Here is a 133544-nt window from a genome sequence, read left to right as displayed (position 1 = left end):
TTACATTTTCTCACTTCTCTGCAAGGAACGGCCCCTCTCCTTTTTTACTTTGTGTTACCACTTATCCATCTTTTCTGTGTGGATAAAAATAATACAATACAGCATATTTCTTTGGCAAATGACACTGTCAAAATCTCATACAAAGTATAACAAATTACAATACTCATGCAGTACAAGATGAGGGCAAAAGGTGAGCCCCTCTATGGCTGACATAGTGTGTTTAGGGAGAACTAGTGTCACACTGAACCTAATTTACAGGGATCCATCTAAGAGGAAGAGTGAGGTGGATGAATGTATGACGTAAGGTTATCCACTGAGGAAAATGAAACATTGAACACTGCAATGTCAGAGAACAATGTACTATACCTGCACAACTCCACCAGGTAACATGTCTGCAGAATATTTGCAAAATCTCTTAATAATGCTAATCTTGTTTACAGTGTAGTAGCTTTTCAAACACAAATGTCATATTTTGGGGATTTAGGTTGTTTTTTTTATGTCAGAAAATAAAAAAAACCTAAAGTCTTGCAGCATTGCCATGTATAGTTTTGAGATTGCTGTACATGTATCAGGAATTGCATTGGGAATCCTGTTGATCCCCATTGTCTGTGGTGGAAAGTGAGTATATGCTAATAATCATGTTTACTAGCCTTTTGGTTTAATAGCATCAGTTCGTAGTCAAATATGAGTTGAGAGTTGATAACAAACAACCCACTGTGGGTGGCTGTGAAACAAAATGAGAGAGACAATCCACAGTCTGTCATTTATTGTCTTTCGCTTTTCTCTCCTTAGATTGGCTTACAATACTAAAATTCAGTTTCTGCTATCTGTACCAAGAAGATTTGTTATATTTAAAGTTGTACTGTATTGTGAGGTGCCTTGTGTTCTTGTGTTTCTTTCCTTTCTCTTGAAAAGTATAGAGGGAAGGACATGGTTATATACATCCTCTTTCTTGCCTATATCAAGTCAGACCTACTGATATAATTTTTTGCAATCTTGCATCAGAGTCAGTCTGTTAGGAATGTTCAACTTTATTTGCAACCCCACTGAAATGTGCTATGCTGTGTTTTTAGTCACATGAATCCAATTTGGCTTCAGTTTGCATTATCACATTAAATTATATCACATTAAACACACAATGAGTATATGAAAACCACTCTGGACACAAGAACTCATGGGTCCCCCTTGAATATTTACAGTAATTCAGGTAAACAGAAATAACAATCGGAATATTCCAACCCAGTAGACCTCCTAGTGTCTAAGATGGTGTCTGCCCCTCAACATTTACATAGGGAATCGATAGGGATCTATAGTCTGTTGTGCATACACTTCTCGTCATACTCTATCTGCAAGTTTCTCCAGTCTTTTGCTGACCTGTTTCAACACTGACTCTGTTGGTCTCCCAGTATTTTTTAAATAAAAATGTAGCAAACAAAATCACTTTAACAGATCTCCTGCAAGCCCATGTAGATATGCAGTGAGCCAACATGAGGTTCAGAAACAGGTTGATTGCCAAGTAAGTTTTCTTTACATACAAGGAAATTGCCTTTGTATTTTGGTGCATAACAATAAGCATAGTAAGAGAAAGGAAAAATAAAAAAACAAGTACTGCAAAAGTCAAGAACCATGAATAGAAAACAGAAAAGGTTACAATAAAAATATGTATAATATATCTGTTTTTAAAATGAAAGGAGCTGTACAGTGTTTGAATCGAAGAGGATTGAATATGCAAAATATTGACCAAGGAATGTTCAAAAGTTCACAGTATAAAGTGTAAGGAATATGTGCAATGTCCAACCCAAGGTTGAGAAACTTTGGGTTAGAATAAAAGGTCGTCCTCTGTCTTGAATTTGTTGATGCATCAATAGTCAAAATTACCAAAAATAGTTACATTTCATTTATCAGATTTATACACAATTTCTGAGAACATTTTAAAATTGAGTCTTTGTGACAGTGTAAGACTTTCTCCTGCAGGGGTCATTGTTTCATCACTAAATATATGTGGCTGCGCAGACCCTGTTTTTTTTTTCATTTCCCACCTTTCCTCCAATTTTACAAAGCTTGATTAAAGAATAATACTACCAGTATTCATTCCTTATCTCAACAGGATAGTTGTATTTGTCTGTTTATGTGTTTTCGGGGAGTCACATTAGGCTTTGGACAAACTTTGACAAAAGGCCGGGCTTTTTTATGGATCTTTTTATTAATTGGTAGACAGGTTAAATTCCACAGGCACCACTTTCCTTATTCATTCCCAAATTGCTGACTACCTGCCCCCTAAAGTGTTTGCAGCACAGATGATTAATCAAGCACCAAGTACATGTGTTTTACATTTCTACTGTAAGTGGTTTACATGCATAATGGAACTGTTGAAACATGGCTGTTGATTCACATTATGCTCTCATATCCCTCTTTGACAGTGTATGTAAGCATGATTATTTGTTTACACAGTACAGGACATTCATTCTAGCACAACCAATGCCTTGGAATCAATGTAGCCACACTTATAAACATGTGGTGACCATTTTGCTAAAATAATTGAGCCATTAAGCTATTTGGGCTGCAGAGTTGTTAGTGCTCTGGTGATAAATGACAAAGCTTTGATGCATTCTTTCCTCTGTGTTCATCTACAATATACTAGATCTCTGCTGACCCAAAAGCTAAAGGTAAACATACTTTGTTCTCATTTTGTGTGGTCCCCTGAGAACCAAAATATCCTTACAATTTGGTGTCTGGATTTAGACAATGTAAAAAGGCAGGGTCAAAAAAGCAAGCATTATGTATGCCAGCAAGTATTAGAGCAGAGTCTAATGGTGTCTGTGAACTCAGAAGAGCTGCAGTTACATCATTAGAGAAGTTGGATCTGTCACTTTGATAAAGGTCTCACTCACTTTGATATTAAACCATTTTTTGTGTTGTAGTGGATTTGTTGTCACATTAATGAACCTCTGACACCTGACATATCCAAGATTTTGTAATATTAAAGCGATACTCCACCCAAAATCTATCTTTTGAATATAAAACCCTCTGTGGGCTTGAAAGGAAGCTGTAAAAATCTCAGGAAAAAGCCAGTAGACTTAAAGTTGCGAAGCCTGCCTAAATCCTCTCAGATGAAATTAATTAAAAGATTGATTTGGTCCCCAAATATTGCAAGCTTTGTTTAAAACTAATTGTGCTCCTGAGCACACTAAAGAAAATGAAACCACTTACCATTAATGACAGGACCTGACCTTTATCTTTCTCCGTTCTTATCAAGATGGCCTTTTTCAGCTTGAAATGACCTTTCATTATCTTTCCATTGTTCTTAGGGTAATGCCATACAGCATACTGTCCGTTACGTATAACATACATACAATCATTACGCTCCCCTGATGGTAATTTGATTTTTAATGTTGTTCATAAATGCAGAATTGCATTACACAAGAAGAACATGACATGTCCATACCTACATACTGCAGATAATCAAAGACCCTCCAACCAGCATCCAAGTTTTGATTACATATTCCATCAAGCTTGCTGAAAACAGAACAAAGAAGTCATATAGAGATGTCTGTGCATATTCAATCCCAATCAAAGCAGCTGGATTCCAGTTCCTGATAGATGGTAGTTTATTTTTGAAAAACAAATCTCACACGATTGTTAAAAAAGGGACTGTCAGATTCCTTCCTATCTGCTGGCTTGTTTTGGCATTCACTACTGTTTTAGAGTAGCTGATTATTAGACTTTTGGAGTGTGTGAGACATAATATACCCACATGTGAGAGCTGGAGTGCCCTCTTTCACTCTAGTAGCAGACACACCACACATCTGGATCTCATCCCTCTGTAAAGGAAAGCCAATCATCACATACCTGAGCAAACACTCTTGACTTTCTTGAAGTTCAGCAATGGAGAGGTTCAAGCTTTAATTATTGCACCCATGTGTCAGAAGCTTAAAGATTTTCATAGGTATGGTCCAAACTCTGACATTATATAGAGATTCTGGACTATGGAAGCCAAGCAGGCACATTTTGAAAGAAATTTGGCTTCCTAAAGAATACTGACACTGTGCAGTAAAGTGCATCTTGAGTATGAAAGGGAAAATTTTAGAGGAATATGATGATCACATCCTTTTTACCGTAGCCTGGTGCACATCATGATTCATATCATAGAATATTGCTTTTTTAACCTGAACACAATCTGTCCCTACTTTCTCTGCTTCAGTCTTCACCCTCTAAAGTTCATCGAAGCCACACATTTACCTTGAATCCCTGCTGGTAGTGTAAAGGCACAGGATGGAGAACTCTTTATCCATGGCTTGGTTCATTCCCGTATATTCTAGCATCATGGACCATGACTGGGGCCCTTAACCTGTGTGTGTTTGAATGCTTTTAACAGAATTCTCCCAGCTTTTCTCCTCATTTCATTTTCCACCCTTTTTCACCCATGTTGCACCAAATTCATTTTAGAAAAGGAAACACGGAAAGTAACAGTGCAGAAAATTAGAGTAGATATCCTTTTTGCATTTTAAGCTTGGCTGTGATGCGTATAAGCTTCTTGTAATGCCTCATTGCCAGCCAACACAAGCTAATTCCTTTTTCATTCCTCTTGAAGCGCCAATTCAATAAAAAATATAAAACCCTGACATCTTTTCAGTTGTAAATAACAAAATATAGAAAGTGCATATTGTTGAGGTCAAAAACAACCGGGCCACCTTCAGTTACAGGCACTCCAATTAATACTTGGTTTTATCCTTATTTCTATTCAGAATCTAATGTGGCTGAATCCTAAACCTACCAAATGTATCCTGGCATTAGGGCCGTAGCTGCCATTGAGGTCATGTCCTTGGTCATTTTAATTTATGTGAATTTGTGGGGTTTACTTTGTCCAATTAAAAAAGTATGGGTATTTTCTAAGTTGATTCTGGTGTTTTTGACTCAGTATGTTTAAATATGACAGGTTTCTGAGCAACGTCAAATGAGTTCACACGTGGGGTGTAGAAAACAAACCAGACTGACTGAGCACCTAGGAGGAGATCAACATGAAAAGTTATTTTTGTGCCATAAACTTCATGAACTGCAGGTGTGTGAAAATGTCAAATATACCAAGAAAGAAAACTCCCTGTTAGCTCAGAGTGCATAATTAGCTATTAGCATCTAGTGATCTGGTTAGTGTCCTGGATTTTAACAAGATGGTGGATGGTTTTGCATCTGACAAACAGTATATTTAGTAGTATATTTTGATGATTAACAGGGTGTCATCACTCTTGTTAGCAAAATGACCAAATTGCATCCTCCTTGTTAACCTGCCATCCCCCCTCTCCATCTCCTAGTAGCAGAGAGAGTGCAGGGGTAGAGAGGTTGTTTAGTTGAATATGTTAGTCTAGTCTGCCTGACTCATTGATCCTTTATCTGACTGAGGTTTGTACAATTTCGAATTTATGAACCCGACCATGGCTCTGAAATATCAGTAGCCTTCTGTGCTCTTAACTTGTACAGCAGGCAAACAGCAGGAATTTCATATATGCTAATGTTACTTTTTTAAATGATAACTTTAATTGTGTAAGGGGATCTTTTGTGTTTTTAACCCGTGCTGCCCATTGATGGTCTTGGACCCACTCACAGGTAATTTCTCACTACCTGGAAGAATTAACTTTGTGTAGTCTCAGTTAATGTTCACTTCATTTCTCACTAGAATTTCATGCAGTCATGTTAGCTAGCTACAGCCGACAGATGTCTATCAACATGAGGCGTTGTTACGGCTGGCTCATACACCAAAACCAAGACACAACACCAGGGTAAAAGTTTACTGCATGAACTTACTGTATTTATATAGTGCCAATTCATAACCGAAGTTATCTCATTGCTCTTTTCCTACAGAGCAGGTCTAGACCGTACTCTATAATATTATTTAGAGAGACCCAAAAATTCCCTCCAAGAGCAAGCACTTTGGCGACAGTGGCAAGGAAAAACTTCCTTTTAAGAGGCAGAAACCTTGAGCAGAACCAGACTCAGATTGGGTGGCCTGCTACCGGTTGGATTGAGAGAGAGCTAGAATGTAATGTAATGGTAGTGGTAATATTAATATTAATGGCCTATTGCAGCATAACTAAGGGATGGTTCAGGACTCACCTGAGCCAGCCCTAACTAAAAGCTTTATCAAAGAGGAAAGTCTTAAGCCTACTCTTAAATGTGGAGATGGTGTCTGTCTCCCAAACCCAAAATGGGACCTGATTCCACAGAAGAGGAGTTTAACTGAAGGCTCTGGCTCCTGTTCTACTTTTGGAGACTCTAGGAACCACTGGTGACCCTGCATCCTGGGGGCTCAGTGTTCTAGTGGGGTAATAAGGTACTATGAGATCTTTAAGATATGATGGTGTCTGACCATTAAGAGCTTTGTGGGTGAGGAGAAGGATTTTAAAGTCTATACTGGATTTTACAGGGAGCCAGTGCAGAGAAGCTAATATTGGAGAAATATGATCTCTTTTCCTAGTTCCTGCACAGTACATGTGCTGCAGCATTCTGGATCAACTGGAGAGTCTTAAGGGACTTATTCGGGCAGCCTGATAATAAGGAATAATCCAGCCTAGAAGTAATAAATGCATGGACCAGTTTTTTGGCATCATTTTGAGACAGGATGTGCCTGATTTTTGCAGTGTTTCGTAGGTGAAAAAAGGCAGTCCTTGATGTTTGTTTTATGTGGGAGTTAAAGGACATATCTTGATGAAACATAGAAGAAGTCATATCTGACTAGCACCTAACAATACATAAGTACCTGAAAGCCAAACAAATATGTCAACCTCACATTAGCAGAATACCACCATTCAATGTAATTCAACCTAAATTTAATAGATATGGTATTATATTGTCGTTAACAATCTTTCCCATCTCTACTGTGAATGTAGCATTAGAAGGTCCTATTTCTAACATCCTGGCTACAGCCCTGCCTGACATACAGGGGTCAGCAGGCAGGAAAACACTGTTAACACAAACACAGATAGATAATCACTCATATTCATCAATCCACCTCACATGCATGGATTTAAGGAGGAGGAAAGCCATGCAGACACTGTGTTGTACCCCTGAGCCACCTTGATGATGGCTGCACTCTACAAATAAAATTTCCATGTATGTGTGTTTGTCAGCGACAATATAACAGACACATTCACCTGCTCTACAACAAAGTATTGAATGCATGAATAGGGTTTGTGGTGCTGGGACGTGCTCCTTCTCACAGGTCTGTGGTGACAGGCAGCTTTTCTGTCAGCCACAGACAATGCAGCAGCAGCTTTTGGATTAGTCTTCTGATTGCAGTGGCAGCAGGTGTGCTGGGTGAACGGTGTTGACGGCTGTAGTGACAACCTGCCTGGAACAATCACACTATCTGATGGAACTTTCGGCAGCTGTTACAACAGTATATTTTGTGGGGGAAAAAATCAAATCAAATCTTTGACCCTTGGATGGAGTCTGGATGTGTAGTATGAATGTGAGTGTGTGTTTGTGTTAGCCTTGAGATTGGCTGGTGACCTTTCTGTGCTTTCAAACCAGTGTATGTTGTGTACACTGACTTTTGACTGCCAAAACAACATAAAATGCCATGATCATTTTTATGTATAATCTTGACATTGGTAATATAATGTGTTTTTAGCAATTTTGTAACTTATCTGTGTGAGAAAAAGTTTCACACCACTAAATGTCTAAGGGTCTCCTCTCCTCATTAGCATCTCTTATCGGCCCACCCAGCCAACAGTAATCAGTGAAGATCAGTGGAGGCAGGAAGAGTGAGGGATGAGGGGAAGAGGTGGCGGGTAAACTTCCTGTGGAATGTGCCTCTTTTCTCCAGCAAAGGGTGGAGTGCTATTTACAGACAGAAGAGGGGAGCATTTTACCCTATTTGTTTTTTTTAATTATTTGTGGTCACAGTACACTAAGCAAGAATACTTCCCTGTGTTAGTAAACAGAGACAGTCATTTCAGAAGATAAGTTTTTTTCAGGAATGAGGAAATTATCTTGTGATGTCAAAGCCTTCCTTGAGTGAATCAGAGTACATTTAACTCATTTGTAACGCTGCGAAAGTCATCAGTTGAAAATATTCTTTGGTCAGAGGTGGCCACCAACTGGAGCAACAGATCTATGTCAGTCGTGGCTCGAATTGTGAAGCCCTTAAATGCAAATCTCAAAAAAAATTTAAAAATCCAAATTTCATTAGATTCATGAGACCATGGGTAGGCGTGTGCAATTAATTTTGTTTCCTAGACGTCTTTCTCTCTGCTCTCTTATTTCCTCTTGGGTAAAGATTTTCTCTTCTTTTTAGCATGATATCCATGCCTCCATGTTTTTAGTAACTGTCCAGTTATTACATAACTGGCACGTGACATAACCAACTGCCGATAACAACAAGTTTCAAATTCAAAGTTGTGATTAAGGATATGTTCAGGAAAATTATTTTAAGCCTTTAAAAGAAGAATGATTGGTTAGTCTGTTTGGTGAACTGAAATATTGACGTTTTAGCAGACACATAATCCAAAAGTTCATCACAGAAAAAAAACAAATCTGATAGAGAAACCAATCTCCATCATGTCTATATCTCTGACTTGTTTTTTTTTTTTTAACTCTTTCAATGCTTACAGTACATCTTCATCAAGGATATTCCCCAGTGTTGAATTGTCAAATTTTTGTTTTGGTTTGTTTTGGATGTCTGATCAGAGGGGATTACTGAGCAAAACACAGTGAGAAACTGCTGGCCATCTCTGTGATAACAGATTCTCTCAGAGTTTGATGACCCTGAGATCACCGTCCCGAAGGGGAAACTGTCAAAGAAAAGGCCATTTCAATCTCTATCTGTAGCAGCTTTCTCATATATTAATATATGCATCCATAAAGAATTCACTGCAGCAAATCAACTGAATATGGCTTATTACCAGTCATTAATAACAGATGTATGCATGAGGTGCAATATAAAGATGGTTCAGCACCCGTCATGTCGTCAGTGGTTTAGGAAATAAAATTAGCACTTTGACAATTCCTTTATCCATGGTTTTAATTTTCCTGATTGAATTTCCTGTCTCTTATCATCAGATTATGTGGTTGCACACCATCAGTTCAAATGAACTCCAGCAATTCCTTACAGATGATGCCAATGCTGTAATTATTTTTTTATGATGACAAAAAAAAAAAAAGAACAGTAAAGTCAGCCGTGCTGATTATAACAGATGCCTTGGAGAGCTCAAAGCTCAGATGTGGTACATTTCTGTGGAAAGTTCACACTGTATTTAGACACCACTTTCTGTAGATGAAAATAAAGCTGCTTGTTCCCCAGAGTGACTGGAACAGATATCCTTACCACTTTCATCCTACCTCCTGGCCAACAGACTGCATTCATCAAATGTACAACAAACCCCTAGTGTATTGTAGTACCACACTAATGACTAGTCAGCGGAGTCCTTGGGCCTGACCTCAAGATCCCTGGAGGCCACTGAGCAGCAGTAACAACAGCAAAATGGATATGATGGCACTGCCTCAACACATGGTTTCATTATTTCCATGTGTGACATGGCTGGTTTGGAAAGTCCGCTGTCGTGTAGTCATCTCTCTGCATAATGATGGTTCAGGTAGTGGATTACAAGAAGATATTCTGCATACTGTTTAAGTTTATATCAACATGAATACCATACCATACATGCTTCAATGAGATTTATCATTTGATAACAATGACAATACGGTAGTTTCAATTCAAATCTAAACCAATCAAAATCTATCTTTATTTCTTTTCAGATTTGTAGTTTTCACTGTAGCTCTGCTCCTAAACATATGTATATAGTGTTAATGGGTTGAAAAAGTATATTTTTAGTTAAAAGAATGGCCATATCTTCACCTGCAAAGTATAAGTAAATTGATTTACAGTACTATGTTTAAGTTGAGAAGGAACATTATTTCTTTTTTACAGGATTAAAAACCTTAAAAACCTGAGGTTGTTATTCATTACTGTAAGATTTACTATGGAGCTATTTATCCAGAAAACCTCTGAGTTGAGTTACTCAGACATGAAATTAATCATAGTTTTGAATCTCCTTTTACTGTAGGATGCAGTTGGACAGGCCATTACAGGTGATTTAGTCATATGTTTAAAAAAAATCTCTGTAGGTTTTCATTGTAAATAAATAACTGGTTTTGTTGTGGTTTCTTTCCACAACTGGCTCAAAGAGGAAAAGTACTCTGGCACAAAGGGAATGATACATGTAAAGTTTACATGAAAGGGACACAAATTTGACAGCAATAATGATGTTAATCAACGTGGCAACTTTCATCAACAGCAAATCCAATAAAACACTCTTTAATCACCCACAGAGAGGCAAGGAGCTATAAAAGGAAAAAAAACCCCATCTCTGAGTCACAATTAGAGTGATCATTGGCTTGACCTTTTCAGGTGAAAAGCACTGTGAGATGAGAAAGGACTGGCAAGTCTGTTGTTTCTGAGTAACAGGCTCCAGTGAGTACATTTGTTTTTATTTTGGACCAGTGGTGACATGGACTTTCAGCTTGGTATAACTACTGTACTTTGTATTTATGTAGTTGTAGTGCCAGAATTACTCTGAGAACTCACTGTCCTTTTTCTAGATAACATTATTACTGAGTGCTTACAGCCATCAGTTGTAAAAGAAATGTAGCATTAATATAATTGTCACATTGAGAAGTGCAGTACAAAACATCATATTAATGACTGTGTTTAATACATACCATGTTTTCTTTCATTTCTATAATTTGCTTGTTAGAAACCTACCTAGTTGTAGAAATGGAAAGCAATAATCTACTCCAGTGACCTGTATGATGCAACCCAGTATCACGGCAGTTCGTTAAATAGTAATGAAATTTAATCTATGGACATGAATTTTCCATTTTTTTCATGACACTCAGCACGACTTTCAAACTAATAAGGACAAACATAGCATGAAGAGCGACAAAGGAAGGGACTATTTATTCTGAGCCAAACTATGATCTTTACCTAAACCTAACCAACCGTCACCTGAAATGTTTCTCAGCAAGCTTTATTTTGAAAGTCTAACCAGATGTTTGGCCGTGGTGCTGCTTGCCGCTGGCTCACATAGAAAATGAATGACTTCCGGTCACTTTGACGCTCACTTTGACGCCGGCAGCGGTCTGAACGCACAGTAACCGCGTCCCCACAAACCCAGCCCCTGCGTCAAGCTAACACATCCTGGACCAATGTCTCCTCTGAAGACACCAAAACTTCATCAAACTTCTGGTAAGACAGCAAACAAGCTGACCCTGAAATTACAAAAAACAAAACATTACTGGTATTAGTAACTAATGTAAGTAATCACATTACTGTACTGCCCAACACTGACTATATGTACAGCTTGCTAACATGACCATTTTCATAAAAACCCATTGTAAAAATGTTACTTATTAGTTGTGGCAACCATTTTTTTCCTATTACCTATAAAGGCATTTTTCTCTATATTGGAGTTGACTGTGGCTTCAGTCTTCAAATTATCAAAATAAACATATGACATTTTGATGCTTTTATGCTAATCTGAATGACACATGTACTTTTCACCTGCACTAGTAGAGGCCTTAAATATAGAGTACTAAAAGTTCTGATGGTAATGAGATTGATGCAAGTCCATCACTGAACCTTCATTGCGTACGTGCAGATCTGAGTTCCCCCAAGTGGAGGCTCAGTCAAAGCCTACTTAATGCTTGGCTGAGGGAAAAGGTTGACAAACATAAGACAGATGATCAGTCACTGTAAAATGAGATGGATGGTGTGAATTGAAGCAGGCATTAAAGGGGGTTGTCATACGCATCAGCAATGTTTCCTGCGCCTGACATCTCATCTCTGGTCTCCAAAATAACACGCAGGTTTCTGGCAGGCAAAGCCCTCCAGATTGAAATAACAAACTGAGTGGCAGTAGGAGGATAATGCTTTCTCCTTCTTAGAGCATGATTTCAGAAACTCTTTGTAAGCCACGGCACGTTTTCACGGCAGATTACTGTAAAGTGGAAAAATAACGTGCATGATTTAGGTTTCAATTTTCCAATTTCAAAAGACTGCTTCACTGCTACTACTTTTAAACTGACAACTGTTATACCAAAATTATAACTTTTACTCACTAACTTCTAGAGATCTGGTAATGTGATAAATAATAAAACAATTAGTGAAAAAGGGAAAGTAAAATGTTTTCATAACCAACAGGAATGATGTTGATAACTATGAAAATAAGACCGAGCTATTCATATTGATATAAGACATAGCTGATAATATAAAACTGGCACAGTTGTTAGTGCTACTAACTCACAGCGAGACGGCCCTGGTGTGAATATCAACCCTGTTCTTTTTATATTTGTAAGATTTATTTTCTTTAAGTTGCCATTTATTTATTTCTACAGCCTAAAATATGGAAATCAGGTGGATTACAGATGTTGCTATTGCACTGCTAGAAAGATGTTTGAATATTTGTTATAGGATTGGTGACCTGTCCAATGTGTTTTCCCATCTTGATATGCCACTTCATTAAAGAATGCTTCTTTTATTTGCATAGTTTTGGTTATCATTCTTCTCAGTAATAATAACATTGTACTTACCAAGTTTGCTGAACTCTGGGAACACGACGACATCGCTAAAAGGTCAGACAGGGCAAAGAATATGAGGAGGCAGACAATCAGACAAGTTTTAAACAAAGCTCCAGGTTAGCCAAAATGATTTAGAAGAGAAAGGTAAAATCACTGTAATACCAAAACTCTCACACAGTTTATAGACTGGCTTCCTGTTACAACTTGGACCTACCATCATTGACATGGTTGTGCACACACACAGTTTTCCTGTGAAATGGTGGATTATTGTCGACATTTAGAGTTGTAACTTCAAATAAAGTGGTTGATTATCTGACTTTACTGTTGGTTAGTTTACAACCTGGCTGCTCAGCTGGAACAATGTTTCTTGTCGGTCTAACGGTCATAGTGATGTTGCTGTGTTCCCAGATCTCAGCAATTACTTTGGTTACTACAAAGTTACCATAACTGGTAACATTGCAACCAAACTATGGCCAAAACTACAAAACTGAACCATGTTGTCATAAACTGAAATTATGCTTTAAATCCCATCAATGAGAGACAAACTAGTAAGTGTCCATTCACAAAGCTGCCATTTTAAACTGACCTCGAGCTAGATCATAATGTCTTATCATCGTGTCTAAACACAATAACTTGGTGTATGTTATTGTGGGTATTGTGGGAAACAGATTACCTCAGTGCTTGGCGGTGTGAACCTGAGTCTCTGAAAGTCAGTGTTTGTCTCCACGTTTTTAAGCCATTTTCATCAGCAGGACAGATAAGCTTGATCCAGAGGAAATATGGAAGAATACTCACTGGCTTTTATAAAAAAAAAAAAGGGGGTTGGAAATTACTGGAGGGATTTTGTTTCTGTCTCTGTTGACTGAATTCAATAAATCATTGTCTCCAACTATTAACTACTGTTTGATGGAGGGGATGTGTTTGTTTCCTTTAGAAGTCAACAGACTTCATCAAACTAAACCACATGGCAATTTCCTTGTGTTTTTCCTTGGCTACGGTGGGTTATAAATCACAGTACCAGATGGGTGGATAAAGTGGTGACAATTTGAAATAACCCCTCTTCCAATAGATCATTGGTTGTAGTCGGCATGAGTTGGGGAAGGATTAATGAAGTATGAGATTGGACTGAATGTCCTGAGAGAGTACAGTCACCACAGAAGTAGAAGCACCAGAAAGTTCACTTCACCTCAAAAGACACAACTCATTTCATGCCACTGTATCTGCTGGCCTCTGACCTGAGGGATCAACACAACACATCATCACATCATTAATGTTACTTACCGGGCTCAAACTGAAAATTGGCTGCTTTCAGTTGCTGACAGCATGAACTACGTGGTCAGCATTACCTTTTCCAAAGCAACTCTCCACTGACAACAGCACCAATACAGGGCAATTCAGTGTCCTCGGAACACCATTTCACAATCTAATCAGGAATGTCTAATGTGTCCTATTATCATCCTAATTATCGTGAGGGAAGAGACTGGGACTGCGCTGCACTGTGGCAGTGTGCCAGTATGACACTGCTGATAACAACTCTGTGGTGAACTCACATCCATTAATGTAGTAATGTAGTAAAGGAGCTCTCATACTAGATAATACACTCTGTCTGATACATTAACACAGGTAATACACACATTTAATGGCTTCTTTACTGTATCTCTTGTGAAAAATGAGATTATTTGTTTTGGAACTGAAAATAAATGTGTGGTGAGGACCACTGCAATTTGCAACTAGACAGACAGACAGACAGATGGATGGATAGCGATTTGGTGCTAGCTGAGAGCCAGAGAGATGTCAGAGAGAAGCATATGCCTCAGCTGGAGTCTTAAACACAAACAGAGCAGTCTGCAAATGTCTGTAATGATTTAATAGTCAAACCTGATATTATGAAAGTAAAGCAAAGATAATCTGTGACAGCACAGCTGCTTGCACAGCTACAGTTGTGCAAGGCTGTCATTAATTATCATATTATTGCACAGGCTACAGAAAATGCCTTTTTTCCCCCTGTAAATTTCTTTCTAATTAGGTAAGGGTATTATGAAGTAACGCATTCCTAGTAAGAACTCAGTATGAACCAAGAGACACAATAATAATGGCAAAATTGTATGTAATAAGGAAGATCCTGTTTCTGAGTCAATCAGGAAGGATACATTAAGAGAGGGGCCAGTATGTAGATTCTCAGATAGGAAATAATCATCAGACATTGGTCAATTAACTTTGTATCCAGCAGTCTTCGTAACAACATTATCGATTATTTAGTTCCAGATTATTTTGAAAGCAATTATTACCAGTAAATACCAATTACTAGATAACAATATGTTGTTGCATTTACACTACTGCACAGTTAAGCAAACAAGAAGTCTGTTTTAACTTAAAACAAGTTTGACAAAACAATCCCAACTCACGGTTTTTCTGAGCCTTCAACTGTATTACATGGTCTTCATCTGTAGAATGTTTTGGACTTCTTGGAAAAAGCTAAGTGGACCTTTACTTTTTTCCAAAACTATTTAATAGACCTTTTTCTCAGCAGACGTTTTGACATGTCATAACAGGAAAAGCACAGTTGTTACTTCTAACATTAACAATGGCACCGTTCTGTTTAAGTGTGCTTTGTCTACTGTGACATGTCAAAATGTCTTCCATGAAAATGGCCTATTCAAATCATTTAGTTATTCTGTCATCGTAAAAAAAAACATACTCCCTAAGTTATTTAAAAATTGTGACTAATTACTCATTACTCAAAGAAAAAGTAATTACATAACTTTGCACACACCCACACATTATATATTATATATTATGTATTTAACGCATTTAGAAATAAAAACATTTGACATTATGGTTTAACAAACAGCCAGCCTACATTTTGGAGGTATTTCCTGACCATCAACAGCTAGCTTAATTAGCTAAACTAAACTGATATCAACCATTGAATAACTCCCAGTAAGACAGCAAACAAGCCAACCACCAAACTGTCGAAGTAATGGTGTGTTTCTGGGATTAGCAACTGTTATGTAATTAATGGATTTCAAATCGTAATTCCTTGCAATACTCGTTACTGAAAAAGTAATCATATTGCCATAATGCATGACTAAGTAATGCATTACTGTCCAACACATACGAGTCGATGAAATCTAATTTAATGTAATTTCATGTACTATATCTTCTTTGCATTAACGAGCAATACAAGAAGAGTTTAGACCTTTTGATTTATTTAGCAACTGTCTCTCAGCCCTCAATGCTGGTGTAGTAAGTAAGAAAACTTGAACTGGATTCAACTGTGGCTAAACTGTGGCAGGGAGTGACCCAGGGGATGGCCATGTGGAGACCAGCGTGAGGGCCTGAGAACAAGACTGGAATGTCAATGTACCAATTCACAAGCAACTGTAAACTGCACTACTGGGCCTAAAATAAACCCCAGAGGCACTATAAATAAATATATAGGTTTATGCAACTATCTCTTGTTTTCCTATGTAGAATATATACCTTGTGTCTCAAGGGAACTTGTCTTTGAAGAATATAATTGTACTGAGGATTCCCATTGGTCTGAGCAAAGTTCCCACAAACTCCCATTGGCCATGGCTCTCTGTGGATGTGGGTGTGTGAGATTAATCACGCTGGCATAAAGAAACCCAGACATTTCCAAGTTCACAATGGTCTCATGTACCACCACCCTTCACCCCCACAATCCCCACCCCAAGTCCTCATTTCCCGTTGTCTCCTCCAGTAAAAACAGCCTGTGTTATCTCCTGGATTGCTGATAATGCTAGCCGCGCAAATGCAACACTGTTTGTTCAGCCATTATGGACTAAATGCACCAGAAAAGCCTCTGTACTTTGCAGCCACTATCGGAGTAAAACTTATTACACAAGTCTAAAAACAGATCTGTTCCCCTAGAAATCCATCTAAGCCAACTGTGATGAGGCTACTCCTTGCACTGCAACCAGAGCTTCTTAATCACAAATATCAGAGTTTCATCATAGTTTTGAAGTTGCGTAATTCATGTACTGATAAACACGCAGCTTCGTGATATGCCATGATGTCCAAACAGCTCACAGTTTCACTAATGCTGACTCATTTCTGTCCTTCAAACTGGAAAACAAACAGGCTACAGGTGGATGGGAGGTTTAGGCCAGAATGTGAAAGGTGAAATGCAGGTTTATCTGATCTGGAATGAAAGCCTAAAGCAATCTGATCATCTGATGTAATGTGTCTGGATTTACAAATGGCGCCTGACTAAAGCGGCATACCATCCCACAGACCCAGGTCACTCCCTAAAGCCCAGGAGAGACGACACAGAGGGCAAACACAATACTGTGTTTGCGGGGAGACTTGTTCTCAGACCACACACTAACAACTACAGCTGTTTTTTTTTTTTATAGCGGATAGTCTGTCGCCTGATCAAAGACTTGCTATTTCTGCCCACTTAGACATGGAGGGTAGAATGTCTTATTTTACTGCAGCTAAAGTTAACATTAATATGTTATTAGATAAACTGACATCATCTAATAAATCTGTGCAATACAAGGTACTTTTGTCAATCCTCATGATGTATGTTATGATGTCCTGTCAAAGCGTTCAGAGTGGCCTGGGGATGGGATTTCCAGCCTGAACAGATTGCCAACCTCATCACTCATCTACTCTCTTACCAGGATGGCCAAGAAAAGTGATACACAAGCAATGCAGAACAAGTCACTCTCTTCCCTTTAATGCGGCTTTCATGCACAGCGAAATGCTTTCTTTTTTTCCTGGAGTTGAGATGCTGTTGGTTGGAAGGCTTTAGGGTCAAAGCGTGGTCAGTTGCAATCTCACCATCTGGGCTCTACCTGCTTTAGGAACCACAGATGGAGGTCGAGTTTACACAGCACACACGGCAACACCATTCATTCAACACGCTGACACCGCAGCACTGGAAATTTCCTTTGTACCATGATCCCTTCAAGGGTTAAAAAAAGCTCAGTGGGGAAACTTGATTCACTGTGGTTCTGGAAATTGTCAATGACAAGCCTGAGAGTGTGCACCTGTTATGAATTAACACATAGTTTGATACACTATGTTCATACAGTAGTGTAGTGTCAACTATTATGTAGCAGCAGCATTTCTGAACATTATGTGATATTAGTAAATGACTGAAAAGCACATTATATTTAATTGTGTTAAAATCATAGAGTATATTCCTTATTTAGTATAATTTTTGTACTTCAAATCTACATGTAGAGCAGCTTTGTTTTCTGATGTGATAAGATGGAGATGGAGACAGTCTGCAATCTACACATCAAATGTGTCCCACACCTGTTAAAGAATGTGAAAAATGCAGGTGTCATCAGGCTGTGAGCAGCCTCTTCTGCTCACGGTGAAGTCAGAAGCAGTCTGAGTGATGATCACTTTTGACATTTTAGACATTATATACCTGGTGCTGCAGCGCTAAGAAACCATGCTATCTTACGCAGTCAGACAACACAACATGGGCCAATTAAACTACTTGTTACCAATAATACAAAAACACCAAACAGGATGGCCCCTGTTGAACTCAGTAAAACTCAGCCTGCCTCTCAAGCATCGAATTGTCTTTGGCCTAAGCCTAGACCTGCCCTCCTGGCATCAGGGATCCATCATGGTGGGGGAGGAATAGGGGAATGCTGGAGACAACCAAACAGGCAGCAACCCAGGAAACTCTAACTCAAGAAGGAAGCATGATTTCACTCTCAGATAAAAGAGGAATTCAATTAGAAGACACTCTGAGAGACATCAGAAAATAGTGAGAAAACAAGCAGCAGAGTGAGACAGGAAAGGCAAGAAGTAAAAAAAAAATGCATGTGTTTAACAGCTATGTAAAATATACCTCAAAAATACAGTGTAAAACTTACATGACAACAGTTTTGACTTTCCAGCTATAGATCACCAGTTAACTTGTAGACTTAACAATGGAAGAGACCAAAATAGACTGAGGTAACTAATCCAATCCAATCCAATTCAGAGACTTTTCCTCAGGAAAGAAAAACTCTGTTGGTTTCCCATGGCTCACTGTAGATGCCTGCATTAACTCTCTCTATGCAAGAAGAGTGCAAGAGTGGGTGTTCAAAAATGCATGGGAAATCACTGAAGCATATTTAATGAACTTTTTATTTCTCCAGCTGAACTCATCTCTTCCAGTGCACTCTCACAAAAACATTAGCTCACAGGCTTTATCATCCACTCTACTAAGGCAAAGTGGGTCATGACAATAGACAGGATAATCAGATAACTTTATTTGATTTAAACTACAGTACTCTTGGCAGCATGTGCACCTCTGTCTCTTGGTGGGAAGGTCCTCTGGCAAAATCACACAATTTCAAGATTAGTGACTGAGCTTAACCTCCCTGTGTGTGTCCACATTTCTGGTTCCTCACTTGGAATAGTGGCTATCATTTCAACACAGCATGGAAAAATGGTCTAGGAACAAATATTTCACTTTAGCTGCTTGCATCCTTCATTTAGCAGCCCCTACAGACATGTCTCACTTGGCACACTGCAGGGAAACCATTATTACGAAATGGTTTGTGCAGTTGGCTTTTTGCACATCAAACACGTACAAAGACGTGCAAGAATTTGTACAAACACACATGTGTGCAGAGTGCATAAAATAATGGACAAAACTTCTGTGCATGGATGCGCATGGGATCAAGGTCTGCGGCTCAGCTTAATCTTTGACCAACAAATCTACAGTAAAATCATTATTATTATTATTATTATTATCTTAATATTTATTTATCATTATTCCCAACTAAAGTGAATGGGGAGGAAACAATGAATTTAATCTCAGGTTCCAGGTAGCTTCACTTCAACTTTAGGTAGTTGTTCAAACACGTTTCACATTTCTTTAGTAACATTAATTAGGTTAATTGAACCTGGGTCTGTTCTTCGAAGGCCATCCTACGAGCAAAACAATTTTCTCATGGCATGCAACAAAAACAACAACAGCAGTAAATCGAGGAAAACAGGACAAGCCTCAAATCACAGGAATGGGAAACTGCCAGAGGCATAAACATGATGGAAAAGACAGAATTTATTTCTCTCTTCAATCCAATATGTGTAGCACAAGAGCAACAGATCATTTAAATATGATACTGTTGACAGAGCTGATAAGCATAAGATACATATAAGGAGTCACAACGAGAGAAGGCAATTGCTTCCATATCTCAGCAAACAACTTCCCCTTGGCTATTAAGTGCCCATTTGGCTTGGCTCTGATATTTAGTGCCATTAAAATAAGTTTATAAGGGGACAATTCTTCTGGTAACCCCAGGTCTAATCTGCCAACATTAGGCTTCAGCAGCAATGGGAAGTGGAGATTTCTGCAGCTGATGAGTGAAGGACAGGGAAACACATTCAAAAACTCTGCTCTAGTGCATAAGAGACACATTTGTTACTGCATACTGTATGACAATACAACATGGGCCAGAAGGGCAAAATTCCAACAGCAATGTGCATCAACAATCATCAACATCCTATTTAAGTTATGGCTCATGCAGAGCTGCTTTTGGGGCAATAAGTCTGAAGATACCAAGATAGCCAATGAGTTACATCTTCATAAGCATATTACAAGTCAGGATGCCAAGTCTTTAAAGCTGTTATTATTCCTTTTTATATTAACAATGGATAAAATTACTATATGAAAGGCTGTTTTGGTTCAGTCTCAGTTATCTCATCTCACCATTTCCAGACACAGTCAGACACAGTATGCGACTAGTTGGTGAACGTAGTGGAGCACTTTGCTGCTAAGGAGCCAGATATTTACCTCAGGAGTTAGTGGAGAGCAAAACAGAGCTATAAGGAGAGTGAATATAGGACTTACATTCATCAGTTGGCCAGAAACATAAAAATATGAATGCTAATGTTGCTCCGTGTCTGCTTGATCTGTAGCTAAGCAACCATTGCTAACAAGTTCAACTTAAAAGGTGATAATATATCAGTGTTGTTTTTACAGTTTGTTTCTGCTGCTAGAGCAGATTCAAGGCATTCCTGCAGAACACTAAAATAAAACATTTTTTCATGCTAGACCTGCATGGTGTCTTATTTATTTTTATGGTCAAAACTTCACAGAGCAGTCAAGTCCAAATTAAGACTCATATTAAGTCTTAAAATATTTGTGTGAAGTCTCATTCAAGTCCAAGTCTCAAGTACAGAACTCTGGCCACATTTATCAAATGGCTCTGGGTTGTCATTTCCAAAGAACAAAGACTGCTGCTTGGTGTAGATTTTGAGAGATAAGATTTCTATCTCTGCTTCACCCAGTATCATATATTAATATCTGATCTGTTTCTCAACAGCCAGAGAAATATGCAGTGGGTTACTGCCCACCAGATCACATTGTCAATAGCCTGTTGCTGATGAGCTGGTAATTACAGGAGCAAGCTGGTAATTACAGGAGCAATCAAAGTCTCAATGACATGTAATTCCATTAAAAATCTGTCCTACTGTCCTAAACTGTAATTAACACTGTGTTATCGTGGTTTCGTTTCCCACTTCTCTACACTTTGGCTGACCTTGTTGACACTTCCTGCATCAAACCAGCTTGATTAACTGGAAATAAGGTGACAACATGAGCTGCACAAACACTTTACCTTGTAAATCTGTGCAGATTTTGAAAGAGAAAGAAGGTGGATAAAATAGATAAAATATAAAATCTGCCTGACACTGTACAATATCCTCTGGTTTTAGAGAGGTGTTTAATGGCGCGAGTGCTACAGTGTAGTGCAGAAAGCAAAAGTTGAGCATTTTATGCCAGTTTCTCTAAAAAAAAGGCCGCATTTACTTCATTCTGGCTCAGTGGCAAGGCAGTACCTCTAATGACTTCAGGATAACAAGGCATGTTTCTCCAGCAGTGTTATTTTTTTCCTCACATAATGACGATTGGTTTCCCCTAAGCAACGAGATGTCCTGTTTGCATTTTTGGGCTGGTACTCGACTGGCCTTGCCGCCAAGGAAGAACCAAGCGCAGCGACCGGCTGTTCTATTTTAAAAGTCAGAGGAACAGGTCTAAGCTCGTCAACTGCCTACATATACCATTAGCAATGCGAGCAATGTTCCAAAGCAAAAGGAAGCTGGCTGAAGAGATGCTATCGCAGGGTGTGCTCTCATGTTTTCATGCCATTCGCATCCCTCTGCTGTCTCAATCTCAAGCCTAAAACCTCTCCTACCTATCTTTTCCTTCAAGCTTATCCCTTCTACACCCAGGCATTCTGACTTTCATTGATCCTGTTGTCTGCTCATTCGCTCTGCCTCCCCATTGCAATTCAAGCAGAAACTGGCCAGTCGAGATTCTTGTGAACATACATGTAAACAGGCCACGTTGCGTTAGAAAGCAGCCTTAAGGTGTGTCTTTCTAATCTTAGTATGGCTGGCACTGAGGAGGTGAGCATGTCAAGGGACTTGCGTGCAGCACAGGAATTTAGGAACAAAGGAAGGCAGATGCCGCCTTCCCCCCACTGGCCTGTTGTCCCTTTATCTCTAAAGCCCCTTGGGATCACCAACTGAGCAATTGGGGATACAGATACATGAAGCTTTCCCAAAGTAATAAAACAGACCATGATTTTGTTAAAAAAAGAATAATTCAGAAAATTGAAGTCATACTATTACAACATGTCGTTCTTCTCAATGAGGGATCATTCAATAGTAAATTACACAACCCAGTTCCTCTTCCTCTACATTTCCTTTTCTCAGCTTTATCTTCAATCAGCATGTTAAGCCTTATTACAATATGCTTTACATGGCGCCAGGGGCTGAGCCCTCTAACAAAGTCTTAAAGGTGTAGTCACACTAGGCACCAATGGATATTTGCTTCACTTACTCACTTTCATTGAAAATGACATTAACGGTCAGTAAAAATCTACTTTCAGTTGCAAAATTATTTTATTCCATTGAACACAGATGAAGAGTTCATTTTGAATTCGCACAGCCAGCCAGATGGGCGTGTTGGCCACTGAAAGACAAAGCTGCATGGCTCATTTTACATGACAACACAACGCTGAAATGATCAATGAGCAGTAAAAGATAATGAAGCAAAAGCAAAGGCTTGAAGTCGGACTGCAAAACAAAGCCGAACATTATAAGCGTGATTCTTCTTGCACGATCAGCAGACACTTAGGTGCTGCACATCAACAGTTAACATACAATGGGTTTGCCTGCTGCATCTGAAAATTATGCTGATGAAAGCAGTGAGGCTGAACCAAAACAGTAAACTTGCGAGCCAGAAAACCAAAACAATGCGCTGAAAGATGCTAAAACACTCCATGGAGCAGGGAGGAATTGCAGAGTCAGGCGATAATTCTCTGTGTCCATCAGCGAGCCTTTTCACAAGTAACCAAAGTTAAAATATTGATTATAGCTGCTTTAATACTTCACAGTGTTTCATTTATCTGTCTTTGTCTCAACAGCTCAAGATTTCCAGGTGTTTCTCCACCTCAACAATCTCTTCTGCAACTGACAACAGATAAATACCAGGTACAGATGTAAAGTGTCATGCTGGGAGCCAAAATCTGAAAAAATAAAAGTTTTTTTTTTCACAGATAATACTGGAAAATAGAACAGTGGCTTAAATAAGTAGTAACTCGATAGCAGAAAGCCTCACAGCAACAGTGCTGGCTAGTCTGCTTGAACGTATTTTTAAAGGTGAAATTTTGTTACCAACCTTTCAGTCAACATCACCAGACCCAAAACATCATTCATGCAGACATAAAGGAGACACATGCAAAGGGTAAGTCTCATCTAGGAGAAATAGTTAACACTGTATACAAATTGTATAAGAAGCAAACCAGAAATTGCATTTTTTGTTGTAGAATAATGCACTGCATGGAGAAAACAGGACACAGAGTGATGAAAAGATGAACTCTCTCTTTTGAAGTAAAAAAAAACAAAAACAAGATTACAACAAAGTGGTACAAATTCAACATTGTGTTGGCTCTAAAATACTACCAAATAGTGTACAAAATACCTTTGGACCTGAGCTAGAACCATGTTAATAGGTTCTCAGTATTGCTGATAATAATGATAATAACAGGCTTTTGCAGTAAGCTCGTGTTGTTTGATGAGGCAGTGATAGGCGGAGGGGTAAGAACAAGTTGAAAAGAAAATGCCTTAAAAGGATATGTTAGAAGCCTGCATTTAAAAAAATGAACACAAACAAAACTGGCACTGTAGGTGAAAATCAAAACAAAATGGCTGTGATCATTATGATGGAACGGATAAACAAATTCCTGAAACTATATGCTATATATTCTGTTATAGGTTTAATAATGCATGGCCTCCTGACAGCAGTTCCTATTATTCTATGGTCAGTGTTTTTAATTACTTGCTAAATAAATGCTGACATCCACTCGATGGACACACAGAGTTCAGTTGGTCTTTTATCATGACCAACTCAGAAATGTAAATGTGGGTGAAGTTCCTGTCAAACAGTCCTGACAATTAGCTAATATGTGTTGTGAGATAAGAGCCCCTTTATATATCCTAAAAACGGATTTGGTATAAGATTTTATGCTCTTAAAATATGTTTATGCAATGTGCTAATGTGACATTACTATGCAATGATTTATGTATGCGTGTTTGAGAGAGATTTTCTGAAGCGATGCCATGAAAGTGATACAGTACAAACTATATTTACTCTATATTAATTTAAAAGATTACTTACTATTTACATATATACAAAACTCATTGAGAACAAAGACAAAGACATGCAAACAATGAGGATTAGTGATTTGTTATTAGAAACATTGGCATGCAACTCGGGCATCATTTAACAGCCAGCTTTTGAGATTTTTTGGTATGCTAGCATCAGTAAGCTTAGTTGCACATCCTCCACATGTGTAAGCTGCTGCAGATTAGCTCTACAGGGTTATGACATTAAAGAAGGTTGACAGAGACAGCCAAACAAATGACAGTTGAAGATTTTCTGAATGCAAATGTCAGTTGTTAACTTCCGCTTCACTCAAATCCCTGCCCTTATAGTCACACTGAAACAATAAGTAAACATGTCCATCTCTCTAGAATTATTACCACTCAAAACCATAACTATCAGGGACAATATTAGGGAAATTATTGGGGTGGTGAGGAGGGAGGAATCTTATATTTCATTTTATAAAAGCAAGTCCCCAGCGTTATTGATATTTTCTTTTGCCCAAAATTGTAATACCCTCCCCCTGTATCTCCAGGAAATATATGGACAAACATAAAAAAAAATGGTGAAAATACAGACACTCTCGTTTTCGATTAAATTGCTGATAAATAAACCAAATGAGTGAACTGTGCTTTAATCCTCTTCCAACCACCCCTCCCTTCTGAGAGCTACCGTGGCTTGTAATTGATAGAAAGTTATATTTTCACAACAGAGACCACATGAGGCAGGTCGCCAAGTAGTTACAGTAAATATTTACTGTATATAATCAAACCATGGTAAGATCCTTCAATACTATACATGTCATGACATCGGCTGCTAAATCCAGATTTCTATCAATCAAGGTACATCAAAGCCTTCTATACCTTTACCTACTAATAGCAATTGGTTGTTTGTTATTGCTTGACAGGTATTATTTATGTCTTGCTTTTCTCTAACGTTGGTAAGCCTGAAAGCAGCTGACAGAAAATCTTTGTCATTTTCTGCTCAGTTTTTCCACTTCCAAAAAAGTCTTTGGCACAAATCATATGACTTTATCAAACTGGTAGCTATATTATGGCACAATGCTGCAAGAATTCCAAGACCACTTCCGTTGGCTTCTTTTTTCAAATTGTTATCTTGATATTAAATACATTTTCTTCTTATATCAACATAGCTGACCATATTGGTAGTGTACTCTAGATGAGATTGAATTTGGCACATTCTCACTGGCAAAATGGCAAGTTGGCAGCAGTATGCGCACATTCATTATTCCCCAGTACACTGTCACCTACAACTTGTCAAAAATGTGACGTGATGGGTTGCAGGCCACATATTGTTGGATTACTTCCATTGATTTATTCATTAAATGAACAGATCTGGGGCTGTATTCACAAAACATCCTAAGGCTAAAAGTGACTCCTAACTGGCTGAGTTAGGAGAAACCCCTAAAAGAAGGGGTGTGTAAATCCTAACTCCTAAGGACTCCTAACATTTTGGTCTGGAGTAATTCACAAAGAATTTTGTCTGAGAGATGTTAGAGGCAGTCCGGAAGACTAAGACATGCTCACAATCAGCCAAATTTTACAGGTAATGTGTCTCATTGCATCTCTGACCCCTTTTTTGGCAGCAGAATCAGCAAGAAGATGTAAAGTGAGGAACAGCCACCTCTACAATACTCTTAACACAAGTAAATTGTGCATAAACAAACTTGGCTATTTGTGTCGACAGCAGCGGATTATCTAAAATTTAGATCCAATGCAAAAGTTAGTTAAGGTCAGTGTTAGCAACTGCCTGTCTTCGACTGTGTCAGTGATCAAACCAAACGGCCAATCAAAGGTCATGGTCAGTATTCAAAGTGACCAATCAAAGGATCAGAGACATCAGCCACTGTCTCCCCACCTCCAAAGTGCTAAATTGTAAAGTATAGCATTATTGCCTGTTTCTAAAAACAAACAAAAATGCTTTAATGTGTGGACATTCTGCCTTTGTGAAGCTTGTAATGGTCAATTAAAAGACATGTTGATTCAACTATGGAAAGTTTTAAAACATCTTTGACTTGCACGGCTTTGTCCTCAGTTCCCATTCTCCACCCACACACCTGAGATTATCTACTATCTTTCCATGGAAAGTTTTCTTCCTACATTCCCAGTCACCCCGCATACATGGCTTTTCCCTGTGAGAGTTCTGTATACATACTCAATACATATAGTTTTTGTGTAAATGTATGCAAGTGCTTATGCGTGTGTTGTTGTAGGATGAATATTATCGGAGGAATGAAGTACATAGGGGATTGAGTGAGCACAAGTATTAAGGTTAAAAGATGAGGGTTCAGGCTAAGGTTAGAGATTAAGGGATAAATAGAAGTCTGTGTAATGTCCCCACAATTTTTGACAGAACAAGGATGTGTGTGTACTAGTGGGAGTGAGTGTAGCTTGATTTGTGGGTGTGTGCTTGTTTCATCTGTTTTATCAGGTGAATCTCCACATATTAATTGTAAAGGAGAAAGTCCTGGTTACAGGTCAAATGAACTGTGGCCTCACCAGATACACTGCAGCTGCATGAAAAACAGCATTTTACAAGAAATATTCAGAGAGCTTTCCTCCTGACCCTTAAAATACAATAAATGACTCGGTCAATAATGAGGCCACTTAATATGGGTGGTGTGGTGCAAAGCAAGATACAATGAACTGCCTTGAAACACTGTGGCTAGAGCACTGTGCTTGCAAAATGTACATGACAAGTCGGTGGAAACATTTGGTTACTGCAGTATGCGCTGAGGATGCAGGCCAGACAAAAGGGGTTCTGTGAGCTCAAATAAGGACTGTTTATGTCCTTATTCCAAAAAAAAAAACATCTTACGGCTGATTGACGGGCTCCTCATGTCTTAATTATTATACAGTGGACTTCATGCAGCCAGAGAAAATGGGTGGTACACCTTGTTTATTAAGCACGGCCCAAACTTCTCACTCACTTTGGGCTGGGCTTTGACATTAGTCTGGAAAATTAGTGTATATCTCTCCCTCTTTCAGTGTGACTGTACACACTGTATTGGAGAATGTCAGCACATCACTCCAGGTAATGTCTCCACAGTGTCTAATTTTTCACTAATGTTTAGAATATTAAGAGCAGGACAGTGAGAGTTTGCTGTGCAAAATGGCTGCTCTGGATAGATACAAAAGCATTTGCTTGAAATAATTTAAACACCCCTTAATATACAAATGTGCTATGAATAGAAAAAGAGCAACTTAACTGATTTACATTTCACAGGGTGCCACAACATGAAATCTCTTGCATCTTAAGTTTGCAATCATTTGAAGGATAAGGATGACCGGCCAACAAGGCGATTCCAAGAACTACCCATATCTTACCATCTTGAACATGATGTTCATAATGTCGGATCTGCTCAAACCTGTCTCAGTTTTACAAACAATTACTCTGCATTGAGTTTATCATTCAACAACTAACAATATACCAAACTACAAAACGAAAGGTGGCATTCTGAAGTCTCACATTTTAATGTGTGTGAAACTGTGGTGCTTAATTTTGTGTCACCATCATTGTTCTTGTCTCTGTCTATTAATCCCTTTTTTCTGTCAGATAATATCAAAGTTATCAATATGGGAGAAATCAGGGGATTAGCAGCCACAGTAGTGATTCAGTAAATGAAAATATCTGTACACAATGTAGTGTTTTACACTTTGTAGTGCAATAAAACAGTGTTGACTGTCAGGGGGTACAGTGGCTAAGTGGTTGGCACTGTTGCCTCATAGCAAGATGGTTCAGATCCAACAGCTGGCTGAAACCTTTCTGCAGAAAATCCTCTCCTCCCACAGTTCAAACACATGCATGTCAGGTGAACTGGAAGCTTCAAATTTGCCATCAGTCTGAATGGTTGTCTGTCTTTATTTGTCAGCCCTGTGATAGACTGGGTGTACCCCGCCTGTGGAGTTTATGATTATTACCTGTATTGTATCTTGCATTCAGCACACCGCGAGGATGCACTGCCGACTGCAAAGTGTGGTAAGTGATAGCAATGTGGCAATTACAGAGAATAAAAGATTCACAATGAGTTTTAAAACATTTTAAAAGGCTTTGCAATTTTTTAAGAGGTAGGAAATAACATTTAACATGTCTATTGAGCATTAAAAGTGCACATAATGCATTTTGGTGAGAAACACTCCCATATTTGCTCTGTCCTATTCTTGTGGCCCTATTTTACTTTTCTATGCTCAATTAACTGTCTGTTATTTTGTGTCACATTCCTCTTTTGAACTGACAAGACTGTCATCACTCTGGCCATCAAGATTTTCCATGTGGCTAATCTTTATCCGGCATGTTTACTTGACAGAGGATTTCACCTACTAGTGGATTTTACCTGGACTGCCATCAATAATTCAGTGAGATCACAGGTGGTAATGAGTAATTATGGTGATTAATTTCAACTAAACCCCAGCTGACTGCAGAGGGCCAACATGCTGCTGACACTAGCTGTAGTCATTGATCCCCGCAGGACCAGATGAGAGCTGAACCAGAGCCCTTCTCTTTCAGTCTGTGTGTCACTGTCTCTGGCGCCAGCACCCTGCACTCCTGCTTTCCTCACTCGGACACTGATGCAGAGAATGATCAGGAGCAAACCTCTTCCTTTATTAAGATATAAAGCCAGTGTCAACCTTTGGCTCTAATTTATTATTTGCCTTTAAGCAATAATGGCAGGCCTTGTGGCTGTATGGATTTTTAACAGCATGCTGTAATGGCCATCGCCAACAGTCTCGCAGATTTACAACCTTGCAACGACCTGCTCCTACTGACCAAGGGTTTAGGAGTTTGATGTGAATATCACAAGCAGCAGGACAACACAGGTCACATTTATTTTTGTTTCCGTGTTTACCAAATGGAAACGCCAGCATGCTTATTATTCATAATGTGTCGTGACAGTGCTTTGCTTTCAAAACTAGCCAAACAAGATACTCACATTAACTGGCTTGCTGCCTGTAGCACGTGTCCTTTTCTGTACATAAGGTAACTTTTGGTCTTTAGAAGCTGTGTCCTGTATGGGCACTCCCAAAGAAAACACAAGCAAAGCTTCCTACAAGTTGAAGAAATGACATTTAGTTAACAGGTTGCCTAAAGGAGAGACGTTATGGTGGAGGATTTCCCTTAGTAGACATAACTTGTGCAACATCTCTGAAGGCATAAAGACACCAACCTCCTCCACATACCGATGTATGACAAACATATGTTGTAATACGTACATGCATGAACAAATTTCACTGGTTTTCCACACAAGCAAACAATACATTGCTGACGGAGCAGCCACAGCAACTAAATTAAGAAAACAAACCACACATCAGAATTATCTCTTCTCTGGGATCCTCTATGACAGGAACAGGATCAGCTTCATGTAGTCTGGAGTGTACCACCAGAATTATCGAACCAGATCAAATTAAATCAAGTTTTATTGTCACATACACAATCATACACAGTACAACATTCTGCTGGCCGCACCACCATCTGCAGGGCCAGGTAGTCCCTCTTGTTGCCATTCCCAAACCAGGCTGTGATGCTGCCTGACAGGGCACTCTCTATGGTGCAGGTATAGAAAGTCTTTAGCACCTTGAGGGGCAGCCTAGAGTCCCTTAGACGTCTGAGGTGGTAGGGACGCTGATGGGCTTTATTCACCAAGGTGTCGGCGTGAGAGGACCATGATAGGCCCTCTGTGATGCAGACACTAAGGTATCTGAAGCTGTCCACTCTCTCACTTCCTCTAGGTATGCCTTCTCTTCATTACGGGAGATCAGGCAGCGGGTCCAGGGTCAGAGGTAGTGAGGAGGTGAGGAAATCCTTGACGAGACTCTCAAAGCACTTCAAACACCATGGAGGTCAGAGCTACAGTCATTTAGGTAGCTGGGATGAGGTTTCTTCGGGACAGGGACCACTGTCGACAGTTTGAAGCATGTGGGAATAACAGACTGGACCAGGGAGGGGTTGAAGATCTCTGTGAACCCCGGTGCCAGCTGGTCAGCGCAGGCTCTGAGAACATGTCCAGATATTCCGTCTGGTCCTGCTGCCTTCCTGGTGTTCAGTCTCCTGAAGCTCCTCCTTACGTCGTTCGCTCGGACAGTGACTGCATGTGTCTCTCTCTCTCTCTCTCTTTTCTGGGATCTATAAATAAAGCAAAGAAAATTATTATTAAAGGAATAGTTCAACATTTGGCTACAGCCAGTTAGCTTAGCTTAGCACTGTAACTGGAAATAGGGGGAAACGGCTAGCTGTCTAACGGTAGCAAAATCTGCCTACCAGCACCTCTTTGTTTAATCTGCACAAAAACCAAAGTGTAACAATGACAATTAACTTTTTACAGAGGGTTATGTGCCGGACTTGGCTGGGAGCAGTAACTTCCTGATTGTCTGGCAACTGTTCAGAAGTCTTTATGCTAAGCTAAGCAGCTGCTCACTGTAGCTTCATATTTACTGGACAGACATGAGAATGGTAATGATCTTCTCATGTTCCTCACCTCCAAAAAGCAAATAAGTATTTCCCAAAATGTCAAACTATACCTTTAAGATATACTGAGCAGTGTATTACTGAAGGTATATAATACATTTTAATGAAGCACACCAATGAGTCGGATGTAAATCTTTCCATAAATAAATACGTCTAATCACAAAGGCAAATAAAAAGAGAAGCAGGAGACATTTGTGCCTTGAGATTTGGATTGTGCAAGGAGCTGTCACTATTGGAGGAATAAGGAATCACAAAAATTGTACTTCCATTTATTACGAACATGCGCTTGAGATTGGAAGCATCTGTATGCATTCAGGGTGGTTTTCAGAATGAAATACTTTACATGGCCCCAAAAATAGCCTGACATTGTTCTCGGACATCTCTCCTGAGAGTGTATGGAGGGACATCGGTGTATTAATCCCTCAGTATTCCCTGTATACAGCCCCCGGATGAGACTCCACAAAATCTCAGCATGTGGTTCCACTCAGAGCATAATGAGTGTGATTTACCCACGACATAATAGTTGTGGAAGGCTGAACAGTTCGGTCTCTAAATCCCCCCCTCTCTCACCTCAACACATGGTCTCATACTATATCTGCTGGCCAAGGAACTGCTTTTGGGCTTTAACCCCCACAGGATGCATATATGAGGAAGAAATGTTCTCTGGTCAAATGTAATTTGACTCATTTCTTTCAGATTCTTGATGTATGTTGCAGTACATGTTATATATTATACATTTTTTACAAGATAAAGCGGAGCCATCATTAGTGTTCTGGGGTCTGAAGTTTTGTCTTGCACTTGCAGCCACTCCTTCCTCCTCCTTCCAGTCATGATTAGCTTCTCCAGCTAATGTAGAGTTTCCTGTGCAAAAGAAAAAAAGCTACCGAGGCATTCGAAAATATCTGATGAACCGAAAAGTCATTACAATCCAAACTGTAGTGTAGGTGTGGTGTGAAAAGAATCCCACCTAAACTTGTTATGTGATTTAATCTGGATTTCGATCACAGTCCTTAAACATGTAGGCTCATGAACATGTGCAGTCACATTAAAAGTGGAGCCTTTTTTAAATGGAATGGACTTTTGTAATGTGTGTTTACACTCTTGCTGGCTCCTGTTCTACTTTTGTTTGACAGGATGAAGACATTGAACTTCTCTCTTGTCTCCTCCTGGAAAAGCAATGGTCGGCACTTTAGCAGATCCAAACAACATCTTGAGGAGCCACTCAATAAAAAAATCCACATCTCGTTTTTAACAGATGGCCTACGATCAGTCCTGCTGAATATGAGACTGAAGTCTGATGTCAGCAAGATTTACACTCTCGGGCTTTCTCCAATGACAATGAGTGGGAGAATGACTGCATGGACTTTTACAAGCATGAGAGTGTTGGCACTGACCAGATGTATTGTGTTGTGAATTGAAATATAAGCTTGTAAAGTCCAAATGGCTGCCTATGGATCAGGCCTTCGCTATATGCTGTTAGTCTTAACAGAGAAATACCAAACTGATTAGAACATATCGTCTTTAAGGAAACATTCCCACCTACAGTATATGCGGGGAGTGAGTGTGTATTAAAGAGGCTTTCTAAAACCTTATTCTGCTCAAATCAACTGTAAATCAACTGCGATTATTTACAGCCTGCCATGTGAACCGAGCAAATCCCGGGACTGTTCTGCACACTGTAAATTGGGATTTTTTTCGAGGAAGTATGCAGTTGCTGTCAAATATATCTTGGGAGTTACAACTCATATAACACAAAGCAGGGAACATTTTTAGTGACACACTGCTGAGGTCAAGTACACTGGAGGACCATGTTGATCTGAAGGATTTGCACATGATTAAACAGATCAGACATCACAGTGGCCTTAATGGGTAAATTACATCACATGTAAGAAAAATTACAAACTATTACAATCATCAACATTTACATTAGTCTTGTCCATCGTGCAAAGTGAATGTAGAAGGTTATTCTTGCAAATTCCTTATCATGTAATATAATATCACTGCATACACAGTACACAAATGTTACCATTGCAGGGCTCTCTTTGTAATGGTGAGAAAGCTGTCACGGCTGATTCCACTATCAACAACTCAGCTTGTGCCAGCTGCCCTGCTTGACTAGACTAGGACCAGGTCCAGATCAATGGCATCTTCTCACGCAAAGACAAATGAGCAGCTGTCAAGCTGTCAGCTCCACAGCGGTGACCTTCATCTATAGAAATGCTGTTAGATGGGGCCTCTTGGTCATCAAGTTTAAAAAGGCACCAGTGTTATGCTTTTGCCCGCTTTTCCCTTTTGTGAATGCAATCACAACACCACAACTTCCTGTCAGATGAGTGACAAAGTGACCCAGACTAAAATATAAATCCATTTAAACCATAAATGGGGCAAAAGGGAAGGGAGACATTGTGTATATGATGACAAAGAAAAGCATGCTACAATACAGCATGATTTGATTAAACATCCATTAGATTCTCTCTCAAGACCGTTTGTTTTAGGAGTGACTTTTATTGGCAACAAATAAGTACAGATGCAGACAGCTTTCTACCTACTGTAGACATACATACTCATGTTCAATGAAATGAAGAAAGAATGTGTAGTCTGTGAAATGTTCAGTGTGTGTGTCACATTTATTAACCCAAATATCATGCTATATTCAAAGTACAAATCACTCAGAAAACCCCCTTAAAGGATAGAAGGAGGTTTGACATGTTGGGAAAAGCCCTTGTTTGCTTATTTAAACTTGCTATAAAGCTCCATAAAGCCACATTGAGCTGTAGATGCAGGTGATAATTCTCTGTTCATCACTATTAGCAACCTTTTTCACATTGTCACATTGTTTTCATTGTGTCAATTGACACATTTTTGATTATAGCCACTTTAAAAAAGAAATTGTAAAATATGAATCAATCAAAAATCATTGCAATATTCAGGATGAAAATCATCATGAAAGCATAACTGCCAACAATTGTGAATTGTTATCCGAGTATTCCCTTGTTTATCTTCTCATTAAGTAGAAGTGAAATGCAAGGTGGGAATAAATGCAGAGCAATCACAGCTGCAGTTGTGGAGCTGATCAGACCAAAGAAGGAACTGCTCGGTGACAAGAGAGCTCAGCACCGCAGCAGAGCGCTGGATATCTGAAGTGAATCGCATGGAAGGCATTTGCTTGATTGTTCTTCTTCAGTGCACTGGCTTGAGAAACAGCAAGATAGCGATCTATCATTTTCTTTTACTACTTTGAGTCAAAGGGAGGGCACTTATTTCCTGTTCTCTAAAGTTGGGGGTGCCTCGTGCCTTGTGGTCTGCAAAGTTGACCACAAACTGTATTACAAATAAACCTTTAGAGACCTTTAGAGTTGTAGTATTAAAGTGGAGATAATGTACTATAATTACAATTAAATAGCTAAACTTGCCAAAATTGTCCAATATTTTTATGTTTACTGCAAAGCTGGTGTTATGAATGACAAAAATTTTTGTTGAGTCTTGGAAGTGTGTGTTTGACATAATCCAGCATCATTTGACAATGAGAACAGAAGCCAGCAGTGGAAAAGCCTGTCACATTGTTGACACAGTCAGGTGACAGATACAGTTAATGGGTTAACAAGCTTAGTGCTGCTACATTCAACACATCAGCGACATTAAAGAATAAAGAGCTGATAGTCATCACATACTTTTAAACTTACAAGTAAACAGAAATAATTTTACAGTTTTACACACAGCACTCTAATGCAGGATTGGTTCTTTGCCTAAAGTTATGCGTCTGTGTGATTGTTCGCATGTGTGTGGCTCTATTAGGGTACTGATCCCTGTATGGCTTCGGCACACAAGCACACTTTTCAACTCCTCCCCTCTGCCTTCAGCCAGGGTGTGATTAGAGCCAATACAATCTTGGGCAACCTGCACTGAGAGAGAGAGAGAGAGAGAGAGAGAGAGAGAGAGAGAGAGAGAGAAAAAGAAAGAGTGGGCAGCCACTCTGGTGCACTCTGGTGGTTCTTGCAACAGCGTCACTGTTGCTTGATCTCCAACAGTCCAGCTGTGGCATTGTGGCTCATGCAAGATTCAGCAAAAACACAGCAAACTACTCAAATCCCAGTGGACGGATTTAAATGGACAAGGCGTCATTTTTTTCTCAAAAAGGTTTTTTCACTGCATGTTAATGTTTCCTGGATTCATGAAAGTGTTGCAACTCCGTGAACTAACATTGCTTCGGCTTTGTGGGCAATTTAGATACATCTTTTTGGAGAACATGTTGTTGTTGCCTACACTTCTACAAACAATCACGTCTTTGGAAACATGGAAAACCACTACTGCCTTTTGAGCACTGCCAAACAAGACTCCCAAGGCGTGAAATGTAAGCAGTAACTGCAAAGTAAAGCTTTTTATTTTGAGCAGATTTATGATGCTTGTAAGAAGTGCAGATTATTTAGTTTTAACTTTGACGTGAAAAATACATCTTTAACGTCTTGTGACTGAGTTGAGCCAGTGAATAATGGATGGCAACCTGAGCACTTCATTATCCAATGTGACCAAAGAAACAGTACCCTACCACGATGCGGCGGGACCCTGGAGCCTCATCATACTGGTCATCATCATACTGATCATAGTGGTGGGAAACCTGCTGGTCATCATCGCCGTAGCTCGTACTTCACAGCTACAGACAACGACAAACATTTTCATTATGTCCCTGGCATGTGCGGATCTCATCATGGGGTTCTTCGTGGTGCCTCTGGGGGCCACCATTGTGGTGACTGGTAACTGGCAGCTCAGTAACACATTCTGTGACTTCTGGACTTCTGTGGACGTCCTGTGTGTGACAGCAAGCATCGAGACACTCTGTGTCATAGCAGTGGATCGGTATATAGCCATTACGAGGCCCCTCCGACACAAGGTTCTACTCAATAAGTGGCGTGCCAGGGTAATAGTTTGTTTAGTGTGGGTTGTGTCCGCCTTAATTTCCTTTGTACCAATTATGATAGGGCTTTGGCGTGATGATAATGATGAGGTGAAGGTATGCTACGATACCCCTGAATGCTGTGACTTTGTGACCAACTGGGCCTTTGCTATTATATCCTCTACCGTGTCTTTTTACATTCCACTGCTCATAATGATATTTGTGTACGCAAAAGTCTTTCTAATAGCCACACGGCAGGTCCAGCTCATAGATAAGAATCGCATACGTTTTCAGAATGAGTGTCCAACAGCGCAGATGCAAGTTGGTCCCCACATCAACAATATCCTGCCACCGGCGTGTGCAGCCTCCAGCAACTGCAACAGCACAGTGCGGAGAAAGAGCGCCAAGCGGAGGCCGTCACGGCTAATGCTCGTCAAAGAGCAGAAGGCCCTCAAGACTTTGGGTATCATCATGGGGACCTTCACTGTGTGCTGGCTGCCATTCTTTGTTGCCAACATCATCAACGCATTTAACAGAAAAGTTCCCCCAGAGAAGATCTTTCGACTGTTGAACTGGCTGGGTTACATTAACTCCGGCCTCAATCCTATCATCTACTGCAGGAGTCCAGAGTTTCGCACTGCGTTCAAGAACCTGCTGGGCTGTCCGTGGCTGTCCACCCTGTGGCTTAATACTTTCTATAAAGAGCTGCGGACTCGCTGCTCCTGCTTTCTATGGCAGGCTGAGTCAGGCACAGCTGGCTCTTTCCAAAAGTCTCCAACCAGTAGGACTGAGGGCAGCGAGAGTCTGGCCAGTACTCAGGGAAGCAACAAAAGTGAGGAGGCTTCCCCTGGTCCTCTGCAGTCCAACGGCAGCACACAGTTCAGTGACTTATCAGAACCAGAAACCGAATTGTAAGTTCCTTTGTCTTTTCTTATTTTACCCTCACAGTCATTTATTTTTAACTATGAGGACTGTTTTAAAAATGTCCACTTCCTACAAACACATTAAACTAGGGTTTCGCTGTTTGTACTTGAGGAGGCAGAAGTATTAAAGACAATGGAATGTATAATTTTGACAGCTAATGGACACGTGGACATCATGCGCAACAATAGTTAATGGAAACACACCTACTAGCCACAATGGCAGCATCATGATCAATACAACATTAACATGCATTACAGCAAAGTCATACTCAGTGTTTTAACTTTTCTGATTTTTTTTTAAATTAATAAGATAATTCAATAAAATACATTGTTTAATACTATACATAATACTACATCTTATTTGAGAGTAACTCGTAGACTTTTGATCAAATCTCTATGAAACTGAGAGGAGAGTGGGGTACATCAGGGAGTCTGTGACTGTGGCCACTGGTTTGAAATCTTGATTTTTTATTCATCTTTGTCCTTTTATTATTTTCTTTTCATTAATTCAACATAACTAAGTGTTACATCAGTGGTATATCATGTGACATGTGAGCAGATCATTCGCACTGTGAAACAGAAGTGTGAGACTTACAGTGTAGAATCAGTGTCACAGAGAATCAAACAATTTACATTACTGCTTTTGGACATGCTGTATTGCACAGTGATGGTAATGAAAACATGCCTATCCATGTGTGCTTCTGTGCTTGTTTCAGTTTGACAAATAATAGCTGCCAACAAAATAATCAAAAAGAAAAAGATCATAGAAAATGATTATTATTTGTCATGTATTACTTACAAACTGAAAATGTCTACATCACAAAAAAGTTTCAAATATATTTTAAACAAGTTTAACATTCACGGGATTCCTCTTATAAATATATTTTGCCTTTTAACTCTATAAATCTACACATCCTTTTGGCATTGTGCATACTGTATATAACTTTCCATGATATCCAGTATGTCCAGTTTAAAGACATAAACTAGGAATCCTAGACACCTTTAAATATATCAAAAACAGTCTTAGGACTGTGGATAAATTTTTGAAATTTTGAGTTTGGTATTAAACTACCCAATGTGCATTTCATAAATGTAGAAATCCATATTTGGACATGTTCTAATACATCAGTGTGCTGTTGTGCAGGAGTAAAATAGATTGGGTGGAACAGTGCAGAAAAATAAATCATTCCTGAAACATTGGCTGCTGTTGGGGTGTTACAATATCACAAAACTAAAAGTGAAACTTAATATTTGGATTTTCATGCATGATTCAATAAACATTTGAGGACTGTACCTGTATCGGTTACTGCACTATGTTACCTGGGATCAATCTTTGAATCCAGATGATGTCAGTGTAGTAAAAATAACCAACATATGTCCGCTGGTGTGTTTTGGGTGGGTAGTATGTTTTTGGCACACTAGTTAATAATAGTTAACAATATCATTAATTAATTTTGTATTTTATAGAAACCTCAATGCTGTAAATGTAGATTTTTTGTCAATTTCATTATCTGGTATCTGAAAAATAGTGTCCCATTATGATATAGATGACTGTAAAGTGGCTCTGTAAAACCACTGGGCGATGTGTAGAAGGCTGATTTGGCATGGCACGTTTGAGGACATTTCCAAATATTAGTGTGTCTCTCTGCCTGTCAGTGGGCCTCAGTGTGCCCTGCCCAACACCCCCTGCAGCAGATAAATCTTTATCTCTTAGGCACAAGACTTCCCCCATAACTGGAGAGGCTGTTTACAAGACTGACAGCCAATGAGAACGCCCTCATTAACACAGGTTAACTGGGGTTGGACAGCTCAATATCTGATTCATTATAATTCTAACACACCACTAAATGTAGACAGCAGGCCTCCAACAGAATACAGGAAGATACAAAGTAATAATTGGTAGATTTAAAAAAAAATTAAAGAAAGTTTTCTATCAATTAAGAAAAATTCTATAAATTTAAATGTTTTTAAATTATTGTCCTCAGAAATAGGACTTCTGATAGAATATTCCACAAGATTTCCACTTAAATTCCCAGAAAGCTTTCTGTTTGTTGCAACATCAATTCCACATATTATTGCAGCACTACAGTTTTAAAAGCCAAACTAGAAAAAGAATATACTTTACTTGATAAGTATGATTGTTCAAAATGTAATAACTTACTAATTTACTAATAAGTAATATTTAATCACCATGTTGGGTTGGTGTCTTCAACATGTGATTAAATATGAGTTATTAGGATAAGTTATTACATTTTGAACAATCATGCTTATTAATTGAAGGCTTTAAGTGCTGCTGTCACAAATTGAAATTGTAGCTTGTGTATATGAATTTCTGAACATACCTGTATGAACAGTAAGCTTGAAAGTGAAACTCCAAAATTCAGATTAAAATCCATACATTTAATTTCAGTAATGTACATACAAATATAAGACTACAGCCCTCATTTTGCCATGTGGATTCCCATGAGTAACTAATTTTTATGACAAAGGGATGTTTCATTTTAAATATTTACTCTGCACACTTTAATTTTTCTCTTCTCTTTACATGACATCCTCTCAGTGGAATTTCACAGACATAATCAATGAGGCTGTAAAACGGGAGACATTTAGGAGCATATAAAAGTCTTCCTTAAAAGGAGCCCGGCGTGTTCTGTAGTAAATCACCCCAAGGGGAAGGCTCAGCGGACTCACCCTGCGCTTTGAGCATGATTACAAACGTAAGTGAGACCAGCCGTTCAGGAATGACTCTGGTGGTGCCACGGCTCGAAGACAGGTTTGATGAAGGAATATGACAAACGGTTCGAGGCAGAGTCTGGAGTGCTGAAGTGGTTAGTTTTTGCAAATAATACCATGCTAGGCATCTGCTAGGGCCATGCGCTCCTCAGTCATCTCTGTCAACTTTCTATTTAACTAGCAACACAAAAGAACAATTGAGCAGTGAATTTCCTTTAAACCCTGGGACAACATGCAACAGCAGGTATAGTTAAGTCAGGAGCTGATGTATCCCAGGGCTGATAAAAAGGGAGGTCCAACCACTGGACATGAATGGTTACTAGGGAAGAGCGGCTGCACTGCACAGAAAGGCTATTATCAATAGTTACTTTGTTTTCATGGAAAATACATGCAGGCATATCGCAGCTGCCCTTATCAACATCCACAGTAGCCTTCAGCTTCTGTCACGTATGCACCATGTTATACGACAAGGGCAATTTTTCATGGATTCCCTGCATAACGGCATTCCTAATTCATCATTCATGATCATACATTTTGATGTTTTTGGTCATCATAGTGGAAGTGTGGCAAATTTGTTAGTTGTGCTCTAAAATGAGACAGACCGCTACTGCATTAGTCCTGATGTGTGTATTGGAGGTATTTAAGACAAAATCTTCACGTATTTGAAAGGCATCGCTGTGTGTTATGAGCAGGGGGAGTTTGTTAGCACAGTTTATCCATGATTGAGATCACTAAAATTAAGCTAACAGAGAGCGGAACATTTTACTTCAAAGAGAAGCAGCCAACTTTGATTGTTGACTAAATTGCATTGTGAATGTGGAGCAGAAATGAAGAGTCTCTGTTAGATGTCTGATATACTGGTTTAGAAACACAACCAGAGCTCTCCTCTTGAGCAGAGGACTAATATTCTTGTAGCATTACAGTACAGGAGCTATACAGGCATATGAAAGCATGGAAAACTCTCATTATTAAAGAGGTCATATTCTACAGGATATATGTTGTGTGCTGGTGCATCATAATTAAAGTATCAAGAGACACGCGTGAGGAAATGACTTGTCAACATGTTGCTGGGTAACTGAGTAAACAGCTCTAAAAACTGAAAAAAAGATATCTTGGATGGTCATCCAATGCACCCTAAAATATTTTCCATCTTAGAAAAGCTATATGAGGCTAAACATTACTAAGATATCATGTGAAAAGCAGACACTAATGGCACAGGGACAAGAAATCACTGAGGCTGATCCAGATTTAGCTCTAAAGCAACATCTGATGGGTCACAACAAGCAGTGCAGGCGCTTGCCTGACCTACTGTTGAGAACAGATTTTATGGACTAATATTCTTATTGGTATTTCACAAAAAAATCTGATCATGACATAAAAACAAATAAATATGGTATATATTTGGAAATGTGTTTCTTTTCTCAGCTTGTGAACTTTCAAATTTGGTGAGCTAAAAAAGCACAAATAACCAGACATTACACAAAGCACAGAGAGATGGTGTCATTTCCAGTATAAATACTGACTCAATAAAGTCACTACCAGCGGCTCATTACCCCAAATTATTGTGTAAATATTTCAGATATATTAGTTGACGACTCATGAGGACAAATCTAAAAGGACATTGTGTTTATAATGCTGGCCTCTCAGGTTTATAACTAACTGTGTTACTGGAACAAACTGTATCATTATACCAGCTAAATATGCAGATATAATTATAATTATTTCCCACACGCATGCTGTATCCTCCCACAGTGCCCAATGCTGTATTAATGGACACTTTGTTTTTGCAGTACGAGTGTGAAAATAATAGCATGCGGTAAATATGGAAGACAATTTAAGAAATGTGTAAACAGTGATTTCTAATGTACTGTGCAGGATAAGTCATGTGTTTAACAGGATTTTAAACTGGACATTTGTTGCAGAGTCTGTGATTGACAAGCTTTTTACTACACTGAGCTGCTAATGTGTGGCAGGTTACAGCGCCATGTGATTTCAAAGTGGCCTGAATGCTGGCGTAATAAGTTAAGGCACTGTAGTGAGCATATCAATAGCCGCACATTAGGGCAACCTGATGTTTTGATGGCGTTTTAGGAGTGGCATGCACTAATGCTTTTTTCCTGTGCTGTGAACCCTGTAATTCTGAGCTTTTCTCTGTAGTGCACTAACGGTACTTCCAGCCGAACTTCACGCACCAACTTCCATAATGTGCATTTAGTTAGCTCAGAGTGAGATCAGGCCCAAGAGAGCATGAAACAAGGAGCAGGATAAAGCAAAACATGCTGGTAGTGACCTGAGGGAAACCTCCAACACTCCCTTTCAAGCCTGGCTGATATCAGAACCTAACACACTGCATAGTGGTCTTTAAATGGAGGCATCCAGGAGCAAACACTTGGGAACGGTATAACTCTTAAGTTGTTAAGGTTAGGACGGATACAAAATTTAAATGTGATCCAGGCTATTTATTTAGAGTTCAATAGCACCACAAACTACAGCCTCTAAACTGACCATGGAGTTAATTCAACACCTCTATCACTTTCAACCAAAACTGAACATTACAACCTTCATGAAGGATTTATTGCAGTAACTGTTTTTTAGACTGCATTAGTTTTAGCTAGGTGTAGCTAATAAACTGATTACTAAGTGTATAATCAGATTGTGTTATAAACATTTTTTTTCAGATTGTTATTCATTTTAAAAAATCATGTTAACTAAATGATTTTTAATTGCATCCCCCTTTGAGAGGCAGATTTAAACACATAGAATACACATGTCACAGATGATGGATGGATTTTCCTTAACTTTGATGAGCTTAACTCCCCTTAACTTGAATGGAGACTACAAAATATGTGCAGGCTATGTCTGTGGTTTGTGATTTAAAATAATAACGCATGTGTCAATGTGAGATTCAACAGAATGTATAACATAATATTATTCCCGCAGTCTTTTTCCATTAATCATCCAAATGCATCAGCTTAAAATCACTCTTACCTATAAGACATGAGTGAAATACGCCAGACTCCAGTGATTCTACTGTACATGCTGTAAAAAGGTTTAGATTCCACAAAACTATGGAAATTATGATGAAGCCACATTGTAAAATGTTTCCTGCATATTTTTTTCCGTAAGCAGTCACATTTCTGTGAACCTTATAGTTCCAGGTAGTTTATGTCGTCCTGTGGAGACATGCACGGTGATAGCATCAGAATTCCTGCCTTGGTGGGGAAAAAGGTAGAGTTTCACAAAACATGAGATGAGGGCAACTTTGTAATAACTTTCTGAAATTAGCAAGAAAAAATAGATAAAAGGGAACAGGTGCGTCGCTGATATTAATGTTAATATAATTATATAATTAATATAATTTTCCACATGAAAACAACAACATACTAACAAAAAACCTGTAAGACAACAAACCGTCATTGTTGTCTTGGAGCCTTCTTATCTAATAGAAACTGAAATGCCATACAGGGTGTGACCAGCACAGGCCAACAAGTCATACAGTAACACACAGAAAAAACATATTGGTTCGTAGGGTCACATCTCACAGGGCTGTACACCAAATCAAAGATATGATGAAGTTCATAATGAGATAGCGAGTTGACCTTGGTGTCTGGTACTTTTCAGTTATACAAAATCAATGAGGCTAAAAATTAGACAGTGTGTTCAGAATTTAATATAATTCAATAAATAAATGTAATACATAATTACAGATGAATGTAATAATGATCATTTCTTCCTTGTATCTTAACTTTTAGAATAAAGACTATGTAGCACAATTACAAAACAGAATGTCATACTGATTGTAAAGACATTCCTCACAATGTGATGTCACCTCATCTATTCCTACCCCTTTTAAAATACACTAGGTACATGTTAACCACATGTGAGATTTACTCATGTCTTTTGCATTCATTTCAATAGAGACACTAGGTGCTAATATGTTCATCTCTTTTCAGCTTCACGCTGCAGGAAAAGGATGGATGAACTGTAAAATGTCAGGCTACTGAAGCAAGCCGTTACTGTGATTCCTGCCAAGGCTGAGACCAAACAGCAGTGAGGACAAGCTAATGAAGAGTACTACCACCAGCTCTGATAAACATAGCTGAGTGAAGCTCACCCCAAAGAGATGACTGAATTGACTGTAAAGAAACATCTGATTTGGTCTGGACAGGAACACTGTGACAGTCTCTGTGGACAGGAGATGGACTGCTGCAACTCAGCACTTCACAGACATTAGGTGACACCAAAGGTGAACCTCCCAGTGTCATCTAAATACTGTTTGCAAAATACTCTCTGTTCCCGAATAAGACAATACTTATCTGCAAGTTTTAAATGCATTCCAGTAAACCTTTGGACACAATGTATGTGTCCTGTGGTTCCAATAATGACAGCATTAACTCATTTTGTACAGTGTATATTATCTGGTAAGTTATCTATTTATGATACACTGAATCTGTAGCAAAATGCAAACGTTGTCTAACTTAATACAAGGTCATAATTCTGGCAAGACTGTCTTCACTGTCCAGTTAAGAAAGATAAATGTTCATGGCACACACTCTTCAGTGTAATATCAGCTAAACCAAAGGGCTGTGCATTCAAATATTCCATTCTGGTGTCTGTTTTCCGACTAAATCTTTCTGTTTTGAGCCTGGACTCTGTATCCGCACAATAATAGTTATCTTGCTTAAATCCCCTTGTCTATGTTAAATTAATCCACGGCTAAGGAAAATGGTAATTTCTCATTCGCTGGCTGTTAAAATCGTATATCAGGAAACTCAAACATAATTCCTGTTGACAGTTGACCATCAGTATAAATCATTGTGCAAGGTACAGTATTATAAACTGCAGGTAACCATAGCACAACATTTCTGCTAGATGCTATGTTATCACTAAACTCCTTACCCTTTTTCCTTTGGTAAGCTGCCATGGTATAAGATCAATAACTAAATCAATAACTGAAATGTCCAAATATAAAAAAATAATGGACCTCAGCCATTATTTTATTATATCAGGACACACTGTTGTGTGTTATCACTTACATAACATCATCTGTTGCATTGAGAAATAAAATTTTATAAAACTGTGTAACATTGGTTACGTGTGCTCTGTGTGCAAACTCACCACTATGGAAGTAAAAAAAGGCTGTAATAATGTAAATCATATAAACAACTGAATGTATAATGTTGAAATATAAATACCACTGAGTTTATAGCATTATTTTAAAACCCATCAATCTGGAATAATATGGTAAGCCTCTTGGAAATGTCCAGATGGTCATTTCATGTAGTATAATTTCCCAAACTTGATGGTATTTGTTTCACAAATTGAGAATGAAGTGTCCAATAAAAAAATAAAAAATAATTCAAGGACTCAAATTCAACAGGTCATTTTCCGATCTAAAAATTCAAGTCAAGTCAAAAACTTGATTGGTAAAATACAGACACCAAAATTCAAGGCACAAAAATTCAAACTTGAACGTCCGGGCTACAGTGGATAAGTAATCAAGCCTGAACAGAATCAATAAGACCACTGTCCTATATCAGTCACATGATCAAAAAAAGGCAAGCGACTGGAAACCACAGACACTTAAATGTTTAATCTGAATTTATCTGAATTGAAATGTGTATCAGAATCTGTGAACCTAAAACCTTTTGAAATTTGCAAAAGTTTAAATAACCAACTAGAAATTTCAAAGAGGGGAATTCAAAGCACATGAATCCAGATAGATGATTTTCAAAATAAAAAATGTGAATGCTATACATTCGGTGGTCTATAAATTTACTTATGAAATTGAAGTGATTACAGCCTTTAATGGCTTCCATACAACACAGTCATTATCAGTGCATCACCTTCTACAACAGTGGTTCCCAAACTTTTTGGCTTGTGACCCCAGAAAATGAAGCATTGTCTACTTGTGACCTCTTGTCAGAGGTTATGACTTCAACGTGGACATGAATTGTGATCAGTTTGACTAAGATTTTTTCCTTCTCAGGTTGTTTCATTTTAAGGAATTTTAAAGGCCTAAAGAGGTAGGAAGTATCGAGTATTTCATGTGAAAAAAGAGACATTTTGAGAGAAGTCAGGACTAAATATACATAATTTTGTATAAGAGAAATATATATATATATGTTTTTTTTTCTTTCTTATCCTGTTAATCATCTTGTGACCCCTCAGATTTATCTTGGGTCCTGACCCCCCACATTGGGAACTTCTCTATAACACTGAGCAATGTAAAACAATTGTTGATACAGACTCAAGAGACAATTCAAACTTCATTTTTTTTATTTTAAGTAATCCTCCACCCACCAAAACCACCGTCATCTCTGGCTCTGCTACTGTTTGAGCAGACATCTTGTTATGTTATGAGAGGAATTTACAAGATTTGGGACTTTAAAAAATAAACCAAGAGTAGAATGCATGACATTTGAAAACAAACTGTGACGAGCATTAGCTCTGCGAGGCGGGCTGTGTGACTACTGAAATATCATCCAGCAAAAAACCACAACAACTCAGAGTGGAAACAATTATCCTGAGAGTTAAGCCACCATCTTATCAGCTGATTCCTGTTAGAAGGTTTTCTATTAGCAGGATTAGATTTAAATCAATTCTAAACATTTTTTTAAGGAAAAGAAAAGAGAAGCCACCACTTAAGGTACATCTGTGACTATGTGATAAGATGATTACAGGAAGCAAAAGGTGAAGGTGATATCATCCACAAATTATATTCACCCTTATTGGACCATAATAAGAATACGTTTCATATTTCACACACTGATTTCAAATTTCAAACTACACACTTAAACCATGGAGTCAAATAGTTTCTAAAATGTAAATGCAACAGGTTTTTTGTTGAAGGAGCAGCACTTCTAGATAGGAAAACTCTCAAAATACAAAATATATACCATGTTGCATATATTGGATGTGTTTGCAATGTTTTCTATTAATCGTGACAATGGAACTCAAACACCGGTGTTTGAAAGTTTTTAATCTTGGATCTGCTTTGAAGTGTGCAGTATTGTTTTTTCTCTCTCCTCTTGATTGCACATGCAAATCACTAGACTTTAAATATGCAGTATTCTGATTAACACAACTTTTCCGTTGAGCCTTTCCTGTGCCAACAACTTGTCCTGGGCCAGTGTTACGGCACAGTTTTCTTCAGGACAGACAGATATTTTCAGAGCACGGGGCATTTCACACAAAAAGAAACTCCTTTGACACCAAATTTAGACTTCAGAGCTCACCAGTTAGGAGCCCTTAAATCCAATTGAGTCAACAGCACCTTAATTAGATAAAGTATTGTGGATTCATCCTGGTAACATGGTAGCGTGGCTGAGGCACATACCACTGGGCCCAGCTTACAACCTCTGGCATCCTCTCCTTCTCACTACTCACACTAACAGTAGCCTGATATGACTTTAAAGTCGTAGATATAAGAAGTCTTTTTCTCAGATGACCACAATCCTGGAATCATAGAATCAACAATGGCTTCATTGTAAGAATTTTTGCTGATATCTTTGTACCTGTGTTTCTGGGCCCATTTTGTTGTTAGACTGTAATTTTTCTTACTTCCATGGACAACTGGGCAAACACAGATAACCCGACACCCCACATTTCAACTGTAGCCACAGTGTAGTTTGATGGCACGAAGAAGCCCGGCAATAGACAAAGTCAAAGGTTTTGCCACTGCCTCAGAATGAAATGAAAGGCACTTTTTTCTACACTCAGCATTATGTAATGACGTTTAATAATCACACAAGAAAAAATCCATCACAGAAAGGGCAAACTGTCTCAGTAGTCCAGAAAACAAGGGCCCCGTAAGGCAATACTTACATTTTAGTTTGTCTCCCTATTCTTTGCCTGGAAAACCTCAGAATCCTGTTATAATGCTTAATAATGCTATTGATTAAATAGATGATTCTCTTTAAGCTGTCAACAAGTACGAGTACAGTGGATGAGAGAAAGTGTGTCTCTTCAATTGCCCTTTCTTAAATTACCCCTGGTCAGCTAATTAACAATATTAACTGCCTGTTTTGGCCATCTACTGCCATCTAGTGCAGTGATCTATGACTACCAGCTTCATAAAGTGAACTACATAACCTGGCTCACTGATTTTTCCTTTCCATTTAATAGCTGACAGATGTTTACTTTGATTATGGGGTTTCAATTCACTGCTACTTCTTCATCCCCATGAAATGGCTGTTCTTCTATTGTTTGCCTGTTCTTCCCAGAGGCTTGATGCACAAGCACTATGGTGCTTTCTTATAAGTTGAAGAGCATTACACTGTGGGGAAGCTGGATATCTCTTCTTCATTGGTAAAGGCAAATACAGAACACTACTCTGCCACATTTTATATAGTCAAAAGCAAATTTAGATTACAAAGGAAATATAATTCTACAATCTAGAGGCAAGTTTGATCTCTAAAAATTCTAGGAGGTCTAAAGAAAGTCATCTATTCGGTACAAAGATGTATGCCGATGGATCAGTGAAACCCATGTTGTACAATTAAATGCTGCCTCTTTTGTAGAACCACCAAAACAAACCTTAATGAGCAGCAGAGGGTCCTCCTTGAACTGATTTGTTGTCAGTGTCAGTGTGAGGCTGAAGCAAATATATTTGGGGTTTGTCTCGTCTTCACCAAAACTGATAAGTGATCCTTTCATTTCCAGACAGACTAGCCTGTTTGTTGATAGCTCACTGCCATGGCAAAAGTAAACTCGCCAGAGCCACAAATTAGCTTGTGACAAACTCACCTATCACCGTTGCCGGGGTGACAGTATCCAAATACGTGCCGTAGCCTGGCAACAGTGGCTAAACAAAAGGCTCACAGCTCGCGGGCTGACTTGCCAGGCTGGGTTCAAGATGAGCCGACCCAGCAGCAGCCTTGATGAAAAAGAGGTCAACCAAAATGGAGACCTAGGAGGTCATCTCTCTGTGTTTACCAATACTCACACCGCAGCAGTGAGTCCCGAAACAAGGCTATTGTCCGCCTTCAAGAAAGACACTCAAGCCAGGAAAGTTTACCTGGCAGGGAGAGGTGAGTCCGCTCATCTGTGGTCATGTATGATTTTTTGACAAGAGCAGAGGGAGGGGTTTTTACATTATTACTTGCATATTAAGTTTCAATTAATTAGGACGACGTTTGTTTGCTGTATTCTGTTAGACAGTTGGACTTAGTCGCAAAAATGTCAAAAATAACGTTGTGTAGTCAAAACACATTCTTTGAGGAGCCTCACAGAGCAGGCCTAATGTGCCTGTAGAAATACAAAACTGCAATATAGCATGAAAAATGTATGCTAGTGATGTAGCTAACTTTCATTGCAGATGTTTCATGTGATTTCATCAATAGGTTTCTGAAGGGGTTGGGTTTTCCCTAACTGTATTCAGATGAATATAGAAGTATTTGAAGTAAAAAAGGTGGGGTGGCTCTGGGTAGATCGCCCCTCAGTGCACCTTATTATCTTCTTAATTTTCAAAGTCTTTACCTAGGCATACAATGCAGTAAGACAGTAACTTCTTAAGCATCTTACCAGTAGAGGATCTGTATCTTAAGGCAATATCACATTGGTTTCAACTTTTTTGACCTGATTGCTGCCTCTTTCTAGATGACATGTTAACTACAAATCACACTTTAAAGCTGAAATGCACATATTTAAGAAATAGTATGTCAATTCTAGTTTAGGGTAGACTTTCTGAGCGACTCACTTACAGTTTTCTCTCGTTGTGACCTTTCTTTTCCTTTCCAATGATTCATTAATATTTTTTCGCAGTTTGATACTGTGTTTTGTTGGATTTCTCAGAGTATTATAGTGAGGAAGGGAAGACCTTTGAACTGCGTCTTCCTGGAAAAATAAAGCAACAGTTAAGCGCTGATCCCACTCTTCGTCCAGAGTATCCACCTGCTCTTGGTCTGAAAGAATTCATCCGGCAAGCCACGAAGGTTGCTTTAGGGAAGAGCTCTCGGGCAATAGCGGAGAACCGGGTAATCTCAACTGTACATAAACACTGTAACTGATTATAGCAGAGATATATAACTACACCTCAGTGTTGCTCAGTGACAAACATGTAGAAATGAAGCAGTAGCCTGTGCCTAATAATCTAATCAATTACCCAGCACTGTGCAGAGGAATCTGTAATTTTTTACGTACAGCTTCATCCTCAGAATATATCAATACAAGATCACCACTCAAGTGTTTTAGCATGAGTAATATTAATGACTCAACTCTTGTTGTTTCCTGACTTTTATTACAGGTGTTAGGTGTCCAAACTCCTGGTTTTACCGCTGCTGTGCGTCTTGGGGCGGAACTCTTGAGACATTGGTATGATGTCTGTGCTGATTGGTGCGGGCCGGTCTACCTCTCTTCCCCTTGTGATGGTAAATAATAATAATAATCTCACTTTCTCTTAACAGCATTTAAAGATACAACCACAAGTGTGTTGGCTGGTGGTCTTAAAACATAAATAACATACTGTAGCTGATAAATGGTTGCATTTATAAAGCGCTTTTATCCAAAGCACTTTACAATTGGCCTGTCGTTTACCCACACACCGAAAGCAGTCAGCTACCATGCAAGGTGCTGGTTTGACCATTCTGAGCAATTTGGGGTTCAGTGTCTTGCCCAAGAACACTTCGCAATGTGGATAAGAGCAGCTGGGGATCAAACTGCCAACCCTGTGATCAGTGGACGACCCGCTCTTCCTCCTAAGCCACAGTCACCCCAAAGTGGTGATTGCACTACCTGTTTATCTGTACATCATATTATCAACAAGACTAGAGGATGACTCATAAGCACACCACAAATAACACATGGATAAATGATTGGCTAACAATAGACAGCAGTTGTATCCATACTCCATAGCAACACAAGTACACAGTAAGATTTATGATGTATCAGAGGGAAAGAAGTTGAGTGTACGAAGAAGACCTTGGCAAACATGTCAGACATTCATTGACAGAAGTTTACACCTTTCGGATACAGTATATTCACTTCATTTCTGCAGATGTAGATGATTTAATGGATATTTGGAGATAGAGGAAACCTCTGAATAGACAAAGTACAGTATTTCATTTCGATGTGTCTTGCACATAGACACATTTAAAAGTACTGCACAGATGTAAGGACAGCAAAATGTGTTATATGCATTTCTAGATTTAAAAAAGTACAGTTTAGTAAAGTTTAACAAAAAAAAATTCATCATAACATTAAAAAAATAGTCTTCACTCACAGTGGTGGCTCCATACTGTAATTACATCCTAGGGTTTAAAGCAGCATTGATCTGGACAGGTTTGTACTGCTTTAGGTGTGTAATGTTTTGCCTTGATCCTCCCTGCAGACTCATTGGCTGGTATCTTCCAAGCAGCAGGGATCCAAGATATTTGTGAGTATTATTACTGGGATGACAAGCAGCGGGGTGTTTGTTTGGAGAAGCTTCTGGAAGATCTGGAGAGGGCGCCGGAGCAAAGCGTTGTTGTTTTGTCAGCTTCTGCCCACTACCCAACTGGAGCAGACCTCACTCAGAATCAATGGGCTGTGATTACACAACTCATCATGGTAACTGGTGTACATTTCTGCTCTTTAACAGAGGCTAACATTATTTTTCATCAGACAAGTAGGTCTTCACTCCTACTTAGATCATCATTTGCTCGGCACTGTTTCAACAGAGGCGTAGGCTTTTCCCTTTCCTCTTGCTGCCTGCTCAGGCGCTCTGCTATGGAGATTTAGAGCGAGATGCCTGGCCTGTACAGTACTGTGCATCGCAGGGGATGGAGTTCCTCTGTGCTCAGTCGTTCTCCCACTGCTTTGGACTATATGGTGAGAAACTGATGTTAAAAATATTATGAATTTCAAGGATTTATGTGTGTCACTCCTATGGCCAAAGGGACTCCACATGTCAAAATGAGCCCATACTTCAAATTAAAACTGTAATCTGTGATGTTAAATCAACACAAAGTACAGCCCAGAGCTGCTCTGCTATTAAAAGAAAATACAGCAAGTCAGTTTGAACTAGTGTTAGCCCCACATACAACAGACAAGAGCAACTATGTATTCATGTCTTACCCATTGTCACGCTCATAGTATGTACTGAGTCACAGTCACTTTTTCTGTTGCCTTCCAATTTTACTATGTCGAGAGCTTTGTTTTAGCGTCACGTAACTCATTGTGAGGCAGCTCAGCTTGTTGCTTTCTCTGTATGACCCAGAACTGAGTGGGGCATTTTATTTTCTAATTAAAAAGTGACCCTTTTCAACTTAATTTTCAATACCAGAAATGCACGAGAAAGTGAGTATGACATAACATTTACTATTGCTGGAACATAGTGTTTCTTTACATCAGAATCATCTTCTTCTTCTAAAGTATAAATAATAAATAAAATAAAGTATTTCTGATTCTGATTCTTCCCTTCACCAGGCGAGGCTGTCGGACACCTCCTGTGTGTCTTAAAGCAGAACTCCCTCCTGTTATCTGTGCAGTCTCAAGCTGAGAAAATAGTCAGATCTCTGTGGGCCCAGCCATCTGTAGGAGGAGCACATGTTGTTGCCACAGTGCTCAGTAACCCAGCCCATCTTGTTGAATGGTGAGTCGTGCTCAGCTTGAATGAATGATCTGGTATTTAAAGAATGTGGCTTGGATGGCCACATTCATTGCTACTGTATCAGTAGATGTCTATAGTGATGGACAAGCATGCAATGCTTCAAAAAGTTGAACTGGCAGTGTCCTAAGAATTTAATGGTACTAGTGACAAAATCCTTCATTTACAAAATGCACCTTTTGCTCACTGGATCTTTCATGTTTGGCATATGTTGAATTGTATACTTTAGATGTTATTTCCCAAATGTTGTCCACTGTGTTTCCCAGGCAGGGAGAAGTAAAGCGCATTGTGGAGAGATGTATGCTGATCAGAGACATTTTGAGAGACAGGCTGAGGCTTTTGGGAACTCCTGGTTGTTGGGGCCACCTGACTCAACAAGGTGGACTCTACTGTTGTGTAGGCTTGAATGGTGAGTAGCAGACAGCACAGTTTCTGCCATGTTGGAATTTTGTAGAGCTATTTGTCTAATAATCTAGTGCAGCAAATGATTCACTGAGACAAGACAAAACAATGTCTGATATTCATAATGCTTTTCTGTGCTCCTCTGTATAATCCTTTGACATGGATAACTGCCATTTACAGTACATTGTCATAGACTTATCACTTCGAACTGAGTCAAGGCCTGACATCTTGGCTCTGTTTGAAAATAACGTAATTATTGCAGTTTATACATAGTTATAAGATATACAGTATTTGTCTTACTTTATGCTGGTACAATTACAGGCCTTAACCTTAATCAGTTTTCATTCTGATGATATTCTTTTTTCTTTTGTTGTCTATTTTAGGTCAGCAGGTAGAATTTCTGTCAAAGAGGAGACACATGTACCTGCTCCCCAGTGGCTGTCTAAACATGAGTGCAATCAACGGACGTAACTTAGACTATATAGCTGAGTCCATTCATCTGGCTCTGACCACTTCACTCTGAGCATGTGGCCTTTGATCAAGATCTGAAATCAGTGTCAAAGGGGCTTTTCAGCCTGACTGAAACACATTTAGATTGAACCTTTCATACGTCCCAATGAAATGCTCAGTTTCAGGTTTACTGTAATTACTATTGCAGGCCCAGCTACTGCAAAGTAAATGCTGTTAATTAAACATAAAGAAAAAATGTAGAGAAAAATATGATTGCTCATTGAATTGCCGATGATCTTTGTTGACAGAGGTCTAGTCATTAGTAATTGTAACAGAGACCAGGCTGTGATGGCCCTTCAGCTGAGAAGATGTGAGTATGGAATGTGTCCTGTGTGTGTGGTATATACAGTAGGTCAGCCATATATGAAAAAAGTAATCAGATCTGTTAAATAAGTAAAAGTAGCAATACCATAATGTAGAAATACTCTGTTACAAGTACAAGTAAAAGTCCTGCATTCAGAAAAGTATTAGTATCAAAATATACTCAGTATATGTATTTGGTACTCAGTACCAAAAGTACTCGATATGCAGAATAATGTATATTATATTATTGTATTATGATTATTGATGCACTAATGTGTACATCACTTTAATGTTGGTTGGTGAAGGTGGGGCAAATTTTAATAATAACTTAATATGCAGCTGGGTAGCTTTTGAATATCCCCCCGTGTATCACTAAAGTTTTATCTTATCTTAGCCTATAACAGCCTATCATCATTTATTTGTTAATTTTATTTTGTATTATTAATCTGAGTCCGCAAAGTAACTAGTAACTAAAGTTATCAGATACATGTAGTGGAGTAAAAAGTGCAATATTTGCAGATTTTTATTTATTTATTACAAACTTAAGTGTATATTTATATATTCACACATTTCATATTGTTTTGGTGCTCATTTTTTTTAGTCTGCCAGAAGCGGGAGAATCTCTATAAGGCTAAAACCAACAGCTTGTTAGGTTAGCTTAGCGCGTTAGCTTGGCTCTGTCCAAAAGTAACAAAATCTGTCTACCAGCACCTCTAAAGCTCAAAGCTTCATCTGGTTTGTTTAATCCGTACAAAAACAGAAGTGTAAAAACATCAAATTTCCATTTTTTTTCAGGCGGGTTATGTGTGGGACTATCTCTTGGCCGGGCACTGACAAAACCACCACTTGTTGTTTTTGTGCTTCGGTTTTTGTACGGATTAAACAAATGAGACATAACATGTTAATTAGTCAGCTGGTAGGCGGATTTTGTTATCTTCGGACAGAGCCAGGCTAGCTGCTTCTCCCCGTTTCTCACTTGTCTTAAGAACTGTAGCTTAAGCTAAGCTAAAAGGCTCATGGCTGTAGTTTCATATGTAATGGATGAATATTAGAATGGTATTGATCTTCTCATCGAACTCGGCAAGAAAGTGAAAAGTGTATTTCACATAATGTCAAACTATTCCTTTACGTATGTAGTGACCATGTGTATGTGGTTAATGTGAGTCATTTTATATTACAGTGAGTTGTTCTAGTTTGAACTTTGTATATATACTGTGTGGCTATATATTGTACTCTGTTAGGGACTTTGTGGTCTGTAGATGATGTCCAGACTCACCAGCACTATCTAATATAAGGTGAATCAAGAACTTAATAATGGCCCAAGGCATAAGCAGCCATATTGTTTGCTGCATTCAAAGCAAAAGGATGCTCTCCATCAAGAATTCCTTTCAGTTGCAGTGAACATCAGTCAAAAAAATAAATGTCAAATGTATTGAAAACACATGCTGTGCACACAGCAGATCTCAGCTGCCTTTATAATTTAACTGTGGCCCTGTTTACACCTGGAATTAAAATGCGTCTTGGGTGATCTGATCACAAGTGAACAGGTCTAAGTACAGGTGGGTTTTCTGGGTTGACTTCCTTCACTTAAACATTGTCATAAACGTCTGTGCTTTTAAGCGAGTCTGATGCATTCTTGTGTAAACACATGCCATACATAAGCTGGATGCATTTCTTTGTCAGATTTTGATTCTTTTTAAATATCACAGGTCAGTATATGACAAATGTATTTTTTGCCTCATGTTACAAATTTACAAACCAGGTTGTCTCAGTGCAGGACTGCTCTATTAATAACTACAATCGTATCTGACTGCCAAAGTGGCAGAAAGACCAAATTAGAGAAACAAGAAATCCAATTTTTTTCTTTAAATCATATTATTTCAAAAATAATATTCTTGATGCTGCAGGTTAAAGAGGTTGGGTGCTTCCCACAGAGTAACCTTTCTTCTGAAAAGAGTTGTATTGCTATCGGTATTTTTTGGGGGGGTTACTGTCACATAGTGCAAATGTTATTATTAGCATTTCCTTACCACTCAACTAAGAAACATTTCCAAATTATGTCAACGTATTATACAGCAAATGATTGTTCATCTTTAAACATCAATGAGTAATCCTCTATCATGCTTGTCTGTGTGGTAGTAATGGAGCAATACAAATTGAGCATTATATTCTTAGTTTGTTAAAGAAAAACATACTTTTTTGGGAAAACATAAAGCTTTTATTTAACTTACTTTATATGCTTGTGAGCCCTCTTTTCATTTGTGCGATATGCCACTACTGTCACTGTATGCTGTTCAGTTCTGAGAAAGAGGTTGCAACAAGGTATTTAATGGAGGCAGTGTGCTCACTCTTTTCATTTCAGTGACCTTGGGTGAATAACTAGGATAATCAGCATCCACCATCATACAGTCTAAGCCATTAGCCACTGTCTGGAGCCCTTTGATTTGTATCTGAGCATGCTTACATGTACACAGTGTTGCAGATACTCGCTCATAACACAGGTTTCAAGTTTGGGATAAGTTGTTTACATGAATTCTAATATTCCACATGCAGTTGTCCCCGCATACATGAATAAAGAGGATTGCCTAAATACAAATATTACCGAGGAAACTGAACTTACACGGTCTGCAAAAACCAACAGTGACTGGTAGAAAGGTGTCGCTTGCCTTCCAGTTAATATCAGCATTTTACCAGAAATCATATGAATATAAGTGTGAACCATAAGACAGTATTTTAAAAAACAACATTTCATACACTGTAGATGCATGCATTTTATCAGAAATAAATTTGAAATGCTCTTCTTAAATACTGATTAGCCACCATTACCCAAGATTTGACCGTGACATTTTTTGGTAACGCTCAAATAGTGTATAAATTGCAAGTAATGGCTTTACTAATGTTGATATATTATTTGCTAATGCTTTATTGATGAGCCATTATTAAGAAAACCTTATGGGTTAGGTTGCAAAAATATATTTGGCTGGTGTTTACTCTTTGTTTTTGGTAATAAGGCAGTTCCTGTTAACATTGCCATCGACCTCCGCTGTACTTTCTGGTTAGTGCTAATTAGCAAATGTTACCTTGCTAACACACTAATCTAAGATGATGAACATGGTTAAAATCTTCATGTTAACATTGTCATTGTGATCATGTTAGCACGCTAACGTTAGCTAATTCTTAGTATTGTTTTTTCTGAAAAGCAGATTGTCCTTGTCATACTAAGAGTAAATAATAATCAGTGTTTTCTGTCATTGCCATCTACACCTCTCCTCAGCACACACATCCAATCAGCAACATTGATGTTAACCTAGAAGCTGTGATCACATGCCAGATAGCAGTCTAAATAATTGGCCATTGAACTTTTTCTTGTCTGAACAGATCTTTAAATTGTCACAGCAAGATGCCAATCGAGGCAGTAAATTTAGGACACGAGGTACCACTGAGTGGACACAGAGCAGCCTTTCATTACCACAGGATCATGATTTCAGGTGTTCATCTGCTGGCCTAGTCCTCTAGTGCACTTAGACTCAGTTTTGAATGTGTTGATTGACAGTAATCAGTGATTAGCCATGACTCATACTGAGTGAACAAAGGCTATTAACCTCCAACAACCTATAATACAATGTAAATGACAATAATTGTCAAATCATTCCCTGGAAACTTAATAATTAGTTTCAAGTGGAGTAAGAATAACAGGGGAATGATCTGAACCCTGACATCCTCTGCAATAATAGTAATTATAAAAATCGCTTCACTTCATGTCATTCTACAAAACTATGAAAAAGGGTACATGATATTTTATCTTTAATGGAGCCATATTAAGGTTGAGCTTCCAGTTCTATATTGAGATATTTATTATCAGTAAATTGGATTTGTTGTGAAAACTAAATTCTATGTATCTGGTGGCTTAGTCATTAGTCAGAACGGCACTGGTTGATGTTTATGATAGTGGACGAGGTAACCGTAAAGGTTTTTAGCAAATTCTCAGAAATGTTTTTACAGTGTTGCTCTAAAACACTAAGCAGGCTGCCAGAGATTGCACAGCATTACCATCAAGTATTGTGTCATACTTTTTTTTTCCACGTGGAGCTTATTTCCATAGTTTTGGCCCTCATTCCTATCAGTTATGATAAGAGTCCAGGACGGCATTTGAGCGTCTTTACCAGTTAGTTCTTTGTCTGCTACAGCATACATATCTGCTCTGTAAATCACATGTCTTGTGTTCTCCTTTGAGAAAAACTCAGAAACCAAAAGGGAGAAAGATATATTTGATATTTTGGTTTCATGATAGTGCCCCCTAGTTTTTCAGAATACTATTCCAGTATCTGTCTACATAGATGGAGACCTTATTTCGGTACAGAAATAAAGATATTATTATTTTTAATTGCTCAGGTTTTCAAGTTTTTTTTTCTTCCTCACACTGTGTGTTTGGCCTTGGAGACAAGTGCTCTCTGAATGCTGGGAACACTATCTGTCTCTCTGAGAAGCTAACATACTGCGGTTGTGCCAAGAAGCTATTCACTCAACTATCTTTCACTTAACGGTAGAGTCAGTAAGTTTTAGTTCGTGTCACTTTGTGAGTTTGTTAGTTGTCTTGTTACTTTGAAACTGATCCCCATCCCTGACTCACCCATTTAGTTGCTTTTGAAATTGTTCACAAGTTCTTCAAGTTTAGTAGCCTACTTTTTTTTTCACAAATGTCTGAACCAGTAAGAATTTAAAAGCAAACTGTTTTGAAAAGCTACCCCAGCTTTTGTCTCACCACCTTAAGTCTGCCATTGACTTAACAAGATAATTAAGCTCACCATAAAATTTCAAGGAGAGCTTGAGTAGTCTTTTTAGTAACAGAGTATGTCTCACTGCAAATTTCCCCTGTAGCTCATATTTTCGTCTTCCCTAACTACTTTTTTTGCTTTCCGAAGAAATCCTTCTTCTGCTGCTAATAGCCTATAGGCCAACATTTCTGAAAGAAGTCCTTAACGCTGGTTCTTTCCCAACTGAATTACTTGACCAACAATTTTGAGTCTGACCTGAAAGTCATATAACACATTTTAGTCAGAAAGTTGAGTGTGAACTGTAATTTTTCATTTTAGCATTTCTTTTTTTATTGTTGTATTTTATTGTTGATTTGTGTTTTGACTCAACCTCAAGGATAAGTGCTGGCTTGCCTCTGCCTAAACAGACCCTGCTCACAGGGGACTGAACTACGAATGGCTGCATGCAGAAAGAAGAGTGGGGAGAGTTAACCTCTATTGATTACAACCAAACTCTTGTAGCTTTAAATGAACCCGCTTAAGCCTCAGACACACTGAATCCAAGTTCCGCTGTGAATGTCACATCAGGATCTCCAATACCACACCTGGTCATCTGGCTTCACACCAGGCTATTAATTCAGAATCAATCCGCTAATGCCAGCATATAGCCATGATTGTTTTGTCTCTGCCCTGACTTGTTTAGGAGAAACTGGGAGTTAGTTTGCACAAATGAAACACCATGCCTACAGAGCTCCATCTCTGACTGCTCCTCTCACAAAGGCCACTGAGCATTCAGACATCACATCACCTCCTTATCAGCCTGCCCCTCAGCCCCTTTTACAAATATTTGTGGCCAGTGAAGGGTGACAGTTCAAACAGTAGAGACACTGGCAGTGACCTCTGCTGCATTAATCCAGACAGCAGTGTGACCTTTTGGGCATAAAAAGGTGCTAATCACTCATAACTGATATCCAGATAATGGAAATTTCATGGTTCCTCTGTATTTCTCAGTATAATACTGATTTTTATGAGCTGGTCAGGTATTGGGCATTATTATTATTATTATTATTATTATAGCAGCCCCTACAGTGAGGAGTATTATAGTGAGCCCATATAAAGGATACGAATACAGGCCTAAAGAGGTAAACTGAAACTTCTCTTCAGCCTATAGACATAGCCTTTGTTGGTGTAACTGTACTGTACTTTGTGTGAGAGTACATGATTGTATGAGGCTATATGTAGGGGTCCGCGCGCGTCAGAAGCTCTTTCAGTCATCAGAGCTGTCAGTCAACTTTAAAGGCAGATATAAAAGCGAGCCGTCCCCGTCAGCCGGACTGCACCTGTTGATCGACTGGCAACACGCTCGTAACGCTTAAAAACGATTGTCACATAAGCCTACGTAATTACGATGCAGATCAATACTGGCGCGTGAAATATGCTGCCAAAGGTTCGGAGTGCGGATGCATATGGTTTTGGTGCTGCTCAGAAACCCATTTGTGTGAGAAGCGCGTATCTCTCCAGAGGCGCACAGAGGCTCCGCGCTGGATCTCCCCCTGCACTGATGCTCTGTATCTGAAAGCTGGGAAACCAACATACGGTAGGTGTGCCACTGTTTCTCACATCCGAGATGCGCAAATGGTATGTTATCTACAGTCAGTTAAGCCTAACTAAAAGTCAGTGCAGCAAATATTTGAGTTGAGAAATGACGCAAACAAATGCGTCAGTTTTGTATCAGTGCAAACGATTTCTAATGCTTTTCTCTCTGAATACATATTTAAAGTTAGCCTACCTAATGATGCGTTAGTTTAGAGGATTTTAATTCGCTCATGGTGTGTCCTCGGTGTGTTCCATACAGACTTTTCTATATCTTTCCTTCTCATTACATCGCAGTGTTCAAGGGCTGCAGCTCTTTTTGAGAAATGAATCAAGATACAGTAAATATCATTTTTGAATTCCTTAACACTGACGGTTGTTTAACTAAACTTAAAATATCTGATATCACAATGTTGCTGCCACTATTTCAGCATGTATTTATCCTGCTTGGCAGAAGGGATACAGCAGTGTTAAGAATCTGTTAAAATAATCTGGCAGAGCAGATGAGTCAAAAATCAATTCGTTGACTTATATATTTTTCCTGTATGAATGTAATATATTCTATTTACTTATTGACTATCAGAAACTGTGTGTGAATCAAATGTTACAGTTTCCCCTGTTCTGATATTGTCGGGTCTGTTCAGCGCATAACCTGCCGCTGGCCACCCTGGACAGATGTGAGACGTCGTTATGTCTGAGTGATTTCAGCGAGGACATTTCAGACTTTAACTATCGTGACGTTCTGATTAAACATGCAGCCAAAGGAGCATAAATAAACAATAGTTTAAAGATAACATAAGACATAAGAAATGGTCGGAAAATTGACTAAAATCGTGAAACATACAGTCAGCTTTATTCATATAGCTTAATATCACAAATCTGCCTCAAGGGGCTTTACAATCTGTACAGCTCCTTAGAATCTGTGATGTCTCTTGTTAATAAAAAATAACAAAACAAAAAAAAAAGACGAAAACACGACGATCAAAGCAACCAAGCCAAATGGGCAGTAACAAAGTGATTTATTTCCAACACAATGCCACGAACATATTACAGAGGTTCTCAAAGTATGGCTGGGGATTGGACAGGTAGGCTGTGCCAAACAAAATGAGGTGAAAACAATCCAACAAAACCAGCCTTAGCTAAGCTAGGATCAAAAGTAGGAAAACAAATAGGTAGAATCTTATGTACAACAATAACTACACAAAACGTACAGAGATGGCACCAACCACTAAACCTAGTGTTTCTAGACAGACTGTGAACTACGTGAGTGAAAACATGTACAGGGTACCACAAACTTACCTAACATCCAACCTCTTTCCATATACCTTTCTTTATAAAGTTTGCTCACACACAATCCAGTCACATAACCGGCGTCACAGAGTCCAACACTCTGCCCCTGAACTCTTCTGGCAGGTTTCTTTTATAGCGGGCTTGGCATAACGATTGGCCAGCTTTAGAATCGGCTGGATGGCACAGATGCAAGCCAATCACCTGTTAGCTCCTGGAGAGGACACAGAAGAAACCACAGGGAGGGGAGGGAGAGACAAAGCAGGGAAGAAAACCAGCAAAGCCTGCTTGGCACTTAGCAAGGGTTTTAATTCTATTTTTCTTTGATACATGACTTATGTCCAGTGCCTCTTCTATACTGATAACTTCAGGAATTTGGATTAATTGCCATCTGGAAAATGGTGGAGGTTTGGGACATTCTGAGTGAATCTGAATCAGAAATTTTTCCTCTAATATTTTTTTATAGCAGTTACTGTAATACGAAAGTGATTTTTACTTTGGGTCTCTGTTTCATCTGATATCACTTTTCACAGAGATCAATATTTTTAGTCAGTTAAAATTTTCTACCAGAGCTCCACAACAGGTTTTTACTTCGACTAGCAAATCTGAACAGTAAATCCAAAACACAAGAAGTCTTTGCCAAATGTGTCACTGCTGAGTGAATTCATCACCCCACTATTTATGTTGCTATTGTTCTACGTTGTCATGCAGTTATATTGTCATAATATGTCCTTTACATTTTCTCAAGTGGGCAAGCACCACATATGTGCATGCAGTGTGTTATGTATGGATAGATAATAGTCTAGTGTATGGATAATAGTTCAAAGCTGGTCTGAGTCACACATCTGCATTTGCATTAATGAGTGTTTGTGTTAAAAATCTGATGAAGATGAAGTGAAAGGCACCTGACACACAGCGATAGACAACCTACTTCATTTGTGTATTGTACTACAGCAATAAACCCCACTCATTTAAGACTTCAAACAGAATAGGAACAAAATCTCTGTAGTACTTTTTAAATTTAGTTAAGTCAAGAGAATCTTTACTGTATCCTTCAAAAGGAAGTTATTGTCAGTACAGTGATTTTCCCCTTGGAGCTACACAGGACTGAAAAAAATACATGTTCATCTGTCATTCAGCATATTCTTGGTGTGGTCGTGTTTGATATTGCATGATAGTGCATGTTGTTAAATAGTTTATAGTAATCATGATTTCACCCCTCCAGGTTGACATCAGCCTTTTGGGATGGAGGGCACAGGCAGCGGCTGGGCAGCTGAGCTCACCCCCCCACGTGCGATGCATGAGGTGAATGGGAGCGACACCGGTCAGGTCTTCGAGGTGGCGCTGCAGAACAGCTCATCCAAGCGCAGCCCTCAGTTTGTGGGTGTCGAGCTGCTGCAGTCCTTCAAGCTGCTCATCATTCCCTGCTACACTCTGGTAGCTCTGGTGGGCGTCTTTGGAAACTACCTGCTCCTCTATGTCATTTGCCGCACCCGCAAGATGTACAACGTCACCAACTTTTTTATTGGAAACCTGGCATTCTCTGACATGCTGATGTGTGCTACATGTGTCCCCTTCACACTGGCCTACGCCTTCAACCCACACGGCTGGGTCTTTGGCAGCTTCATGTGCTACCTGGTGTACCTCATCCAGCCTGTGACGGTGTACGTTTCAGTCTTCACTCTCACTGCCATTGGTGTTGATAGGTAAGTTATAATGAGCTGCTGCTATGAGCAATAAACTTCATGGGGACTTCTGATGAACCTTATTTGCATTTGACTGACATATCCAGTATAATGCGTCATCAGATGAGCAAAAGCAACCATGTGGAAGGCTTTCAGCTTGAGGCATTTATTCAAACCTACTTAGTCACCCTATTATAAACTACACATAAATGAAGAAATAATACGTTACATAATTCCTCACAATGAATGTCACTATTTCTTGAAGAAAACTGCACAAAATTGCAGTGGCACCTGCAAATGTAAGCAGCTCTGAAAATAACTAAATTTACATACTCTGAGTTTCTACAGAGAACAAATGCAAGCATAATGCAGGCATACATTCCAATAACTTGGGCCACAGTTTTTTCTTAAGTCTTCCTTGAATGATCTAATACAAGTCCTAAACTGCACTGGTAAACAAGGATAATTCCTCTTTTCTCTCTGCACTCCAGAACGTTTAATGAAGGTTCAATAATGTGTATATTTGGTGATCTGGGAGGCCATGGAAATTTGATATCCTGGTACATTCATGATTCACTTTTGAATTTCTTGGCTTCGTTAAATGGTGCATTAACCTTTACCTCTGTAAAAAAGGGAATAATATTTCTTAAATGGCTGCTCACACTACACTGCAGATCTTCTACAGCTCTAAACAGATATGGTGCACTAACCTTATTGATTTATCCGACTAAAATACTTTTCCCCATTGACCAGTACTCCAAGGGTTTGTGTTCGTAACACCAAGCTGTGTGTCAGTAGCCCAAATCCTGCTTTGTCTGTGGACCTTGGTTACAGTGGCAGAGCTGAAGTGGATTAGATTTTTGTCAAAAAGATTATTTATTTTTTGTTGGAAACTGTCAATTTGGCGTTGAATGCGTTTTGAGATCATTTTTGAGGCTGCATTATCTGTGGTGCTTAACAGCTGTACTGTCATTTGTTGATTGCTGTTGGCAAGCGATGAATTCAGGATGTGTGAATAGTTCTTCTCCTGCAATTAACTCATGTTTGGCATGTTTCCATCATTTCCCTCAACAGTTTTGACAGATAGATCTAATCAAATAGGCTATCATCTTCTCTGCTTCTTTATAGATACTATGCCACAGTTCATCCTCTGAAAAAGCGCATCTCAGTCTTGGCTTGCACCTACCTTCTGTCTGGGATCTGGCTGCTGTCCTGCGGTCTGGTGGCTCCAGCTGTGGCTCACACCTACCATGTGGAGTTTAAGAATGAGGGCTTCACCATCTGCGAGGAGTTCTGGATGGGCCAGGAGAGGGAGCGGCTGGCTTACGCGTACAGCACTCTCTTCATCACCTACGTCCTGCCTCTGTCGGCACTCTGCATCTCGTACCTGTGCATTTCTGTCAAACTGCGGAACTGCGTCGTACCTGGTCACCACACCCAGAGCCAGGCGGAGGCTCAGCGCATGCGCAAACGCAAGACCTTCCGGCTGGTGAGCCTGGTGGTGGCAGCCTTTGGTGTCTGCTGGATGCCCATCAGTGTGTTCAACGTGCTGCGTGACATTGACATCGACCTGATTGATAAGCGGTACTTTCTGCTCATTCAGCTGCTCTGTCACCTGTGTGCAATGAGTTCATCCTGCTGTAACCCTTTCCTCTACGCTTGGCTGCATGACCGCTTCCGCGCTGAGCTCCGCAAAATGTTCACATGCCGCCGTCGCATCGGCATCTCGGCCAACAACTGCGCCACAGCCAGCGTGGTTTTGTGAAGCTCCCGTGTTTTAGGCTACTGTTGGTTAGTCCTTGCTTCTTTGGACAGTAGAGTATACTCATCTCATTCTGGTAACGCAGAATTAGATAGCCTAGGTGTAGATCGGTAGGATCCCTAAGTCTGTGTGGTGATCCAGCTTTCACCATAGTTCAGTAGCCCAGTGTCAAAAATGTCGCCCTGTTGTTTACCAATATGCTTAAAAAAGTAGGCTACTCCACCAATTTAGCATTGCACTCCTGCAACATTGTCGGACTCACAATGGACAGTTTGAAAAAAACAATCAAAATCAATGCAGCAGAACCAGATATCGTTTCTTTTATTCTTTCTGTCAAAACCTGCTGCCTACATTACCCTCCAGTGTTGCGCAAGTTCACACTTCACAAGAGCTAGCTCAAAGTTCAGTTCACACAGATTAAAATGAACTAGTTCACGTTCATTTCTTCCGTTTTTGTCCTTTACAAAATGCTGTGAGTTTGACTTGGGAGGAGGAACTTTGCAGCTGTTGGCTCGTGGTCTTACCCTTTAATGATTTCTTGTGATCATCATTCACTCGCAGATGTTTCCCAAGACTGGTCGGATGCTTCAGCTCGATGTGTCGTTTCAAAAATCTGTGACCCAAAACACCGGCATGCCGGGTGCCGTAAAACACAGTGCGTGAACGAAGCTCACGTTCATTAGTTTCACACGGATACGTTCAGTTCACCATTCACCAGAAACACGAGCACCCACAATGCAACAAGCGACATAACTTGAGGCAATATATCAGATTCAGCGGGTCCCTCTGGAGCCACAAAAGGCTTTATGTAACTTTTTTTCACATATGCAATAGTACTCCACAAGACCTGTAAACAGACTTTGATGTGTCAGATAGGTGGAATTCCCCTTTAAGCCTGAACTCAGTAGGTTGACGGTCGACTGCCATGTGTGTTTGTACAGATGCAATCACATTGAGTAGCCTGCCTTTTGTAAATTCTAAGATTTAACTATCTATTTTTGAAACATCTCTTTCACATCAGGCCAGTTCATTGGGAAAATCTTGTTGTATAGTCTATTTTTGGTGTTTGGACCATGAAAAACAATCTTCTTTTTGCCAGATTAAAATATTGACTTCAAGGATAAGGCTAGCAAAATTCTATATTTTTGTTATTGTCAACTGATCACATGAAAAGACCAAAACCAACAGCGTGTCTCTCAATACTTTCTGACTTCCCCTGTCTTTATGTGGCTCTCAGCACCAAGCTAATTCATTCCCAATTAAGGCATAAAACTTTAAAACTGGGTCACAAATATATTATTTTTAAAAATAATAATATATATATTTTTAAAAAAGCCTAGATAATTTGCTAAAACAGCTGGGCACTGTTGTTTTCAGCAAATGTTAGTCAAGCAGGAGTAAATCGTGACTATTGTGGACTATTTTCAGCTGTGGATATGGTTCGCTATGGAGTATTTGTGGCAGCAGGATGGTGTATGTGGGTTTGATTGGGAATAAACTACAGTGCCCCTGTCATAATGAGGGATCATGCCACTCAGTGCAACAGTGTGTCTCACTGATGTGTTTTTAATAGTGTTTGGACAACAATGAGGGTCTACGGCACAGAGGAGTGAGCTATATCAGGCTTTAGATACTAGTTATATAAACGGAATTTCTAAGAGTCAGGGCTGAAATACTTGTTAGTAGGATCAATTCATTGTTGGTTTTTGTCTTTTCATGGGATTTGTTGACAATAAGAAAAATACTGAACACCACCAGACACCAGTACTGCATTTGTGTTTCCATTTTTAGAGAGCTCAGTCCCACCTAATTTATTTCTTTTTAAACTGTGAGGTTTGAACATTTGTAATTAACTTTTTTCTTGATATTTCTTATATACACAAGTTACATAAACAATTGCATTAACATTTTTGACAGCCTGTTTTAATCACCATGAAAAAAGGAAAGGATTTGCAACCACTAATAAAATGAATACCCTTGGTCTGAAATGCAGCTGTTGTGTACAATAAAACATGCTGTGTATGTTTCCATGGCAACATTTGTTTCTTATTCTTTTTGGTCTATTAGATATGTGAGAGCCACTAATTTGTTTACTAAACATAAAACAGCTTGAAATGGGAAAAACACACAACATCGGGTTAAGACAACAACTGGAACACTTCTAAAATGATATAGATTCATACTTCATTTACGCATGTGGGTTATATTTCCTTAAAAATGTACATACAATAATGGTAAGTAATTGCAGATACAAACAATCAGGTGAAATACTTAGTCTTTATTTCAAATAAAACCATATTTTGCTCAGCATCACTTCTTTCAGAGGTTTTACATCGACTGCACTATTGTTTTCACGTCAGACAAACACTCGATACATCAGAGCACATTCTCTGAGCTCTCACTCCAGAAAAAGAAGAGGTAGCACACAATTGTGTCCATCCAGCAAATCAGACATAAAAGTAATGAAAAAGGTTTTGAAGGCACAGATCTGTACATTCTGAAGATTAATATTGCTATCACTTCTGTCAAGACAAAATAGAAAAGCATAGATGCAGGATTCATTCATTAGTGTAGTTCAAAGACAAGGCTGGCTGGTTATTACTGATACTGAGTCTATTACTGTTCCTCTGATGATTAGTTTTGGATTATCTCTTGGTTTTCACTACACAACATAAACATCACAGTGATCAAAAGCTCACATTATTATTTGAAGAGTATGATTCTGTACTATTACTTGCATAATATTTCAAACTATGTGCAAAGGCTACATTACAACCACATGAAAGCTGCTGTAACTACTGTGTAATTCAAATGATATACAGTACATAGCAGCTGCTCGCTTTTATTTATTGCTGGTTTTCTAAATAACACCTCTTTTAAGCAAAAATAGTAGCACAATATCTTTTTAAGGCGTGGACGACCAGCTGACATTCGACTGTGGTGAGTAAAACAGGAGGAATGTTGTTAATTGTCTGGTTAGAAAAAAATACATGCCAGCCAAAATGATCAACAAAGAAAATAAAAAATAAGACTTCAGTAGTGGAGGAAAAAGTCAATGTGCACTTATACTTAAATAAACAATCTTAATCTTGACTCAGCTCGTGAGGTCATAATTCATAGTTATGACCTGCAGAAATGCTGTGCAAGTGAATTCATCAATTTATTGCAAATATATTTATATGAGAGAAATATTACCACTCATCAAGGTGGTGCATGAATTTGGAATGGTTGTATAAAGGTTACGTGTATGATCATTCATCGCACAGCAGTTACACAAAGCCCAGTTCAAAGAGTAAAAAAACAGAAAATATTTTTTTAAAAAAACTATAGTTTTTCTCAGCATTATTAGTATATTAAATAAAGCTCAACCCAAGTTTCATCAAGTGTGGAATATAAATCAAGATGTTGAATATATTTTCATGTAAGACGTTTTTTTTAAAGCAAATTCCAGTACCTTAGTGTTAAAATAAATACATTCATTTGCTTATATAAAAAGGTACTTGCTTGTAATTATCACCAAATGTTATTACTTCAGAGACAATTTTGCAGCATTCTCAAACAAATTTTGACTCTGAAACTAAAAAAGTGCATATGCTCTAAGATCTTCATAGAGGTCGTGTCTCTCAGTACAGAGTGACATTAGTACAAACACACACAACAAACATAACTCGCTCCTTAAGTGGGACTCTCTTCCTCCAGCAGCCATTTACCTTACACTGGCTTGGCAGAGTTAAGAGATTGCAGGATAGTGGGTTTTTCGTCTATGACGCGGACCAGCAGGTTGTCTATGTAGTCTTCGAGCTCAACGATCTTAGCGTCTTTCCTGGACAGGTCGGCTTGCTGCTTCACCACCATCGTGATCAACTCTTCCTGTGTCAGCTGAGTGTAAGGTCCACTTTGCACCGAGTCTGCCACCTGAAGAGGAATGAGGAGAAGTGAATACAGTATATACAACACCACTCAAACGTTTGGAGTTGCCTGCCATAAAAGCTTGATTTGGTACAGTCAGATGGCTGAGAGGAATCCTCTATATTTTTGAATGGTCCCTCATGCTTTTAGGTTGTAGAAAGTCCTCTTTAAAAATAGATGTTGAAGGGTTTCCCAAAAAAAAGTTATGTTTTGTACAGGGAGAACAAAACGTTGTATAATGGTTCAACCAGACTGAATATAAGAAATCAGCAGTCATTCGGAAAAGAAATTGGAAGCTTACCATTAAAATCTGTGCAGATTTAAATAGGAAAAGACCCAAAGAAAAATGGGTTCCCAAAATATTTAGAGCCCGCTGCAAGTACTGTTGTGGTTCAAAAAAGATCTAGGGTCACTTACGCTTTTCTGGACTGGAAAACAAATTGAAAATCAAAGAGTATTTGGGGGGAAAAAATGGTTACAACAGTATTCTCTCCTGTCATGCAACACTGTGGGGACATCGACTAAACAGAAGTTTTAAATCATTTAATTATTCCAAAACTCTTTCAAATGTAAATAATACATTAGGTGTATAATTATACCGTTTTATCTATGTTAAAATAGCCATTATTGAAGGAAAGAAAAACACATCAATATAACAGGTGACTCCAAACTTTTGAGCAGTAGCGTACATTCTAATTAAAACATACTGATTAACTGAATTATGTTAATTAGCACATTGAACTGTTCAGGGCTTGTGCCTTAAAAAAGGTCCAGTATGTAACATTTGGGAGAAGCTATTGGCAGAAAAGGAATATAATGTTTATAAGTACGTTTTCCTTAGTGTATAATCACCTGACAATAAGAATCGTTGTGTTTTTGTTACCTTAGAATAAGCCGTTTATATCTACAGGGAGCGGGGTTCCCTTCCACAGAGGTTGCCATGTTGCACCGCCATGTTTGTACAGTAGCCCAGAACGGACAAACCAATCACTGGCTCAAGATTGGGTCTTTTGCGTTTTTTGTGGCCAACGTAGTTTCTCCTACACGCTTGGAACGGGAGGGTGGGGTGAGTAGTATTCAAATGGTTGCAAACTGCAATTTCACCGCTAGATGCCACTAAATCCTACATACTGGACCTTAAAGATAAAACACTGTAGAAGGCTTTTTTAGAGATGCAGCGTTACATTTGTTTCCCTATTTGCACTATAAAAACATATTTAATAATTTGACAAAACAAGTGAGTTTAGCTTGGTTTTTGACAACTGAGCAAAACTCCATCTGCTGAATGGAAAAACAAGGTAAGTGGACCTTTTGATAAGATTCTTTTGTCAAACTGCTATTTCCAAGGTCAAAAATTAACCTTTGAGCTCAATATTTAACAATATTATATCTTAAATATATCAATATCAATAAATATCTTTGACTTTGAAGCTGCCAGTCATAACTGACATTATTTTTAGGTTAATAGTTCAATCCCAGGAAAACTTTGGAGGATTAACTCAAAAAAAGATTGATTTGTAAATATGCATACTGTAGATTATGTTAAAGGGAGAAAAGAGGTTTTATGTAATGCGTCCCAGAATTCCTCCTGCAGGAAAATCCAATTAACTTGCTGTGAGGGGATATGTCAACAAATCTGTTGGTATTTTGGTCCCAGTGTATCATTTATGTCAACATTACAGTACCTGAATCTTCCCTGGTGTGCTGTCACGGACCTTAATCTCTTTCAAAGCAGGGGTGCTGATGGGATGCTGGCTCTCAACTGAGCTCATGGGCTTCACAGGATGAGGCCTGTAAATAAAGTGCGTACATTATTATAAAGCCCTTACTGCAAGTAAGCACAACAATATTCACAGAAGTCAAAAAAAATTATATATACATGCAAATCTTCCACATCATTCCACTATGATCCAAGTGCAATATTCAGAATTAAACTGAAATCACAAGCTTTCAAAATAGTCACACCAAAAGGTAAATCCCAACACCTTATCTGCCTCCCCATACAACAGCAGCAGCCATATGCAAAGTCTAGATAAACAGTCCACAAATGCATACTTTGTAAGTAGCCTGTTCAATCTCACCTGCGTGGAGTTAAGGCTAGCCCACCTCCATTGCTATTCTGAGCACTGACAGGCTGAAACTCAGAGGGTGAGACCCACGCTTGCAAAAGTGTCTTTCCCCCAGACAAACCTCCTGCCTGAGATGCTGGTTCTTCCATAACTTCCTGGAGGGGCTCTGATGGGGTCGAGGCAGAGGTTACAGCAAAAGGTTCAGTTCCAAATGGATCCTCTCCTCCATAAAAATTTCTTGGTGTTTTCACATCAGCTTGAAGCTTCAGTGCGATTGGCTCATTCACGACGTCTTTTGCGGAGAGGCCTTGATTAGCTTTGGTTAAGGTTGTTTTTTCTTTATATGCGGGTTCTTGTCGAGACTTGGAAGTCTTATCGGAGTGAGTTGTGGACGGAACAATCTGTTTTCGTTTCTGTGAATACCTTCTTTGGAAAGCAGGACTGACTTGCTTTGAATCTTCATCTTTTTGCCTGTACTCACTGTGTTTGTCTGAATCACTGCCATTAAAACTAGCAAATTGATCTGTTGGTTTCTCTTGACTAAAAATGTTATCAAGATCATCTGTCATTCGCTGAACTTCTAGTTTCTGCTCTCTCTGTACACTGTGGGTAAAAATGTCATCTGCTTCTGGGTTCTGCGTCAGCTGTGCCCATGGGTCTTTGGAAAGAAGCTCAGTACTGGGGAATGGGTCAAAATCTGCAACGTTCTCCTTTGTCTGCCTGCCTGTTTTGTCCACTCTGCTCATACTTGAACTAGATAATGTTTGGATGTCACTGTTCAGATTTTTGTCAGAGACTACTGGTGTTACAGCAGAATTTTCTTGCTGTACTGGCTCTTTGCCACTAACCCTCTGTCTGGGTTTGGCTGTGGGTACCTCTTTGTTCATAGGGACTTGCACTTTTCTTTGATCATTTGGTGGTGTTGTAGTATCCCAGTCCATATGGCTAGATGTTCTGGGTGCATGTGTTCCTGCAGGTGACGGGTGTAACACATTCCTTGCTCCATCCCTGGACATTACTGAGAGACTTTCTCTGCTTGAAGCATCAGTGTTTACAGGTCCTGGGACTGCAGACGGATTAGGCCTCATGAGAGATTGGTGAGCAATATTTTGGCTCGGTCTTTGAGTGGAATCTGCTACTGATCGAGGGGGTGGAGGTGTGACTGATTTAGGGGGAGCTGGAGCGGCTACTTTTTTTGTTGACATAGGCTTGGTCTCCTGAGGTTGTGTTTGATAATGCCTCATAACAGGACTCTCCTGTTGGAGTGAAGACCTAAGACTGGGTTCATGCTCCTCTGGACCATCCACACTCATCTCTGGACCCAGAAATTTAGGTGGAGTGACCCTGTGTCTCTGATTGACCTCAGCGATTATGTGGTCCCATCGAGTGTGCCCTTGCACTCCGTGTCTCTTCTGAGGAAACAGGGTTTCATAATCAGGAAGTGGTAGAGAAATGTTTTTGCCTTGCTGCGATCCATCTGCCTCTACGTATGCAGGGTTCTTGATCTCTCTGACAAAAATGTGATTTCCTCCAGTTTTGGTCTCGTGTACTGGATTTGAAGGTGGAATGGGTGCTCTTCTCTTCTTATCCGCCATGGTGGGTGAAGATCCCACACAGGACAAATTCTCTATGCTGCCACAAGGGGAACCAGATGGGCTTTGACTTATGTTTGGTGGAGCCAGGGATAAGTGGAGGTCGGAGAAAGTATCAGGGGACTCAGATGGGACACTAGAGAGGGTGGACTCAGAGGTGGCTGGGGAAGGACACGACTGACTGGGGGTTTGGCAGACAGCAGGTTCAGACACCAGAGATTGAGCCAATCTGCCAAGGAGTGAAAACAAAGGCCTACAGGTCAGTGTGACCATCACATTTCCTAAAGTCATTTCCACCAATGTACAACCCGTCACCAGTGTAACTAACATCTCACATGTCAACCAAAATTCCCATCTACAATCTCACATAATTTAGCCCTTTGACAGTTCAATATTTACTTAACTCTTAACTACTTTCCTAAATCTGCACTAGACAAGGCTGTCATTAAATATGACAAATTCACTTGGTCTTATAATGGTCCACTGTTCAATGTCAATGGCACCACCTACAGACAAAGCTTCTGATATTCACATGTCTTGTGGTTACAGTTTCTATTTTTAGCTTTGACTTGCTCACATTGAGACATTTTGACGAATTGACTACAATGTGACATTTCTGCTTTAAGATTATCCCACTTGGATTATAATAGGTAGTCCAACATGGCATCAAAATGTAGCAATATATCACAACTAAATTAAACAAATGACTAAATGCTTAGGCTATCTGCTATCGAGCAAACATGGACTACTGTAATGTCAATGACAATAGCAAGCACAAGCCCCTTACCATTATGACTCAAAAATAAAAAAAAACAGTCCAATCCAGTCCACAAACAACAAAATCCAATCACCCAAGACGTCCACAAAGAAGTAAGACTGTGGCTCACTCACTCCTTATGAGCTCTGTTCAGTCTACTACCTGTTCCACAACATCCTCACAAACACAAGCCACACCCAGAGTCTCATCTGTACAGAGACCAAACTGGTCAAACAGGTCCATCAGCAATTGGATTTAAATCAAAGTTTTCAAAAGTCAAGACAGTCACAAGGTTAAGTCAACAGAACAGAAACAGGATGGAAAGTTGTGAAATTACAAAGTTTCAGTGTTGACAGAGATGGTGTAGGGCGAAACTTAATAATTGTGAGTGTTTTGGTTCTCTTAAATAACATTTCTAACTGATATGTGCATGGATAACAAAGAAGAGAAAAAACAAATTTTTTTCACTTTGCAAATAGTGTTAGGCCTTTTCTTTTGATTAAATAAAATGCACATACCACCAAAAAGGCAACAGTATGTGCAGTTTCACTTGCAGGCCTATTGAAGGCACTATTCAAATTCCAGTCATGCAAGTCTAAGAATAGTGTGACTACAAGCAACCAATAGCATGCCCAGTGTCATCACACTGACATAACAGTAACATTATTACATAACATTAGTGCAGAGTAACTTGTTGAGAGTGTATAATGCAAACAAATGAAGAAGAAGGCCTACCTGGGTTTGACTGCAGACACTTTAGCAGTGCGGTTGAGGAAGACCATAGCAGAGGAGGTTTGTGGGTTGTGGCTGGATTTCTGCTGATCAGCTGGGCTTTCATTTCTGCTAACTTGAGGATCTAAACTGAGGGGAATGTCCTCAGACGGGTTGGTGGAGTGGTGGGAAATGGGCTGATTTGGATCTCTTGAGTCACTGTGGGGAGCCAGTGTGGGTAGCTCCACTTTAGTATGTTGCTGTACCTCCTCTTTTTTTTCCTCCTTCTTTCTGATCATTCCAAACAGAGATGACAGCCTGTCGCTCATGGAGGCTTCCTCCTGTCGTTTCTGATCCTCTGCTCTACGACGCTCCTCCTCAAGCCTCTGGTTCTCTGCTGCTTCCAGCATCCTGCGTTCTTCCTCTTGCTTTCTCCTCTCCTCCTCCTCCATCTGTTTCTTCCTCCTTGCTTCATCTTCAAGAAAGCGTCTCTTCCTCTCCTGTTCCTCTTTGCATCTGCGCTCCTCTTCCTCCTGCAGTCTCTTGATCTCTACCCTGTATTTCTCCTCTTCCTCCAGCCTCTTGGCTTCTGCTATGCGCCTTTCTTCTGCCTGCCTTCTCTTCTCCTCCTCTTGGTGGCGCTGTTGCTCCAGTACTGCCCTATCTGTAGACTCATGACTGTGGGAGGGAACAGGCACACTTTTGAAGGAATCTGCAGAGACGTCAGAGGTGTGTTTGCGGACGTCCTCCACAGACCCTTGGCCTGAGCTGTTCAGACTGAGCGTAGATCCACTCTTGGACTCCTCCTCTGTGTACACATGGCTGCCGTTGATGCACAGGTTGTTCAGGTCACTGGTGCTCTGCTTGGATTTTATTCCTAGTAGGGAGAAAGGACCCTGAGACACCTTGCTATCAGAGCTGCCTGTTCGCTTGTGTCCCAGGAATTTGAATTTCTTTTTAACTGTGGGAGGAGAGAGAGTGAAGCATGATGTCATTGTTTACATGCAAACAACATACAGTACACACAGAGTACAGAAAGATAAAGTTACCTTCAGGAGAGTCTACATTGAGGCCAGACGAGCGGCTGCCACTGAGAGATGAATTCTTCTCGGAAGGAGTCCCCAGAGTAGACATGGACTGCGAGATGTTGCGCTGCAAGTTTGATTTGGGAGCAAAGAGTGTTTTGAGCTTAGATTTCTTTTTAGCTCCTGGAAACTGATTGAGTGACTGTGCATCAGCCTCCGTCTCACTGTCCGTGAGGACCTGGCTGACAGAGGGAACAATAGCTGAAGCAGAGTCAGAGAAGCCATCCTTTTTCTTCCCACGGACTTTGTCCTTCAGCTTGGAAATGCGGGAGCGTGGTTTGTCCTGCATAGAAAGGTCAAACATGCTAGCTGACATGTTGTTTCTCATAAATTGGACATCTAGCAGAACCTCCCCTCGTGCCTTGTCCTCTTTTCCAGACTTGTCCACCAGTTTGAACCAACTGCAAACGACAAACAAAATGAATCAGATTCAAAGTTTATAATGCAATTTTTGCAAGATCATAGGAATTTCCTGAGAATAAATTACTTTGGCTGGCTTTTTAAGTTTTAAACTTGGATATCTTGTTCATAACACTGCAATAAACCCACATCTTATCAGCTAATTAATTAAACATATTCACCTTTCAAGACTTTTTTTCCCCAATACAAGAAAAAACATGGCAATAGGGTGAGACATTTCCACTTGACCTCAGCGCATTTAACCTTATTTCAGATGACAGAATAAGTATCAGGATAAATATGACATGTTTCTAAAACTATATGAAACAAGTTGATTTGTACAGGAACTAGTTGAAATAATTGTATTCCAGTTGCAATTGAACAGTGGTTAAGAACTGTTTCTGATACAGCTGTTTATTATGTAAAATGACATTTTTTGATTAACCGATTAGTCAGAAAATTAATCAACAACATTTTTGATTAATTAAGTCAGAGAATATGTGGTTTCGTAGAGAGCAGTGGTGGAATGTAACTAAGTACTGTAGTGTTTAGAGGTACTTCACTTAAGGTACTTAAGTATTTCCATGGCACCGAACAGTGCTGATGTATTTTTAGCTATGTATTTTATTTATTCTTTATTCAAATGGTCAGCAATTGACTGATACTGAACATATAGTACTGATGTTTATTTAGCTTTTTATTTTTATTTATTATTTATTTTCTCAGTGTTGATTTCTAGAATTGGTTGGCAATGTATATTTAACATAAAGTGAATATTGAAATCTAAGTCAGAGTACACATAAATCTTATGTTCAACTGCTGTGTATTATTAGTGTTACTACAAACCAAGAAAGCAGTGCCACCAAACCATGTTTTGGTCATGAGGTTACTCTTTTACACAGTAATTTGATTTTGGCTGGCCCTACAAAACTGCCATGTAAACAAAGCAACGTATGGGCTAAGCTAAGGTGGGGTTAAATGAGGTTAAATGTAAGCTGAATATAAAAAACACAACATACTGTAAATAAATGGACCTGGTTCTTAATAGGTCTGACTTCAAATCTGTTGGTGTCAGTCTGCTGTGTCTTATTAGACTTGATGTGTCATTAACTAGTGCACAGCTTGTTCCAGTTCCTGTTGGAAGCACCATGTCAACCACAGATAAAGCTTGACAATTACAGCTTTGTTCAGGCTCCCCTCTCATGTCCTCTCTGTTGCACAGGATCAGCGCTTATTGTCTGCAAGGGAAAGGTAGGAGTGTTCTGGAGAGCCCGTTCTAAAACCATGCCAAAACAAGCAATTAGTGCCATTACATACAGACGCTTTTTTAAAGCCTTGCTATTATTATATGTACTACTACTGTGGCAGAAGTGCCCATTATGGCAAGCCTTTCCCCTGTTGAACTCTTTTGTTCCACAGCAGAGCCCTCCAACTGTTTCATTTTGTTTTGTTTTTACAATTGGTAACACACATTTCTCTATACCGAGTTCACTTTTTCAAAACTGTTCACAGTTTCTCTTTACCGACAACAAAAAGAAAGGCACTTCTTTATTGCATGGATTGTGCTACCTTACACTGTATGTCACAGAAATGAATCAGAAATGCTGCAATATGCTTCACTAGGCTTTATCTGTTCCAAAGGCACAACATGAAACTGAAGTAATTCCAGTAATGCAATACAAAACTATACATATCCATTATGTATACGTGCAGATATAGAAATACAGTGCCAGTCAACCCTGTTGTCTGCAAGTTCTCATCCACATCACACCTTATGTCCTCTCTTGCAATCCACCTGGGAAAGGATATTTTTGCATGTCTGATCCATCTCTGGCAAGCTTCTGCAGATATGTGAAACTTATAACTAAACTATATAAATCAAATCCAAATTTGTGTGAAGATATTTGGCCAAGCTGTGGCACACTCTTTTCAAGCAACTCACAGCAAGAGCATGCTCAGACTTGCTAACAGTATCTCTTCTGACTCCTCGCAGGTTTAACTGGAGAATACGAACTTCTGCCCTGCAATGGGCGATTTAGAATCCCTCCATTTCAATGCAGCAGGCTGAATAATTATTTTATACATTAGTCTATCCTGTTGCTAAACTAAAATCAGTGTACTGCGAACTGAGATCTGAATCCAGAGCATATAATGAGATATGTATAACTGTCATGATTGTTGACTTGTTGACTTGTTGATTCGATTCCGATTCACAAAGTCCCGATTCGATTTGATTCGATTTAATATCGATTTGGTTATATATTCGGGATATTTTAGTAACAATACCAATTTTGCTTGGATATGAAAGAGATTCTCAGAGAACTAATGCTTGTTATACAAGGAACCCTCTAACAGAGCTGATATTTCCACTCAGAAGCCCCAGTGTTTCACCAACCATTATATTATAAATAAATATATAGATATTAAGAAAAACAAATTTGACATTTAAGGTTGAAATAATGTCCGTTAATCATCAAGTACGTTTCTAAAAACCCCAGCCCTGTTTTGAAGGTAAATTTAAAAGCTTTGACAATAGTATGTAAACATGTGCAAAATAGAGTTTTGGTGGTAGCTGAGTTTCAGTGAGAAAACAGTTAATTAGTTTTGAAAGATGTGGTCATTGAATGTATTTTGTGTCAAAGCAATGAAAGGTGATCCGCAGTTTAGTTCACATTGACTTGTTACTTGTACTGACAGTGTGACGAGTTTAGAAAAAGCGAACTCAGTTACCAACTGTAAAAAAAAGGAAAAAAAAGAAAATATATAAAATTAAAGGTCACTGTGCGATTTCCTCTTTGATCATTTTGTAGGTTAATATTAAGGTTCAATCTAACCTTGTAACAGATAAACTGGGATACAGTGAAGATATCTGTCACTGAATTTAAATACAAAGTATGGTGTGGCATTAACCACAATTATCTGGAGTTCATTTGAAGTTTACTGCTGCAGCATTCATTTTAGTGTCATGTACTGTAGCAGACATCCAGGCAGGCTTTTTGGAGGATAACAGTCAGGAAACAAGCATGGGAGTGAACCAACATTCCTCAAACACTTTCAAACATGCAGGGAGGTGCAGTACAGTATGTGATGTAATGAAAGTTACACTGAGCCTAATTCAAACGGTCTTCCTTTCCCACCCAAAACTGAGCTTGCCAAGTCAAACAATCGCTAACTAAGTCTAAGCACAAGGACAAAGAGATCACACTTTCTAGAGCCAATCAAGATACTGATGGTTGTTCTTGTCTACGTCCATTACAGCAGGGAATGCACTTTAGTTGACTGTACAGAGACAATGCATCATTACGGTTATTAACAGACTGACATGTTCTGTTCTGTTTGCATAGAACTATAGAGTTGTGCCATTACACGCTTTCACCGGTCCTGCTGGACAGGTTCCCTCGGTTAACTGTCAAGGGCACGTCTCTTGTCTCATGTCTAATAATTAACAGGAGAGCCTGTATTTATCCTATGACTGGACACCAGAATGGGCAATAAAATAAATGAGGTGTCAATACTGTAAAATATAGATAGATTCCTCCAAAATATTGGTTCAACATTCACTGACACCAATTGCATTTTAAAGGTTTTCAAGGATCACCAGGTAATAACATCTAATTAAAAAATAAATAAAAATCTTAAAGATAGATCATATTTTGTTTGAATTCTCTGAAGGTGATTCTCATGTTGTGTGAATAAAAATATGTCATGATGGGAGATATCTTTAGTTCCACTGCTCTGCTCTTTGTTTACAAAATAAATATTGTGGCTCATGTGTCAGAACAAATTAACCTGACTCTGGAGTACCAGCTCTGCAACAATTGGAACTATATCTAGAACTGAAACAAGAAGTTGACTGACATAAAATTAATCGGCAACTATTTTGAAAATGTATTAATAGTTTAATAGTTAATTTTTCAAGCAAAATTGCCAAACATTCACTAGTATAAGGTTCTAGATTGTGATAATTTGCTGCTTTCTGTCTTCATATGTGATTGTAAACTGAATATCTTTGGGTTTTGGACAAAACAAGTGATTTGAAGATGTCACATTGGGTTTATGGAAATTGTGACTGAAGAATGGTGGTTTTGCACGATTTTCTGACATTTTATAGACCAAACAAATAATGGTCATCTAGAAAATAAGCGGTAGATTGATCAGTAATGAAAATAATCGTTAGTTGCAGCCATAAAAATAATATATATATTATAATATAGATTACTGGTATCACTTTATCAAAGAATCGTAAGAAAATCCTTTTTATAAAATCAAACCTTTAAATACCTTCACACCAAATAACCACCTGAATGTAATATAAACCTAATCCTTTTTATTTAAATTTAAAGTTACCTAGTCATTATTATATTAATGTGTGATGATTTGTGACAGTAGATGACTCCTATTCTCATACAAACTCAAATATACAGCCCTATAACCTAATTTCATCTCAAATACACTCTATTGTATGAGAGGCAACAGCAGAGCTTCTTTCTGGAAGAATAACAAAGTCCTCAATGTCACACCATGTATCAGCACAACAGAGAAGGAGGATAGTAATCAAACACCACACACTTCAAGGCGAAAACAGCAACATCCAATACCCAGCCTGCAGATTGGGTCTTAAAGGAGACAGAGGGAGGGAGCCAAGCAAAGAGAGAGAAGGAGCTGAGACTTGGAAAGGAAAGTGCAATGAATGAACTTTGCCATTCTACTGTAAAAACTTACTTAGCAAACACAAGATAATGTTTCAGATATGACGGTACAATAATGAAGTAAATGAGATCATTCTTGTGCCGTATCAAGGCTGCCCTTGGTTGAGTGATTACTGAGGACTCACAACCACCAGATTGCTCTGTTTACCGAAGGTCATTTCAAAATTAAAGGCCACATTTGGAAAGGTTCACCAGTGTGGTAAACAGTTGACAGAGTCTATATTAGACCATGTTTATTTTTAAAATTTCTTTTACATAAGAGGGTGTGTATATCCCAATTCAACACTAATGCAATGTTTTATTTTGATTCCCATTACACCCACGTTACACCCATGCTACGTCAAACCACAGATGTCATCCTGTCTCATGTAACATATCTGGGTGTGAGCAGCCGTATTGTATGCTAGTAAATAGCCCTGAAGAATGTGCAGGATTAACAGCAGCAATGTGAGAAAATTATTTCCAGTTAGGCCTCCATCACAAAGCTGGAGTAGTAAAAGTAAGAAGTAAAAGTGTCAGCCAAATGTTAGGGTTGGTCCACCGGAGAGGGAGAAGACAGAGGAGATTGCTGAGATAAAAATAATCTTGGACTGTTTTCCCACCATCTCCATAGTTTCTGCTTTTCCTCTCAGACACTGATAAGAGGAGGGAGGGGAGAGGGTCCATAACAGTGTTAGCAGTGTTTAGGTTTATAGTTTTGTTTTTCTTCTCCATTTTGTGACCTGTTTAAAGGGCCCTGTATTTGAAGTGTTCACACAAAGGGTGTGATGAAAAGACTGCATAATGTATTTGTGTTTATACTTGTCTCTGTAACTAGACTTGACCTGATTAGATGGACAAAATTCCTGATGGCCAATATAATGTTGAGTAAACTTAAGGTTTGATGGATACTTTACTGTTGGGTTTCACAGTTTATGCATCAAGGAATGCTCTTAAATAATAGATTATTATCAGAGACACTGTCCAACTACAAAAATCAAAAGTTTTATTTTTATTTTTTTGTGAAAATGGAACAGCTAAAATGTGCCAAATTAAAATAGTTTTTTATTGATTCTGGTCTGTATTAAAAAAGGACAAGCAAGACAAAAGTAACTGGTGGCTTGAAAAATACAATACAAAAGTCTAGGCTAAACTTTGAATGAAATTAAACTTGAAATATTAAACTAAAACTATTAAAATAGAATAGAATATGGTCAAATTAGTTTTACAGAAAGGGTGCATCAGTCTTTGCTCAAATAATTTAGGAGGAAAAAATCTAAATTAATATAAATAAACCCAGGGATATGTTTGTTTACCCACCTATTTATTTGCAGATTGCAATTTAGCCATGCTTTTGAGTTTCATGATGTTGGCTAAAGTCAAACATTATAGTAAGTGCTATTGGTCTACAAAGACTTTCTGGGGTGATGCTGCACTGTAACCTGGAATTAAGGTTGAAGCTAAATTTAGAGAAGACAAACAAGAATAATAAACTAGTGGATAACTTGGTGTAACCCTAAAATACTAATAGTAACTACTATGAGTGAGTTGGAAACAGGTTAGGCCCACATAATAGTGGTCACTTACTCTGTCTTTTTGTGAGAGTTGTTGTCATCAAGATCCAGTAAGTTTACCACAGCTTGCCCCAAGAACTTGTCGAGCCCCACTTGAGCGCGGTGCATTACTATGACATACAGTGTGCAGCGTTCAGCGTTGCCCGGGTGGAAGAGTGGCAGGTCAAACGAAGCCTCTTCTTTCCACACTGGATCGACACATTTCTCAGCCACAGAGGTGGAAAACTTGTCTTTGGCCACCTGGATGATGGCATAGGCGTCGTTGGTGCCATTTTTGCCCTTGATACGCAGGCTCCGAGCCTGATGCACCGTTACCTGGACACTCGTAGGGAACCACTGCTGGCTCTGGTCGGCCAGAGACATCGCGAAATTCCGTTAATCTTTACCAAAAGATAATCCGAATTGTCTTATAAAATAGTTTACTACGTCGGACTTTTGCTTAACCTTTTCCTGAACTCTGTTTTTCACCTTCGGCGTCCTCTGCGGTTGGAGGTTTTAGGTTACCTAGCTTGACTTCACTTCAGGAAGCGCAGGTTGATGTCGCAATACTTCTCCCCTCCTCTTCGTAACGCTATGTCTAACTAAGCCTCTAATAACACTTGAGTTAACACTCAGTTAACCAATTTAGCGTTAGTACTAGCCTGTGTAATCCAACCAGGACATCACTGCGGTGCGACAAATTCCTTTAAGAGGCTTTCATAAAAACAATTGCCTTGTTTTGCACCTCTCAGTAAAACTGTTCACTTCCCTGATGTTATGAGTTCCTACCCATACTCTACATTGCGCTGCCTGATTGGCTAATATTTCTGTCAGTGTTTAAAGTCCGTCAGTGATTGGACAGTAGAGGAGGAGGGCGCTGAGACATCGTGGACCCTTAAGTAGCACTGTCATCCACTAATCAGGAATCAGTTTACCCTTGCAAAAGTCATAGAAATAGTGCAACAATTATCACTGAACTGAGTCCAGTGATGCTAATTTAGCACCTAAAGGATAGAAGATGTCCAGACAAATTATTTTTCTCACTTTATTTTGGGTCTAAAATTGTAAGGCATAGTCTGAGGTTTCTTGAAAAATATATTACCGAAGTAAAGACGTCATCAAATATGTCATAGACTGTCACTGCAGGACATTAGATTATAAAAGGCAAATAAGGTATAGATGTGCAAATCTAAAAATCTCCCTTTTTCTTATTAAGATGAATGTTTTGGCACTCCAAAACATACTGGATTATCATACTGATAATGTTGTTTGTTTGAGGAAGATCAAGGAACAGTATGTTCAGGTCTATGGTTATGACTGATAAAACCTATGAATGAGAGCAAAACAGGATGAAATCACATCAAGGCCTTCATCAAGAAGTGTAAGTGCAAATTGATTTCAGGCAATATCTCTTTAATAGTTGATCATTACTGGGGTGTAAAGTTATGATCAAAATATTTCATACCACCACATTTTCATGGGTCTTTCTAGGCTTGTGTAAAATGATCTATCTTAATGTTTATATTTGTTTTCCATGAGCAGTGGTGGAGGTGGAAGTATTCCGATCCTTTTCTTAAGTAAAAGTAATACCACACTGTAAAAATACTCTGTTACAAGTAAAAGTCCTCCATTGAAAACTCTTTATATGTCTTGTGTGCACAAATCTTAATTTGTCGACAAGTAACTAGTAACTAAAGATGTCAGATGAATAGTGAAGTAAAAAGTACAATATTCCACTCTGAATTGTAGTGGAATAGAAATAAAAAGTGGTATGAGATGAAAATGCTCACGTAAAGAACAAGTACCTCAAATTTGTACTTAAGTACAGTACTTGATTCAATGCACTTAGTTACATTCCACCACTCTCCATGAGAGGTTCAATATAAGTCACGGTCATTTTCATGTTTTACATCTTGAATGAGTCCTGCTCGGGGCTGATCCAAAAGTTCATGCTGCACACAGACTGACCATATTAAAACACCTAAGAGTAGCAACATACAATATGTGAGTCTTTGGATTTCATGAAGACTTCCTCACAAAGAACAATGGGAAAAGCAGTGACAATGAGCTACATATTCGAAATACTACTTCCTGATTATGTAATTTCCTGAATTGCAGTGTATCAAATTGTCTAAAAAACAGAAGTACAGCTTAGGACTTTGTAAGCCCACTCTAATGTGAAGACAAATTGAATTTATTCAAAAGACTTATGATGTGCATGCAGTGATGTTTTTTGGTCAGGGCCCTGATACATGAAAAGTAATTTGTGGATAATCCTTTGATAATTTTTTAATACCTCTAAAATTATAGTGAGAAGGTTTACTGTTAAGTCAGTATAGGTTGGATAAGTTTGTCATTGCAAGACCTGTGAGATCTACCTGATTTGCAAGGCTAAAACATTTCTTATCACTGACAATGACTGAGAAGTTTCTCTGCCATCCAGGAGGGGGCAGCCATTCAGTCTTCTGCTAGAAGTGAGAATTGAATCAAGTGACTGGCTGGGAGAAAGAAAATTATTTTTTCCCCTAATTTTTATTCTTTCTGGATTTATTAGATATGGGGAGCTCTGTCAGTGCTGTTGGGAGTACATAGAAATAAAAATAAAATATTTTCATCATATATCCAAAAGTCTCGCATAACTTTTTTTAATTCACACCGAGATTCTGTACAGCCACACTCATGCAATTACTCTCCTAGTGTATGTGCACATACACACACACACACACACACACACACACACACACACACACACACACAGAGACACACACAGAACATACAAAAGCATACATGAGTTCCACGCAAACAATTACTTGAAGCCATCATAAGAGTGAAAGGTTGTCCACAGATTAAGTGGACCATCTTGCATTCCATTTCATGCTATAGTTGATATGCATAGAAAAATCACAACTAAAACAGTAAAGCTTTCATTAGACATCCAAAATCAACATCATATGTCAATTTCAGAGATATCATGTACATTTTTCGTGAAATGAATAAAAGAAATGAGTATCTTATGTTTGAAAATGACAATAAAAAAACCTGCCTTATTATTTTTTTTTACCATTTCACAGCAAACTCTTACAATGCTACAGAGGCAAAAGTACCAGTTTAGGGTCCTGGATGCCTTCATGATTTTATATCTTAAATTATATAATTATTATAATCAAGAGACCATTAAAACATAACCTAATCATTTAAGAGTCCATTAAGGTCATGCATAGAAGTTCACATATAAGTATAGGTTACACTGTGGTTTCACTTTTCCACAAACCACTCTTCATTCCAACGGAGCTCTGGGATTGGTCTGTGCCACTCATGTCCTGCTCTAGCTCGATCACTGAGTTTTTGAGGGTGCCATTTGGGGCAGCGGCCCCTGGCACAGTGGTGGTGACACTGTTCAAAGGGTAGGAGCAGCGCTTAGTGTCTCGCTCTGCAGCAGCAGCTAGTTTCAAATTGTCTCTGCTGGCGCATCGTCTCTGAGCACCGTGCATGGCAGCTCTGCTGGCCATAGATGGCAACAGGGGGAAGGGTTTGCGGCTCCCGCTGCTGCCCCCATCACTTCCCTCTGAGGGGCTGGTTGCCACTGACTCTCCAACGTGCTTTCCATTGGTAAGCGGGCTGGCCTGGTTCTCTGAAAGGCTGTGGTGGATGCTGCCATTCTCACTCGTGGCCTGTTTGTAAACCGCATGTGAAGAACTGAGGTGCTCAAAACCAGTGGGTCCTAAAGCTCCCAGGCTGCCCCCACCTGCAGCAGTCCTTAGAGCTTTGAGACGATAGTGACCTCTGCCTTCACTCCGGTGGTGATACTGGCTGCTTCCTTGTTTAGTTCTGCTACTCACTTTCCTTCTCTGAGGATGCACGGGGGCTGCAGAGTTAATGGTGGGCAGAATATTGTTTGTTGGCTTGGTGATGTTGTCAGTACTGGTGCTAGTGTTGTTGCCCGCAGGGGCACGTGAAGTGTTGTTTGGATTGTCTTGTGCCACCTGCAACAGGTTGGTGAGCTTGCAGGGCCCAGGGCCCACACTGCTGATTCCACTTGGCGTGGATGATGACCGAACTGATGAGGAGTTATGAGAGTCACCAGGTGGATGGCAGTTGATGAAAAGTTGCGATCCCTGCTCAGAGGTCTGCACTCCACTCCCGGTAGTGCAGGTGTGTGCGTAAGTAGACATGGGATGGGAGCGGCGATAGCCTGGGCAACATGCCAGCCATGAAGCCTGCACATCCAGACGTCGGAAGCAGTGGTGTACCACCAGAAATACCCCCAAAACTGTGGCAGCCATCCCATAGAGACAGCTAAACAACAAGCTAGTGTGCCCTGTCAGCCACATTGCCATGGCTCCACAACACCACAGAACCACAAACAGGAAGTGGGTTGCCACCAGCACCAAGAACTGTGTCTTCAGCGAATACTGGTCCTCTGGTGCCACAACAGGGTTTATAGGTCCCACCACTGAGTCTGTGGAGAGGAGACTGGTGCTTCCTGCCAGTGCAGGCTGGCTCTCAGTAACGGGAGAGGACAGGGTGGTTCCTGTGCATTCTTTGGCCACACGGTGCTTTAGGCGAAACACAGTGCACAGGAAATAGATCCATGTCACCAACACCACTAGGCCAGCAGGGACAAAGAAAGACCCCAGACTGGGGCGCCACACCAGCCAGCAGCTGCAAGAGGCAAAAAAGAAGTCAGAAGGGTCAGCACAAAACAAGGACATGTCTGTGTATTCAACATATCACACAGAATTATTCACTTCAGCACCAAACACAACAACACAAAGTCAAGGGTCAAATGGTACTCACTAAGGGCTGTTGTCTCCATAGTTGTTGACATTGACAGCTGCAGTGATCCCACAAATGATAAGAGGAACTCCACCAGCTATCAAATAGAACCTTGAATGACAGAGAAAAACATATCAAACACAAGTTCCCAGTTGCAGTTTTAAAAATAAAGAGCAGTTATTGTTTGTGTCACAGGATGTTGTATGACCTTTGGCTGCTATGATGTTTTTAAAGTGTGCATGTCGGTGTCATTTTCCTTGTTGTTTTTTATGTCTCTCTGGCTGTCCATAATCTGAACAGAGCTGTGTGATCCTTCACTCTCTTAGTGGGCAAAGTGTTACAAAGGTCAGTATTCGGCTCCAGAAGTCTGTGATTTATTGCGGCCTTATCCCATGTGGCTGAGTGGGCAACAAAGAGGTGGCTGGAGGGCCAGTGAGGTCAGTGTATGATCGCAGCTTCAGGATCACAGGGGCAGGGGGAGGAGAAATAGAAGGGACTATTTGGAAAGACAGTGCATACCCTGAATTACCCTGCTCAGATTTATGACGACCCCCCCTCTACTTCTGTTGGTTTCATACATTCCTCCCCTCCCCCACTCTGAGTTCATATTGGCTTATAGCTTTTTTGTGCCTTACAGCAATCCTCTGTTATGTCCCTCCAAGGTTTCCTTAAAAACAGAGGGGACTTTGGTTGTTGGGCACAATGACCCACTTTGATGTTTCACAGTCTGGGTGGCCATGTACAAGAACTCCTGCATCTGTCTAAAACATGAACCGTATTGACAGCAAACAACAATCTCATGGTACAGGAAGTGGGTGAAGGTGAGTTGTGGCTTGCTCACTGACCTGAGCATAGGTCGCTGTGTAGGTGGAGCAGGAGACTCTCCCTCCGGCTGCCGTGGCATTCTCCACACAGCCTCTTTGTAGATGACCCTGGCACTGACTCCAATCCACAACAGGGTCGACAGCGAGGAGTAGTGCAGGGCAATGCCCACCTGTCACATGATACAGTCAGATAAGACATCAAGCTTACATGCCACTAATCACAATGAGGAGACTGTGTAAATTCAGTACTTACTGCTTGACAAACCACTGGGTAGCTGGTCAAGCTTATGCCTCCTGCGTAGATGGCTGTTGTCATGGCGATGTGGAAGCAGGTATTCAGTAATGTGTGCCAGCTTTTTCTTGATATGTGAATAGAACTGTGGGGGCACAGAGTAAAATAATGAGGCGATGAAGCAAATAACAAAGAGCAGAGAGAAATCTGTTAATGCACATACGCTACAGTACCTGTGGTGCAGTATGTGTGTGATGATGATGGTGAAGAGGCAAAGCAGGAGCACTGCAGTGCAGGCATAGACCACAGGGTGGAGTACTCTTACAGAGATGGGTGTGGAATTGGGGAAGTCAGGCACCTCCTGGTAAATAATCACACACAAGTCAAATGAAAGTCTCATTCAATCCTGGATGAATGATAAATTGAATACTCAAGGCTATCCTACCTGTAGCACAGCATAGTTGCTAAGCAGAGAGCAGCGCATTGTGGAGGTGCTGCTGTCACTGTGTACCAGCTGACAGCCCTCCTGGCTCCAGCTTCCCTGTTTCTCCAGTGCCTTCAGGCTCCACTGGGCTGCCACAGCATCAGTGCCAGGGGACAAGTGGCGCAGCGACACCCAGATGGGTTCTGAGTGGTTCCACATTCTGCAGCCATCTGTCACATGAAGGGGGGAAATTACCAATACAAAATTGTACTGATGACTGAAATGTTTATTGTGCATTGAATTGAAAAATCAGTCATGGATACTTTCATATTGTTAGATAAGTCTGTTTGTGATGCCCATTATACGTTCCCTCAGCCAGTTTGTTGTTTTATATTGCTTGATGATTTTCTACAATTCCCAGAATGACCCTTAACATCCCTCAGAGACTGGGACTGACTGTGCTCTTTATATGTAGGTGGAAATAACAAAAATAATAGCAAAGACGGTCAAGGTCAAGAAAAAGTCAGTGGACAAAGTGCTGTGGTTTGTCAGGCCAAGTAGCTCAGATGAAGTAAATTCCATCAGTTTTTTACAATGTGAGTTTTTTACTTCACGTTGCACAGCACCAATGACAAATCTGCAAAAATACAATCAACCCTACTGTTGGTAGAAAACAGGTTCTTCTACAATAGAATAGATAAAATAGTTGAAAATATATACAAAATAGTGCATGTTTGTTTGACCCCAAGACCTTTATTGTTGATGTTATAAATAGCTTTTGTTTAGGAATTACACTACAGTGACACAGCACGGAAAATATTTTAATATGATGTCATATCTTACACAGCTATACAAGAACATGAATGAAAAAAGGCCCAGAAATGCTAAGGGTCTTTTTAACAGTATTTCAGGATGCACTTTTCCTTTATGTGTGAGAAAACAAAGGTGGTTTCACTAAGTAGGCTGAGATGGTTCCTCACCTAGGCCAACAAAGATGACAGGAGTGTTGACGCTACGTCGGCGAGAGTGTTCCCCAGTGTTGCTGGAGTTCCCAGACAGAGGGAAAAAGCTGCCGGTTCTGAAGGCTACAAACTGCAGCTTACAGTCTGCAGGAGCGTCGGGAGGAAACAGAGTAGCTGGGAGAGTCACAGAGGCCAGGGCTACTGAATTCTGGAGAGAAAAAACATAAGACACATGCAAATTTTGTATTTTATGTTGAAATCTACTAGAACACCTTGATAACTGTGAATGCAGATACAACAAGTTACTGATTGCACAGTATGTAGTAATAGCAGCCACAAGTGGATGCAGGAAGGGGTGCTCATGCCTCACCTTTAGAGGAAAATTGTTGAGGGAGGTGTTATGGGAGCCAGTGCTACAGCGAAAACGAAGTTGCTGCTCACGAGCGGACTCGGCCATTTCCATTCCCAGGCTGCCCGTTGAGACCTCACGACGCTGATACGCAGTGCAGGTTATGCCAGTGAAGTGGGCTGGTCGAATTAAATGGGCCTCCATCACAATGTTCCTAGACACCTGTACGTAAGAAAAATCAAATATATAGACAGCCCATTATTCTGTTACATAGGCAACATCATTGTGAAAATATAACAAAAAATATGCACCTTTACATCTTAGTTTCAAATTTACACACAACTCGCAAAAATTTTATGAACTACAAATACATGTATTTCCAGTTGTCACAATGAACTATAAATATATTCAGCAGGATTCTCTAGAATCTTTACATGATCTGTTAAAAAAGCTTATGATGAGATAAAACAAAAAGAAAACTCAGGTTGATAGTCCCTACCATGGAGAAGTCCTGAGCATGACTGTGTAGCTGAGGCCAGGCCAGTGTACCCAGAGAGTAGACTATGGAGCTGCAGGCTCTCTTCTCTCTCTGGGCAAGAGCGAGGATCTGGTCGTCCACCTGCATCAGGTTACTGCCCATCTCCACCAAGACCTCTGACAACTGGAACAAACACACAGAAATTTTAACATCAGGGAAAGACATAACACACATACCTGTATGTTAAATATGCAATTCAGTCCTTCTCACCTCTCGCAGCTGTCCAACATATTCCATAAACTTCTCCATCATTTGCGCCACATACAACACATCCACAGAGTCAGTGAAGCCTGCAGCCTCCAGGGTGTACGTGCGCACCTGATGTGCCAGAGTGACAGCATTGGATGCATTGATGGGCCTCTGTAAAGCAAGAGCAAAAACGGAACAAGGTATGATGTCATGAATCTAAATCTACATACAATCTAGAGTTTACTGAATAGGAAGCATGTACTATAATAAACCTTGCTCTGACAGCACTACTGACCAGGATGAAAGTATGCAGGACACGGGTGATGCCATTGGTGTAGTGACAGTCTGAATAGTCGCCCTCCTGCCACTTCCCAGAACGGTCACAGTATCGAGAGGCTTTTTTCTGCTCAATACCTCCCTCCACAGACAGGGAGGGGTAACGCAGCTGCAGACAGTACTGATGTGAGGTGATACCTGCCAGAGTTCTGGGCCACCTGGGGATTAAAATCACAGAAGGATGAGAACAATGAATCTTTAGGTATGTACAGTAATAATAATCATTGTAACTGTAACTAACCTGAACTCCCCACGGTTGTTGACAACTTTATCCTCTGGACAGAAGGAGGCACTGTTCTCCAGCACCACTATTTCAACACTGCGAGATGTATTGCCCCGCCCAGTAGAAACCACACACTCCCACTCTCCTCTGGCCTCCACATGTACGTTGAATAGAATAAGCTCACTGGATGAAGATATTAGAGACAGCTCATTATAACAAGTTACCACCACATACTCCAATGTGTGCCTGAACTAGTTAAACATTTTTCTTTAAGTTTATCAATTCACTCAAAATTGTCTTGTCTTGTCAAAATTGCACAAGAATAAAAGGTTATAAACGTTTGAATATAGACAGCGCCTTCAGAGGACATTCAGATTGCCTGAGTTACTTGAGTTTCTGTACCTGGTGATGAAGGTGCAGTCATGCAGCACACTGTTCTCCAGCTGGACCCCGATCTCTGGGTCAGAGGTCACCAGCTGACCATTATGACGCCAGTGTATTGTGGTGATCTTGTCCACCAAGGCAGCAGTGCAATGAAAGGGCAGCCGATCGCCTTTGAAGACCACCTGACGCTGGGACGGCAGCAGCGACAGTGTGTGCAGCTCCAGAGCACCATCTGAGCAACATGGTGAGAAAAGACGCACATGTGACCGTTACACATCGCTCTGAATTATTTCTGCTGCCCTCTCATTACTCAACCTCAGCTAAATGTTTCCACAGAAGCTATTATGAGTCTGCTGTTCTTGAGCAGATTGGATGCAGGCAGCAGCAATTCGTAAATGCAACCCACAGGATTAGTTGTCAACAGAGCTCACTGATACTTTTAGAAATATATCCCTGCTGAGCTGCTGGGATAGATCTCTTTCAACCCTTTTGGTCTACTAATTCTTAAAAAAACTGGGAAGATCTTGAGGGCTGTTATGTGTGCACTGTCATTGTCATCCACAAGCCAATGTTCTCTGAAAGAAAGCGGTGAACCGCCTCATTCATATGCCTCATTCTAGCCAGGCTCTCACCACAGCTCAGCTGGCTTTCCCTTAGTCCACGCAGGGGCTTTCCCCTCAGGCTCTTGGGGTAGGCACACAGGGTTTCGTCCCCCAACCGGGCTGAACTGCTGCGAAAGAACCCCGGGACCCAACGCAACCCACAGTCACATGACAGGTAGTCTGAGTTGAAGTTCCTGGAGAGAGAAGTGATGGTCATTTATCATGGGAGATAAGAGAGTTTTATCTTTTCACTCTACCTGGCTCAGATACAGTGTTACCTCTAGTTGCTCATTATAGGATCAACATATCATACCTGTACATGACAAAAAAAATACTTGAAGTGTTGATGCATATTTCTTAAGTGACACCAAATGTTGAATTACAGCCACTCCAGCACTATATCTGATTACAGATTTCTTGTTTTCACTCTGAAACTAATTGACCGTTGTTGTTTTGCAAGAACTGGCAGTACTGCATAAAAAAACAAGCAAAAGTTTGTTCAGATTTGAAATGTTTCTAGACAGACTTATCTTCTGATTTAGGGTAGCCTAAGTTCAAATATGTTTTTCATCTACAAATAATGAATAGATGAAAATATCCAAATTCAAATAAATAAATGTCAAATAAATCTTCATTGCTTACTTCAGTTTTTCTACAGGCTTGGTAAAACACATTTAGCAAACCCTAGGGAAAATAAACATGAACTGAAAATAAATGTTATCTTTGTCTAGAAAGTGTATTGCTTTATTCAAAATTGTTATGGTATGCTGTGTGAGGGTTGAGTTAGAGTGCTGACAGTGTCTACTACTCACACTAGCTTGAGGGACGGCAGCTCCTGAAACACTCCTGGATCCATGGTCGATATGATGTTGCCAGAGAGGTTCCTAGCAGTGCACAAGTTAGATAAGAACATGTTAACTCAACAGCGTCCCCCACAACGCGGAAAGTACAATATTTTCATGGAATCAATTTATCTGGCTCCTACAGTTTAGTGAGATTGGTCAACCCCTGGAACATGTCTGCAGTCAGGCAGCCAATGCGGTTGTTGGATAGGTCGCTAAAAGTGTGAAAAGACAAAGGAATGTGTTGGTTATTTTTGAATAAAGGGGACTCGTCTCAGTCATAGATTGTGATATCTTGACTCTTTCAATACCCATGTTGTTTTTTGGAGATATCAGATCAAACACTACATATCTGACATACAAGTAAAACTGTGCAGGACTTCTCGTTTATACTAAAATAAATAGTGATAAAGGGTTACTAGGTTACTAGAAGGTTTAGAAAGTTAAACATCTAAATAAGCCCACAGTCCCTGCCACTTTCCCTTATCTCTACTCCATGGGACCCCAGTAAGGGTTTATCACCAATGGGGTAAAAGCAGGGCCCCTGTTCTGCCGTCCACCTCTGAGTGTGATGTATAGCCACAGCCAGAGAGGGATCTGCTCTGTTGCACCTCTGACACTACCCAGCAGAGAGCTGTCCAGAGCATGTGTTTATCTCCCCCCTGTTTGTTTTGAAAAGCCCCAGACCTTGCAGGGAAAACACAAGTAGGGGGAGGAGGGAAGGGGAGTCACGCGGTGCAGCACAGACGACCAGCTCCAACCCACGCCGCAACCAGACCTCGGTGTCCAAAAACCCAATGAGTGAGCAGCGAGTGGCTGCAAACAGCCGCCCTGTCACATCCAATGATGTGTGAGGAGCCTCTGCGTGGCCCTGAGCTTTCCACAGTGGTGGAGTTGGGCACCAGGGATGACATTGCAGGGCCCCCACAAGGATCGGCAGAAACACTTGGTGAAGAAGGCCTTTATTGTCACACTAAAACCAGGAGCTCAATATAATGCATGCAGATGTCATGCATTATATTGAGTTCCTGGTCATCTGCCATGAGCTGCCAAAACAGAATCCGCTTAAGATAGATGTGAGGTGATATGTGGGCCTGTCTCTTTCCACAACTACTGTGAATTTGGCAAACGATGCTGGTCATGTCATAAAAAAACTACCCTGACTCCTTCATTTGTCTCGTACCAAACAATTGAAGTCAAAATTTCCATGCCTGCGTTTATGATTTCTGTAAATATGTTTGCTGCTATGAACCTGAAAGGAATGTGAATCATGTTAATGTCTACTTACAGTTTCCGAAGCTCAGAGAGGCCTTGGAAGGCTCCAGGCATGATGGTGCTGATTAAGTTGTGCTTGAGGTCCCTGTGGAGAGATAAAATATTAAGTCAATGAGAAAATGCATGCAGGGATGATGCTGACATGTCTTAAATGAATAGCTAAATGAATGGCTCTACATTTTTAGAACTATGTTGCTTTGTTTGCCTCCTCTTGCCAAAGTTAGATGAGATTATCAATACCACTATCTTTCTGTATGGTAAATTTGTAGCTGGAGTAAGCAGCTTAGCTTAGCATAAATACTGGAAACGGGGGTAAACTTCAAGCCTGGCTCTGTTCATCTATTTTGTTTGTTTGATCTGTACAAAAACCAAAGTGTAAAGATGACAGCTGTGGTTTTGTGGGGGTTTACTGCCGGACTATTTCCTGGCTGAGAGCAGTTGTCAGGAAACTAGCGGAGACTCCAATAAGTTACTGCTCAGAGCCAAGAAATAGTCCTGTGCATAACCCCCTGTAAAATGGCGAATTACTGTTTTACATGTTTTTTGTACTGATAAAACAAACGAGATACAACGTATTAATTACTGAGTGTTAGTGGTGTTGGTTGGCAGATTTTGTTACCTTTGGACAGAGCCAGGCTAGCTGTTTCCCTCTGGTTTCAGTCTTTATGCTAAGCTAAGCTAACCGACTGCTAGCTAACTTCATACTAACGGACACACAAGAGAGTGGTATCAATCTCAGCAAGGAAGCGAATAAGTATATTTCCCAAAATGTTGAGCTATTCCTTTAACACTGAGACTCCAAGAGAGGGCTTCTTTAAGTTTAAAATGAAGATGAGTGGAGAAACTCATCTCATTTCCTAAACCTCGCTCCTCCAGTGGGACACATCAGGGTATTTCTGCACACAAAATCTTATCCCATCAGCCACCTTGGCTTGAGGCTAGCAAGATGCAGATACTTGACCAAATAAAATATTAGTGGTATCTAAAACTGCTAAGAAGAATTTCTGTCATTGTTCTGCTTGTTTCTTCCCATGACAAACTTGGCCATTGCAAACCATAAATATTAATTCCTTAAACTGCCTTTGAGGATCTAATTTCATACTATCCACTGCACTTTTCTCCACCCACTTCCCATTCCACACCCACACCCATGTGTTAAACTATTCATCCAGATGCCCCTCTCCATCAGTTAACCTGCATTAGATTTTGAATCGAAGAAGGTTTTTATTGGCCAGGGTGGAATAGCGGGGTTAAAGAAGGTCAAGAGACGGATGGTTATTGATAGGACATGGCCAATTGGAATGTGATCCATGTTCCTACAGCATGAAAAATGCTTGCTCCCATCAGACCAGTCACAGAGGAGGATTTCCTTACAGGAGCTCAAAAGCATCAACGCTGCATTTTTGTCTATTTCACTTGTACCCAAGATGCCACTGTGGTAGGCAAGACCTCAGAGGACTTTCTCGTCCTTTTTTCCACAAAGATTATCTGTCATCGCTGTTCTCGACCACGCTGCCTCACACCACATACAACCTCAGGCATCTTTTAACCATTGTCTTGTCCGCTTTCCAAGTGATGAGCTATTTTGATCAAACTATGGCAGGAAAATTGTTTTAGAAAATGGCTTCCCGTAAAAAATTAGACTGTGCGGTATGGTTGGGACAAAGTCAGAGATCAGGGGTTTTGCTGTTGGTCCAAACTCTCACTAAGCAATCACTCATATCTGGATTATAGATGGGAGACAGGTTATAATGATGGAGCAAAAGCTATCTGGCCTTGGGCCAAAAAGCTTGAAGTCTTTTGTGTTTGTCTCAAAGCAGACAGCCTTGGATAGCTCAGCCCAGCTCTTTGAATGCGTGCCAGCTTGTCAGACAGAACACTTTGCAACAACCTTGCAGCTTTTTAAAAAGGTGGAGACGTTTCCACCTCTATGATTCTGACCAAGAAGTTTATAAATAAAAATCTGCTTGGTACTATATAAATTTCACCAATCAAATCAAAGAGGTGTCTGTGCGTTTGACAGAGAACAAGAATACTCTCCAGTATAAGTGTGTGTGGCCTTGTGGGCCCGCCACAATGTATGTGGTAATCTTTGTGTGCCTATGTGTCCCGCTCTGAATGTACATGTGTTTCTGTGTGTCAGTAGCTGTATAGGATTTGTTGACCAGGGCGGGGGGAGAACAATACTGCTGTTTCCAGTCTGTGTGTCCTGGGACTCATTAGTGCAGCGATGAAAGACGAGGCACTGCCCACTGTTTCCTCTCTCTGATGAACGTCTCTCCCTCCCTGTCTGTCCTTTTCACACTCTTACACACACATGAATTTGCCGTGTAACACTGGCCTCCATGTATATGTACTCACTCAAACATGCATTTTCAATGGGATTAAGACAATCCTATAAGTAAGTGAGAGCCCAAGTAAACAACAAATCCTGATTAGGTTACTAGATAGCAATCTTACTTTCAAACCTCATGTCTTTCAGAAGATTAAAATGTGCTTCTTGTATTAAAATAAAGCATGCTTCTCCTGTTATGTCTGTTGTATATTACATATACAGTATATATATATACAGTATATAAATATCTATCTTGGGTTCTGCTACATCACTTTTTTTACTGTCCATCATGAGTTTAACAATGTTACAGGCACGCAATGCTAAATCGGAGGAGGACTCTTTAAGTTTATTGTCTGTGCCGAAGGCCCCTAGACCACCATGGCGCCCCAATTTTAAACTTTTAATAATGGAAGTATTTAGAGATTTTTGTGAAGCTGTTTGTGTTGGTATGTCTCTGTACATGTCTCTTGCAGAATAGATTATAAGTAAATTACCTTACAAAATAAAGGTTATATATATATATAAATAAGTAATTACAGTGTAAAACATTATTATATTATATAACTTAAAGGAAAAATGGTCTTGCAGCACATCAGTTATAGGCACAATACAATGTACAGACAATAAATAGGACAAATATAATGTGATATAATCACACATTACATCAATTAGTATGTGTGTTGTGCATCTAAACAAACAGAACATACAGACACTTACACTTGTACATGCACAAACATACACACATTGGATTTACTATTCTTAGAAGACATTGCATTGGGTTACATTCTTTGACTGGAGACTTACAGTAACCTAAAGCATACATGCATTACCCTAATTGAGTCGCAGAGATTCATACAAATATAATATAATATAAACAGGCACTGAGAGCCACCATTGGCACATGGTACTGATAGTGTGCAGTTTATAAGCACCTCAAGCTTTGATGAACCTTTTGCCCAGTGTGATAAAAACCAGTCATCAAATAGCAATAGAAAAACAAGTATCACACATCAAACATCTGCATTTCCTACAGTCTGCTCCTTTTTCAGAGGGTACGGTGCTGTGTGGGCTTTGGCCTGAAGAGTATCAGCAGTCCACTACTTCTGATACACTCTCTTATCACCAAGCTGGGGAATGTGGAGGAGCTTACCAGAGTCAACAGGACCTGAAGCAGTAGCCAAGCGCTTAGCTCTACTGTAGCCCAAATGTCAGCTGTTGTTCACTGCCATAATCCAGGCTAAATCTCTGCTGCAGCCCCTCACCACCCACCCAACTTTATTTCAAACCTACAGTACAGCGCAAACTACAGCTCTGGCAGGCCTCATACTCAGGCGATGACTTGTCTGTGTGCCCTCTGGAGTAGACAGTACCCTCCCTGACAACAGCTTCACAGCTCAGTGGCCTTGACACTGATGACAACAGCTGTCACCAAACAAGAGGATCATAGCAGAGACAAGAAATACTTGAAAGCCTCACGCTTGCTGAGCATGAAAATATCATAGCTAAAAAGGTTAGCAGTTGCATCTTCTAACCAGCTAATTTTCATTATCTTCTGTAGCAGCATTCTTCAAAAAGCTACATGATTGGTGGTGACACATTATTGTTATGACTATGGTCTTCCTCTTTGAATTATGCTTTGTAACCTTGGGAGTGCAGTGCTTTATCCCCTCCGCCACATTTGGCCTGTATGATTGGGTTGTGACAGACTCAAGCTCACTCCCAGCCCAGAAGGGGCCATTGTCTGCTGCCGCTGGGCTTAACACCAGCGGCTGCCATTAAGAATGTCTTTTTCCCCCACAAACTCTTTCTGATCAATGGGGCTGGTCCTCTGCCATTCTGAAGAGTCATTTCTCTGTGGATATATGGGATGAGCACCTGGGCCTCATGCAGGCTGGAGAGGAGCGACGTGCTTGTAGGGCAGCAAGAGCGTAATAATGAAGACATGGTCTGTAAAGCGCTCCAGACGTGGAGTGCTCCATTATCAGGAGCACAGCGGCAGGGACTGGAGTGCTCCACTGACATTGTTTAGGCCCTGGCCCCGGAGGGAGCTGGGAAAATGACTGAAGCCAGGGAATGGCCACTCATTATCACCAGACTGGAATCAAGAATTTCCTGTTCCTGAATTTTTTTAATGGAAAGACATGGCATTACAGGGCCAATTCCTGTACTTTAATTTATATTTATCACTTGATGCACACCAATATACTGCCAGAAGACAGAAACAAATATATATGTCTAAGGACGGATTTAAGGCATGTTGGAAAAAGAAAGCAGGAGGGATAACTGGCACCTTGGTTCCTGACAGAGGTCAGTGGAGACCATTTTTGTGCCGCGTGTCATTTCCTGTCTGGTTGGCGTCTCTAGCAGAGGCCCTTGCTCGTTTATTTTTACAGTTTCCCTTTTCTACTTTTTTACTAGCTAGCTTTCCCCTGTAGGGAGGGGCAGGTGGGTTAGGGGATTCAGTACTGAGCAAAATCGTCCCTGTGTATGGCCCCGCAGACCCCACCTCCCTACTCCTCAACACATTGGCTCACAATGGGGGCTCTGTAACACAGGCCCCAAATGTACTCCTGCCTTCCCCCCAAAACAGGAAACCGGGATCTGCCGAGCTCTTGTTTTTCTACTAATTTCCTGCTTTGCTGCCCCTTCCCCAGATTATTTTCTTTATTTTTTTTCTGGTTCCTCTCAGATTGTACATACCTAATCAACTTTTTGTCTGTGTTCATCTGGAAACCAATTGCTCTGGTGTAGCCATGAAGCTAAAAGAGCAAAGATATACCTTTTCTATTATATTCATAAAACTGCTGTCATTTAGATTACCACTGGACACATACTTCAGATATTTCCTTTCAAACCTGGACAATCACCACCTGATCATCCACTGCCATTACTGTACTATGGTTCAAATGAATAAGGCCCTCAGCTCTGCTCATGACTGACGGTGACACAAACTGTGGATCCAACTGCGCAGCCGTTAGGAGGATGTACAGAAATAGCAATATACACTTTTATTTGAAGTGTAAATTTCCTAAGTTGATTATATGTTTCTATAGTCTGCAGCGAGAGGAGCTGGAGATTATTCTGCCAAGGAAAACTCTGGAACCACGGACTGTTATTGACTTCAGTTCTGGCTTTTGGAGCAGCCGAGCGAAGGGGGCGATGACCGCTTTGGCAGCTCTCTTGATTTTCATGAGATCTACTAGCATGCACAGCAGTCAGAAACAATGAGTTTATGGTTTCAGTTTATGGGACATACAGTAGATCATAATATTTGTCTGTCACATTAATGATCAAAAAGTCAGTTTTACAGGGTCAGGTGGCAGTTTTCTGAGGAGAGAAAGGGTGGTGAAATGCTATTTTTTTCTGTTTTTTCACTTACTGATCACTTTCACTTAATAATATTTATGCAATAATACTGCTACAGTTATTCTTTCAAATTGTGTCATTCGATCTGAAAGACCCAAAAGTCTCATTAAACATCTTTACCAAGAAGTTAATAGACACAGGGTTGAAACAATGTACATTTTATAACTGCGAAGGAAACAGGAACAAACGCCTTTCATTCAAATTATCAATGAAAAGGGAGACTCATGTCCGTGAGTGAATTTTCAGCCAGTAGGTGGACTACAGCATGTAGAGAGTAGGAAGGGGGAGGAACAGCAAGAGACCCAGTGAGATGGGAGAGGGGAGATGCAAAAATAAAGCAGAAAAGGAACACAAACGGAAGTGGGGGGAAGTAAGTCCAGAGAAAGCTCATGTTCCTCTGAAGGAACTTGCCATTGAAACTATATCAAGTTTGCAGAATGAGTGTGCGAGAGAGAGTTACTGGCATATAAAGCGAACAATTTAGTAATGGGCTTATGAGGGGGCTCACTCGCTGTTTCAATAAACCCCCAGAGCCATGACTGAGCTAGGCTTGCAATACAAACACACCCCGTTCCTTCAGTTTATCTGAAAGACACATCTGGAGTCTATCAACTTCAGCAGCACCCCCCTTTCTGTTTCCACTCTCCAGCACGCTTAACCCCTTCCTCACCCGCTCCACCCCTTAATGTCATGCACTCTCATTAGATGACCGTTGCCTAATCGGAGGCCACTCAGTGGCGTGTGCGGGCAAACACTAACACAAATGTGCATTTTTCTGTGAGGGAGGAATGAGACTCCCATGTGCAACCTCCACAGCTGGCCTTTGCTGTCTTGTGTGTGAGTGGTGGGCTGGTACAATCTGAACCTTGCCTTACCCAGACTGGTCTAGACAGAAGGGCTCCTTGCCATGTCCGCACATTCTCCACTGTTTTTACATGCTATAGTGCTTCCCACCTCTGCTTTGTTCCCACTCATCAAGGTAATTTGCTTAGCCTGTGTGGAAATAATGTTAATCTCCCACAAGAAAAACAACCTATATGAGACAAACTGCAGGAGTGCGCTTTCCTTCTCTCCCTCCCTCCGTCTTCTTCTCTTTCCCTCTCTCTCCAGCCACCATACCATCTTTAGCCATCTCGGCTCCACTTCCCCTGTGTCAGATGGTAAAGTTGTTTAAGTTGGACAACTTCCTAACCCCAGCTGCTCAGAATGGCAGAGGCGATTTGAAGGGCGGTTTCAGAGAAACTCAGGCAAAGATTGAGTGGCCTGTCTCCCCTTTTTGTAAAACAGATACTATCAAGTCAAAGAGTAATGAAGTGGCCTAAGCATTCTTAACCATAATGTGATAATAGTGTATATATTTTCTATCATGAAGACATTTTCATAAACATGTCCAACATCTGCACATTCTCATGCCCTGTGTGACTTATTAGTCACAGGTTTCAGTTCAAACTTCCCTTAATTCTTGTTGCTCCATAAGCATAAATCACAAGCAACTCCTTATTTCCTGCTCCTGAATGAAGTTGTTACAAGTCAACAGGAAGTTTTTTATAATCGTGCATGTTATTTCCTGCGCAACAAAAGTAAAAGTACAATCATGTCAGGTAGATTCATATAGTAGGTATCATTTCAGACTCTCCTGTTGACAAAGTCTATCACGCTGCCAACACCCTGAGCCTCTAACCAGTCTTAACCACAAGCCTCACTCCTGCCTTTCAGACCTGTCCACTGCAAGCGCCCTGCTGCTCCCTCATCCATCATCATTGCTGCCCTCTGCTCTCCCTCTCTGCTCCCTGCTCCCTCTCTCCCTGTAGGGTGAACAGACCTGGTAATGAGGGCCCCTTGTGCCCTGCCTGCCTGTCCTGTGTCCCATGGTGCAGTGGGGCCCAGTTGGACAAGAGCCAGACTGCCTCGGCCCTCTTTGCTCATTATTCTCATTACCTCTCCTCAAATCAGCACAGGACAGGCTGCTGGGATCTGTCCGCAACTCATAAAGGTCCCGGCTCGTTAGTGGGGCTGCCAGCGTCAGCTCCCATCAGAAAGGGCCTGCACAGAGGTGGAGGTACTCAAATAGGTACCCAAGCAGAGTATCGAAGGCCTGATGGTTTGTATGAATGTGACTTATTTTGCATATAGCAAGCACCGTCACAGAAGCCAGGTATGATTCAACTGGTGTTTCACCCCACAAGCTGGAAAAAATTAGGCATTCTAAGATCCAAATGTAGCTGTTGGATGGCAAGCCTATTTTAAAGAGCTACAAAAACACAGTAGTCCAGTAAGAGGGCAAAAACAAACAAGGTTAAATTGCTCCTCTGCACTTGGGTGGTTTGGCAGGTTATGAAGGCAATAGTGGCTTTGAGGAGGTTTGTCCCAATGAAAGGGCTAACTGTGTAGATTGCTGGACTGTCTGGCCCAGGCCTGGAGAAGGGTGGCCTGCCCTGGAGCTGTATTCTCCAACTAACAACAGCAGATCAGACTGCATTCAACTCTGAATAGATGTCTGGTGTGAGTGTGTGGGTGTGAGTGTGCGTCTGCTGAGAGAGTTACCAGACCCATTTGAAATTATTGGACAAGAAGCGAGGGTGCCCATACTAGGAAACACTCAGAGTTACAGTACACACTGGAGTCACAACAGAGATGGGCCGAGTGAGATTGTATGTGTGCAGTCACAGAGCAGACAGTGTTTATCCTTGTCACATAGGGGAAGAGATGCAGTGTAATTCCCTGATGTGTGTTTACTAAGTCCTAGTGGGCTGGCCTTTGATTACAGCATTGACCACATAATATGAGTAACTGTTCACTACGGCTCCAAATGACAAGCACATGTAGACGACATACTGGAAACAATGAGAAGACCTGCAGAGCGATGGCGGGCTGAAATCTCACAGTACAAACGTGAAGCAAACAGAGACAAAAACTCCAAACCTTTACTGTAAACTCTCTTCTGTTTTCATCCCTTCAAACCCTTCCATCACTGCAACGGTGAATTTCAATGTGGCATTTTTCACATGAGACAGTAATTTTACCATGAGCTCAGATGTAATTATAAGCTGTGCAGGGCTCAATTAAAGGTTGAAGACGTCAGAGTGAGTGAGCAGACCTCCACCGCGGTGTGTCAGAGAGCCAGCAGAGGTTGAGGCAGAGGAGTGAAATGAGGCCTGCATGATTTGCGTTATGTCCTCTCCTCACTCCTTCTGTGGAGCACAAGTGTGTGTATGTGTGTGTGTGCTAGTTTGTGGGCCTGTTCTGTGTCTTTCTCACAGGTCTTTTAGTTATTAGCCTCCACGAAAGCTCCACCCTGTTTCCCCCCTGCTAGTTTTATCACTGCTCCAGCTACAAGGGCCAGTTAGTGGGTAAGCTCAGGTTACCCGACCCACCCACCCTACGGCGCTACAGGGAACCTTGTCCGCACTTACAAAAACAAACAACATCAGCTCATTTTACATCAAACACTTCAAGCTACAGAACTACTTTGGCTTTACTTTACTTTAGTTATTCTCCTAAGTAGTGTTAGTCACAGGATCTTGGTTTTGTGTCTTTCTGTCAACAGCTTTATTGGGGTCTTCTTTGCAAGACAGTTGAGGTGAGAACTGAACTTGGCCTTGGAATTATATTCACCCATGGTGTTCACTTGCCAGACATAAAAACAGCAATTCAGCAAATTTGGCTCTTGTTCTCGACTGGCACGTCTGGTGTGATCTCCAGCAGGTAGGTACTAACAAGCTAACAACTGCAGCAAATTACCATATTTTTCTTTCTTTCAACATTTTTGAGAAGCTCGTTATCTTCATGGGTGGCAGATCCAAGTGGCATGTGGAACTAATATCCCTCCCCCCCAACAAAATAAGTATGTCTGCCAGACTACAGTATCCAGACTGAAGCTGCGCCATGTGTGTTGTTAGCTACCAGGACGCTATAAAGCTTTACTGGGATGCTCTGTAAAACAGCACACCTTCTGGTGGGAAACACATACTAGATATGGTTCTCCCATCAGAGTATCCAAGCCAGTGAACACCATTCTTGATCATGATGACTGTAAAGTTGACCAAAAGACTTTATCCTTAATGGATACACGCTGCCAGCTAGCTGATAGCCTGTCTCCTGTTATGTGAATCTAACAAGTAAAATGTCACTAAGCTACTGTGGTCTCTGAGCAATTTTTTTAATTTGGACTCATCTGAATCTTCCAACAAGACTAACATCAACATGCTCACAATGACAATGCTAGCATTCTGATGCTGAGCATGTTCATCATTTTAGAATGCTAACATTTGCTGATTAGCACTAGTCATAAACCAAAGAACTGGACAAAGAAATTTTGACCTGATGATGGCGCTAGATGAAAGGTTAGGAGATCACCAAAGTTATTACAATTCATCCTGACTGTAATTCATTCTGGTGGTCTGCACCAAATTTCCTGGCAATCCATCCAATAGTTGTCGAGACACTTCACTAAAAACTCAAATTGTCAACCTCATGGTGGCGCTAGAGGAAAACTCCAGGGATCACCAAAGTCATTAGGATTCATCATCTGGGGACCATGGATATCTGTACCAATTTCATGGCAATCCAGCGAATAGTTGTTGAGATATTTCAGTCTGGCCCAAAGTGGTAGACTGACTGACAGACAGCTGTGGTAAGGCAAAGAGCTACTCTGATAGGTTCCTTTCCTGTTTATCACCAGGACTGCCATTTATTTATTTCCCCAGAAATTATCCTGTCTATCACCTGTCTCACACCCCATTCAGAGAGATTACGATGCTACTAAGGAGGGCTAGACTATGAACCACAGGCAAAGCTGCCAACACACACCTCCTCCCAGAGATCTCCCTTATCTTGTCCTGTGGAGTGGGGCTTACCTGATAATGAAGGACTGAAGTGTAATTATGTGAACTTTTCAACATAACTCTGTGATAACCAGTCTGAGTGTATCATCCTCCCTGCTGGACAGAAGCCCATGATTGGATAGAAGTGCACAAAGCTTCTCAGATCTCACTGATACCCTGTCTGTTTTTCTCTACAAAGGCCCTGAGGCAAGCTAAAATAAAAGCTCAAACACGGACGCATACGTTATATCTCAAGTAAACAATAAACTTGACATTGTAGCATCTGCAGAAGTGAAACAATCCTAAAGGATGATAAACAGTAGGCTACTCACAGTTTTTCCAAAGCGTAAAGTCCAAAGAAGGATCCATTTTTCAGAACTCGGATTTTGTTGTGACTCAGAATCCTGTAAAAAAAGAAACACCACAGTATTGTTAGAAATATTCCACTGGGAATAATGTAAAGCATATCCTATGATGCTAAACTTAAATATGCTCAATTACTATCTTGGCCATTAACTTCACTGCTAAGGGAAGGTTCAGGATTAACCAAACACACAGTGAAGGTCAGCCAAGTGAAATGTCCACTTGGTGCTGCAGTAACATGAGATTAGTCTGACCAGAGATATTAGCTTAAGATGTTTCCAATTAATGTTAAAGTCTGAATAGGACATCAAGATTAGAAGAGAGGCTGTAATCTTGATAATCATTTCGCATACATTAAAAGGATGTCTTTCCACATCAAACGAATGAACGAACAGGCCATGTTAATTAGCTCTTTCCCTACTGGTAAATCACTTGGCTTGTAGGACTCTTATTATACCAGAGGGCAGAGGGCCACGGGACACACTGGAAGTGAGGTTGAGATCGCTTTGTTTGACGGGGGATCATAGGAAATGGATATTTATAGTAATCACTTTGCTTGCTTACTTTTAATTGTCAAAGTCAGTTAGGATATGCCTTTGTATAGACTTTTAAAGGAATAGTTTGACTTTTTGAGAAATACGCATTTTTGCGTTCTTGCAGAGAGTCAGATGAGAAGCTCGATACCACTCTCATGTCTGTACTCTAAATATGAAGCTACACCCAGCAGGTGTTTAGCTTAGCTTAGCACAAAGACTGAAAGCAGGGGGGGCAATGGCTCACCTGGTTCTGTCCACAGGTAAAAGAAAATAAAAAAACAAACAAACTGATATATTAAAGAGTAACTTAAGACCCCCGGAAATTCTTGTCTATGCTGACCTCCAGTGGTATAACGTCTCACCTTGCTGCAGTGATGTAGAAGTGTACTCCAGGACCCAGTGATATCACTGCTGGGTGTGATTACAGGTGTAACAGCAGGTGTAACAGGCTTGAAACTTTCAACCAGAGGCCCAGAGGGCAGCAAAACACTGCTTTTCAGCATGGTGTTAAGTTACTCTTTAACAACCTCTGCTGTGCCTTTTTCACAACCAAGCCTCACTGGACCCATGGTGACATTTCCTATTAGTGACATGTTAAGAAAATAGCACCCATCCCTGTGTTTGAAGCCTTGTGGTTGTCATGTTCCAACCTAGTCTCCTGCAAAATATGTTTATAATGCATACAGACTTGCTTTGCCAAATACCCTTTGAAGAAAACATAATTGAAGCCTGGATTCTGTTCATTGGCAACATTTTTTTCAAATTCAGGAAGTGTGATGCTCTTATAGTGCGAAGTAGAGAAGTTGAAAGGAGGAGGTCAGGGTAGATGGTTGGGTGGACAATGTACAAAACAATGACACCAGAGACTGGGCTTTGCATTGTGCATCCCATGTGTTGTTAAGTTTAGGCCACTAAAGCACTTGGGAAAGGTTAGGGAATGGTTGTGGTTTTGCTTAAATATTGAAAAAGCCAATGCATCTTGTCTCATGCTTCAAGTCGGTGTCGACTTTTTCAATATTCAACCAAGACCCAGATCCCTTTTGCTATTGCTACTGGGCACGTCCCCTCAGCAGGAGCTCAGCGTACAGCAGAGGCCCTGACTTGATGACAGCCCGCCATCATTAACACACCCTTCAGTTTCACATCATCTTCGCCCCTACCATATGGTACTTAATGGGCTGTTTGTGACATTAAGTGTGTTCTTAATCGAGAGAGCGGAGCTGTGTGAGCAACTTTAAAAGTGGGAGTGGACTGTGAAGAGTGTGAGATTTACAGATTCAGCAGCAGCCCCCCCCCCCCATCAATAAAAACACTGCCTTCAGCTCTGCACCTTCCAACTCAGTTAATGACCAGACTTAATAGTCCAGTTTTGGTATACAGGGATATACTGGCCTGACTTACTTCTTCACTTCAGTAACTTTACTGACAGCCACAATATGGACAAAAAGGACAATTTGAAGACATTCAAGGACAAAACAAAACATGGAAAATAAATCATCTTGTGCTCCAGTTACCCTGGACACCTCAGTCAATATCTTCCTACAATTATCTACCAAAATTAGAAACCAGAGACATGTATTTTTATACTGAGCTGCAATCAAGAGACGAGAGCTCCACCAATGATAATGACTATAATACTCAAACCAAGGCCTCTCTGACTGTTTTACTTAGCATTTAAACCAAAATCATCTTTATTTTAAATGTGCTATATCAATAGAATTACTATCCCAAAATGCACATTAATTTCCAAAGTTGTAGCCTCAGACATCAACATCATCCCAGATCGGAGTCTTATTTCTAGCTTTGGAAAAAAACAAAAAACATGTCATGTTCACAAATCTACACTGACTTGTTGAAATAAATCACAGTTATTAAGTCAAGACTGTTTTAGAGTGGATGTTAGACAAGAGCAGAATCAGTCCTCTCATGGCATAGCCTGTATTTGAACCTATGACTCCTGGACCTTTAAGGTCTCTCACTTGACTTTGGGCACAGTATCTCTCCCATAACTGGATGCAGGCCCAAGATGAAAGCTACAGAAGAGCCGGAACTGCCTGAATAATTCAATACAGATAGGAGAGGAGAAAGTCACATCTGGCAAAGAAGCAAGCCATTTAATTCAACACAGACAGTTTAGATACAAATAGTTCCTTTTTGACTAAGCTTATTATCCAGGAAAAAAAACTACTAGTCAGACAGTGCACATGTTTGGTTTTGGTGTACTTGAATGTGCATATGTGTGCATAAATCTTTAGTGTGCTGATATCAATGCATTTTCTATAAGAACAAAACACATAATTATGATATGATTTGCAAAGTTTCCTTCTTAAAACCTATACAGATGTGTTTATTTATGTGTTGTTTGTGTGTGTGTGTGTGTGTGGGGGGGGGGATGAAATTCACATATAGCATCCTATCACAATAGCCCTCATTTGTCTCAAGTTTAGACATTTCAACACACAGTATCTCAATTATCTTGCTACTCTGTACACCAGGACTTGAAAGCTGACTTTCACAAATAAACAAAGATCACAAAATGAGCCAACTGAAACCCTCCCACAGACAACAAAAGGCACAGATTTCCAGGAACGCAGGGGAGTTGTAGGGTCTGGTCACTACTGTATAATCCCCAAAGCCCGATGTTTGGAGCACAGTTGTAGTGAAGGACATTGTTCTTTCATCAACAATACAGAGAGTACAAGTCTGAGAAAGGCAGAACTCTGTAAACAGACAGAAATAGTCAGCGTTCCCATCAGGCTAAACAGGAAACCCAGCCAATTAGCTGTTTATTCAGAACCCGGTTTCAGAGGTCAGGGGTTGTAGAGAGAGCACTTCCCGGACAGCCATCAGACAGATGCAGCAGTGTCCGGAGGCAGGTGACAGCTGAGGCATATGCGGGAGCATCACTTCATCACTGGAGTATACAAAGGTTAACAGAGCTTTACAAGCAAAGAAGATGAGTAGCTTCTTAATCATAGGATTCCATGCTACTTGGAGTCCTAGTGTCTGCTCAGTACTGCTACTGAGGCTTTAGTGTACACGAGTGGCTTCTCTTCCCTCTGTGTAAGTGACAGATCAGATGACAGAGTTAGTTAATCTGCTTTCAAGACCAATAAGCTGTATGGTACATGGCTTGACAGTGTGATAACTCAGTCCAGACTATGGATGGTATCTCTCATTCACTTAACCCTTTCAGACCACAAAGGCCTCTGAGAAAACAGACAGGATAATTGAATCCATCTAATCTTTGTAAAAAAAAAACAGGGCCACATGTCAGGCTGCAATGCATTTCATCTAATTCATTTACATGAAGATCAAAAAGCAGGAGGTCATATGAAAAGAGCCAGGTCAAACATAAGCACAGACACCAGCCCTGCCCTTGTGTGGTGTGCTCATAGTTGAGGGGTTAAACAGGGTCAGTAAAACCACAGTAGACATGGAAAGCACATATGTACCTCCATTTCACTTCATGTTATGTTATGTTTTCTATTACCTAAAAGCCTGAAGTGAAAACAAATACATGTGAATCCATTCTTTCACATAACCAAGGTTAAAAACAAAAGGCTAATGAGTGTGTTGTTGAACAGTGACAAACCTGCACCTGTTACAAAATCAGAAAGGATTAGGAAGGAAAGCAATGCTGTGTCTTAGCAGGGTGCTGCACATTTTATATTTTTGGATTATATTTTTTTGTGCAAACAATTTCATAATTAATAACCTGGGCCCAAACATGCCCCCAAATAGCTCGAATAATATTTAAAAAGCATTTTCTTGATTGTACTAATTATGGGTCACACTTTCCATAATTAGTTGACTTTAGTTAATTTGCGTTCAGCTCCCCAGCACATTTCTGAATAAATCCTGGTCTCTGTAGAAAGATTATGATTAGGAGAGAAACAGAAAAATATTAAAAAAACCTTAAAAATACTCTTTCAGGCCAGCAGTAACCTTGAAACAACTGCAGGTAATCTGGCACAGTGAAGGGGTCAGGATAGAAGAATTGCTATCTTTTGAAATGTTGAGGTACAATTGCAGTGTTTTACCACAGAAGTTCAAACAATGGAATAATGTAACCTTTTAACATGACATATATCCAAAGTGCCTTCATAAATTGATGAAAAATCCCCCACATTACCTTAACCCAGATGTTGGCAGAGATTTATCCAAACAAATCTACTGTTGTCAAAGCAAACTTTAATGAAGTATTAGTTGCACAGTGTGGATTTACAGAAACATATAGTAAGAAATTCATTGTTTTTTGTGGCCATTTCAATTCATTAGTAGGTATGACTACTACTAGTATGCTTGATGTTTCAGTAGCAAGTGCCATAGCTCAGTGTTAGCTCGGGGTTTCCTTGGTGCGTGACAGTGTGAAAAAGTAAAAACCATACAAAGAGTCTTGTCTAGTAAACCACAGCAGCTCCTCCCTGCACCATGCCACTCACTTTGTTGGTTTGCTCAATTTGCTTCCTAAATCCACAAAGCCTTCGAGGGCCTCGCAGGGGCATGACAGCATGTCGCAAATCGTATTTGCTCACTGATTTACTTCCGCTCTTCCCCCAGACTCCTAGCTGGAAGGCAGTCCCACTGCGACATTCTGCCTCAGGTCTGTGGAAAGGCCTGAGGCAGTGTGTGTGTGTGTGTGTATGTGTGTGTGTGTGTGTGTGTGTGTACATATGTCTGTGTGTACCTGAGTGTACTGTAAACTACAACTATCTGTCAAAAGCAGCATGCTTCCTACAGCTGCTTTTGGTTTTGGGTCATTGTCAACTGATCATTTCACTGTGGAATCATCTCTGTGGTGGAGCTGGGAAGGCTTGCTGCGTGGTGTACGGCACCAACACAGGGAGCAGCTGAACAGAGTCGTTTCAGCTTTCCAGATCGCAGCCTGGTGCAGAGGGACAGTGAGCGAAAACACATCCTTCTATCTCCTGTCCTAACCACAGCTAGAATGCTATAAACCCAAACGCAACAGGAAGTCCTCTTTGCAGTCGGTTACCACTGAAGGTTTGGTGTCAATATCTTTGCACCCTTCATTCTGTCTCCCTCCTAGACACACTTAAATCCTGTGTTTTTTATTAGTGGGAAGCACATACAGGAAATGCTCCATCTTGGTTTGGCATTTAGTCCCGGACATGAATGAAATGCATTTGAGTAAAAAGCGCTGATTCAAATTGGCTCCTGTTGCCCTCTAAATATTTAGCCATGCTGGACTCAGACAGTGAGCTCTATGTAGCTGCAGGCCTCTACAGCAAACCACAAACAGAAAAAGAGTCTTAAGGAGGGATTTATATTTAATAAGAATTCATCTGCAGGCTAAGCTCCCTGCTCTCATTACCTATGTATTACTCTTTACAATCTTTGAATAATAGTGATGTTTTCTTTCATTTTGAATACAGAGCATTTCTGCAGCATCACCAGCAAAACACCTGGAGCTGCTGCAGTGTGACTGGATGTTGATCACTGATAAACCAGCATGAAGACATCAGTGCTGATTAGACGCTCCACCTCCTGTGCCACCCTGTGCGTTGATCTAGCTCTTCAAGGCCAACAGAGACAGAGAGACGCATGTTCAGCGTAATAAAGAGAGTCAAAACAACCCAACGGGCCGCTGTGTAAACATCATTTAACTTTGGATGGGTCTCTTACCCTCGAGGACCACACGCGAGGTGAAAGACAAGAACCCTTGAAAGAGATTGGGAACGTGCCATAAATCCAGTCCTAATTCGGAGACCAATGGGAGCCAGATAATGAGAGTGATTTTCAATGAGAGTCTCAGAGTGTCATTATTGAATTAAGTCTGGTTTAATTAGCATGCTGACTTGATAATGCACACACTGCTCTGTGTCACAGCAGTGCTTAAGTTCATATAAATAAATAAAATAATTTAGCCTTGAGGGAATTTTCCTTGGAGGTAATTAAATTCTGCTGAAAGCAATACCATTATCCACTTTTACACTAACAGCAAAGCATTGTGTAAGCAACTTTAACTGTGTACGCTACAGCTGAGAACATTCTATACAAAACGGTCAGTGTTTTTTACTGCATTTTCCCTCTTTGCTTTCCATTTGAGCGGCTTCTGCTTGCCAGAGTTGCATTTCAAGTATATTGGCAGTTCACAGAGGAGAACTAAGTGGACATGGCAGCATTTCTCTTTATATACACATCACACACATTGCACTCAGAGTAATGAGGACAGACGTAGCGGATCAACAAAATATTGTGGTTGAACCGAAAGATGGATTAAAACATGTATTACTTAATCTGGCTGTTACCATGTTTTCCGAGGCCGCTAACTCCGTCCAAATGCCAGGTCTAATAGATCAAAAGCCATTACAAAAAACTACATTAAACTGCAGTTTGACCTCCTAGACAAGGAGCTGGCCTCAATCCAAGAGTCTCATTTCAGAGTCGAGTATGAGCTGAGGGCACGTCAGTGGAGGATGAATAATATGATCATACCTATGTGACATGATATGTTAAAAAATGATGGCCTGTTTAAACATTATTTGAGTTAAAGGAATAGTTTGACATTTTGGTAAAATACGCTTGTTTACTTTATGCCGAAACTTAGATGAGAAGAACATACACCTCGCTCAAATATTATCTGCCCATCAAATATAAGGCTACAGCCAACAGCTGGTAGGTTTAGTTTAAATAGTTTGGCTGTAGTCTTATATTTAATGGACAGATAAGAGAGTGGTATCAATCTTCTAATCTAACTCTCAGCAAGAAAGCAAATAAGCATATTATCAACAAAATTGTTGAACTATTGCTTTAATGAGGGGAAGCAGGTGAAGTAGGTTAAAATAAACAAATAATTGTTTGTAAAATTTGATTCTATCATATGTGATTTATTTGACCCAAGTCTAGAGGTAAACCGGCTTCAAAATGAATAAATGAGTGCAGCCTGTAATATAAAGTGCATTTACATTGAGGTAAGAGATCAATTGTGTGCGACTTCTTTAAAGGTTTCAATTATAGACAGCAGTCTAACTCTTACACACACACAACCCCTTGCTGAGTTGGGGCTCCTGTAGTGACAAACTTGCAGCAGTAATTGGTGCGGACCTTCATTAGTGGCCGAGAATTCTGGGTCATGACATGTCACAGGATGTGTGTGTGTGAGTGTGTGTGTGTGTGTGTGTGTGTGTGTGTGTGACTGGTACATAGTTGGACTTTCAAAAAATCAGGATACATTATTTACACATTTTCATACATGTAGGCCTTTTCATTTGTCATAGTGTTACTTGTTTGTTGTTACTAATAACATTAACAATGGGTCTGTTCTATTCAAGTGTCCCAGTAAGTCATGACAGTGTGAGAGTGAGGCACAATACCAGGACACTGAAACTGAAGCAGCTGTATAATCCCATCTTTGATTTTATTAATTAAACCTGTTCTTTTCCTTCTGTGACATGTCATGTCATGTCCTCTGTGAAAAAGTTTTGAAATCCAACACACATAACACAGAGGCAAACTCAAGTTTTCATACAGGAAGCATCCTGTTTCAGTTAACTCGAAGAACTGTGTTGTAGAGCTGTCCAATACTTTTCACAGCTAATGCTAGCTAATGTCTATTGTTACCTGGTTATAAAGAATACTGTATTGAAAAGTGCCATACAGTTACTATTAAAATTATTATTATGTTATCAGTTTCTCTATCCATTACTGTCTATGTTTCTGGTTGTTGTCGCTGTTGATGTTTTAACATGATTGCAAACGATTTCCAAGTGAGGACAAATAAAAAGATGAAAATTAAAGACAAAGGATATTATGAATTGGGTTTACTCGGATTTTTATCAAAATAAAATTTCTGTTTATTTTCTGTTTCCGCGGCTTTTCTAGTCTACTACTATTGAATGCCTGTCTCTATCTTGATAAAAGTTGGTGGACTGTGTAAACGCCAGGGACAATGATGGAAATACGTCTAGGACTTTATTGTTCTATCCCTGCCAAAGTCTGATGTGTTGTTGTTCTTTTTTTAATACATTATAATGTTGTCAATAAGCCAAAACCAAATACTAGCAACTCTCAAACTTACAGAATTATATAAATTATATAGCAGATTGTTTGAAATTGTGAAGAGATTGAATTACCCATGTCCTGTCTCATGATAGTAGTTTTTCACTTTTTGCTGTGGCATTTATTTGGCAGCTTCTGTATGTCATCCAAAGGCAAGAAGTAATCTGTAGTTTAATTTAGATGGAAGATAACATGTTTTGAATCAAGTGTTTAATTTTGTCTCCGATGTCTGAGGTTTGGCCAGACTAAGTGTGGCTTTTTTGTGTGTTTATAGTTTTGGGAAAGTAAATTGTCATTTCAGGAAATGTGTTTAAGCGGGCTGTGGAAAAAAAAAATAAAACTGTAAAAATTTCATATTGGCCAGACTGTGTCACCCAACCCCATATAAAGAATATGGTGCAGATGGTTTGATTATGTTTGGATTGTGTATTATAGATTTGCTACTGTGCTGGCTGTGCATGAGATGATAAATTATTATTATTATCATTCATTTTATGGTATGAAAATAATCCAATTCAATGGCATTTACGGTGACTGTTTGCACATGTGTGATTGTTAACAGTTGGTGTTTGTGTCAGGCTTCATACGCCTGCATCAGTTGAACCCAACCCTCATCTTTCTCTTGCTAATGGACACTTTTGCAAAGAGAAGAAGAGGAAGGTTGAGGGAGGAGAAATGAAAGAGAGCATAAGCAGAGAAATCTCTCAGACTGGGAGGTGGCCGTGTCATCTTTGTTACAATAAGTACTTTATAAGAGGCCTCCATACTGCGCTGACTACTCAGTGCCTGGGTCCGTCCAAATAGCTTAACCCTTTCATCGTACAAAGATGGAGAGCCACCTAAGCCAGCAGTCCCAGGAGCCCCTTGCACCCTGAGCCTGTCCTCAGAGAGTCACAGCACTAAATGCAACAGAGAGACTAAATGCCCTCGAGCACAACAGGCACTTTAGCGGCAAATGCATGTCAAGATGTGAATGTTCCCATTGTGCCTGACCCACCAGAGGGCTTGTAGCAGCCACCAGGGAACACTGCCAAGCAACAAGCCCCATTTACTGTCTGTCATGGAAAGGAGCATCCATGTAATTGCATGCAAAATATTTTCTGTGAAATCATTTTGCGAACCCTGATTGAGTAATTCAGTCATCAAACAGGGAGAGGAGGGCGAGAGAAGCCACATTAAGGGATGGAACAGATTCTTGTCATACACGTTCAAGTGACAAATAAATGAGTTGGATGATTTATAGTGTGTAGAGAATCTCGCATTACTTAGCTTTATTATCATACTTTCCTGCCTTGAGGCTAGATATGGGGAGTGAGCTCCTGCATTTGATATGTGCAACCACTTATTACAGAGTATACTGCATTGTGCTTGGGTTACCAGGCTGGGACAGGGAGTAAGGCTTTGTGGTTTGTGGCTATGTGTGCGTGTGTGTGTGTGCAGATTTAGATGCACAAGTGTGTGACCTATCAGATTTATTTATACGGAAAGTGTGTATGTTTAACTCAATGTGTGTGTGTATGTCTGTGTGTGTGTGTGTGTGTGTGTGTGTGTGTGCATAAGTGGGCCAAAGCTACTAGTCTAAAATTAAAATCTGGGTTTTTGAAATGTCTCTAATTAGAGAGGGGAGGACTGAAGACTATTTTGAGAGCTGTGGCCATGCACGCCCTTCCCATATGTGTGTGCACCGGCAAACAGGCTAACACATACACACACACACACACAATATCCACTTTGGAGAGGAAGACCCCCACTTGGAATTCATCAAGCTTTGTTAACAGGAACCGTCCATGAAATGTGTTTCTTATGTTGTCTATACACAATTTACTAAAACTGGACAAGCAGTGAACTTTAAAGACCTAAACAAGTGGCTGCTATGAATATTAACAACCATAGAACACTAGTCGAAATACCGCTGCCTTACGGTAAAGCTGCAATAAATTATTGCAATATTTAGAGTCAAACTCAAGTCAAGACAAACCAAATTGAAAAGTTTATGGCTGCAGAGCAGGAACACAATAGTCAGTTTAATCACCGTCTAAAGTGTTTTTACACTTTTAATGAGGCAATTTAGTGAATTTAGCCTTTTCAGACAGTGAGTGGAATGTGGTGTATGCCTGGTTAACATTGTCTCATTGTTCTGTCTCATAACCAGCCTCTGTTTTCTGCTCCTGAGCAAAGACTGCTGGGAAATCAGGCTGCTTTTACAAAGGGTTGGCTAAAATCTTTCTGCTCCAGATACTCTCACAGTGTCTTTAGAGGCATCTGTGAGAAGGTTGTGTTTTTGTTTTGTAGGGTTTTTGAGAATCACGATCTGTGTTCACATCGCCAAAATCCTAATTACTGCACGACAACCAGCTTTGACACCAGATTTGACACCAGAATTTATTAAACAATCCTAAAGCGTGTATTATAAAAATATGGTAGACCAACATACTTTCCAAAGAATGATTTGATTTGATCTGAAGGAATACACTCTCATACTCTATCTTTAAACAGTGGTTTACTCCATCAACAAAGAATGTATTAAAAGCTTATTGCTTTATTTCATAACTTGCTGAGTGATGGATAAAAGAACTGTAGTGAGGGATTTTTAATATTTTGTGGTCCTGTGTTACAGTAATATGGTTTGAAGTGGTGATAGAGAAATCATGAAGATTAATTGTTGTTGGTTGGTTTACATGTAATCAGATAATTAAGAAAAAGTAGAAACAATCTATATTGACAAACTAAATACTAAAACTGGATATGTGACTACCTTAAGTCTGACATTAATTTATTTGTTCCTTTAAGCCAGGAAAACTGGGAGCAAATTAATTGGTAGCTAAAAATCTGTGTGTGTGATTGACTTGATGATACAGCTAATAAATGTTTGCAAAAAATAAGTTCCTTTCTATCTATTGATGGTTTAAAGAAAGTTGTTAATGTCTACTAACTATATCTAACTATACTCTAACTACATAACTCCCTTCATCAATGTCAGCTGGTAAAATTCTGCTCAGAGGCTAATAATGGTTCAAATAGATATGACCATATCACACTAAATTAAGCTGCCCAACAGTGGCTCCCAGTCAGTTTTAGAATTGATTTTAATGCATCTCTAAATTTTACTTAGTAACATGTTGTATCTTGTTTGTTTAATAAGTACACTAAGCAAAACTTAAAACAAGACGTTTTGGTTTCACATGGAGTTACCTCTGGACAAAGCCAGGCTAGCTGTTTCCACTCTCTATGCTGAGCTAAGCTAACTGTCTCCTGGCTCACGCTTCATATTTAACTGACATATATAAGAGTGGTATTGATCTTCTTATCTAACTGTTGGCAAAAAATCAAATAAAGCATATTTCCCAAAATGTCAGACTATATCCTATAGAGAGCCACAGTGAAACCAAAACTTCCAGGTTCTGTTCCAAAGGTAGGAGAACCTCATTCAAAGTCCCATTAGCTTTTGTAATAAAGCAATAACAACAATCCTTGGAACATGATCTTACTCAACAGTATGTTGTGTGGTTCACTCTATATAGATGGACGGTATTTTATTTTTTTAAACAATCTAATATCATCAAAATGGCGAGTTAGAGGAAACGTCGGAGAGATTCAGGCAGCCACACATGTTTGAGCCTCAGTCAGACCCAGGAGTCTGTTGTGCACCAAAATCACCGACTAGCAGACGTATCAGAATGGTAAGTGTAGTTAGCATCTTTTATTTGTTTATGTTGTTTGTTAGAGTCTTAGCTTGTCACTGGCAGTGCCTGACACAGCGTTAGCAGTTGTGAAACATACAATAATATCTGCTACAATGTTAGAGTGTGTTCCCATTGTTATTATGTAACGTTAGTAGTTAATGGAAGGAAGCTCCAGGGTCCAGTTTTATGGTGGCTGAAAAGGGAAAACGCACTGCAACTTAAGAAAACACATGTAAATAGACAAAACACAAGCAAACATCAAGAAAACATCTTCATCAATTTGAGCATTTAGAAAACATACTGCAAAGACACAAACGTGCTGCAAATACATACTCATTCATTCAACCTTTATTTAAATCTTGAGGAATCATTGAGGACATGCCATCATTTTCAATGATGTCAAGAGTACAAAACGTAACGAGAAAACAAACAAACAGACAGCAACAGAACACAGTTAAAAACAATTACATTCATGAGTAGTTTGTAATCATGGTTTTAAACTGACCTATAGGTACACATGTGTTGAGTTTTAGTGTGTGTTGTAAAATGTTGTGTGTGCAGCACAAAAACCAAAAGCAGTTTTCCCAAATTTAGTGTTTGCAGGCGGGACATCGAGCACAACCAAATACAGGAACGCGCTGCAAAAACACACAATGACAACGGAAGTGTTTCCAGAAGACATTAAGAAGGTCTGTGACTCATGAAGTCAGATCTGTATCATCTGTTCATTGTTTTTCTGTTATTTTGTTATGTAGTGTTTCCCCACTTTGCACAGTCTGATCTGCACACTTTGTAAAGCATTTTTAAAACTGAAAATTATGGTAAGTTTGAAGGAATTTGAAAAAAAAGGTTGGAAAACTACTGTTAATCAGAGTGGCATAAGTCAGGAGTACGCTTGAATCTCAGATTTTAGGGAAGTGCACAGGCATCTCCCCCTTTCAGTAGTGGAATGTGAATACACCTCTCTAGTGACAAACTTTGCACAGATACAAATCTGTGAAGTAATCAGTAAAGTCAAGGTCTGACATTTTAGGGGACCTAAACATATGAAAAACACATTTTTGAGTAGAGGGGTACTTTAAAGGTCCAGTATGTAGGATTTAGTGGCATCTAGCGGTGAATACCGCTCGCCTCACTCTCCCGTTTCAAGCGTGTAGGAGGACTACAGTGGCCGCGAAACTCGCGAAAAATGTGAACGGCCCAATTTTAAGCCAGTTTTTGGTTTGTTTGTTCTGGGCTACTGTAGAAACATGGCGATGCAACATGGCACCCTCCGTGGAAGGGGACCTGCTCCCCATGTAGATACAAACGGCTTATTCTAAGGTAACGAAAACACAACGATTCTTATTTTCTGGCGATTATACACTAATGAAAACATACTTATAAATATTATATTCCATTTCTGCCAATAGCTCCTCCTAAATGTTACTTACTGGACCTTTAAGTACCCGCATTGCCGCACTGGTAAATTTTCGTGGGAGTTGTAGTTTTTTGTATGCTGACAAATGAATTGTTGTTTAACGTTTTTAAATCACAAAGGTTTGAAATTCATATAGCAAGTTCTGTAGTGGATGGCAATTTGTCTTAAAATATAGATACTAAACTGCAGGAACACAAATGAAATGTGGAATGAAGCTAGTCGGACATGTAGGTGAATACTTGGAGTAAATCTGTTTAACCCAAGAGTAATCAAAATGTAACTTAAGGGTACTCAGATTACATTAGTGAGCCCTTGGTATCCAGTAGATGACTGCAATATTGTCATGGATATGTTCTCAAGAGGAAGCAAATCAGAAACACTAAAACACACACACACACACACACACACTGAAGCCACAGGCATTCCCACTATAGACACCCATTATCTCCCTCTGTATTCATGTGTTGTCGACCCAGAGCAGGAACTTTGGGGGCTGCTGTGGTCAGACACAGGGAGAGGGAAGTTAGCGCTGGCAAAGAAAAGTCAAAGTCAGGCATTTTTGGAGTAAGATAAGAAGAGAGCAGAGCGAAAGGAAAAACTAAAATAACAAAAAGCCACTGGGGGGTATAAGATTACTATGACAACACATCTTTCTGTTTTTGCCAGGTTTTGAAATATCGCAGCCTTTTAATCAACAAACACAACAAGGTGTTAAGTGAAAAACACATTTATCATCCAAACAGGCGGGCAGCTACAGTACAGTACAGCACAGTAGGTGTTTGGAGATGTCCCACTCTGGTCATGTTTCCTTGACCTGCGAGCGCACAATAAAAAAACCCAGGGCTTGTGTGGCATTGGCAGGTGCTGCAGCAGAGTATAAAGCTCTGAGTATCCAGTGTCAGGCCTTTATTTGCTTTTTTGATTTATTGTTAACCACTGCCCCACCTAACATGTGCGGAGGAGAGCCCGCTCCCCCTCCTCTCAACACCTTTCCCCACATAAATAAACCCTATCACTGCAGGAATGCCTGGTGTCCAACGCTCTCTCTGCTATTGGAATTCTCCCTGCTGATAAGATGACTGTTGAGGATGCTTCATCGACATATTCCCGTCTCAACACATACTGACTCACAGGCCCAACATAAACCACCAACACATCTGCTGGCCCTTGGGTATCATGGGCCACAAGTAAGAGACCGACGATGTGACTCAGAAGATAAAATGGTGATTAAAGGGATGCAGATTCATACTGTAGCCAATCGATGATACTGTTGAGGTGAGTTGACTTTGAGTGAACAGAGACGCAGAGGACTCATCAAATGCAGTAAATGATAACAGGCTGTGTGATGGTCGGCTAAATGGAACCAAAATTGAATACAGAGAAACCAGACAAACGTGGGTGTAAAAAGTGTAAAAACAAGGCTGTGCTCTCCATCAAAAGCTCATGTTAGGACACCTTAAATAAGCACATTCAACCTCCAAACCTTTCCAGAGGAAGACTGGTTAAACTTTGGTGTTTTGCACTCAGGATTATTTCAGCCAGTACCAAGACAAGATAAAGTGCAGCTGGAGTAAGATACGTTTTAAAAAGATTCTCAGGAATCATTTTGTTGTTTGAGATTCCCAAATACACAAGATGAGAAGATTGATACCACTGTCATGACTGTCTGGTAAATATAAAGCTAAAGCCAGGAACCAGACCCATTAATTAACATGTTATATCTCATTTGTTTAATCCGTACAAAAACGGAAGTGTAAAACGTCGGGAGCAGTAACTAGCTGGAGCAGCAGTAACAAAAAAGTGTTTCAAAAATTGTTCCCAAAATGTCAAAAACTCAATTAAGTAACCCAAATGAGGCAACCAGTGGGAAGAAAAGCCTTAATATATTATTAGTAAATGATTCTGTGCAGAAAACCGTTGATGCACTGCTGAGTTATTGTGGCGTAACCATCACTGCAACTATGCTCTGCATAGAGCAATGCAACAATCTGTCCTGAGTGTTACTGTTGATCTTCTCTTTACATTTACAGCTAATACATTGTTTTATTGGTGTTATCAGGTTCTTTTTATCCTTCAAATTGTAAAGATGGTAAAAAAAACTCTGTCCATTCAATATGAAGCTACAGCTAGCAGCCAGTTACTTAGCTTAGCATAAAGACTCAAAACAGGGGGAAACAGCTTACATTCTGCTTTTTGTGCATATTAAACACATAAAATATAATGTTTTAACTTGTGAGGTTTAGAGGTGCTTGTAGGCAGATTTTGGTAGCTTTGTACAGAGCAGGCTAACCGTCTCCCCCTGTTTCCAGTCTTTATGTTAAGCTAAGCTAACTGGCTGCTAGCCGTAGCTTCATATCAAGTATAGAGTCATTGGAGCGGTATCAGTCTTCTCATCTGACTCTAGGCAAGAAAGCAAATAAGTGTATTAACTAATGCTTAAAAGAGCAAGCTAAAACTAAGACTGGGCCATTGTTCGGCCTGTCCAGCCCCCGCAACAACCTCTCCAGTATAATGTGGAACTTTTACAACAGTTCATTTACAACGGTGACCCTCACTGATAAAAATATTACTGCCCCTTGAATATTTTTATCTTAAACCCCTGACTACCAGCCAGCAACATTGACATACTGGGCTCAAGTGCAACCATGCAGGGAGCAACTGTCTTGCATTGCAGCTGTCTTGGGTGAGGGGGCATCAGGCCAAGGACGGGCATGTTGACCCCCCACCCTGTGCATCTGTGCCCACTCATTCAGGCTGGCACCCACTGAGCCAAAGCCATCATTCACTGACAACGATGACAACAAAATACGCCAAGGGAGGAGCACGGTTTTGACTTGGGTAAAAACCACAAGCTATGAGACACCAGCACATTCACACATAGACTGCCACTGTACATTCTCTTCATTTGTCTGTTATCCATTAAAACAAACACAGCTGCCACCACACAGAGCTGAGAAAGCAGTTATTGCTCTGTGTGTATCTGAGCTATAGGCTGAATGTGTATGATATGTATCCATCCACAGGCACAGACTTTTTTTCACCACAGAAATAACAAAAGTTCCTCTTTCACTCAGAAAAAGACTGATAATAATAGAGACATGGAGCAATGCGTTGGAAGTGAAGCTCCACTGAGGAGCCCTGCCTCCTCCTCCTCCTCCTCCTCCTCCTCCTCCCTCTCACCCCAGTGTCGAAGATCTGTTAGTCAGGGGCTGGGGAGTTTTCAGTCTCCAGGGGCACATCCCTCTGAACCGCCTGCCAAGCTTCTCCTCTCCCTCCTCCATCCTCTCTCTTGCACTGCTCTCTTTCTTTGTTCCCCTTTTGGTTCCCTCTTCCCACTTCTTCTACCCCTTGTGTTCAACTCTCTCCTTCACTTCAGCCTCTTTTCAACTTCCGTCATTTATTCCTACTTTCCCCTCAACAACGGCACTTTTCACTTTCACACTCTTATCTATTTTCCCCTCTCTACCCTTCTGCTCCTCTTCCTCTCCCAGTGATCCAGCTCCTTTGCAGGCGTGCATAATTAGGCCTAAACACAAGCCTGTGCAGGCTCACATCTGGAAGGAGTTTGGACATGGCAGTTTCCTACCAAGACGACTAAATATTTAGGTTGAGAGTTACTGCGTGTGGATGAACTCATGATAGAGGGGGTGGGAAGGGGAGAGAAATGGGAAGCTGGAGATAACGAAAAAGAGGGAAAGTGGGACAGAAGACTGGAGCTCATCTCGGAAGGCTGAGAATAGCATGATGCATCATTAAACTAGTGAGCGTGAGTTTATAGAAATGGTGCAGTCTATAATCTGACTCACAGTAATGTAATCAAAGTGCAGCAGGGGCATTGACAAGCCAAAGGAGGAGGTGATAATATTGGGGCGACCGGTTGCTGCTTTATGGCTGGCAGGAACAACAAACAGCCAACTAATAGTTTTAATAAACAAATCCCCGTTGGGATTTCCCATGAGGCTGAGGGGCCTCAGCTGGAATGTTCACAGGGGCCAGCTGTTGTGCATTACACGTAGCAGCCGGCCCCGGAAGCCCTGGGCTTGGTGTCCTCCAGCTCTTGCCTGCTCAGCATGGAGGAGAGCATTCCTCCAGGCTGCCCCAGGAGAGAGGGTAGCGCGGCTGGCTGTCAGGCCGTCCGATTTGGGGAGGGACTAAGTTGGCGTAGGGCACGGGGAAAGCTCCCCTGCTGTACCTGGAATACTGTCTGCAGTCTCTGAGCGGACTGAGGAATGTCAGGAATAACACGAATATCAACACAACTTCTCACATTCCACATCTGGAGCTAATGTCATGAGCAACGATGGGAGCATGGGCGCTTGAGGAACTCACCGAATCTTCAGGAAAATTAACTTTCCAGACACCAGAGTTCCCGGGAAAGGTAAAGGTAAAATGGCGGATTACGGGTGGAATTGTTTGCTCCTCGTACACAGCCTCAGAAAAGTGTCACAGAATGCTAGACATCTGTACAAAAACAACTCAACCAAAATTACTAGATGCGGGGATGGAAGATTATCTTCAATCACCTCGACCACTGCCACCCAATCCTTTTTTTCCCCCTCTGGTTTCCAGCAATGTGTTCCCCAGATGTTTATTCTGCCTTTATTAAGCAAGAAACATAAGGCCCTATAAATGGACTGCTGGCCTGCTTTAGCTCTCCTGGGGCATAAATCCCCTTACTTTACCTCATATGCTCGCTGCAGTGGAGCACTTGAACATGTTTTTTAACTGTGCCCATGTGCAGCTAGCATTTCTCCCACTGGGTCAGAGTACACAGACAGTAACATTCTGAGGACATAGCTCATTCCCACAGTATGTCTGAGCAGCTGTGAAGAAAGTGCTGCTTTGCAACTGAACAAAAACACCACCCAAAAAAATGTCACTGATAGATTCGTAGTCCATCCATCATGAAAGATAGTGTGTTTTGGCCCTTTCAAGTTGTGTCCAAATAGACCACACAAATAACTGCTTCATAATTAAAAAATATCAAACTAAGCCCAGAATCATTGCTGTCCAGTTCTCACCAAATGGGTTTGGTGTTTTCTGATATAAAACACTCAAAGTGTGTTTCTATTAATTCAAGTTTTGCAAGGCCAAGTCAGCTGTGTGGTGGTGGAGGGAGAAAGAGAAAGCTGAACTGGGAGCAGCCTGGCTGGGTCAGAGTCAAATTTAAAGTGACAGAGTTGTGTCAAAGAGGCAGGGCCAGATAATGGCTACAGTCAGTCTGCCCTCTCACTGATCTTCCTAATGCTTTACAGAGACCACACTCAGCCCTCCACTACAGAGTTAAACTAGATCAAGATGTAAACTTCTGACCTAATAAGCCTTATTACTGCAGCAAATCCTCAATGCAGTTAAACCTAAGGTCATGGGCTCAGAGTCATGGGTGTGTGGGCCTGATCTGAACACTGAACCCTCACTTTGTTTTTTCATATGAATGTATTTGCATATGCATATACAATATACCATCAAAACTAAACATTCACCCAATTAAGTCAATTATGACATGGAAACACTGTGGATCCTCAGCCAATTGTAGTTCATGCTTACTGTAACTATGGCAAAGGCTATGCCAGCTAAAACAGGAGCATGATTGGTTAATACATTTTCTTACAAAAATCTTTATAGGATATAGGAATGCTGCTGTCACACCAGAGGACATAAATGACGCCATAATGGTCACCATGTGATCTTACCACTCAGTGCCACAGACAGAGCCTGCAGTTTAGGCCACAGCAGGATCGTCATAATAAAGTGATATATCATTGGTTCAGAGGTAACAGTAAACTTGGCAGACACTCACAGAGTGACGGTCCTGTTGGGCAGCAGGCTGGCATCCGGAGGTTCAGTCAGCTCCTCTTTGCTGCAGCTGACCCTTCTCCCCACAGCCTGGACGCCGTGCGCTTTGGACCGCTCGTCCGTGCAGCTGCAGCCGCTGGTGGAGGCGAGCAACCCGGGACAAGCCTGGGAGAGCCTCGGCTCGGAGGCGGACAGCAGGAGCAGCATCAGTACCAGACGCCCCGGCAGCAGAGGGATGCCAACGCCGGGCGCAAACATTGTCCTTCGGCTGGATCTCACCTCAGCTGCACCCCCGCCTCCAGTCATCCCATATCTCCACCATGAAGCTTTTTTTTCTGGGGGGGGGGGTAGTAAGGAGGGCGAGAAGAAACACAATTATCTTTCAGGTCTTGAATGAATGGTAAATTTGGAGATCCTCCGCTCAACAATAAACACTCATCATCCAGTCATTTAAGAAAAAATCATATACCCTTGGTTTTCCAAGAGTGTCCCGTTATGTCATGGCAGCCCAGGCGCACAACTCCCTTTAGTCCAAACGGTTAATAAATTTAAGGGGTTTGTGAGTCCATCCAAACTCCTTCAACACCTACAAACAGGCGCAGTATTCTGTCGGTGGTCGTATTAATTAGGTCTACCTTAAAAGATTTACATCACTTTTATGATACTTGGGAGTGTCAAGAATACCGTTATCTCCCACTCTACAAGTTAATCCAGGGGTTGATGAGATTCACGTCTGAGCAGTTACAGCCAGAACCACACTGTCATTTAAATGAAGACGTAAAAGTAAAACGTATATTCTCAAACATTTGCCAGTTGTTTCGCTGCTCTTAAAAGTTGTCCTCAGTGTTTTCCCCGATCCCGGAGTTCTCCGTAGACTTATCTCAAGCGCAACTTTAAATAAATTTAAACAAGGAAAAAACTATTAGTTCGGACAAGAAATGAGCTGGTCTTCATCGGCTCCTGTGTAATTCCCACAGTCTAGCGGTTTTGCCTGCTTGCCTCTGTCACACTCAAACTCACTTACTTACTACCCCAAGTGCGCCCATGCCGTCTCCGTCTGCGCTCTGGTCCCCGCGGTCCTAGCGCATCCAGCCCAGCCGGAGTGAGACAGGGAGGAGGTTTCACATGTGACCAAGAGTTGACCCACCTGAGCTCACTTCTCACACCTTCATCAAACTTCATCACACTTCAGTCCAGTAGGCTATTTTATGTATTGTAGTTGGCCTCAATGATATGATAGAAAAACAAAAAATACATGTTTTTTGCAGACACTTTTGCAGCCACAATTCAAATCTCCAAATTTGAAAATCTTTTCTGAATAATTTGCATCTCCTCTTTTGTGTACGATCTATATTTGCATTGTAAGAGAAAATGATGAGTAATAATGACTTATTGCCTCATCATCATCTTGTATCCTTATAGGGTCTTGTAAGAGGAAGGCTTACAGTAGCCTAAAAAAGTAGGCCTACAACTGATCTGTTTGCTATATATGTTTGATTGCTCTCCCAATGCAGGCGCACATTGAAATCATGACCTTCCTGTCTTCTACAGCCTCTTGTGGCACTGAACTTAAAAACTTACTGTCAGCAAACTAATTTTATGAATGAATGCTGAAGGTCTCTTGTGTCTTGTGTGTGTGGTTGTGTGTTTCAGCAGATCAAAGGCTTTTCATTCAATCAGCGGGAAGGAGAGGAAGTAAAGACTTTTATAGATAGACTTCAGTACATTCTATAGTGTTGCTACAGAGAGAGTTATGGCAGTACAGAACAATTTGATCTTGAAAAACAAATGGGACTGAGCTGTCATATTGTAGATGGTAACTTCATGATATGAGTTTTTCTATCCCAGAAGCAATTATTGTCATGTCCACTTGGAGGCCATTGGCAACAGCAAGCTACCCATAAAACATTGCGATAGCATAACAGTTAGGGAGTGGCTGAGGCAATTAAAGTGACCTTTTCTCTGAATGCAAATTAGTTCTTGCATTTATAACAAGGCAAACTAACCTGCTGAACATTAACAAGTACTGAAACCCAATTCAAAGTCAACTGAGAATGAGAGTCTTTGCATACCATATGTATGTTGTTTTGTTGTCAAAGTAGCTTGGACAAATGCTTAGCTTTTGAGATACTCTGGGAGAAAATTATTATTATTATTATTATTATTTAATAACTCAAATCTTTTGTGGAAAGAATAATATTTTTCAAAATATGATTCCCCCCCGAAAGAATCACACACTATCCAAAAATACAGAGGATAATAAACTTCCTCAAGGTCTCCTTTTCACATTTTTGCCTGTGTGTATGGAAAGTTCCCAAAATACAGTTCTGTTTTAAAAATACTTTTTGATATACGAGAGGCCCGGGAGGATGGAGACCGGAGCGATTCAAATCTGGAGAGCATTTCAAAATATGAGAAGGTGAACCAGGAAAGCTTTTGAAAAGGGACTTTATGCAATTGGGCTTGACATGTATTCACTGACATATCCAAACTGCAGGCACCTCAGTCATGCAAGCATGCCCGGCAGTATAATGGTGTACTGTGCTCTGACCCACACAGTGGACCCCAGGTTTGTTATTCCTGTATATGATACTGTACACTGGAGCAGGCTCAGAAAGCCAGCATGATTATTGAAAGAAAGCACAAGGAGTGGACGGGCGCCTGCTCAGCAACGAAACAGAGAGCTGTTTATCCAAGCTGTTAAATAAGGCTTCAAGTACGACACCCCCCTCCAACTCCACAAGGCCCAAATCTCTCTCATCTGGAGAGCACAGTTTCCATTTAAAATGGCACGTCCCAAACTGCACATTACATCAAATTGTACTTAATGGCATCCAGACAAACTTTAATGTCGTTCCAACATTTTCTCCCCATGCACCCCACTGCCCCCGCCTCCTTATAGCCAAGCAAGCAATCTCTCCTTCTCCCCATTCCACATCTGGACTCCATTCCAGGTGGGGTATTGAGAAAGGGGAGAACGTCCGGAAGGAAAGGTGGAACGCAGAGAAGCTCGGAGGCTCAAAATGTAGAACTAAGATAATGTCTTAGGGGAGATTTTGGTGGAAGTTATGCAAGCATTTGGGATGTGTGACAGACGATACGTGACATGTCTGTTTGATTATTCCTCTTGGCCATGTTCCTGTTGTCCTCCAAATCACACGTTAGAGCAGAAACATCTAAAAACAATGAGGTTTTCAGCACAGTCAGAGATGTGAACCAGACTACTGCTGAGATTGAGGCATAGCTCAGGCTAGTGTTTCTGCCGAAGGATAAACAAAAGAAACCTTCCAGCCGGGAAGCAAACACATGCTCTCTATAAGGCCCTTATCTGTTGCTGAGTCTTTCTTGAGGAGCCCATGACATCTAGTGGTGTGATCAGCAGCACACAGGAGGCACAGCCTCTCTGTCAGTCTACCACATCTACTCTGTCAGTTCTGCAGTTACAGGCATTTCCTGGGAGAATGGTTTTAATTAAGGATTTATGGGGACATTAAACCCACTGCTTCCACAATTTATGGGGTTATCAAATCATAATGTGGTGCCATATTTTTCAGCAATAAATACCTTTGTCGATCATTAAGAATTATTAGCTAACCCTAATGTCAGTAGCATTTAATCCAGTATACACAGTGTTGTAGCATTGGCGGTATGATGCGGTTTGTTTGTAATCCATGTTAAAAAGGAAGCACTCACTACTGTAATAACTGGGTAAATCTGTATGGAATACATTTATGAATACTGGAATAAATGTATGCATAGTTGTTAGTGGCATGTTTATAAAAAACAATGTAGTTCCTAATTCCTACATTCACATTAACCCAGAGGTAATTAAATTAGCCATTTTGTAAACAGTTTTTTGTCAATACAATGCTATGAAAATAAAACCCAAAGTTTAGATACACCTCATGTGCAATCCCAGTACTGCTGTGGTAGTTCTACTTCAGCGTTACAGCTGTCTTTCCCTCTTTTTCAGCCTTTCCAAAGTTTAGAGGCACTTTTGAAACTGTAGTAATGCTGCCCTCTTCTGGTTAGCTAGTGAATTATATGAATATTGTTTAAAATTATCTTTGCACAGTATAATTTTAGTTGAAGGCTATAAAAGGAAGTATGACAGGGTTAGGTCCAGCCGTTTTTAAGATACTTATAACACACTGCCATTGTGTATCACAACTGCACCCTGCCAAATGTGGATGACGCCCTACTTGTCAAACCTGTCCTCTTAGAACAGGAATGTGTCTGCTCTCCATTTTTTGAATGCTGTAAACCCCATGTTTTATATCCAGTTTCAGACTTAAACAGAAGGTTAATGATTTATTGAGCCTTGTCATGTATTGTAAATAGGCCATTCACTCAGTGGACATTTTGACAATCACAGCAGGAAAAGCACAGGCGTAACTAATAACATTAATAATGGCTGTGCCCTCTTGTTGTGCATGCTGGCTTACTGAGACACATCTATGGAATGGAGTCATGATTAATGTAATTAGTTACCTGTTTTACTGCTATGGCAGGACAAAATGTCAGCTGTGAAAAAAAAAAAGGTCTATTGAACTTTAAAGACAAAACCTTGTTTGTAATGCTTTGTAATAAAATTACATAAAATAATTTCTTGTTTTGCAATTCTCTCTCTCTCTCTCTCTCTCTCTCTCTCTCTCTCTCTCTCTCTCTCTCTCTCTCTCTCTCTCTCTCTCTCTCTCTCTCTCTCTCTCTCTCTCTCTCTCTCTCTCTCTCTCTCTCTCTCTCTCTCTCTCTCTCTCTCTCTCTCTCTCTCTCTCTCTCTCTCTCTCTCTCTCTCTCTCTCTCTCTCTCTCTCTCTCTCTCTCTCTCTCTCTCTCTCTCTCTCTCTCTCTCTCTCTCTCTCTCTCTCTCTCTCTCTCTCTCTCTCTCTCTCTCTCTCTCTCTCTCTCTCTCTCTCTCTCTCTCTCTCTCTCTCTCTCTCTCTCTCTCTCTCTCTCTCTCTCTCTCTCTCTCTCTCTCTCTCTCTCTCTCTCTCTCTCTCTCTCTCTCTCTCTCTCTCTCTCTCTCTCTCTCTCTCTCTCTCTCTCTCTCTCTCTCTCTCTCTCACCTGTGTGTTATTTATTAGGAAATAAATATTACCTGTGTGGCAAAGAGGCAAAAAACAACTCGTTTGACCCCTGCCAACAATGAAGTGTACTTGTGTAATGTTAAGTCTGTAAAATACTTAAAGACAGGGCAGACATCACCAAAAAGTAATGGAACCGTAATGATGTCGGAAGACATTTACATTCTAAACACTTATTCCAACACAGTCATCATCAGTGAAGAAGCTTCAGGTTGTGTGATTTTATTAAGTGCCACATGAAATGCGAACATTATAGTGTATCTCTGAGTACTGCTGCAACTGGACAAGTGTAGTATCATCAACTCTTGTCACACTAAGAGTCCTGTGCATACATTATGCATTTTAAATGGTCTATATTATAGAATACAGTTCAATCACAAAAACATCAAAAATATTTGTATATTGAATTAATCTATAGTCCCTCATAAGCAACAAAACAGCAAAACAAGTCAGCACATTTTTTTTCTCCATTATTTCTACTCATAAATTCTGCTTACAAAAGAAATGTAGAAAAACTCAAGGGCTTTTGGCCTGACTCTAGCGCAAAATTCACAAACTCCTTTGCATCTGTAACAACGTGGACCTCCCTTCCCTTTTCTCTCTCTCATGCACGCACACACACACACACACACAGTCACAGATGCAGGGAAGGCATGCAGAAGCCACCACACTTCTGCATGTGAAAGCATGCACACACACACACACGCAGCACTGTCTGTGTAAAGTATAGCTTTAAAATGGCATGCAGTGTGGGTGAGATTTTGGTCCCTTTGTGTCAGCAGGAGATTCAAATGATTATCCAGATCCTCAGAGTCAGAGAGCCAGTCCTGTTGAGTTTGTCTAAAGCGTTGGTGTTATGTAAATCTGGCCTTAGTACAATGTGATGTGGCTTGAGTCCACGGCAGCTGTGCACCATTTGAGCTAAGAATAACCTAAAGAGACTGTGGAGGCTGGGCCATATGAAAAACAAAGCCCCAATTCTCATACAATTATAAGAAAGACAAGAAAGTGAATCATAATATTGTAAATTATGGTTAAATGTGATCAGAAAACAACATCCTGTGCCATATCGTTGACCAGCGTCCACCTCCACGCACCATCCCAAGGTCTATAACTGAGTCCGATGAGGTGGAGCTTCAGGCAGACAAGCAGCACTCTACGTCCAGAGCGGGGCAGACTCATTGGCGAGGGGACACGGTGGCTCTGGGGGAACTACCTGGGCCTTGGTGCCTCTCTTTAGCATGCTTCTCACAGTACATCACATCTCCAACCCAAAAGTGACCTCTCATCCTGAGGTTAAGACCGCAATCTGTGCAAGTGTAGCACTCTGGGTGGCGGAAGTGGTCGTCTGTGATGCGCACAGCCAGCGTGCTGTGGAAAGATGAATGCAGTCAAACACCAGACAAACTCGATCTGACAGAGTGAAATTTTTTTTTCCTTATTTCCAATGCGAATCAACACGAGTTGCAAAGGTCTGCACAGATAAACATCAGAGTTTCATTTATATCTTAAAGAAAAAGTGACAAGTCGACACCACAGCAAAAATATTAGCATGTTCGTGTCATATTGATAAGAACTGAGACGAATAATCTTGTTTTCCTATAAACAAATGCATTGCCAATGTGGTGATACAATTTTCTTCCAATGCAGTTTCACCTATTTTGAGATTCTTCTCAAACAAGTGACAATATTTGAACTAAGGCAGATAACTTACCTGGAACATTTAAAATCATGACAATTTAAACATTTGATCTGCTTTAGAAAGAAGTAAAACTGCCCAAAATGAAGCTCAGTCATATACTCAATTATTAACAAATATGAGTCAAATGATTTTAAGAGACTTTTTCAGTGCATTCAGTAATTAGATGAAGCAGTCAACCCTAATAACTGGTCGTTACTTTGGACACATTCCAAAACAATAAAAAAAAAAAATAAACAAAACACACAGCCGTGCACACACTTAATATCACACTCTACATGTGGAACATATTTTACTGCAAATTATCATTGTAATTATTCACATATCCACAGTATGTTATTCCAGTGAACCTGTAACTGCAGGTGACAGACTTACACAATGCTGGTGCCACACTTCTCACAGGTGTGGTTTTTGCTGACTCCTCCCACTGATGTGCTTGGTTTGGGGATGTTGGGCGAGAGCTTCCCTGGGAACCGCAGGGCTGCCTCTGTAGTCAAACACCAACACACACACACACACACACACACACACAGCTGCTCATAAGGATGTTCTGACAGGCTTGCATCTCTCTGTTCATCACATCAACACTCTGTCTTCACTGCCCTTTGTCAGCGGAGTTTGTTTGCGTTTCCCACTCGTCATCACTAGCTCATCACCCATGGGACACGCTTCATGAAATGAGTTTCCACACATTGGTCATTATCACGTCATGAAAGAATGTTATTACCATCTGGATTTGTTTGCTCCACCATTTATCAAAGGGGGGGGGCAGTTGCATTCCATGATATGCTGTTCACAATATAAACTGTACACAGGAGAGCTTTCCTCTACATCCTGTACAGGTGATGGCCATATGGAAGTCCAAGTTACAGTTCAATAACTCACTCTCGCCTGATGCCAGCAAATAACTGTAGGAAATGATATAAATTATGTTGCATTTGACATAATCGCTGAACCCTGAGAACAGCCCCTGCAGAGGGGTAATTGAGATAAACCATCAGTCCAAATCTAAAAAATGTACGCAATCCAATCGCTTTTGCATTCAAGTTTGTGCAACGATGGACACTACAGAGTACTGCATGCTAAATAGGCAGTGATTCTTTATCCTTTCAATTGTGCACATCGGTTTGTAATGCAGAGTGCTTCTAACCTTTCTCGTCAGCCTCCAGGACCTCTTGCAGCATTTTAAAGGTGTTGGACTGACGAGGTGCTGTGCGGGACTCCTTATTCTCCTGGATCATCTTGTACACCTCAGAGTCCCTGTCGAACCTCTGCATGGCAAAGTCAGAGCTCGAACTGCTGTGGAAGGAAGAAATAATATCTCACAGATTATCACATTCACTAAAATCATACATTGAGCTCTTGGTGATGTGTTCAGTAGAAAATATGTTTATGAAAGACTTGTGAGTCTAGTTTAACTAAATCCAGAGGAAATGAAGGAAGGGGCAGCAGCTGGCTTTGAGACTTTGACCTTCGAGCATGAAGTCTAGATTGCACACCACAGGCAAGAAGCCATAAAATGTCTAATCGCATAGGCTCAACAGGACCCCATCATATCGCCTAACAAGAGGAACTGTTCTAACTCAGAAAACAGCCTCAAGGCAAAGAGGACAAAAGGCAGACAGAGGATGCTAAATAGCATGTGTGAAATCCTTTAAAATGCAAAATAACTGATTAAATCTTTTTAGCCACCATAATTGTGTAAATGAAGTCAACAATAAGAAAAAACTACTTCTGACTTTGCATCTTGTGGCCGTTTCCAGCCAGTCAATGCACAGGAGGGGAAGCTTTCACCTTTCGTTAGTATACGCTGTCAACTCATTAAGAAATCAGAAAAAGAACAGTGGCTCACTTTACAAGCAAATTCTTTACCCCTGGTGTGGTGGAAAAGCGGTTTCTTTTTACTGCTTCTTCTATACTTAATGTGTGGGTGTATACCAATCCCTCCCTACCCCTGCTGAAGAAACACATGCATTAAAATGTGGACTGACAGATGTATTGATAAGTAAAAAGAAACACAAAGAAGCAAAGTCTATTTTTGTGTCAGTGTATTTGTCTGGAGGGAGCTGGTGAGTATTTGCTGTCAGTAGGAACCGGTTGGCCAGGTACACTAGTCAGGCCAGGTGTGGTTTGATGCCTTCTACCTGTAGCCAATTTGTCAGCCAGAGTCAGTCAACTTAACCTGACAGACTGTCCCATACACCAACCCTGCCCAAATATTTACTCTTTAACTGACACCTGTGCTGTTAATAATCTGCTCGGAAACGATAGACTGAACCTCAGCCATTTGTTCATTGCTGTGGTTTAACATATACATGTAAACCTTTTACCATCACTGCACTGTGAGGCCTTGTATTTGGTTATATATTAAGGACAAAATTACAGACCACAAGTAGTTGGACAGTGACAGATTTGCAACAAACAAATTGTGTTTGCTCTGTACTCCTGCACACTGAATCTGAAATAAAACAGTGATTATGAGGTTAAAATGCAGAGTTTATGTCGTGCCACATATTTGGTGTCAAACCCTTTGTAGTCTATGGTATTTATGAACCACAGACTTCAGCAAATACTTGGTATCTTCCCTGGTGATGCTCTGCCAGGTCTGTACTGCAGCAATCTTCACTTTTTGTTTTGGGCTGTTGCCTTCAGTCTGTGAAACACATGCTCAGTTGGATTGAGGTCAGGTGACGGACTTGGCCAGTCAAGAACATTTAGCTGTTTGGCCAGAAAAACCTCTTTGGGTGCTTTGGTTTTACGTTTAGGATCACTGTCCTGCTGCATTGTCCGAAAATCAGGGGACTACGCATGAAAAGGGCTTTTGAGTGCTGCCTTTGAGTCTCAAAGACCCTTAAAGCTAAAAGTAAGCACTTTAATCTCACTTTTTAATATCATAGTTGTGGTTTTAAGACAAAACCTTAAAAACAGTGTTACTGTTCAAATAATTATAGATCTCTCTTGTACATGTAACGTTTCCTCATTGTATTGCATATAAAACTACATCTCACATCTTCAAGCAGGACTCTGTATGTGTTTTTATATATGTATTGTTCCTGCCTGGATTTTAGCTTTCCCGCTAAATGAACATGGCTGAAACAGGAGATGGCAAACAGACAAGACAACAAATATGCAACCAAAGCAAATGCTCAGACCCTTTCCTCTGCATCACCGAACATGGGTCAAATTGAAAACAGCCCTCTAAAGAACACCCTCCACATGCTCAACTCCACCCTCAGTCCATTTTCCCTTTTCGCCTCCCTCGCCATCCATTCTGAAATTGCAATCTTAATACAAATGGAAAGTCTAGGTCAAATGGGAGGAAAACAAATAGCAGAAGTGGGGGTGAGAGCGAATGGCATGCATCTGAACAAGCAGTCGAGTGCATAGATTTGCAGTGGAAGAAGTCAGATTTCACAAAGTATCAAAAAACTTCAGAGTAGTTTGTCATCTGGGAATTGTGCATTTAAATGTTCTCACATCTATTTAATGTCTGCATCTAAGATGAATGTGTTGCTGGTTTCCATACCCAGACATGGCACAGACGAACAATGATAATGATCTTGT

General features: G+C 40.3%; 6 protein-coding genes and 1 long non-coding RNA gene across 13 annotated transcripts in view; 3 read left to right on the top strand and 4 right to left on the bottom strand.

Annotated features, from left to right (window-relative positions):
• Positions 1-29637: 29637 nt before the first annotated feature.
• LOC122876182 lies at positions 29638-47906 on the bottom strand. The gene is made up of 2 exons (XR_006378027.1): positions 47789-47906; positions 29638-30361 (listed from the first exon to the last, which is right to left on the bottom strand). It is a non-coding gene; the product is annotated as an uncharacterized LOC122876182 (long non-coding RNA).
• On the top strand, positions 34608-44332 carry adrb3a (adrenoceptor beta 3a). Of its 3 annotated transcripts, none has more exons than XR_006378026.1 (3): positions 34613-36505; positions 39078-39234; positions 43204-44332. XR_006378026.1 is itself a non-coding variant. In XM_044196176.1 (2 exons), the coding sequence occupies exons 1-2, from the start codon at positions 35193-35195 to the stop codon at positions 43229-43231; spliced, it is 1341 nt and encodes a 446-aa protein (XP_044052111.1). In that variant the 5' UTR covers positions 34608-35192; the 3' UTR covers positions 43232-44332. The 3 variants fall into 3 exon arrangements, 1 of the variants encoding a protein (XP_044052111.1); XR_006378025.1 differs by having other exon boundaries at positions 39078-39345; XM_044196176.1 differs by lacking the exon at positions 39078-39234 and having other exon boundaries at positions 34608-36505.
• A 116-nt stretch (positions 47907-48022) lies between the features above and the next one.
• got1l1 (glutamic-oxaloacetic transaminase 1 like 1) lies at positions 48023-54670 on the top strand. Its single transcript, XM_044196177.1, has 8 exons — positions 48023-48282; positions 49046-49227; positions 49497-49620; positions 50580-50797; positions 50908-51058; positions 51656-51821; positions 52103-52245; positions 52622-54670. Exons 1-8 carry the CDS (start codon positions 48108-48110, stop codon positions 52759-52761), a joined length of 1299 nt encoding a protein of 432 aa, XP_044052112.1. The 5' UTR covers positions 48023-48107; the 3' UTR covers positions 52762-54670.
• Positions 54671-58955: 4285 nt separating this feature from the next.
• On the top strand, positions 58956-64616 carry prlhr2a (prolactin releasing hormone receptor 2a). 2 transcript variants are annotated; one of them, XM_044196180.1, is made up of 3 exons: positions 58956-59402; positions 61911-62391; positions 63499-64616. In XM_044196180.1, the coding sequence occupies exons 2-3, from the start codon at positions 61931-61933 to the stop codon at positions 64133-64135; spliced, it is 1098 nt and encodes a 365-aa protein (XP_044052115.1). In that variant the 5' UTR covers positions 58956-59402; positions 61911-61930; the 3' UTR covers positions 64136-64616. The 2 variants fall into 2 exon arrangements, with proteins under 2 accessions (XP_044052115.1, XP_044052114.1); XM_044196179.1 differs by lacking the exon at positions 58956-59402 and having other exon boundaries at positions 60055-62391.
• A 1774-nt stretch (positions 64617-66390) lies between these two features.
• Positions 66391-81711, bottom strand: rab11fip1a (RAB11 family interacting protein 1 (class I) a). 2 transcript variants are annotated; one of them, XM_044196174.1, is made up of 6 exons: positions 80930-81711; positions 74220-74656; positions 73195-74131; positions 70123-71931; positions 69727-69832; positions 66391-68047 (listed from the first exon to the last, which is right to left on the bottom strand). In XM_044196174.1, the coding sequence occupies exons 1-6, from the start codon at positions 81277-81279 to the stop codon at positions 67844-67846; spliced, it is 3843 nt and encodes a 1280-aa protein (XP_044052109.1). In that variant the 5' UTR covers positions 81280-81711; the 3' UTR covers positions 66391-67843. The 2 variants fall into 2 exon arrangements, with proteins under 2 accessions (XP_044052109.1, XP_044052110.1); XM_044196175.1 differs by lacking the exon at positions 70123-71931 and having other exon boundaries at positions 80930-81708.
• Positions 81712-83408: 1697 nt separating this feature from the next.
• adgra2 (adhesion G protein-coupled receptor A2) lies at positions 83409-124270 on the bottom strand. 2 transcript variants are annotated; one of them, XM_044196169.1, is made up of 20 exons: positions 123668-124270; positions 123203-123533; positions 103708-103779; positions 92865-92936; positions 91720-91791; positions 91547-91618; positions 90765-90928; positions 90151-90364; positions 89767-89931; positions 89485-89683; positions 89211-89360; positions 88962-89123; positions 88484-88684; positions 88132-88321; positions 87173-87381; positions 86961-87088; positions 86749-86872; positions 86517-86665; positions 85693-85782; positions 83409-85557 (listed from the first exon to the last, which is right to left on the bottom strand). In XM_044196169.1, exons 2-20 carry the CDS (start codon positions 123502-123504, stop codon positions 84138-84140), a joined length of 4155 nt encoding a protein of 1384 aa, XP_044052104.1. In that variant the 5' UTR covers positions 123505-123533; positions 123668-124270; the 3' UTR covers positions 83409-84137. The 2 variants fall into 2 exon arrangements, with proteins under 2 accessions (XP_044052104.1, XP_044052105.1); XM_044196170.1 differs by having other exon boundaries at positions 123203-124270.
• Positions 124271-128487: 4217 nt separating this feature from the next.
• pdlim2 (PDZ and LIM domain 2 (mystique)) overlaps positions 128488-133544 on the bottom strand; it is a 38479-nt gene continuing 33422 nt past the window's right edge. Inside the window, exons 8-10 of one of the 2 annotated variants that reach the window (XM_044196172.1) lie at positions 131131-131279; positions 130356-130467; positions 128488-129652 (exon numbers count right to left, since the gene is read on the bottom strand). In XM_044196172.1, coding sequence (XP_044052107.1) covers positions 129460-129652; positions 130356-130467; positions 131131-131279 — 454 coding nt within the window. In that variant the 3' untranslated portion in view covers positions 128488-129459. The remainder of the gene's footprint in view (positions 129653-130355; positions 130468-131130; positions 131280-133544) is intronic. The other variant, XM_044196173.1, reaches the window with a different exon arrangement.

Source organism: Siniperca chuatsi, linkage group LG5, assembly GCF_020085105.1.
Source record: "Siniperca chuatsi isolate FFG_IHB_CAS linkage group LG5, ASM2008510v1, whole genome shotgun sequence".
NCBI lineage: Eukaryota > Metazoa > Chordata > Actinopteri > Centrarchiformes > Sinipercidae > Siniperca > Siniperca chuatsi.
The sequence above is the reverse complement of the archived record's forward strand: the minus strand, read 5'-3'. Positions and strand labels throughout refer to the sequence as shown.

What these genes read in the sequence shown, in the direction of transcription:
- adrb3a (XM_044196176.1), top strand. Translation starts at nt 35,193, where the DNA reads ATGGATGGCAACCTGAGCACTTCATTATCCAATGTGACCAAAGAAACA. An exon ending in TCAGAACCAGAAACCGAATT is followed by an intron (nt 36,506 to 43,203) that starts GTAAGTTCCTTT and finishes ATCTCTTTTCAG; the next exon opens with CTTCACGCTGCAGGAAAAGG.
- got1l1 (XM_044196177.1), top strand. Translation starts at nt 48,108, where the DNA reads ATGAGCCGACCCAGCAGCAGCCTTGATGAAAAAGAGGTCAACCAAAAT. An exon ending in TGATTACACAACTCATCATG is followed by an intron (nt 50,798 to 50,907) that starts GTAACTGGTGTA and finishes CTGTTTCAACAG; the next exon opens with AGGCGTAGGCTTTTCCCTTT. An exon ending in CCAGCCCATCTTGTTGAATG is followed by an intron (nt 51,822 to 52,102) that starts GTGAGTCGTGCT and finishes TGTGTTTCCCAG; the next exon opens with GCAGGGAGAAGTAAAGCGCA.
- prlhr2a (XM_044196180.1), top strand. Translation starts at nt 61,931, where the DNA reads ATGGAGGGCACAGGCAGCGGCTGGGCAGCTGAGCTCACCCCCCCACGT. An exon ending in ACTGCCATTGGTGTTGATAG is followed by an intron (nt 62,392 to 63,498) that starts GTAAGTTATAAT and finishes GCTTCTTTATAG; the next exon opens with ATACTATGCCACAGTTCATC.
- rab11fip1a (XM_044196174.1), bottom strand. Translation starts at nt 81,279, where the DNA reads ATGTCTCTGGCCGACCAGAGCCAGCAGTGGTTCCCTACGAGTGTCCAG. An exon ending in GTGTCTGCAGTCAAACCCAG is followed by an intron (nt 71,932 to 73,194) that starts GTAGGCCTTCTT and finishes ACTCCTTGGCAG; the next exon opens with ATTGGCTCAATCTCTGGTGT. An exon ending in CTAGCCTTAACTCCACGCAG is followed by an intron (nt 69,833 to 70,122) that starts GTGAGATTGAAC and finishes CTTTATTTACAG; the next exon opens with GCCTCATCCTGTGAAGCCCA.
- adgra2 (XM_044196170.1), bottom strand. Translation starts at nt 123,504, where the DNA reads ATGACTGGAGGCGGGGGTGCAGCTGAGGTGAGATCCAGCCGAAGGACA. An exon ending in TCCTGCATACTTTCATCCTG is followed by an intron (nt 89,361 to 89,484) that starts GTCAGTAGTGCT and finishes CTTGCTTTACAG; the next exon opens with AGGCCCATCAATGCATCCAA. An exon ending in TCAACAATTTTCCTCTAAAG is followed by an intron (nt 88,322 to 88,483) that starts GTGAGGCATGAG and finishes TTTTCTCTCCAG; the next exon opens with AATTCAGTAGCCCTGGCCTC.